The sequence below is a fragment of the Homo sapiens genome, chromosome 8, assembly GCF_000001405.40.
Source record: "Homo sapiens chromosome 8, GRCh38.p14 Primary Assembly".
Taxonomy (NCBI): domain Eukaryota; kingdom Metazoa; phylum Chordata; class Mammalia; order Primates; family Hominidae; genus Homo; species Homo sapiens.
Genome location: NC_000008.11, coordinates 142,967,296 through 143,091,565, shown reverse-complemented (window position 1 = coordinate 143,091,565; position 124,270 = coordinate 142,967,296). Strand labels below are relative to the sequence as shown.

Below are 124,270 nucleotides of genomic sequence, written 5' to 3'. Positions count from 1 at the left end.
AGACCATATTCTCTGACACAGTGAAGTCATACATTCATAACAAAAAGGATAAATACATATTTTCACAAGTAAAAATGCAAAAAGTACATTCCAAATGAACAGATTCTTTAAAAAGAGAAGATCTTAAATATTTTTTTAAAAACCTAGAACAGATGAATGAAGAAAATACCACTTCTCAAAATGGGATGCAGTGAAGGGTGGTAGCTGAGCAAAATGCATATCCTGCGTCCTTACATGAAAGAAAAATAAAGGGGAACATTCTGTTGGGGGTTCATTTTTAACTTTTCAATTTTCTTTTGTTGTTGTTGTTTTAACTTCTACTCAAGACAGCTTGGATTAACTTTTCATTTTGAAATAGTTTCAGGTTTATTAAAAAGTTGCAAAAAAAGTACAAGAATTATGCCGTCTGCTTTATATAGATTTTCCAAGTCTTAACATTTTTCATAACTATAGTACAATGATCAAAACCACAGAATCAGCACTGATACAACTTATAATCTAATCTATAGACCTCATTCACATTTCAGCCATTGTCCCCCTCACAGCCTTCTCTAGTCCAGCATCTAATCCAAGCTCACACGTTTCACTTGGTTGTCCAGCCCCTTTAGTCTGCTTTAACCTGGAACGGGTCCTCAGCATGGATTTATTTCGTGACCTGACACTTTTGAAGAGTAAAGGCCAACTGTTTTGTAGAAAGCCCCATCATTTGGGATTGTTGCTTAAGTGTGCTGTTCTATGTATTCACACTGACACCTCTTTCCCATGGCCATAATATTCTGTATTTCCTTCCTTCCTTGTGTACTTTTGATCTCTTTTCTCCCACAGTGACAATGCTGGCTTGTGACAAAACCAATTTATTTCAACAGTTTAATGATAATATATCTGCATCTGTATTTATCCTATTTGAATTCACTGGGCTTTTGAATCTATAATCTTTAGGTTTATGTCCTTTTTCAAAATTGAAACATTATCAGTCATTAGTTCTTCAGATCTCATTTCTGTACTCCACTCTTTCTCCTCTCCTTCTGGGCCACCAATTATACAGCTGTTGGACTTTTTGGTATTGTTCCTGAGGTGCTGTTCATTTTTTGTTTTGTTTTGTTTTGAGACAGAGTCTCCCTCTGTCACCCAGGCTGGAATGCAGAGGTGCGATTTTGGCTCACTGCACCCTCTACCTCCCGAGTTCAAGTGATTCTCCTGCCTCAGCCTCCTGAGTAGCTGGGATTGCAGGCACCTGCCACCATGCCCAGCTAATTCTTGTATTTTCAGTAGAGATGGGATTTTGCCATGTTGGCCAGGGTAGTCTTGAACTCCTGACCTCAGGTGATACATCTGCCTCGGCCTCCCAAAGTATTGGGATTATAGGTGTGAGCCACTGAGCCCTGCCTCATTTTTTTTTAAATCAGTGTCTTTTGTGTTGTTCAAATTGGACAACTGCCATAACAACTCTTTCCCTTTTCATTTCCATTCTCCTGTTGGCCCAGCCAGAGACTGCTTTATCCTGGTGATTATGTTTCCAGTGGTGCAATTCCCACTTGGTCATTCTTTGTACATTCCACTTTCTCCCTGAGCCTTCTTATCTTTCCATTTATCTCAAGAGTGTTTGCCATTACTTGCTAGAGAATGCTTATGATAATTACTTTAAAGATGTTGGTGATTCCAACCCTCATGTCATCTCAGCACTGGCAGCTACTGATTGCCATTTTCCTTGCTCATTGAGATTTTCCTGATTTTTTGTAGAAGTAATTTTGGATTGTGTCCTGGGCGTTTTGAATGTTGTGAGACTCTGTGTCTTATTTAAGTGGTATGGAGAATGCTGCTAGTTTTGTTTTAGCAGCAATTGATGTGGTTGGGCTTATGTTGCAAGTGCAGAGCAACCTGCAGAGGCTGTGGCTTCCACATCAGCTCAGTCTTTAAAGCCTCATGGTGTTTGGGTATGCAGGTCACTCTCACGTCTCGGTGGAGGTAGATCCCCTCACCTGGTTCTCATAGTCTATTCCATCGAGGGTCACATCCATGCATGCCCAGCTCGGGAGTGAGCCAGAGGTTTTACTGACAACACGATGGATTGCTTTCCAAAGTTCCTCATTACCTGCAGTTTCTCTGATGCTGTGTGGTCACCTGGGATTCTTCTTTGGGGCATCTAGTCAGAAGGCTGCGGCTCATTATGTCACGGTGCTCACACTTTCTCCCTCTTCGACCCCCTCTGGGGTCATGACGTGGGAAGATGTGGAGAGAAAAAGACCCGTGGCCTTTACCCCACCCTCTCGGAATCACAGCTTATCTGATTAGAGGCAAGATCCCTGCCCTCAGTGTTGTGGGTCCCTGCAGGCTCCATGGTGGCTCCTGTGGCTGCTGCTAACCCATTCACTGAGTAAGCCCTGGAGGGGTCCCCCAGAGCTCCCCACCTGTGCCCTGGTGTCTGCTCCTAGAGTGTGGGCTGCCTTGAGTCAAGGCCAGGGAATGCCAGAGGAATGAAAAGGGAAAACTTTCCACTGGTTTGGTGGCACCTCACATTTTTGTCTTATTTCTCAATCTTCCTGATAATTTTATGATCAGAGTGTCCATTTGCATGTGTCCTGGAGGCAGCTCAGATAGCTTCTCCACGTGTTTCAGGCAGGGTTTAGAGCTGCACTCAGCAGAAGAGATGGGAGAGACTACCTCCTCCACCTGACCTTGAGCTCAAACCAGCCTTGGCAGTGCTGCCCTCGACATGCTGCACGTTACCCTCTGCAGCAGGTGCCACCCCAACGTCAACATCCCTAGGGCTGTTTTCATTTGCATTTCTTCCACAAGTGAAGGGCAACATTTTTCCTTATGTTTAAGTGGTATTTTATATCATTGTTGCTAATGTTTGTGTATGTTGCTCATATTTTCTATTAAGCTTTTGGCGTTTGCCTACCTCCCCCAATTAAGAGTTCTTTATAACTCCCTGGTATGTGTTTGTTTGTGTGTGTGTGTGCCCATGTGCACCTCATACAAAATATCTATATTTTTATAGAGTCAAATTAGTCAATCTTTTCTTTTTTGCATTTCGATTGAATTAAATTTAGGAAGTCTTTCTCCACACTGAGGTTGTAAAGATATTCACAGCCGGGCATGGTGTCTCATGCCTGTAATCCCAGCACTTTGGGAGGCTGAGGTGGGCGAATCACAAGGTCAGGAGTTCGAGACCAGCCTGGCCAACATGGTGAAACACCGTCTCTACTAAAAATACAAAAAATTAGCTGGGCATGGTGGCGGGTGCCTGTAATCCCAGCTACGCGGGAGGCTGAGGCAGGAGAATCGCTTGAACCCAGGAGGCGGAGGTTGCAGTGAGCCGAGATTGCGCCACTGCACTCCAGCCTGGGTGACAGTGCAGGACTCCATCTTGAAAAAAAAAAAAGATATTCACGTATCATTTCTTTTGGTATTTCTACACTTTGGTTGTTTAACATTAATTCTTATGTCTGCTATGTGGATGCATGGGTAGAGATCCTATTTGACTTCTTCCAAGAATCCATTCATTTGTTCACACATCAATTATTTTAACAAGTTTATCTTTGATCCAGAGATTTGAGATTCTCCCCGTATTGTACACAGAGTTTCCATGCATTCTTGGGTATATTTCTGGTCTTTCTAGTCTACTTCACTTGATTATTCATTAGCATGAAGACACCACATCGTTTTAATTTTTGAGGGTTTTTTTGGTGTGTTTTAATCTCTGGTAGTACTAACCCATTAATAACTCAACTTTTTTTCAGAATTTTCCTAACCAATCTTGAATGTTTTTGTTTGCATATCTTTCAACATGTCTTGTTCAATAAAAAGAAATCATGATTTTTATAGCAATCACATTAAATGAAAACATTTCATAAATTAGGGAGGACTGATGTCTAATGGCATTGGTGCCGTTAGAGAACAAGGAACAGCTTTACAATGGCTCAAGGCTCCAGGTGCATCTCGCAGGAGTGCATTGAATTTTACTCCCTTAGATTTTGCACGTTTTGAAATCCAATTTATTTTTAAGCATTGGATTTTCTCCCCAATTGTAAATGAGGTTTTCTCTTCCATTATATCTTGTAGTTAGTTCTTGCTTCTATATAAAAAGGCTGTTGGTTTTCACTTTAATTTCATATTCTACTACCTCATTGAATGATTTTATTGAATTTTCTAGTCTTAGCATTGCTCCATTAGGGCTTTTTTCCTTTTTTTTTTTTTTTTTTTTTTTTGACGGAGTCTCACTCTGTCATACAGGCTGGAATACAGTGGCACAATCTTGGCTCACTGCAACCTCCGCCTCCTGGGTTCAAGTGATTCTCCCACTTCAGCCTCCTGAGTAGCTGGGATTATAGGCGCCTGTAGCTGGGATTATAGGTGCCCGCCACCACACCCAGCTAATTTTTTGTATTTTTATTAGAGACAGGGTTTCGCCATGTTGGCCAGGCTGGTCTTGATCTCTTGACCTCGTGATCTGCCCGCCTCAGCCTCCCAAAGTGCTGGGATTACAAGTGTGAGCCACCGTGCCCAGCCAGGGCTTTCTTTAGAAAGAGTTTTTGAGGTAGATGGGTCAGCAGCAAATAGATTGTATTTTCCTCAAATCTTTTGCCTCCAATTGCTTTCTCCTCTATTTTTCTTTGCTTTTGTCTCCACTGCAATGTTTAAAAAATGACAGTGTCTGTCCTGGTCTTAGTGCATTAGTGGAACCGCAGCCAGTACTTTCCCATACAGTGAGTTTCTGGCTTCAGGGTTCACACACACACACATGCACACACACGCATGCACACGTGTGTGCACACAATCATGTTATTGTCCAATGTGCTACTGAATTTGTCTTGCTAATATTTTATTTAAGATTATTGCACTGATATATAAAAGTGCTATATTTTCCTTTTTGGTATCATCTTTATCATGTTTGGCTATCAGTGTGATGCTTGCCTTGTAAAAGGAACTTGGAAACTTTACTTCTTGGGCCCAATTTGGCAAATTATGTTTTTACTAGAAACACTTCATTTCATCTAAATTTTCAAACTTATTCCATACAGGTATGCAAAATGTCTGTTGTGATCATTTATTTTATTTTTATTTATTTTTCTGAGACAGGGTCTCATTCTGCTGTCTGGGCTGGAGTGCAGTGGTGCGATCTCGGCTCACTGCAGCCTTCACCTCCTGGGCTCAGGCAATCCTCCCACCTCAGCCTCCCCAGTAGCTGGGACCACAGGCATGCACCACCCAACCTGGCTTCTTGTGACAGTTCGATCAATTTTACTGAAGTGTGATTTACACACAACAAAAAGCACCCATTTTAAGTGGTCAGCTCAATGAATGTTGGTAAATTTACACACCACATACCCACCACCATGCTCATCACACTTGCCTCTCCCAACAGGCGCCCGCCATGAGTGACACGGCCCCCCATCCACATCCGGCTCCAGGCAACCACTGATCCACTTCCCACCACTTGAATTCAATTTCCACTTCCTGGGATTTTGCATGAATGGGTGGCTGGAACGGTTCAGCCTCTTTAACCACTCAAGCCATTTATCTGTGTTTCCCCTTCCATCTCATTCTCAGTCTTGCCAGCAATGTCACCATTTTGCGCATCTGTTGACTTTGTGGATCTTCTCTATTTTAGTTTATTTTGGTTTCTGATTTCTTTAATAACACCTTTTGGGGGGACATTTTCCTTCAGAACTCCCTGGGTTTAATTTGTTGTTCTTCTCAAGGTTCTAGACCTGAATACAAGGTTTCTTAATTTTCAGCCCCTCTTCCTTTCTAACACAAGGCCTTAAGTCTATACGTTTTCCTCAAAGCACCACTCTCATTTAAAACAAAAGCTGGTTCTGATTTTTGTTACCACGCAGCTCAAGGAATTTTTAAGAAGCCTATTATAGTTTCTTCTTTAACAGACGAACTAACTGAAATGTTAATTAAATTTCCCATATTTGAAATGTTAAAGTTTATCTTCATCATAAACATTCAATTTAAATACACATGGTCAGAGAACATGGTGCATGGGAAGTGTGTTACCCTGGGATGTTGAACACGTCAGGTCTACACCATGGGCTGGTGCGTTACCCTGGGACGTTGAACACGTCAGGTCTACACCATGGGCTGGTGTGTTACCCTGGGACACTGAACACGTCAGGTCTACACCATGGGCTGGTGTGTTACAATGGGACATTGAACACGTCAGGTCTACACCATGGGCTGGTGCGTTACCCTGGGACGTCGAACACATCAGGTCTACACCACTGGGCTGGTGCGTTACCCTGGGACGTCGAACGTGGCAGGTCTACACCACTGGGCTGGTGCGTTACCCTGGGACATCGAACGTGGCAGGTCTACACCACTGGGCTGGTGCGTTACCCTGGGACGTCGAACGTGGCAGGTCTACACCACTGGGCTGGTGCGTTACCCTGGGACGTCGAACGTGGCAGGTCTACACCACTGGGCTGGTGCGTTACCCTGGGACGTCGAACGTGGCAGGTCTACACCACTGGGCTGGTGCGTTACCCTGGGACGTCGAACGTGGCAGGTCTACACCACTGGGCTGGTGTGTTACCCTGAGACGTTGAATGTGTCAGGTCTACACCACTGGGCTGGTGTGCTACCCTGGGACATTGAATGTGTCAGGTCTGCCCCGCTGGGGACAGCATCGCCATTTCTGGCTGTAGGGGGTCTGATAAAAGGTCTTGATTTTCCTTTGTTACTCAACTATATAGAAGGTTTTTTTCTCTATCAGTAGGGGGAGTATGGGTGATTGATTATCAATGTTGCTGCAATTGTTATTTTTTAAAATAAATTTATATATAAAAAATGATGTGTTAAAATTGAAAATCCACATGAAAAAAACAAACAAAAAACAACAACAACAAAAAAAACTAATCCAGACACAAATCTTATACCTTTCACAAAAACTAACTAAAAAGGACCATAGGCCTGAATGCAAAATGCAAAACTATAAACCTCCTAGAAGAAAATGCAGGAGAAAATTGATCTGACCCTGGGTTTGGTGATGAGTTTTTAGATACAAAACTGAAAACATAATCCCTAAAATTAAAAAAAAATTGATTAAAAAAATCGACAGATTGGGCTTGGTGGCTCAACCTGTTTCTTTTGGGCTCAAAGGATCTGCCAGCCTCAGGCTCCCAAAGTGTAATCCCAGCACTTTGGGAGCCTGAGGCAGGCAGATTCCTTGAGTCCAAGGGTTTGAGATGAGCCTGGGCAACATAGGAAGACCCTGTCTGTATTTAAAAACAAACAAACAAACAAACTCAAGAAGAACATAAAAAATGAAGAAAGCATCTGACCAGACACCTCACCAAAGATCCGCTGCTGGCAAGTAAGCAGACAGAACGAGGCTCTGGGAACAGGGAATTGCAAATGAACACACCTACGAGACACCAGCACCACTTTTTAAGTGACTGAAATCCAGAACACTGACAATATCAGTTTCTGGCTGGGATGCAGAGCGACGGGCACTCCCCGTCATTGCCGGTGAGGGTGCAAAATGGTGCGGCTGCCGTGGAAGACAGGTGTGAAGTTTCTTACACAGCTACACAGAGGCTTCTTGGCAGCTCCGGCAATTGTGTTCCGTGGCATTTAAACAGAGGGGTTGAAGGCTGATGTCCACATAAGAACCTGAACGTGGACGTTTACCGTAGCTTCATTCATAATTGCCAATGCTTGGAAGCAACAAGATGTCTTTTGATAGGTGAGTGGTTAAACAAATAGTGCTGCATGAAGATGGTGGAATATTGTTCAGGGATAAAAAGAGATAAGGTAACAAGCCATGAGAAGACATGAGATGGAGTCTCACTGTGTCACCCAGGCTAGAGTGAGGTGGCGTGATCTTGGCCCACTGCAACTTCCGCCTCCCAGGTTCAAGCGATTCTCCTGCCTCAGCCTCCCAAGTAGCTAGCTGGGATTACAGGTGCCCGACAGGCTGCAGGGACAGTCCTTATCCTCAACCTCCCAGCTGGAAGGTTTTTTGCAGATCTGGCTGCTCCAGTGGTCACCGGTACCCACCCTCAGAGCCCTTTGTTGAGGGCTGGGCAGGGCGGGTGGACGGGGAGGAGAAGGAAGGAATGAGCACCATGGGGGCATGAGAGTTTATTGTCTCCAAGAGGGTGAAGGTCGTGGTCCCAATGCACAGGTGGGGGCACCCACAGTGTTATCCTTCCTGGGTTTCCCTTGGGCAGAGGGGGCTGGAAATGGGAAGGCAGAGTGGGAGCCCCAGCTGTGGCCGCACCCAGGTTCTTCTGCCCCTCGAAGGGTCCTGGACAGCATTCAGGGCAAGGGGCCTCATGCAAGGGGCCATCGCCCACCAGAGACACTGTCTTTCCCACCACCAACACCAGAGGCACCGTCCTTCCCCATCACCCAACACCGGAGGCACCATCCTTCCCCATTGCCCATCAGAGGCACCATCCTTCCCATCACCCACACTGGAGGCACCATTCTTCCCGTCACCCACACCGGAGGTACCGTCCTTCCCATCACCCACACCGGAGGCACCGTCCTTCTCATCACCCACACCAGAGGCACCGTCCTTCCCATCACCCACACCAGAGGCACCGTCCATCCCATCACCCACACCAGAGGCACCGTCCTTCCCATCACCCACACCAGAGGCACCGTCCTTCCCATCACCCACATCAGAGGCACCGTCCTTCCCATCACCCACATCAGAGGCACTGTCCTTCCCCAGGAGGAGCAGTTGCTGAATCCTTGGGGTTCTCCAGCAAAGGGGCCCCCGGTGGGGAGGAGTGAGGTGGCTAGATCCGGGATGGAGGCAATGGCACCCTCCCCACCACCTCAGAGAGGGAGGGTCCCCCCCCAGTGTCCTGGAAGGGGCGGAGGCAGGATGGCAGTTGGAGGCAGGAGACGGGATGGGCCAGCAGGGCCAGGAGGGGGCGTAAAGGGAGGGCCCTCACAACAGGGCCCTGAGGAGGCTGAGGCCCACCTGGAGCAGGAGCCCCCCTCGCAGGGCCCAGCGCCCCTCCTGTGGGGTCAGTGCCCTGTTGCAGAGAGCCCAGGAACAGCAGCGCCTGGTGATCACGCCTTGCACCATGGGGGCCGGCGACCATTCGAACTTCATGTTGTCGTTGGGACATCTGGGAGCACAGCGTTTGCTGAGCAGGACGCGTACACTCCATTCTGCAGAAAAGAGGAGAGGCAGGTGGCCCCAGAGCCCCAGCAAGGAGGTATCCACAGTTATGCGGAAAGTGCAAGGATGCTTTCCAAAGGAGCAGCCGGGACCAGAAAGAGCTAGAGCACGTAACCTGGCCCTGCGAGGACAGCCAAGAGACCACCTTCTCCTGTCCTTTACTGGGTGAGGCGCTGCAGAGCTGGGGATCCTGGCTGCCCAGGCCACCTCCGCCCGCGGCACAGCAAATACAGACTCCAGGGCAACTGGCTGTAAGGGGCCTTCTCCCGAAGCCATGCACAGCCTGGACCACCCCTGCCGGCCCCGGGGCATGTGCGTCGTCGGGAGATGGGGTGACTCAGAGCAGTGGAAAGGGGCTGCCCATCACGGAGAACCTGCTGGGCTGGGTGCCCAGCCCTGGGCTCGTTTCTCTGTACTGCTCACTTAAAGACATGGCAGAGACTTTCTGACGGACGTGTCTGTCAACAACCATGGAACCCCTGAAGAGATGCACAGCATCAAAACCCAAACTGTTGAGAAAAGAGCTTGGGTGGAATCAATCGCCCTTATGTGTCATAGAGTGTTACGGTGTGTTGTGTTGCATTCTATTTTATTATATTATGTTGTATTATGTAGCATTATATTACATCGTATTATATTAAGTTGCAATATACACGTTATATTCATTATGTTGTGTTATACTATATGACATTGTCATACACTGTATCGATTCCAGTGCAGCCTGCCTGATGCTGGGTTGTATGGCAGGTGTACTGTGCTGTGCCAGGAAGGGCAGATAACCCATCGCCTCGAACAGCTGCCCATCCCCACCCGTGTGTTCCTGCTGTCTTTGTAAATTCAGTGACATCAGAGCCTTTGTCCTGCTGACAGTTCCTAGTGACACTTCAAATGGAGGAGAAAAAAGTCAAAATTCACACTCTGGGATGCTCGCCCGAGCCCAGCGCGGGAGAGACAGCAGGAGGCACTTTCGGACCCACAGGGCCCCAGGCCCTGGAGCGCCGAGGACTCATAGCTAAGTCGCTGAGAGGCGGGGGCACCGGCCCTTCCCCGGCACCTGGCACCTGCCCTCTGCCCGGGGGGGACTCACTAAAAGAGACGACCACCTCGTTGGAGATGCAGACTTGGTCCAGCGGGCTGCACCAGGTGGGCGGGCACTCCGTCCAGCTGCTGACCTTGAAGCACTGGTAGCAGCTCAGGTTGCGAGCTGTGGGCAGCAAGCGGGGCGCTGTGGACCAGCGTCCGCAGCTCCAGCCCCGACGCCCCCAGCCCAGCCCGGGCCGCGCCTTACCTGGCGTCGTGGCGCAGCCAGCAGACGCCACAGCCAGCGGGAGGGTGCACAGGGTTAGGACGAGCCTCTCCATGACGCCAGAAGGCTCAGCCTGAGTGGGGTGAGGTGGGTGTTGCGGGAGGCTTCACCCAGAGAGCCCCCTCCCCAGCTTCCTGCTCCCGGACGGGGCTTTACTCAGGGCGCACCCCCCATCCCACACTAGCCTCCTGCGCTCCCGGACGCGGCTTCACCCAGGACGTCCCCCACCTCCAGCCTCCTGCGCTCCTGGACTGGGCTTCACCGAGGGCAACCCCCACCCCCAGGCTCCTGCTCCCGACGCTCGCTCTCCTCCCTTCCCCGCATTCCCTCTCCCTGGGCCCTCTGCCTTTGGTCCCCCTTCCAATCTCTCTTTCTAAACCCTCGGAGCCCGTTCTCGCCCGACCCTCATCCCAGCCCCCGGCCCACAGTCCGGACCCCTCTCCCAGCACCTTCTCTCCTGCCGGGCTGCAGGGATCTGCGTCCTGGAGGAGGAGTCAGCCCTGGGACCGAGGGGGCGGGACCGGCCAGCCCCTCCTCGGGGCTCTTGTACTGGGGCGGCTCCGGGGTCCCCGAGGGCCTCAGCGTCTGCCTGCAGCGGCCTCCTGCGGAAAATAGCCCGAGGCCGGGGAGGAGGGGGTCAACCCCAATCACGGATCCCAGCCTCCGCGCCTTGGGGAACGTGGGGCCAGATTTGGTTCCTGACTCAGGGACCCACGGAGGCTGAAGGAGACCCAGAGGGCCCTGAGCACCTCAAAGGGCGCGGAGGGCGGGACGACCCTTTCCCTGGGGTGGGGCAGGAGTGGTCTGGATTTGGAAGCAGACGGGGGAGGGAAGAGGCTTCAAAGCGGAGGAGGAGGGAGAGGGAGGAGGCGGAGTAGGGACCCTGGGGCGCAGGTGAGGTTTGGACAACCTGAGATGGAACAGGAGCCGGCCAGGCAGATCCAGGAAGGAGCATAGTTAAGGGCAAATGAGGTTGGCGGGGATGGTTAGGCCACAGGCACATAATCTTCGTTCTTTCTAGAGTGCTTGGAGCGCTTTCCCCTGGCAGGGGTGGCCTGGGAGGAGGGGAGAAGGGAGGAGAAGGGCAGGCGCCTCCAGGGGCCCCTCAGGCTGGCTCAGTTGCCCAGAGGAAAGCAGGGCGTGCTCCCATAGCCTTACAGGAGCCTGGAGCTGCCGCAGGGGTTGGGAGCTGCAGCTCCAGGACTCCTGCCAAATTTCTGGGACCTGCAGGGGGCTGAGTCCCGGCCTTTGAAGACTGGTGCCCTGGAAAAACGGCTCCTGTGCAGGCTGCCTCCCAGCTCTGTCCTCCCACACTTCGTCCTCCCACAGGTGAGGCTGGGGCCCAGCCGGGTCTGTCGAGTGCTAAAGCGTCCCTGGGCCCGTTGGAGGCTGTGGTTCCAATTTCTTTTGCAGCATCTGCTCGGCCCCATGTAGGTCCTGGATGCAGAGTGTGAGGCCGCCCCCGTCATAGCATAGACCTGCGCCCTCCTCACTAGACTCATCTGCCTCCTACACTGAGTCTTCCCTTGGTCCTATTCTTTATTCTGTTTTTTCCCCGGGAGCCAAGGGAGTTGACCCGTGTTCTCACTGGGCCGCTGGAACCCAACAGCATGGACATCCCGGTTGGTGGGCACCCAGCTCTCCCCTCCGGAGGTACTGTCACACCCTCTCCCGCCTCACCGGGGGCACAGGGCCCTGCCAGACCCAGGTGATGTCAGGAAATGCTGTCCTCAGTCTGGAGGACCACCGAGCCACTTTCCTCCTCGGAGCCCTTCCCTCCAGCCCAGGTGGTCACACAGCTTTCACCCCGTGTCAGGTTTGCTCTTTTCTGCTTCCTGCCTTCATTTCCTGAATGACATCCTTTTGAGCATGTATGATGACAAGCAGGGCTGGACCCTGGGTCTGCAGCAGTGAACCGGCCCAGTCACCTGCCCTCAGGGGTCTTGCAGGAGGTAGGTCTCGGAAAGAAGAAAGGGGTAACTGCTACCCATAAGGTGGTTGGGAAGGGCTGCCCCTGGCCCCAGCGTGACTGCTGCCCACCACCTCCAGGGCCTCCGCATCCTCTCCCGCACTGCAGACCAGCAAGCCCCTCCCCTGCTGTGGCCTTTCCAGTAACGGCTGCTGGGAGAGAAAGTGCCAGTCGGAGAGTGAGTGTGCAGCCAGGTGGGGCCATTTCCCCTGCGTCCACATAGTGGCCCACCCAGCAGGACTGTCCCGTTCCTGTTTCCCCTGGTGCATGCTCTAGGGATGCCCCAGACGGGCCCTGCCCTCTGACCCCTGCCTGTCCGGGCTCAGCGTCCTCTGCTCCCTTTGTCCTCTGATGCTCCAGCCCTTTCTGCCGCCCAGCCTGTGTGTGGATCAGGGCTGTTTTGGGGGTGGGCTTAGAGGGCACGGGATGGAAGTTGTTTGGAGGGGAGGGGCCATATGCAATTTGTTTATCATGTGCATTTTTTCATTTGCCATTCTCACTGTGATTGATTTGAATGAATTTGGCACTGTGAAATCTGCAGAGTCAAAAATCAAAAAGAAAAATCAAAAGAACATCGGCATTGGAGGCACATGCAATAAAGGAGTCCAGGTGGTAGTTGGAGGTTGGAGGCTGGAAGGAACACACAGGTCTCAAAGGAAGTGGCTGAGGGATCTGCAGAGACTCATCTGAGCCTGTGGCTGATGACAGGGTGTTGGGGCAGCCACGGCCGAGAGGGCCGTGCTCGGAGCCACACAGCTTTCAGTGCTCACGAGAAGGGACTGGCCCTCCCCAGGGCTGACCAAGTTCCTCAGTACTGCATCCAGCTGTGCTCCTGGCCTCATTTCTTCTCTCCTTCATGAATTAACTCCCAGACACAGCAGCCCCTGGAGGTGGTGGGGACTAACCAGGGACGGGAAAGGGTCAGTCAGCCTGTGGTCAGCAGGGTGGGCGGGTGCAGGCCTGGTGTTCCCAGGATACTTTGCTGGGTCATGCAGTTATCCCCATCACGTATCACTCCAGCTCCCTGGCGGGCACAGCCTGTGGCTGTTCCTGGAGGCACCCCTGGAATGAGTACAGTTCATGGACAGGCTTCAAAACAGCCCAGAGCAAAGATTTGGGTCTGAGGGCGGGGGCATGGCTCTGCGGTCTTCGCCTCCACGGTTCCCTGACTTGGTCCTGCAGTTGCCCAGGAGAGGCAAGGCCACCTCCTTGTTAAGGGCTTGCTTGTTCCTGGTGGTCTCTGTCAGGAGCCCCCACCCCGCTGGCCCCAGACTCCAACACCTGTCCAGGTGTGTGAGCCAGTGTACATCTGGCAGCAGAGAGGCCTGTACGAGCACAGCCCACAGGCCCCAGTGACGTTTGTCAAGTGTTTATTCTATCAACATTCTTCATTTCTGGCCTGATTTCAATCCTAGGAGGTGGGTACAATAAGTCCAATTCTAAAAATAATAAAATGGAACAGAGACCTGAGGAGTTGGCTTCATGATGGGGGATCAATGTCCCAATTTTAGCACCAAAGTCCTGCGACCTGGGAAGCCCTCGGTGCTGGGCAAACCAGGATGGTTGTTGCCCTGATTCAGGATCACCCAGGTAATAGGTAGAGGGCTGAATTCAAGCCCGGCTCAGCCGCATGGAGCCTCGGCCTGCACTCTGCACTGCTTCTGAGCGGTGCTGGGAGCAGCGCTGTCCAAGGAGCCCGGGTCATAAAACCCAGCTGGTGAATAGGAACCATGTTTGTATGTTCTAGAAGATGAAAGAATAGAATTGAATTGAATAATAAAGATCAGAGTACATTATGCACAATTAGGACACATATATTTTAATGAAGAAAGTAATTTAAATAAAAATGTGTTTTATTTATGCTTATATATTTTTGCTTGTGTATATATGTGTGTATATAATGTTTTAGATATACAAATATATGTGTTATAAGTATGTTTGGTATTTTATTTCATATTTTATATTTATGTTTTATGTTGTAAATATGTTTATCGGTTATAAATCTATGTGAATATGTTACGTAAATGTTATGTGTGTCAGTGTTTTGGGTGTGGATATATTTATTAACTTTTTAAAGTGTAGATCTCAATCAGGAAAATGTGCAAGCTTCCTGTTTAGATGAAGTGGATGACCTTCCTTCCTGCCCTTATTGTATTCACTGTCAGAGAGCTGGGTGCCAGCAAGCTGCTGTGTGGGTATGTGCGCCAACCCCGGTGTAGGCACGGACGGAAACACACTGTGGAATTTTTCCAGTGAAGGGGATCTTGGCGTGATGTCCAGAGGCCTCCCCGAGTGGTGTCCTGAATGAGTCCCACAGTCTCCATCCCTGTGCTCTTGCTATGGACTGCCAGGCTGAATTGTTGACACTGAAGATCATCGTGCTCCCGCTACACTTATACCTCTGACCCTTTTTCCTTCTCACCTTGGCTGTTGGGAAGCTCAGATCGTAACCATTTGCCCCAGGCACACGTGTAGGGCCTGGCCAGTTTCTTGCTCGCCCCTCCTGGCTCTGCCCAGGTCATAACTTGCTTGCCTTTCTCCTCCCCTTGCCATGTGGAACCCTGGTTTGAGTGTCTGATTCTTAGGGCTGTGGAGCTTTAGCCCTTTTGACTCTACATAGTTTTGGTGACTTGGCTTCTTTCACACTCCAGTTCCTGGCCCTGCCTTGGGGGCTCCATGCACAGCTCTCCCTGGGAACAGGTCTTCTCCTTGCCCTGTCTTAATCTGGGGATAGGTGTCTGGGCGTCCCCAGCGAGACCCCTCTCTGCTGCTGACAGGGCTCCCAGGAGGAACAACAGTGGCACCCCAGAGAGGTGTGGGGGTGCTGAGAGAATTGGGTCAGCAGTGGGGGCCTCACACTCTGGCCCCTCACTCCCTGTGCCTGAGCAATTCATCAGGTGCTGTCTTTCTTAGACGGACAGCTGTGTGCAATTGTGTTCTGTTTCTGACTTTGGGTTTAGTGACATCAGTAAGCCTGAATGGTCTCCCCGGCGCACAATCCTTCTGGTTCACAAAATCAGTCAAACACACAGGCACCAGGGAGCTCTTGAACCAGAGAGTCCGGTACTTTCATTTTGTCCTAAAGGTACAGATTGTTATCATTTTCATTTTTTTTCAAGGCAACAGTGAGCAAGGATTTTGTTATCATTTTCAAACTGACACATTTACCACACTGACAATATTCTCTGACCCAGCACAGACGTTCATAACAAAAGCATCAGTGACATAGTTACACATGTTAAAACATTGAAAACCACTATTCTAATAAACCACAGTTAAAGAAGAAGTCATATTGGAAATTAAAATACCTAGAAATGATTAAAACTAAGATACTACTATCAAAACTATTGGGCTGCAGTAAAAGCTGTACCTGAGAAAAATCTAACCCTATATATTTGCATTGGGAAATAAGAAAGGTTAAATTCTTTTTTTCTCTGAGATTGAGTCTTGTTCTGTTGCCCAGGCTGGAGTGCAGTGACGTGATCTTGGCTCACTGCAACTTCTGTCTCCCGGGCTCAAGTGATTCTCCTGTCTCAGCTTCCTAAGTAGCTGGGAGTACAGTTGTGCACCACCACGCCTGGCTACTTTTTGTATTTTTAGTAGAGATGGGGTTTCATCATGTTGCCCAGGCTCGTCTTGAACCCCTGACCTCAGATGATCCACCCTCCTCGGCCTCCCAAGGTGCTGGGATTACAGGCGTGAGCCACCGTGCCTGGCCTTATTTTTGAATTAATAATGTTCTCAGCCATTAGAGTGATATTTGGTGAGTAGGAGGGAGACTTTTTTCTTAGGTGATCAATGCTGGAGTTATTAGGGGGAAACTGGTGGGAAGCCTGAAGTTAGCAAGCTCAGGGTCCAACCTCCACATTTCAAAACTCAACTGAAGAAAAGAGACAGGACTGAGAATGCCTATTAACAAAACAGAAAAATCAGCACAGCCATGGCTGTGTGTTTGAAGGAACAAAAATTAGACAAATATCTGGCAAGACTGAATAAGGAAAAAAGATCCACAGATGAATAATGTAAATGAAAAAAATGAGTCATAATGACAAATAACTCCCAGATTTTGTAATGCAAAAAGACAAGATTTTCACGTCCAGTTAGCATGAGGAAAGAGTGTGAAGCCAACCTTTCTATTTCAACAATGAGAAAAAATGGAATTATGTACAAAAATTATCATTTCTTTCAAATGCATTGGAAAATGGTGGGTGCAAATCTGAAGGAACTGCCAGTCTTGGGGGGCCCCTTTCTCGCAGTGGAGCTGAATGGTGCTGAGGGCGGGTTAGTCATCGGCAGAGCTCTACCTGCGGGGAGAGACTGATGTTTCTTGGTTCTTTTGCATATAATTTCTAGCACACTACCAAAAATTATAAGAATTACAGGAGAGTGTGATTTTCAACCAAGAGATAAGCTATTCAATAGAAGCAGATGCACAGATAACCCAGATGAAAGAATTAGCAGACAAATGCTTTACAATATTCTTGTAAATACATGAAATGAGATGGAGGAAAGGATGAACAAAATGGATGAAAAGATGGAGAATTTCAACAGAGAGATGAAAGCTATGAAAGTAGGTGCTCATTATTTGTTATTAAAAATAAAATAAATAATAAAAATAAGTGTTTATTATATTAACCAATTAATATAATACCTGAAATTAAGAACTCATTGGATGGGCTTAAGAGCAGACTAAACATATAGTAGCAAAAAGGATTGATGAAGTTTCAGACAGGTCCATAGAAATTATCCAAAATAAAGCACAGAGAAAAGATAGAATTAAAAGTACACAAACACACACACCCACATACACACATGCACAGAGAGAGACAGAGACAGAGAGAAGAGGGCCATATGGTACTGATCCAACTGTCTAACATGTGTATTGGAATCCCAGGAGAAGGGTGAGAATGGGATAGGAGCAATATTATTTTGATGGATAATAGCCAATTTTCCAAAATTGGTAAGAGACATTAACCCAAGATTCAATAGGCTTATCAAACTCCATGAAGTATAAAACTGGAGAAAACCATATTTAGTCACATCATAATCAAACTGCTGAAACTAAAGGAAAAGAGAAAAATGTTAGCTGCAGCCAGGAGAAAAAAACACCTTAGCACTAGAGAACCCCGGGGACGACGGCTGTCTCCTCAAACAGGGACCCCGGGGACGACGGCTGTCTCCTCAAACAGGGACCCCGGGGACGACGGCTGTCTCCTCAAACAGGGACCACGAGGATGATGGCTGTCTCCTCAAACAGGAACCCCGGGGACGATGGCTGTCTCCTCAAACAGGGACCCCGGGGACGACGGCTGTCTCCTCAAACAGGGACCCCGGGGACGACGGCTGTCTCCTCAAACAGGGACCCCGGGGACGATGGCTGTCTCCTCAAACAGGAATCCCGAGGACGACGGCTGTCTCCTCAAACAGGAGCCCTGGGGACAACGGCTGTCTCCTCGAACAGGAACCCCGAGGATGATGGCTGTCTTCTCAAACAGGAGCCCCGGGGATGACGGCTGTCTCCTCAAACAGGGACCATGAGGATGATGGCTGTCTTCTCAAACAGGAGCCCCGAGGACGACGGCTGTCTCCTCAAACAGGGACCCCGAGGACGATGGCTGTCTTCTCAAACAGGAGCCCCGGGGACGACGGCTGTCTCCTCAAACAGGAGCCCCGGGGACGACGGCTGTCTCCTCAAACAGGAACCCCGAGGACGACGGCTGTCTCCTCAAACAGGGACCCCGAGGATGATGGCTGTCTTCTCAAACAGGAGCCCCGGGGATGACGGCTGTCTCCTCAAACAGGAACCCCGAGGATGACGGCTGTCTCCTCGAACAGGAGCCCCGGGGACGACGGCTGTCTCCTCGAACAGGGACCCCGAGGACGACAGCTGTCTCCTCAAACAGGGACCCCAAGAATGACGGCTGTCTCCTCAAACAGGAACCCCGAGGACGACGGCTGTCTCCTCAAACAGGAACCCCGGGGACGACGGCTGTCTCCTCAAACAGGAACCCCGAGGACGACGGCTGTCTCCTCAAACAGGAACCCCGGGGACGACGGCTGTCTCCTCAAACAGGGACCCCGAGGACGACGGCTGTCTCCTCAAACAGGGACCCCGGGGACGACGGCTGTCTCCTCAAACAGGGACCCCGGGGACGACGGCTGTCTCCTCAAACAGGAACCCCGAGGACGACGGCTGTCTCCTCAAACAGGAACCCCGGGGATGACGGCTGTCTCCTCAAACAGGGACCCCGGGGACGACGGCTGTCTCCTCAAACAGGGACCACGAGGACGACGGCTGTCTCCTCAAACAGGAATCCCGAGGACGACGGCTGTCTCCTCAAACAGGGACCCCGGGGACGACGGCTGTCTCCTCAAACAGGAACCCCGAGGACGACGGCTGTCTCCTCAAACAGGAATCCCGAGGACGACGACTGTCTCCTCAAACAGGGACCCCGGGGACGACGGCTGTCTCCTCAAACAGGGACCCCGAGGACGACGGCTGTCTCCTCAAACAGGAACCCCGAGGACGACGGCTGTCTCCTCAAACAGGAACCCCGAGGACGACGGCTGTCTCCTCAAACAGGGACCACGAGGACGACGGCTGTCTCCTCAAACAGGAATCCCGAGGACGACGGCTGTCTCCTCAAACAGGGACCCCGGGGAGGACGGCTGTCTCCTCAAACAGGAATCCCGAGGACGACGGCTGTCTCCTCAAACAGGGACCACGAGGACGACGGCTGTCTCCTCAAAGAGGAATCCCGAGGACGACGGCTGTCTCCTCAAACAGGAACCCCGAGGACGACGGCTGTCTTCTCTAACAGGAGCCCCGGGGACGACGGCTGTCTCCTCAAACAGGAACCCCGGGGACGACGGCTGTCTCCTCAAACAGGGACCCCGAGGACGACGGCTGTCTCCTCAAACAGGAACCCCCAGAATGACGGCTGTCTTCTCAAACAGGAACTTCGGAAGCCAGAAGCAGACACTGGTAAGAAATCAAATTACCAACTTGGATTCTGATACTATTTAAAATTTCCCTCACAAATGAGGGCAAAATAAAGGCATTTTTTCAGATAAATAAAAGCTGAGAGGAATTGCTGCCAACTGCAATGTCAGGAGGAAGCATGGGGGTGCCACATTCTTTTCAGAGGGTAAATGTGAAGGGAGGTTGTGTTAGATGGTGTGTTGACTTTGGGGTGGATGGTGCTGGATTTTCTGTTGTAACCTTGAACCCAGCACACCCTCTTCTGAAGAACCACCAGACTCCCTCCCGTGTGGCTCTGAATTAGAGTTTTCTAAGGGAAACTCCCGTAGATCTTGGAAGATTAAGTGGAGACCCTCCTTTCCTGGGGTCGCTGAAGCCGGGCACGTGCGTAGACGGGAACCTCACAGACGTCCTCCTGCGAGCTTGTGGGGATGCTGTTTGCTGTAGAGAGTGACAGTGGGTGGAAGCTGTTTGGGGACCTTGGGGATTGCAGCGGCTTCCAGGAAAACTTATTTATTTATCAATAGACTCTATTTCTTTGAGCAGTTTTGGCTTTATAGAAAATCGAGAAGATAGTACAGAGGGTTCCCGTGTATCCTGCCCTGTCTCACATTTCTCCTATTAATCACACTTTGCATTCATGTGGTACAATGGATAAACCGATATTGATACGTGGTTATTAACACAAGTTTATAGCTTACACCAGGGCTCACTCTTTGTGTTGTATATTCTGCGGGTTTTGACAAATCCATAACATCATGCGTCCACCATTACAATGTTGCAGAATCGTTTCAGGGCCTTAAAAATCCCCTTGCTCCACCCACTCATCCCTCCCCTCTATCCCATAGCCCTCTGACCACAGCTGCCAGGAGAACGTTTGAGACCTCTTCTTGGGTGCTTTAAGCTGACATGTCCACCATCAAGTCTTCTCACTGTGGGGACAGCTTCCCCAACATCCATGCTGCCGGGTCTTCCGCCAGCCATGCCGCCTCCTGAGTCTGTATTCCATGCCGGGTCTTCCGCCAGCCATGCCGCCTCCTGAGTCTGTATTCCATGCCGGGTCTTCCGCCAGCCATGCCGCCTCCTGAGTCTATATTCCACCCTTTATTCCATCACATGTAAAAACAAGTGACCTTCCTTTCCCCACCACACGTAAAAACAAGTGACCTTCCTTTCCCCACCACACTCTGATCAATACGATCTCTTTCTGGGTGAAAGTGTGTGCTCTGGGAAGCCAGCCAGTCCTGTTAGAATACTGTGTAACATAAATACTAAGTCTGTTAATTTACAACATCAGTCCCTGTATAAAATAATAGGGTAGAGGAGGAGTGAGAGAAGAAATGAAATAATACATAAAAACATAGGGCAACTGCGGCCGGGCACGGTGGCTCACGCCTGTAATCCCAGCACTTTGGGAGGCCGAGGCGAGTGGATCACGAGGTCGGGAGTTCGAGAACAGCCTGGCCAACATGGTGAAACCCCATCTCTACTAAAGATAAAATAATTAGCTGGGTGTGGTGACATGCGCCTGTAATCCCAGCTACCCAGGAGGCTGGAGCAGGAGAATCACTTGAACCCAGGAGGCAGAGGTCGCAGTGAGCTGAGATCATGCCACTACACTCCAGCCTGGGCGACAGGGCGAGAATCCATCTCAAAAAAAAAAAAAAATATATATATATATTTATATATATATTATATATATATATATATACAATATATATATAATATATATATAAATATATATACATAAATAAAAAATATATATAAATATATATATATTTATATATATATATCAGCTGGAGAAAGCCCATGGGCACTTGTTATGGCTGAACTGTGCCCCCCTCAAATTCACATGTTGAGCCCTCACTCCCGCTACCTCAGAATGTGATAGCATTTGAAAATAGGGTCCTTAAAGAGGTGATTACGGTAGAATGGGGTCATTAGGGTGGGCCCTAGTCCAGCATGCCTGGTGTCCTTATAAGAGGAGGTGAGGACACAGACACACACAGAGGGGCAACCGTGACAGAATGCAGGGAGCAGATGCCATCTGCATGCCAAGGAGAGGTGCCCCAGGGGGAGCCAGCCCTGCTGACACCTTGATCTCTGATCTCCAGCCTCCAGGACAGCGACAGAATCCATTCCTGTAGCTTAAGCCCCCAGTTGTGGTGTTCGTTATGGCGGCAGGAGCTGACTAGTGCACTGCCGGACCCTAATGCCTGGGGCTTCCCACGACGCTGGGTGCGGCCGCTGTAACATCCCCTGTCCCCTGTTCATTCACGTGTATTTTGTCCTCAGGAAAGGGCTCTTTACTGGTGGGCTTGTAGACGCCACAGGTTCAGGTGTTCTCTGCTTGCGGAGTCTGATTAACAAGAGCAGGGGCCGGTAGAAAGCAAGAGACTTCATTAGCCAAGACTAGTGAAAGGAAGTAGCTGGATTCTGACCCAGAGCAACCACTTCAAATGTGGGGGGAAAGGCAAAGGTTCACAAATGGAAAGCTGGATATGGAAGGCATGCAGGAATCGTGCTGAGCACAGCGCCTGTGTGTCCCGTCCTGGTGGCTGTCTTGGGTCCCAGTTCACCTGGAGCACGGGCTGGCATCATCGCAACTATGGCCGGGCTGTTAATTACCCGCTTTGAAGTCATCTCTGGAATTTTGCGGCTGGGTCCCCAGGCTTGGCCTGTCTGTCTCAAGATTAGCCTGCGGCACTTCTAAGAAGGCACATAATTAGATACTAATGGACAGAGAACTTTGAGAGAGTATTTACGGTGAGAAAGGGAGGGATGAGGAGTGTATTTCAAGGCTAAGGGAAAAGGCTTCTGCAGTTTGCTTCAAGGTTATATCTTGAAACCCAAGAGAAAGGAAACAAGTTTAAAAATGCATTTTGAAGACCAGCCACTCAGTTACAGGGTGACTAAGCCCTCACTGCGGAAGCGTCTGGACTTTCCGCAGCCTTGTCTCTTTCTAGGGGCTCTGGTTCCCATTAACTTTTTCCCTTGGATGTGGGAGACGTAAGAGATGAGAGAGAGCCTTGAGCCCAGAGACAATTCCCCACACCCCATGGGAGCGGGGCCAGCTCGCTTCCTTGGTGAGTTGAAAACAGCCCCAGCTAGGATGGCACAGCCCCTTGCTTTGCCTATTGACTCAGAGGCAGGAACTCAGAACCACCATGGGTCAACTTTCGTTTCCAACTCCCAGGACCCTTGGGGTCCCCCTGGGGCGGTGCGGGGAGCATTTCTCCCTGGGACATAAGATCTCAGACCCAGCCCAGCTCACTCCTGCAGTGACAGGATAAACAATTCTGGGAGTGGCACTGCAGAAGAGCTTGGATTTTATCTTAAGCATGGTAGTTTTCTAGGAAGTTATTAGTCAATCTGGAGCGAGATATTCTCAGAAAAAAAAAAAGAAATTATTAGTCAAGTGCCCTTTTGTTGGCATAAATCACCATAACAACCACTATAAATATATAATTACTGTTCTCCAAGGGAACTGAGACAAGAAAATTTTGACTCTTGCCTGTTGTGATAGTCTGTTCTTTTGTTGTTGTAAAGAAATACCTAAGACTGGGCAAATTACAAAGAAGAGGTTTAATTGGCTCTTGGTATTGCAGGCTGTACAGGAAGCACAGTGCTGGCATCTGCTTGGCTTCTCGGGAGGCCTCAGGAAGTTTCCAATCATAGCAGAAGGCAAAGGGGAAGCAGGTTGTGGGGAAAAGAAAGACAGATCAGATTGTTACTGTGTCTACATAGAAAAGGAAGACATAAGAAACTCCATTTTGATCTGTACTAGGAAAAATTGTTCTGCTTTGAGGTGCTGTTAATCTGTAACTTTAGCCCCAACTCTGTGCTCACAGAAACATATGCTCTATTGAATCAAGGTTTAAGGGATTTAGGGCTGTGCAGAATGTGCCTTGTTAACAATTTGTTGGCAGGCAGTATGCTTGGTAAAAGTCATCGCCATTCTCCATTCTCTATTAACCAGGGACACAATGCACTGCGGAAAGCCGCAGGGACCTCTGCCCAAGAAAGCCTGCGTATTGACCAAGGTTTCCCCCCACTGAGACAGCCTGAGATATGGCCTTGTGGGAAAGGAAAGACCTTACATCCCCCAGCCCAACACCCGTGAAGGGTCTGTGCTGAGGAGGAGTAGTGAAAGAGGGAGGCCTCTTTGCAGTTGAGATAAGAGGAAGGTTTCTGTCTCCGGCTTGTCCCTGGAAATGGAATGCCTCAGTGTAAAGCTGACCGTTAGTTCTATTCTGAGATGGGAGAAAACTGCCCTGTGGCTGGAGGCGAGATATGCTGGCAGCAATACTGCTCGGTTACTCTTTGCTACACTGAGATGTTTGTGTAAAGTGAAACATAAATCTAGCCTACGTGCACATCCAGGCACAGTACCTTCCCTTGAACTTATTCATGATACAGATTCCTTTGCTCACATGTTTCCCTGCTGACCTTCTCCCCACCATCACCCTGTTGTCCTGCCACACTCCCCTCGCCAAGATAGTAAAAATAGTGATCAATAAATCCTGAGGGAGCTCAGAGACCAGCGCCGACGCGGGTCCTCGCATGTTAAGTGCCGGTCTCCTGGGCCCACTGTTCTTTCTCTATACTTTGTCTCTGTGTCTTATTTCTTTTCTCAGTCTCTTATCTCCACCTGACGAGAAATACTCACAGGTGTGGAGGGGCAGGGGTCCCTGTGGCTTTCTGCAGTGCATTGTGTCCCTGGTTAATAGAGAATGGAGAATGGCAATGACTTTTACCAAGCACACTGCCTGCAAACATGTTAACAAGGCATACCCTGCACAGCCCTAAATCCATTAAACCTTGATTCAATACAGCACATGTTTCTGTGAGCACAGGGTTGGGGCTAAAGTTACAGATTAACAGCATCTCAAAGCAGAACAATTTTTCTTAGTAGAGATCAAAATGGAGTTTCTTATGTCTTCCTTTTCTACGTAGACACAGTAACAATCTGATCTCTCTTTCTTTTCCCCACAGCAGGTATCTCACATAACAAGAGTGGAGAAAGGGGTAGGAGGCACCTCACTCTTTTAAACAATTACATCTCACATGAACTCAGAGCGAGAACTCACTCACTATCATGAGGATGGCGCCAACACGTTCATGAGGGACCCACCCCAACGATCCAAACACCACCCACCAGGCCCACCTCCACCACTGGGGATTACACTTCCAGAGATTTCTGAAATGCCTTTGAGGCCTTTTCCCCATGATATTTGGAAGAGATAGACATCTAAACCATATCATTCCACCCTGGGCTTCCCGAATCTCATGTCCTTCTCACATTGCAAAGTAAGATCGTCCCTTCTCAGTAGTTCCCCAAAGTCTTAACTCGTCCCAGCATCAACACAACCAAAAGCCTGCAGTCCCAGGTTCAAAGTCTCATCTGGAAATGAGTTCTTTCCACCTATGAGCCTTTGAACTCAAAGACAAGTTATTTATTTCCAAGATACAATGGGGATGCAGGCATTGGGTAAACATTCCCATTCCAAAAGGGAGAAATTGGCCAAAAGAAAGGAACAACTGTCCTCTTTCCGGTCTATGCCTCCAAGATGACAAAGAAAAGAAGGAACAATGGTCATGCCAAAAAGGGCCACAGCCATGTGCAGCCGATTCGCTGCACGAATGGTGCCTGATGTGTGGCCAAGGACAAGGCCATTAAGAAATTCATCATTTGAGGCTGGGCGCAGTGGCTCACACCTGTAATCCCAGCACTTTGGGAGACCAAGGTGGGTGGATCACCTGAGGTCATGAGTTCCAGACCAGCCTGGCCAACATGGCAAAACCCCGTCTCTACTAAAAATACAAAAAATAGCCGGTGTGATGGTGGGTGCCTGTAATCCCAGCTACTCAGGAGGCATGAGAATCGCTTGAACCTGGGAGGCGGAGGTTGTAGTGAGCTGAGATTGCGCCTCTGCACTCCAGCCTGAGTGATAGAGTGAGACCCCATCTTGAAAGAAAAGAAAAGAAAAGAAAAGAAAAGAAAAGAAATTCATCATTGGAAACATCATGGAGGCCGCAGCAGTCAGGGACATTTCCGAAGCGAGTGTCTTCGATGCCTATGTGCTTCCCAAGCTGTATGTGAAGCTACTTTCTTGTGTAGGTTGTGCAATGCACAGCAAGGTAGTCAGGAATGGATCTCATGAAGCCCACAAGGACCGAACACCCCCGCCTCGATTTAGACCTGTGGGTGCTGCCCCACGACCGCCACCAAAGCCCACGTGAGGAACTGAGTCCTTAAAGACTGAAGACAGACTATTCTCGGGAGGAAAACAAAATAGATATCGTACAAGAAAGAAAGAAAGAAGGAAGGAAGGAAAGAAAGAAAGAAAGAAAGAAAGAAAGAAAGAAAGAAAAAGAAAGAAAGAGAAAAGAAAGAAAGAAAGAAAGAAAGAGAAAGAAAGAGAAAGAAAGGGACAACCGGCCACACACAAGTCCTGCGCCCGGCATGGGAGTCATTAAGTCTTCCGGCTCCAGTACAGGCAATACTGCGTCTCTCCCTACACAGTCATCTAGGGAGGAGAATTCTGTCAGATTGGAAGCACTTTGGTTATCCACCCATGACCAAAAAAAAAAAAATATTCTATTGCAACACAGCTTGGCCAATGTTTGTTTGAGGGTCTGAGAAATGATGGCCAGTTTTTGGATCTTCGAAATTTCATACATTTATCCATTAAAACTGTTCTGCCAGAGGTCAGGCAAAGGGGGCAGAACACCTTGCATGCTGGCATGTATGTGGCTGCATAACGAGGATGCTGAAGAAAAGGGAAATGAGCTCATGGTGTGAGGCACTGCTAAGGTCTGTCCTGTTCCCCAGGGGAGGAAGAGAAAACCTCCCAAACCTGACAGTAAGTACCCTAAACCCCATAGTGTCTCCTGCCCCACCTCAGAAAAGAGAGGGAATGTCACCCCCAGAGTACAGGGAAGCAGCAGGGCTTCTGTCTTCCTCTCAGATTAGGCAAGGTACTAATTTTGGCTGAGGAGTCACAGAGTCCAGAGCAGGGCACTGCATAGTGTTCCCACGATGACAACATCCATCAGCAAGAAGCTCCAGCCCAAAATGATTGGGCCTGTAATCCCTGCTCCACCTCGGACTTGTTACATTGGAAGAACTCTAACCCTCCCTACAGACAGGGAGGATCCCTGAAAGATGGCTGAATTATTTACCACTATTTGCTGCACACCATCTCACCTGGGCAGACGAGCAGGCTCTCTGGGACATTATGCTCACTGCAGATGAGCTATGGCTGGTTTTAAATGAAGCAAAGGAAGAGGCACAGCACCTTCATGATGAAAATCCAGACGACACTCCAGATCCCGACTGGAGCAATTCCCCGCACGGACCCAAACTGGGATGTTGTAGAGGACATACATTCCACTGTAGCTAACCTGTATACTATGTCTGCTTCTCTTCCTGGAGATCATAAATGGTTTGCAGTACTGGATTTAAAAGAAGTTTTCTTTTGCATACCCACAGACACAGAAAGCCAATTGTTGGTCACCTTTGAATAGACAGGTCCTAAAGCCACACACAAGTTCAGTATCATTGGATTGTGCTCCCACCAGGATTTCAAAGCTCTCCAACTATATTTGGAGTAGCCTTGGCTCAAGATTTGAGGAGCTTGCAATCGAAAAACTGGGTATATTTACAATATGTGGATGATTTACTAATATCTAGCCCCTCTGAATGGGGCTATCAGAATAACACCATTAAAACCCTAAACCATCTAGCAACCTGTGGATATAAGGTTTCAAGTAAAAAGGCTCAAATATGCCAACAAACTGTGAAATATTTAGGTTTTCTCTATAGAAGGGAAACAGAGCTCTAACAGTGGAAGGGCGAAATGCAACTGCTTCCATCTCAGCCACCGCTACCTGAAGGCAGCTAAAAGGATTTCTAGGCATAACAGGGTTTTGTTAATCTGGATTCCTAACTATGAACTACTGGTAAAGCCGCTAGACAAACTGTTGAAGGGAGCTAACAATGGCCCCTTCGACTGTGAACAAAACATCAGCATGCATGTGAATAACTGAAACCTAAGTTAACCTCTGCCCTAGCCCTGGGGCTCCCAAATTCTCACAAGCCCTTTCATGAGCCCTGTACATGCCTGAGAGACTGGGTCTAACACTAGGGGTCCTTACACAGAAATTAGGAAGAATATTGCAGCCAGTGGCTTACTGGATGCTGTGGCCAAAGGCTGGCTCCTTGTGTAAGGGCAGTTGCTGCCACTGCCTGCTGTTAAAGGAAGCTGAAAAGTTGGTTTGGGGACAGCGCATCATGATCCATGAGCCTCACCAGGTGCAGGTGTTACTGGAACAGAAGGGAGGCTACTGGCTGACAGCGGACAGGCTGAGCAAATGCCAGGCCACACTCCCAGATGACCCTGCAGTAAAAGTGCAGACTGCTGGAGTCTTAAACCCAGAAACTGTACTTCCCGCTACTGAAGAGCCTAAAGAACCTATGCACAATCACTTAGAAATTATTGACCAGGTGTTTTCCAGTTGCCCTAATTTAAAGGACACAGCCCTGCCACATGCAGACTGGACATTGTTTGTGGATGGGAGCAACCTGGTAACCAACAGAAAAAGAAATGCTGCATATGCCTTGGTAACTGTTTCCGAGGTAACAGAAGCGAGGACTTTACCAATAGGAACCTCTGCACAGGAGGCAGAACTGATTGCCCTTACGAGAGCCCTGCAGTTGTCCCAAGTACTCAGGGCACTTGGAGTAAATTGGGAGCTGCATTCAGCATGGAGACCGCAATCCTCTGGACTGATGGAAAGGAAAAATCAAACCGTTAAAACAGTTCTTGCCAAACGGTGTCAGGAAACTCAACTGAAATGGATTTAGGGCTTTGGCCTTGCACTGCTCTGGGTAAGAGTGACCCCCAGAAGTGGGATCAGGTTAAGTCCCTATGAAATTATATATGGGAGACCCTTTGCTGCTAGTCTGTCTCAGGTTACTGGGGTGCCTCTCAGTAGAAAGCCAACTATTAAACATACTCAAGTGGGACAAATCCTTCATGTTTTGCATAAGCTTGCTCCAAACAGGAGCCTGTGAACTCGGCAGAACTTGTCCAGATTTTCCAGCCTGGTGATCAAGTGCTGCTAAAAAATGGAGGGGACAGGCCCAACTCAGCAGCTGTCTGTCCCCTTTGCCAATACCAAGCTGTCATAACAATGGAAAGTTTCAGAAAATCTTGACACGTGATTCATAAGCCCTTGTTCTTCTCCAAGGTTGCCCTGGCTATTCTAAAACTTTAGTATTTCCAGATAAATTACAGACTCAGCAGGCGAATTTTGACATCATCATCATCATCATCATCATCATTCCTGATACCCTTTTGATCAGGATTGCATCAAATCTGTACATCAATTTAAAAGTATTAACTCTTCCAACAGATGCCTTTGTATGTCCTTCCTTATATAGATCTCCATTTTTTTCTCATGTGTATTTTTATTTCTTTGAGATGGAGTCTCACTCTGTCACCCAGGCTGGAATGCAATGGTGCGATCTTGGCTCACTGTAACATCCGCCTCCCAGGTTCAATGATTTTCCTGCCTTAGCTTCCCGAGTAGCTGGGATTACAGGTGCCCACCATCACTCCCAGCTAATTTTTTGTGTATTTAGTACTCCTGGTCAACAGGATTTCGCCATGTTGACCAGGCTGGTCTTGAACTCCTGACCTCATGATCCACCCGCCTTGGCCTCCCAGAGTGCTGGGATTACAGGCGTGAGCTACCACGCCCGGCCTCTTGTGTATTTTCTTGGTTTTTCAGGGTAGAGGTCTTCTGCATCTCTTGTTAGGTTTCATTTTGAACATTCTATTGGTTTTGATGATAATATAAATGATACTGTCTTTAACATTTCACTTTACCTTGTCAGTCTATAGAATATATTTGATTTTTGTACCTTGACCTTCAGAACCCTGTTAAATTTATGTATATTTTGTTTGCAAATTATTTTGGTTTCTCCCCATATGCAAATATATCATTTGCAAATAATGACAGTTTCATTTCCTTTCTAATCATATCTTTTTCTTGCCATATTGCATTTATTTCTTTCCAACCTTTATATGTTTTATTTCTAATTATAGATTAATTGCCTGGCTGAGCATGGGACACATTTGATAAATGTTCTACATTCACTTAAAGAAATGTGGATTCTCCAGGTGTTTGGTACAGCATTCCATGTATGTTCAGTATGTGAATATTTATAATCTTGTATAAATTCATGTATTCTAATTTTTGTCCGCTTGTTCTATCAGTTACTTAAAGATTCGTATTGAAATACCTGGCCAGGTGTGGTGACTCACACCTGTAATCCCAGCACTTTGAGAGGCCAAGGTGGGCACATCACCTGAGGTCAGGAGTTCAAGACCAGCCTTGACCAACATGGAGAAAACCCATCTCACTAAATATACAAAATTAGCTGGGCATGGTGGCACATGCCTGTGATCCCAGCTATTTGGGAGGCTGAGGCAGGAGAATTACTTGAACCCGGGAGGTGGAGTTTGCAGTGAGCCAAGATCGCACCATTGCACTCTAGTCTGGGCAACAGGAGCAAAACTCCCTCTCAAAAACCAACAAACAAAATAAAAAACACCAAACCAACCAACCAACCAACCAACCAACCAAACAAACAAACCTAAGTGTGATTGTGGATTTGCCTTGATTTTCAGCTTTGTCCTATTGTGGTTAAATGTTTTGAAGCTATTTTATTAGATATGTACAAATGTAGGATTAAAATATTGTCGTGTTGTGTTGACCCTTTTATCACTATAAATATCCTTTTATTTCAGCTGCATTTCCTGCCTAATACTATCAGCATGATGTATCTTTTCCCATTCTTTTCATTCAGTGATTTTTTTTTTTTTTAAGAGACAGGGGTTTGCTATGTTGCCCAGGCTTGTCTTGAACTCTTGGGCTCAAGAGATCCTCTGACCTCAGCCCCTCAAAGTGCTGGGATTACAGACGTGAGCCACCATGTCTGGCCTGTGTCCTTCCTTTTAAAATGAGCACTGTGACCAGTCTATTGTTATCTTTATTTGGCCTAAAACTTTTTGTCTATAAATTAGAATAAGTTCATTTACATTTAATGTGAGAACTAATATAATTGGGTTAAAACCTTCCATTTCACTGTTTGCTTTTATTTTTCCTATCTTTCTTTTCCTTTACGGTATTCTTTTGGATTTGTTAAATATTTCTCGTATTTTCTTTTGTTATATTCTTAGATATATTTTACGTGATTCATCAGTGGTTATTTTAGACATTACAATATGCATCTTTGACTTACTATAGTCCATCTTAAGTTGGTTACTGTCTCATTATAGGGTCCAGCCCTACAGGACCTGTGGGTTTTTCTCCTCGTGTGTGGAGATGAGAGATCGTAGAAATAAAGACACAAGACAAAGAGATAGAAGAAAAGACAGCTGGGCCCTGGGGACCACTACCACCAAGGCGTGGAGACCGGTAGTGACCCTGAATGCCTGGCCGTGCCGTTATTTATTGTATATAAGGCAAGAGGGCAGGGTAAGGAGTGTGAGTCATCTCCAATGATAGGTAAGGTCACACAAGTCATGTGTCCACCAGACAGGGGGCCCTTCCCTATTTGGTAGCCGAGGCGGAGAGAGAGAGGGGACAGCTTACGTCATTATTTCTTCTATGTAGTTCTGGAGAGATCAAAGACGTTAATACTTTCACTAATTCTGCTACTGCTATCTAGAAGGCGGAGCCAGGTGTACAGGGCGGAACATGAAAGTGGATCAGGAGCGTGACCACTGAAGCACAGCATCACAGGGAGACGTTTAGGCCTCCAGATAACTGCGGGCGGGCTTGACTGATGTCAGGCCCTCCACAAGAGGTGCTGGAGCAGAGTCTTCTCTAACTTCCTCAGGGAAAGGGAGACTCCCTTTCCTGGTCTGCTAAGTAACAGGTGCCTTCCAGGCACTGGCACTACCGCTAGACCAAGGAGCCCTGTAGTGGCCCTGTCCGGGCATGACAGAAGGCTCGCACTCTTGTCTTCTGGTCACTTCTCACCATGTCCCTTCAGCTCCTATCTCTGTATGGCCTGGTTTTTCCTAGGTTATAATTGTAGAACAAAGATTATTATAATATTGAAAAAAGAGTAATGCTACAAACTAATGATTGATAATATTCATATATAATCATATCTATAATTTATTTCTAGTATAACTATTCTTATTCTATATATTTTCTTTATTATACTGGAACAGCTTGTGCCCTTGGTCTCTTGCCTCGGCACCTGGGTGGCTTGCCGCCCACACTCATGAACAATTCAGAACATTACACAGCATAACTTCATTTACCTACCTCTATTCCATTGTACTTTCATTGTTTTAATATTTGCTTGTGCCAGACACAGTGGCTCATGACTGTAATCCCAGTACTTTGAGAGGCTGAGGTGGGAGGATCACTTGAGCTCAGGAGTTCAAGACCAGCCAGGCAACATATCATGATTCCATTTCTACAAAAAAATTTTAAAAATTAGCTGAGTGTGGTCGTGCGTGCCTATAGTCCCATATATATTTACTTGCATATATATTATAAACCTACAAGACGTTATTCTTATTTTACACCATTGATATTTTATATTTATCCAAATAGTTATTATTCTGCTTCTCTTGCCTTCTTAGAGTTCCATACTCCCATTTGGGATCGTTATAAGTTAGCTTGAAGAATGGTGCTGGATCAATGGAATATTTGTCTAAAAAAAAAACCGTCAGTAAATCATGACCCCAAACCTCACAGCCTACCCAAAACCATCCTAGCCCTGAATGTAGGACTTAAAACCATAAAACATTTAGAAGTCAACACATGGGAATATTTTAAGTAATCTTTGTCTACTCCACAAAAGCACTATCAGAGTAAATATACATGAATTTGACCTCATTAACATTGAGAATTTCTTTTCATAACAAGATGTGGCCGCATACGGTGGCTCATGACTGTAATCCCTGCACTCTGGGAGGCTGAGGCATGTGGGCGGCAAGCCACCCAGGCGCCGAGGCAAGAGACAGAGGACATGAGCCGTTCCAGTATAATAAAATATAAAACAAGAATAGTTATACCAGATATAGATCTTAGATATGATTATATATGAATATCATTAGTCATTAGTTTGTAGCAATTACTCTTTATTCCAATATTATAATAATCCTCACTCTATAATCATAGCCTAGGAAAAACCAGGCCATACAGAGATAGGAGCTGAGGGGACATAGTGAAGTGAGACCGGAAGACAAGAGTGCGAGCCCTCTGTTATGCCCGGACAGGGCCACCAGAGGGCTCCTTGGTCTAGCAGTAATGCCAGCGTCTGGGAAGACGCCGGTTGCCAGGCGGACCGAGGTCTAGCGGTAGCATAAGTGTCAAGGAAAAACACCCGCTACTTAGCAGACCGGGAAAGGAAGTCTCCCTTTCCCCAGGGGAGTTTAGAGAAGACTCTACTCCTCCACTGCATGTGGAGGGCCTGACATTAGTCAGACCGGCCCGCAGTTATCCGGAGGCCTAACCGTCTCCCTGTGATGCTGTGCTTCAGTGGTCACGCTCCTAGTCCGCTTTCATGTTCCATCCTGTACACCTGGCTCTGCCTTCTAGATAGCAGTAGTCAATTAGTGAAAGTACTAAAAGTCTCTGATATGCAGAAATAATGGCATAAGCTATCTTTCTCTGTCTCCTCTCTCTCTCTGCCTCAGCTGCCAGGCAGGGAAGGGCCCCCTGTCCAGTGGACACGCAACCCACGTGACCTTACCTATCATTGGAGATGGCTCACTCTTCTTATCCTGCCCCTTTTGCTTTGTATCCAATAAATATCAGTGCAGCCAGACATTCGGGGCCTCTACCAGTCTCTGCAACTTGGTGGTAGTGGTCCCCTGGGCCCAGCTGTCTTTTCTTTTATCTCTTTGTCTTGTGTCTTTATTTCTACAATCTCTTGTCGCCGCACGCGGGGAGAGACCCACCTACCCTGTGGGGCTGGACCCTACACCCCTTGTTTGTGCATCCTCAGAACCCTCATCACTCTCTGAAATGCTCTATTTGTTTGTAATTGAATACTGTTAAATTAATTGCACTGACGTTAATGAACTTGCCTCCACTTTCTTTCTTCTCAATTTGACTCAGTCTGTGGGCTGCCAAGATTTGAGAGAGATGCAGAGGGAGGGAGGGTCAGACAGAGACGACGCTGAGACCACCCGCACCGTGGGCCGCATCCCTCTGGTTGCGCATGGGCTGGTTGAAATCTCTCATATGGCACCCGACACAGGCCCCCAGTCAGGCCAGCTGCAGGAGCCGAAAAGTCTCACCCAGTCTAGCTGTTGATGGTTTTTCAAGAACACATCCACAGGCAGAAGCCCTAGATAGAGCTGATCAGATCGACACAGTGATTAAGCTGAATGTGCCCTTTGAGGTCATTAAACAACGCCTTACTGCTTGCTGGATTCATCCCGCCAGCGGCTGAGTCTTCAACATTGAATTCAACCCTCCCAAAACTGTGGGCATTGATGACCTGACTGGGGACCCTCTCATTCAGCATGAGGATGATAAACCAGAGACGGTTATCAAGAGACTAAAGGCAGCCAGGCGCAGTGGCTCACGCCTGTAATCCCAGCACTTTGGGAGGCCGGGGCGGGCGGATCACAAGGTCAGGAGTTCGAAACCAGCCTGGCCAATATGGTGAAACCCTGTTTCTACTAAAAATACAAAATGTAGCCGGGCATGGTGGCAGGCGCCTGTAGTCTCAGCTACTCAGGAGGCTGAGGCAGGAGAATTGCTTGAACCCTGGAGGTGGAGATTGCAGTGAGCCGAGATGGCACCACTGCACTCCAGCCTGCGTGACAGAGCAAGACTCCACCTCAAAAAAAAAAATAAAAATAATAATAATAGTAAAAAAGAGACTAAAGGCTTATAAAGCCAAACAAAGCCAGTCCCGGAATATTACCAGAAAAAAGGGGGTGTTGGAAACATTCTCCGGAACAGAAACCAACAAGATTTGGCCCTATATATACACTTTCCTACCAACTAAAGTTGCACAAACAAGCCAGAAAACTTCAGTTACTCCATGAGGAGAAATGTGTGTAACTATTAACAGGAAGATGGGCAAACCTCCTAGTCCCTGCATTTAGAAGCACTTTTCCTAAGACTTCCAATATGTATGAATTCTTTGAAAACTATATTACTTTTATTTCTACTGATTTTATTCTGGATACTAAGGATGTGCCAGATGAGTCAGATACTAAGATTCATCCTTTGAAATCATCTAGTGTGTTTTATGCAGTTATCCTCAAAAATATCAGCGATGCCTGAACTTTTAAAACATCTGTTAAAGCAAAATTAAACGAGCATTTTGTAGTAATCTCACTTTTTGTTCAGTTAATAAGTGGTTGATAAAGTTTCCATATTTTTCTGGAAAAGTTAAAAAAAGTTACATGTCATTTGGGGAAAATATGTAATCAGAAATTTTTGCATAGATTCATTCCAAAAAAAAGGCATTTCTAGCCTTTTTGTGGAACATGGTGAGACATTATATAAATTCCAGAAAGAAAACAACTGGATTTACAGATTTATTGTAAGACACAAATTCACTTCTGCCTTTACAGTAAGAAATGTATGTGCTAACCATATATGCTGTATTTATTTTGTTGTTAAGCATACTTTCAGTTTGCTCAGAATTTTCAATTTGCTATAAAAATGTATCAATTAGCATATAGAAAAATATTACTTTAAGATGACTTGTTTCTTTTGAAAATACATATATATTCGGGGTTATGATTTATGTCAGAAATTGACATCATAAGTCCTTGGACAAGCACCAAAGTTGAATGAATTTTCAACAAAATGGAATTAAAGTCTATATGTTTCCCGATGTGACTCAGGTTGATAAATGTGTTTTAGGATCTAGTTGCCGGTTTCTCTTTTCGATCCAAATGTATGATCTACCCTGATAAATAACAAGTGATAGTGCCACCCCCACCACCAAAAACAGAAAAGAAAAAAGAGGAAACCCGCGGCACTGTGTAAATAAAGTAGGCTCACTGTGTCATGAGTAAACAGATGAGGCACGCCTGGGAAATGCTCCCTTGGCATAAATAGCAATCAATCATAATTAGTAAACAGGTGTGCCAATAAAAAGAATTTATGTGACAGGTTAACAAGGACCAGGAAAGTGAGTGAGTTTCCTGAAGGAGTTCTTTGTTCCTGATCAGAGAACTCGATACCTGTTAGCATTCACTGCCGCCTTACTGTAAGGAGAAAGAACTCTATTGGCGTCGTCTAAGCAGCCATTTAAAAATTGGAATCTACAGTGATTCCTGAGTGGGCAGCAAGGGTGGCTGCTGATGTGCTGTGTGGTCTGGGAGAAGTGGAGGAAAAGCCCGATGGCGTCTTTCACGGCGTATTTACTCTTCCTTTACTTGATGCCAAGTCAAATGAAACAAGCGCTCGTACAAGCTGTTATTAATTGCCTTTAAAAATCTGGTCCGTTTTTTTCCAGGTACTTAAAATACCAGTGCCAGTAAGTGGTTCTTACGTATTTTGGGGGGAAATTTTTATTTTTCTTTTCTTCTGATATTTTAAAAATTCATTGATCTTTCAAGATGAGCCAAGGTTTTTTAAAAGAATGACAGTAAACACTTCATTCTTTACAAAACTTTCTATAATGCCTTATTTGAATGTTAATCGTATGTGCTTTCTAAAAATGTTGTGAACTGCCAAACTTATGGATTCTCACTAGGTTATCAGGCATACATTAGTCTTTATCAGAATAAAATGAAATGTCATTACTGTGGCTATTACTTTGTCCTTGGTCCTTCCCAGGGCCTGCTCCGCCCCAGCTTCCTTCCTGCTGCCTGATGTCTCAATGGCTTCTGAATGACTGTGTTCTAATAAATGATCTTAAAACAGAAAAGCAACAACAACAACAAAAAAAAAAAACAAAGTTGGTCTAAAAGTTAAGGCTAAAAGTGTGGTAATAATCAGCACTATTAAAGGGAGTAGGGCAGACAACAGCCATTGCTTCCAAGTTCCCATGGAAGTTCCTAAAGATTCCATTTTGTCTGCCTGGGTAACAATGTTTTTAATTCGTTCTACGACCAAACTGGGCTGATTGACGTAGACATGGCATTCCCCTTTTAGATATAGATACGTTCCTCCTTGTCCAGCATGAGAAGATTTAAGGCCCCTCGGTTTTGCAGGACTACGGCAGCCAGGGAGTCCAGCTGCTGTTGAAGACTCATGAGGCCCTCTGCCGTTTGCTGGAGGGCCATTCAGTCTCCCAAGACAGTTTATGCTGGATTCCCAAGGCTCTGTCTCCCGTAGCTGTCCCTGCTAATCCCAATAGAGAGGATAATACTAAACCCAAGGGAAGAAGGGGTCCTGCTCAGAGGCGGCTCGCGCAATGTTGGTACGTGGGAAAAGGGGGAGACGTAGTAGCCAGTGTGGAGTTAGATGGGGGGAGCTGTAAGCGTGGAGTTAGATGGAGGGAGCTGTAAGCGATGGAGCGCTGTCCCTTCCAGAGTGGAGGGAGTCGTAGATACACTGGAGATCCACAACCCCCCACAACTCCGTGTGGTGGTGAAATTTGTGCTACAAAAGTATTTTTCATTATAGTGGTAAAAGCAGTGGAGGTTCTATAAGAGGCGGTTTTCTATTTTCTGGCCTGTAAGTGAAAGGTTTTGTGCAGCTATGTTGGCAGTGGTCACTGGGCCCATCAGGGGATGGTAGAGTTGGATGGTAGTGTTAACAAGTTCTTTAAATAGGGTTCCCCTCTTAGGGTCCCACCACAAGTGTAGTTCTCTCTCTTTTTTTTTTTTTTTTTTTTTTTGGGATGGAGTGTAGCTCTGTCCCCCAGGCTGGAGTGCAGTGGCACCATCTCAGCTCACTGCAAACTCTGCCTCCTAGGTTCGCCATTCTCTTGCCTCAGCCTCCCAAGTAGCTGGGATTACAGGCACCCACCACCACGCCTGGCTAATTTTTTGTATTTTTAGTAGAGGAGGGGTTTCACTGTGTTAGCCAGGATGGTCTTGATCTCCCGACTTTGTGATCCACCCGCCTTGGCTTCCCAAAGTTCTGGGATTACAGGCGTTAGCCACCGCGCTCGGCCAGGTGTAGTTATCTTTAATAGGAAATGTTGATGGTCCCCAGAGGATATATTGAGCTAGAGTGATTAAAGGCTTCCCATGAGAGGGCAGCCCAGCAGAAACCAGACGTCCTAGTTGTGCTGACAGGAAGTAGAAACCATGCCGGTCAGGGAACAGGATAGAGCGGGAGATTGATTGCATGGTGAGTTGTCCATTTATCAGTATAATTCCTGCAGACATATGGACTAGATAGGTGACCCAGTGACAAAGTTTCAGCTACACTGACTCTCTTGGAGCTTTCTTGCAAAAGTGGTAGAACTGGCATGATTGCTGTAAAGGCAGAAGGGGAAATACTCCAGGTAAAAGATATGCTAAGAAAGCATTTCTCCTTTTGGGACGTTTGAATTACCGTTGATCGTTAAGAGGGGGAACTTAAAGAACCCATGAGCCCACTCAGTAAAATCCCTTTGTATTGACGGTTGGGGCTGCTATCCCTATCCTGCGGGCCAGGGAGTTTGTTCCTGGAGGTGTGCTGGGAGGCCAGAGTCTTCCACGGGCACAGGTCTGGCATATTCCCAGCGTTTGGTAGTCATGGAAAGCCAGCCAGGTTGAGTTATGTTTAATAGACTAACAGTATGGTTCATCGCTTCCCTAGCACACAGACCAGCATCTCTAAAAGCACCTAGAGCACGGCAGGCGAGCACCAAGAAAAGGAAGATGTTACTTGTCTTCCAGATCAGCCCCATCTGGAGTTGTTTTCTTGAATAGAAACTTCAGAGCCTCTGTGAGCTCCCGGGTGTCATGAGCGGCTTCCTCTGGTTTCTGTAAAGGTTAATTGCAAAGTTTAATTCTGGTCATGTGGGCCCAGCTGGTGACTCCCTGTAGCTTTACAGCCATCGGGGGTGGTTTGTAGCACTTGGTAAGGTCCCTTCCATTTAGGAAGAAGTTGATCTGCTGGGGAACCTTCCTTCTAGGTGTTTAATAGGACCCAGTCTCCAGGCAGCATTTTGCTGTTGTGTTTCACTTGCCAGGCGAGGGCAGCCCTGTGTTGCCATATTCCTGGACAGCCAGCCGTACCTGGCCTAGATTTTGAATATATTTTACAATACACTGAGTTTCAGGTTTGATTAACAGGTCTAAGGTGAGGGAGGGTCTCCCATAAGTCATTTCAAAAAGACTAAGTTTCCTTTTCGCTTTGGGGACCGTTTGTATTCTCATGAACGCGATAGATGACAGAGTATACCAAGACCCAGAAGTTTCCTGGCATAATTTTGCCAGGGTTTGCTTTAAAGTGTGACTGGTCCTTTCAATCTTGCCGGAGGATTGCGGCCTCCACGAGGAGCGGAGACGATACTTAATTCCCAAAGCTCGAGCTCCCTGCTGGGTTCTAGCTGCAAGGAGCGGGGGAGGCCAAAACATGCCTTGACCACTTCTGTAGCTTTCTCTGTTCTTGGGGGAGAGCTTCCACCCAACCGGTAAAGGTGTCTACAAAACCAAAAGGTATTTAAAGCCTCGAAAGGAGGGCGTGTGGGTGCGGTCAACCTGCCAGTCCTCAGCAGGAGGGGTTCCTGGGTTCCTCGCTGCTGGACTGGGGTTAGTGAGAGGCCTTTGTCTTTGTTTGCCCCCACGGTTATTTTGGGAGCAAAGTTCATAGGCCCGAGTGACTCTATTGTGGTTGCCAGGCCCTTGCCCATAAACAGATGGTCTACCCAGGTGGTCATGGTGTCCTGCCCCATATGGAGATAATTATGTAAATTTTTTTTTTTTGAGACGGAGTCTCGCTGTGTCCCCCAGGCTGGAGTGCAGTGGTGCGATCTCGGCTCACTGCAAGCTCTGCCTCCCGGGTTCACGCCATTCTCCTGCCTCAGCCTCCCAAGTAGCTGGGACTACAGGCGCCCGCCACCACGCCTGGCTAATTTTTTGTATTTTTAGTAGAGACGGGGTTTCACCGTGTTAGCCAGGATGGTCTCCATCTCCTGACCTCGTGATCTGCCCGCCTCAGCTTCCCAAAGTGCTGGGATTACAGGCTTGGGCCACCACGCCCGGCTTTTTTCTTTTCTTTTCTTTTTTTTTTTTGAGACAGAGTCTCACTCTGTCACCCAGGCTGGAGTGCAGTGGCACGATCTCGGCTCACTGCAACCTCTGCCTCCCGGGTTCAAGTGATTCTCCTGCCTCAGCCTCCCGAGTAGCTGGAATTACAGGTGGGTGCCACCATGCCCGGCTAATTTTTGTATTTTTAGTAGAGACGGGGTTTCTCCATGTAGGCCAGGGTGGTCTAGAACTCCTGACCTCAAGTGATCCACGTGCTTCGGCCTCCCAAAGTGCTGGGATTACAGGTGTGAGCCACTGTGCCCAGCTGGGAATCATGTAAACTTTTAACCATTTTCTACTGGTCTGGCTGAGGAAGCAAGAGCTTTTGACCTATGAGCCACTAACCTTCAGGTGTTAGAGTCCCCTGACTTTCTTTAGCTTATGCTTGTTTTGATGTTTTAATTATTATTAGTTTTGAGTCAGAGTCTTGCTCTGTCACCCAGGCTGGAGTGCAATGGTGCGATCTTGGGTCGCTGCAACCTCTGCCTCCCCAGTTCAAGTGACTCTCCTGCCTCAGCCTCCCGAGTAGCTGGGATTACGGGTGCATGCCATCACGGCCAGCTAATTTTTGTATTTTTAGTAGAGACGGGGTTTCACCATGTTGGCTAGGCTGGTCTCGAACTCCTGACCTCAGATGATCCGCTCGCCTTGGCCTCCTAAAGTGCTGGGATTACAGCCACCACGCTGAGCTGCTAGTTCTTTTGTAGTTAAGATGGATTTACGTCAAGAGAATGGGCACAGGGGAACAAGGCTAGCTGGGCCACTGCTCCCGGAGTTCCCTCTTAGCTTTCCTGTCAGCCCTTGCATTTCCCAATGTCACTGAGGAGTTTCCTCTTTGATGTCCCAGGCAGTGAAGGGCTGCCACTCGCTCAGGCTCCTGCACAGCCTCTAAAAGCCGCAGTATTTCTTTTGCATATGTAATGGGGGATTTCCTTGCATTTAGAAGACCTGTTCTTTCCAAATGTTGTGTGTGCACGAGGGACAAGGGAGGCGCCCTTGGAGTCCGCACACCCGTGAAGCGCCTTTCCCCGACCCCGAGCCGGGCCCTGGTCAGGGGACTCACTCTGCTTTTTGCGCCGAGGTATTAGGTGGCAGTGTGGGCATCTGTTGTTTGGTGTAGACTAACCACAGCATGTCCTGCCCCTCTTTTTTTATTTTCCATGCAACTACTTCCATCCGTGAGCCATTCAGCACCAGGATTCTAGAGGGTGCACCCCTGAGGTCTATTCTACTGTGGAAGGCCTGGCCCATGTTGCAACCCTGGAACGAGTTAGGTTCTCCCAGGAACAGGCTGGCATGAGAGAAGCTGGATTAAGGGTACCACAGGTTTTTATAGTAACCTTGAGGGAGTCCAGGAGGGCGCCTGATCACGGCAAGTCTTCCTCCCAAGAGCCAACATGGCCCTTTATTTCTAAAACTCCCTGCACCTGGTGGGGAGTGAGGACCTCGAAGGTGTGTCTGAAAGTCAGGTTTTGGGGCCGGGCAAGCTGGCTCACTCCTGTAATCCCAGCACTTTAGGAGGCTGAGACGGGTGGGTCACTTTAGGTCAGGAGTTTGTGACCACCTTGGCCAGCATGGTGAAACCCCGCGTCTACTAAAAATACAAAAATTAGCCAGACGTGATGGTGCATGCCTGTAATTCCAGCTACTCGGGAGGCTGAGGCAGGAGAATCGCTTTAACCCGGGAGGCAAAGGTTGCAGTGAGTCGAGATCACACCACTGCACTCCAGCTTGGTGACAGAGCAAGACTCCGTCTCAAAAAAAAAAAAAAAAAAAAAAAGTCAGGTTTTGGGCTTCTTCTACTAGAATGGCGATGGCTGCAACTGCCCTAAGGCAGCCAGGCCACCTGCAGGGCGCAGAGTCCAGCTGCTTTGGAAAGGAGCCAACCAGATGAGACGTTTCTCCCACAACCGGACCAGGCGTTTCTCCCACAACTGGACGAGGTGTTTCTCCCACAACCAGACAGGGTGTTTCTCCCAGTTTCGGGAGGACTCCTAGGGCTACTCTCCATTTCTCTGCTACAGAAGATGAGTTTTTGTTTTTTTTGCTTCCATTGGATTAGATTATTTATAGATGTGAGTCTATAAATTAGATCATTTATGGGACATGTGTCATAATGGTCCCCTCTCCATTTGGGACCTCCCATAAGGGGAGCAGTTTCTCTGGCCCTGGATGGTGTGAAGTCCCAGTGCGAGCAGCTCCAGCTGGGCAAGTCCCTATTGTACCTGCAAAGGAGGAGGAGCATAAGGAGGGGGTGAAATGGGATTAGATTCCACAGGAGACTCTGATAGTGCGGGGGATGCTGGGGAGTCGGAAGGAGGTGTGGAGCCCTGAGAACCCCTATCTGGACTTGGAGTTGGGCCATGGGGCCTGGAGTCCCTTCCCTTTAATAAAAGAGGGTCTTCGCATGGGTCTGGGGGGCTTTCTGGCTTACTGGATTTTAGCCTGCAGGTGCTGCATAAAGCCGGGTTCCGTTGTAAGGCCATAAATACCTACTCATGGGTACTTCTGACCATTGTCCCTGATTCCTCTGGAAAGACGGAGCTGCGGGATGGCGATGAAGCTCACAGTTCCACTCTCTGACCACTTTTCATTGTCAGCTAACTTGTACCCAGGACAAACAGTGTAACAAAAGATGTCTTTTCCGTTTTAGCTCACCTAGCCGAAAGGTGTTCCAATTTTTACAGATACATCCCAGGGGTGTTCAGTGAGAGTAGAGAAGGTGGTTCCCGTGGTGCCGAGAGAATCCTGCAATGACAAAAACAGATACCAAAGTCCAGGAGGTCACAGGTGTCCCCGAGCCAAGCTGGACCATGACAGGGTGTGGGACATCCCCTTGAACCCCCATGAAATCAGGGCGCTAGGAGGTCACGGGCATTTGGCATACACCGTCCTGGGTCTCACGGGCGCTGGAAGTCTCCAGGCCCGACTGAGGTGGCCCCCGCTGCTGGCTGGGGGGCCCAACGTCTCATCAGCGAGCCTTTCCCTGCCTCACTGGTTGGCCATTGGTGATGCCCGATTACAGTGCCTGGAATACCCGATGCAGTCCCCACAGCCTGGCAGATACATGACTGAGCATCTTTTGTTCAGCAAAGAACGCCAGTTGAAGGACCATCTGAAGGAGGTGGAAAATGCATAAGGTCTGGAGGGACAGCGCACTCTTAATGTGTCCCTCAAAACAGATTTCGGCCAGGCACGGTGGCTCACACCTGTAATCCCAACACTTAGGGAGGCCAAGGTGGATGGATCACTTGAGGTCAGCAGTTCGAGACCAGCCTGGCCAACATGGTGAAACCCCCATCTCTACTAAAAGTACAAAAAATTAGCCGGGCGTGGTGGCAGACCCCTGTAGTCCCAGCAACCCAGGAGGCTGAGGCGGGAGAATCGCTTGAACCAGGAGGTGGAGGTTGCAGTGAGCTGAGGTGGTGTCATGGCACTCCAGCCTGGGCAAAAGAGACTCTGTCTCAAAAAAAAAAAAAAAAAAAAGAAAATTTTGTAAAACAGAAAACCCGATCAGACAATAAATCACAATGGCCACGAGGTGGCGGCCGAGTGCTACCAGAGGGACAGCAAACGGGCTGTGTCTGAAACGAGGCCAGAAAGGCGTGAAACCAAGCAGCGAAACAGCCCAAATACTGAATGTTGAGAGCAACCGATGTGGTTGGATAATGATGAGTGGTGCAGAGGCAGCAGCCAGAGGAGAGCAGCACATATATCCACAGAAACGGTCCAGGCAACTTAGAAACCTTCCCCGGAGCTTGACTGAAACAGCCCTGGGCAAACCAGCGGCAGCCAACCAGGCAGCCTGGCACTGCCACGGTACCCGCTGCGGGGAAGGGAAACTGGAGTGAATGACGCAGACGAACCTCCATCCGAGTCACAGCACCAGAAACGTTGGCGGCTGCTGTGAGGCCTCCATTCTTGTCTTCTTAGTTTAAAAGAATTTAAACAAGAGACACACAGCCAAGGAGATGCAGCACAGAGCAATGTATTGCAAAGGAGAAAGAACATTTTGAAAGTTTGATGCAGAAGAGATAGGACGCCCTGAGAGAGAGGATTCAGGGCCGGCTGCTTGTAAGGGCGAGACAGCAGAGACTGGCACCAGGGAGGCTCCTCCATGGGAGTCTTCCATGATTACTCACAGCGGGTGGGCAGAGGTGTTGCTAGGAAGCATGTTCTGGGGGGGTCCTCTGGGTGCACACGTGCAGTAGCTGCACCTGCTTGCTCATACGTCGCATGTGTCATTAGCATCTTAAATCTCCACCAGGGGTGTGTTTTCTATTATAATGAGCAAAGGGTCAGTCTGAGGACAGGGAAAATCAAATATGCCTGCTCTGTAGTTGGGAGGGGGGATTTCTCTCCTGGAGCTAGCTTTGCTTGGATGAGCTGGACCACAGCGCAAATGCAAAGGCTTACTGTGTTGACTGTACAGTGGCCACGGTGGCTGCATCCCAAGGATATGGTCACTTCCTTGACTACCTATCCTGGCTCATGAGCAGAAGTCAAGCCCCTGGGCCAGGCGCCGTGCCTCTCATGCCTGTAATCCCAGCACTTTGGGAGGCCGAGGCAGGCAGATCACCTGAGCTCAGGAGTTTGAGACTGGCCAACATGGTAAAACCCCGTCTCTACTAAAAATACAAAAGAAAAAAAAAAGCCGGGCGTGGTGGCAGGCGCCTGTAATCCCAGCTACTCCGGAGGCTGAGGCAGGAGAATCACTTGAACCCGGGAGGCAGAGGTTGCAGTGAGCTGAGATGGCACCATTGCACTCCAGCCTGGGTAACAGAGCAAGACTCCATCTTAAAAAAAAAAAATCAAGCCCCTACCATAATGCTAACCTTGTGGTCTTTCGTTAGTTTTACAAAGGCGGCTTTGGTCTCAAGGAGTGGAGTAGTTTTGGGAAGACACTATTATCATCCTTACTTTATTTTTTATTTGTATTCATTTATTTTTGTTTTGAGATGGAGTTTCGCTCTTGTCACCCAGGCTGGAGTACAATGGCACAATAACGGCTCACTGCAACCTCCACATCTCGGGTTAAAGTGATTCTCCTGCCTCAGCCTCCTGAGTAGCTGGGATTACAGGTGCCCGCCACCACGCCAGCTAATTTTTATTTTTTTTCAGTAGAGACAGGGTTTCGTCATGTTGACCAGGCCGATCTCGAACTCCTGACCTCAGGTGATTCACCTGCCTCGGTCTCCCAAAGGTATTAGAGGTGTAAGCCACCATGCCTGGCCCATCCTTACTCTAAACTATGAACTAAATTCCTCCCATAGTTAGCTTGGCCTATGCCACCTGAGCAAAGGCAAGTTAGCTTGTGAGATTAGAAAGCAAGATGGAGTCAGTTATGTTAGATTCCTCTCATTTTTTTTTTTTTTTTTTGAGCTGGAGTCTCACTCTGTCACCCAAGCTGGAGTGTAGTGGCGCAATCTCATCTCACTGCAAGCTCTGCCTCCCGGGTTCATGCCATTCTCCTGCCTTAGCCTCCCAAGTAGCTGGGACTACAGGCACCTGCCACCACGCCCTGCTAATTTTTTTGTAGTTTTAGTAAAGATGGGGTTTCACTATGTTAGGCAGGATGGTCTCGATCTCCTGACCTTGTGATCCGCCCACTTCAGCCTCCCAAAGTGCTGGGATCACAGGCGTGAGCCACCGTGCCTGGCCTCCTCTCATTGTTATAATCTTGCAAAAGTGGTTTCACTCCTGGCCTCAAGCTATCTTCCTGCCTTGGCCTCCCAAAGTGATGAGATTACAGATGTGAGCCACCAGGCCCACCTGCTGCCAATTCTAGTATAAAGAGTAAATTGGGCTGGGCGTGGTAGCTGACACTTGTAATCGTAGCACTTTGGGAGGCCAAGGTGAGAGGATCACTTGAGGTCAGGAGTTCGAGACCAGCCTGGCCAACATGGTGAAACCCCATCTCTACTAATATACAAAAATTAACTGGGTGTGGTGGTGGGCACCTGTAGTCACAGCTACTCGGGAGGCTGAGGCAGGAGAATTGCTTGAACCTGGGAAGCAGAGGTTGCAGTGAGCCAAGACTGTGCCACTGTACTCCAGCTTGGGTAACAGTGAGACTCCAGCTCAAAAGAAAAAAAAAAATGAGTAAATTGGCCTGGAGTCACCTATTGCTCCAGTAGCAAGTTCCTGTGAAATGGAAATTCAGGAACCCACCCTTGTTCTGGGCCAGTCAGGAAGAGCCTGAGGGGAGGAGCCGCTGAGGGCAGGGCCTCTCCCTGCCCCACCTTCCTCTCTCTGGCAAGCCTGCAGGGCAAGTGGCTGAGAATCAGCCAGAGGGAGGAAAGTGAGGAGGGGTGGACCAGGCCTGGGAGGGTCCTGGGTGGGGGCGCTAAGGAGAGGAGGTGCAGTACAGCCATGGGGCTCTGGGTGAGAATTGCAGGGAAGGATGGGAGGGAGGAATGGGGACTGGGGTGGGGGCGTGAGGCAGACAGTTCTCCTTTGGGTGACTGTGCTGAGGACAGGGTGGGAGATGGAGAGCCGGATGTTCTGGCTTTGCTGCTGTGCAGGACTCATTCGATCCCCAGGAGGGTGAGGAGTCCGAGGGCTGCTCTGATTCGCTGAAGTTTGTCTGTGCACTAGCACCCTGGAATGAGCAGTCTCCAGGCCATGAAGACCTTGTCCCTGGTCCTGCTGGTGGCCCTGCTGAGCATGGAGAGAGGTGAGAAGCAGAGGGGCCTTTAGAGGACTTTGTTCCAGCGCACTCCTGCTGCCCCGTGTGTGCTGGAACTAGTTGCAGGTGGGTGTGCTCGGAAGGCGTGCCTGCTGGGGGTGGCGGGCTTCGGTGTTCCGGTGGCAGAGGTGACTGGTGTGTTTGGTGCCTGCTCTGTGCTTGTTACCGCGCGTGCTGGCTGTGCTCACTTCCGAGGACTCACTGAGTCCTGGGCACGTGTATGCCTTTGGCATTGGGCAGTGGCTGCTGGTGCCTCTGGACAAAGAGGTGGTGTTGGAGGGTTGCAGGCCACCAGTTGCAGGCTGCCAGTTGCAGGCAGGTGTGTGGGGCTATTGCAAAGGTCCAGGTGGCAGGTTGGGACAAGGGTGGTGGTGAGAGTGGGTGCCCTTGTGGGCATGGGACTCTCACCAGGGCATTGGTGTATGTCCTGGCATGTGCTGCAGTCACCCACCTTGCCCTCTCTCCCAGCTCAGGGTCTGCGCTGCTACAGATGCTTGGCGGTCTTGGAAGGGGCCTCCTGCAGCGTGGTCTCGTGCCCCTTCCTGGATGGGGTCTGTGTCTCCCAGAAAGTGAGCGTCTTTGGCAGTGAGTCCCTGGGGTGCCAGGGCAGAGGGCAGGTTCTGGGGAGGGAGGGGCACTTCTTAGATAGCTGCATGATGGACCAAGGTCCCCCTACAAGCCCTCAGCACTTTGGGGGCCGGTCTGTGGCTCCTGAGGTGGGGGGTGGGGTGGGGTGGGCATGGCGGGCAGGACCTGTGCAGGGAAGGGTGGAAGAGCGGCAGGGCTGAGGAGCCTGGGCCACCAAACTGAGCCTAAGGGTTGTGGGTCTGCAGGGACAGGGGATGTTCCGGGTTCTAGAGCAGGGGGCGCCCACAGGGCCCTCATTACTGTGGAAACCATCCCAGCCCCTCCCAGTGCCCAGCAGCAGGGCCCACACCAACTTCCCAGTAGCCTCCCAACGCCAGCTGCTGTAGCTACTCTGGGGACCCCAGTGACCTCTGCCCCTTGTCCCCACTTCATGCCGCGGGTCTCACCAGCTCCATGCAGGAGAGGCGCAGGCTGTGAGCATTCAGTGAGTTACCTGCCTGGAAGAACCTGGAGACAGTTAGCTTCAAGCTAAAGGAATGACTCTGGAATGGTGGGATATCAGCCAGGCCATGGGAGGACTGGGGAGGGGCTGCAGCCTGCCCAGGCCCTCAGCACCCTCAGCACCCTCAGCACCCTCAGCTCTCGGAGCTGCATCTGTCCCCAGGCCACACCCTTCAGTGAGGTGAGGCAGGAAAAGGCCTGCCCTGGCCGGGCACGGTGGCTCATGACTGTAGTCCCAGCACTTTGGGAGGCCAAGGCGGGGGGATCACCTGAGGTCGGGAGTTGGAGACCAGCCTGACCAACATGGAGAAACCCTGTATCTATTAAAAATACAAAATTAGCCGGGCCTGGTGGGGCATGCCTGTAATCCCAGCTACTGGGGAGGCTGAGGCAGGAGAATCGCTTGAACCCAGGAGGTGGAGGTTGTGGTGAGCAGAGATCGCCCCATTGCACTCCAGCCTGGGCCACAAGAGCAAAACTCCATCTCAAAAAGATATTTAAAAAAAAAAAAGCCAGCCTGGAGCCCGCAGCTGTTTCCCAAAAGCAGCACCCAGCTCCCCTCCACAGCCCACCCAGCTCCCGCTTCGGGGGTCCCAAGGCCGGGGCAGGGTGAGGGCTGCCTGGGGAAAGAACTCAAACCCTGCTGCCCTTTCTGCCACAACCCTGGTTCCCTGGGTGGCCTCAGCGTCCCCTAAGTGAAAGGGCTCCGATGGCCTTGGTCCTGATGGCTTTGATGTTCAGGCTCCCAGCCAGCAGATGTTGGGGTGCGGAGCCTCCCTGCAGAAAGCCCCTGAGGCCCCGGGGCAGGGCCCTGCTCATCCCCCACCCCGCTCTCTCGCAGGTAAAGTGAGAGGGGAGAACAAGCTCTCCCTCCTCTCCTGCCAGAAGGACGTCGGATTCCCCCTGCTGAAACTTACAAGTGCCGTTGTGGACTCCCAGATCTCTTGCTGCAAGGGAGACCTCTGCAATGCGGTGGTCCTGGCAGCCAGCAGCCCCTGGGCCCTGTGCGTACAGCTCCTGCTCAGCCTGGGGTCAGTCTTCCTCTGGGCCCTGCTGTGAGGGCCTTTCCCGCCCTCTCCCCCGCAGGCCTACCCTCTGTCCCTGTGCGTCACCAGCTGCTTGGTTTTGAAGAGCTGCCTCACTGAATTGCAGGAATTCTGGTGTGGCTTTTCAGCCATGAGATCAGGGGAAGGATGTGGCCAGGGCAGAGGTCGGGGCTTCCCTGTCAGGGAACATATCCCTGCTTAAACTCCTTGTCCTCTGGGCCCAGGCCCTCCAGCCCATGCCCCCCAACAACACCACTTTTTTCAGAGCTGGGCCTCAGAGACCAGGCCCCACCACTGGCTGCTTGGGACCTAGGGTCATAGAGAAACCGTGGCCCAGGGCGGGAGTCCCCAGCTCCATCCAGCTTGCCACTAACTTGCCGAGGAGCCAGGGCCAACCCCTCAGCTCTCTGGGCTACCTGAATCCAAGCAAGGAGGGAACGTGGTCCCAGGGGGCCCTGCTGGCCTCCCACACAGGATGAGGGCCTCCCTCTCAAGGTCAACAAACAGCCCTTTGCTGACCCACTCAGCGTCAGCACTCGGCTTCTTCCTCACCATTCCTGAGGCCGCCCACCTGCCACTCTGACCTCAGGCCTCTGCAACATCCTGCTGGCACCATGGCCTTGGGGAGGTGCTCCTGGGGCACGGGTGCCCCCCCAGGGACCAGAACCCACAGAGTGCCAGGCTCATGGCTCTTCTGGCAGAACTCTTGCCATGTGGCTCCAGGGAACATCTGAGTAGGGTTGTCAGAGAGCCTCTGGATGGTCACCAAGAGGCAGAGCTCCTGCGGCCACCAGCCATCCTGTGGTGTGGGCCAGGCCTGTCATTTCTGTGCCCTGGCTAGGGCTCCCATGATGCCCCGTGTCAGGGGTTAGACTGGTCTCCCCTGGTGGTGGGAGAAAGGGGCTCCTTCAGGACTGCACTCTGGACAGAAAGTCAGGGCTGGGCTCAGAATGGTCTGGGTGGACGGTCATCTCAGCCTGGAGTCAGGGCTGGGCTGAGAACGCCCTGGGTGGACGGTCGTCTCAGCCTGGAGTCAGGGCTGGGCTGAGAACGCCCTGGGTGGACGGCCGTCTCAGCCTGGAGTCAGGGCTGGGCTGAGAACGCCCTGGGTGGACGGCCGTCTCAGCCTGGAGTCAGGGCTGGGCTGAGAACGCCCTGGGTGGACGGCCGTCTCAGCCTGGAGTCAGGGCTGGGCTGAGAACGCCCTGGGTGGACGGCCGTCTCAGCCTGGAGTCAGGGCTGGGCTGAGAACGCCCTGGGTGGACGGCCGTCTCAGCCTGGAGTCAGGGCTGGGCTCAGAACAGTCTGGGTGGACGGCTATTGTCAGGGACCCCAAACAGAGGGACCGGCTGAAGCCATGGAAGAAGAACATAAATTGTGAAGATTTCATGGACATTTATTAGTTCCCCAAATTAATACTTTTATAATTTCTTATGCCTGTCTTTACTGCAATCTCTGAACATAAATTGTGAAGATTTCATGGACACTTATCACTTCCCCAATCAATACCCTTGTGATTTCCTATGCCTGTCTTTAATCTTTTAATCCCATCATCTTCGTAAGCTGAGGAGGATGTATATTGCCTCAGGACCCTGTGATGATTGTGTTAACTGCACAAATTGTTTGCAGAGCATGTGTGTTTGAACAATATGAAATCTGGGTACCTTGAAAAAAGAACAGGGTAACAGCAACGTTCAGGGAACAAGAGAGATCACCTTAAACTCTGGTTGCCTGTGAGCCAGGTGAAACAGAGCCATATTTCTCTTCTTTCAAAAGCAAATAGGAGAAATATCGCTGAATTCTTTTTCTCAGCAAGGAACATCCCTGAGAAAGAGAATGTATCCCTAAGGGGAGGCCTCTGAAATGTCTGCTTTGGGGACGGCTGCCTTTTACAGTTGTAGATAAGGGATGAAATAAGCCCCAGTCTCCCGCAGTGCTCCCAGGCTTATTAGGATGAGGAAATTCCCGCCTAATAAATTTTGGTCAGACTGGTTGTCTGCTCTCAAACCCTGTCTCCTGATAAGATGTTATCAATGACAATGTGTGCCCAAAACTTCATTAGCAATTTTAATTTCGCCCCGGTCCCGTGGTCCTGTGATCTCGCCCTGCCTCCGTTTGCCTTGTGATATCTTATTACCTTGTGAAGCATGTGATCTCTGTGACCCACATCCTATTTGTACACTCCCTCCCCTTCTGAAAATCACTAATAAAAATTTGCTGGTTTTACGGCTCAGGGGGCATCACGGAACCTGCCGACATGTGATGTCTCCCCCGGACGCCCAGCTTTGAAATTTCTCTCTTTTGTACTCTGTCCCTTTATTTCTCAGACTGGCCGACACTTAGGGAAAATAGAAAAGAACCTACATGAAATATCGGGGGTGAATTTCCCCCGATAGATGACCATCTCAGCCTGGGGTCAGGGCAGGGCTCAGAATGGTCTGGGTGGACGGCCGTCTCAGCCTGGAGTCAGGGCAGGGCTCAAGGTCTGGGTGAATGGCCATCTCAGCCTGGAGTCAGGGCTGGGCTCAGACGACCAGCAGTCTTTGACCTGCCATGCCGGGAGCCACATCTCGTGACCAGGTCCTGGCCTTCCACGCTGGCCAGACGCCTGCATCCAAGACGTCCTGGTCCCTCTGACTGCACAGTGTGACAGCCACCACCCAGCCATGCCCTGTACTCCTGGATGTGATTTGCTAATTAGGGTCAATGGGGTAAGATGCCCAATTAAATATGAATTTCAGATAAACAATTTTTAGCATAAGTATGTCCCAAACATTGGTAAAAATGACTATTTGTTGTTTATCTGAGATTCAGATCAAACTGGGCATCTTGGACATTTTATTTGCTCAACTAGAAATTCATGAGTGCCTAAGGAGCTCAAGGGACATTCCAGACCCCCCAAATCTGTGTCGGACACAGGGGCAGTCACAATGGGGTGCAGTGGTTGTACCTGGTGACTCAGGACATTCGTCTACCTCCTCATGTCCCCCCTGCCTCTAGCACCACAGTGTCATGCCCTACCCTCCAGGGGGCCCAGAAAGCAGTGCTTTTGCCCAGGGCCATTGTCCCCTAGATAGAGGGTTCAGCCCAAGGAGGGCAGCCCTGATTCCCAAGCCTCCTGCAGCACTGACTCTCCACTGCAGCAGGCCTGGGGTTTCTGGCCATGGCTCGCCTTTGGCTCACCTCTCCAGAAGGTCTCTGGAAGCTTCTTCCCCACAGGGTCCTCCCTTCCACTGTAACCTTCCCTGGTTCTGGGAAACAAACTTGAGAGGCCCAGGCGCACCCCACCTCTTCTCTTTAGGTCTCCACAGCTTTTCCTCTGCCTCGTCCCCAAGGGGATCACTCTGGCCTTTCCCCTCTCCAGTGACCCTCTCCACACCCTCCCGGCTTCCCCCTTCCTCTGAGCACCCCAGATGCCAAAGGACAAGGTGAGGGAGCCTTTGGAGAAATGTTGCCTGACGTCACTGGTCCCCCACGCTCGGGGGACCCACACGGCCCGCCCTGCAGGCAGCCCCCTCCCCGCAGGCAGCCCCCTCCCCGCAGGCCGCCCCCTCCCCACCTCACCTCACAGCTGCAGGGGTCGGGGCTCGGAAGTGCTGGGGGCAGTTCAGGTTGAAGGCTGGGCAGCGTGCACTTCTCCCCCAGCCTCCTGGGGCCCGGGCATCACCGGAAGCGGAGTTTGTTCCCACTTTGTATCAGTCGCAAAGAAAGAGCACCCAATTGGACAAAAGGCAAGCAGGCTGCGTTCCTGGCCCGGAGTGGAGAAGAGTGAGCCCCTGCCCTGTCAGGGAAGCTGAGGCTGGGGGTTGTGAGGAGTCCCGTGCCGGGAGGAGGCTGCAGGAGCGCCTCAATGCACCTCTTGATACCACGCATGCTTAGCAAGGCCTGGGGACTGTCCTCTCGGGCAGGACTTCCGCCTTGTAATGACATGTCGCTGATTTAAAGGGAACTGGGGGTCACCAGCTCTGGTTTGTGCAAGTCTGGTGCGTTCTTATCTCCCTTGTATTTGGCAGGGGATCCTAAACCTCTCCTGGTATGTTGAGACATCTGGAGCTCATTAAGCCTCGGCGCCTGTAGATAAAGAGATTAAAGGAAAAAAGAAAAGAAATCCCGCCCTGGGGCAGCTGGGGTAGGATTAGCCTGGAGGCCACGCCTCTGCAGGGTCTCCCATAGGCTGGGCCAGCCTCTGCCCTCCCTGCTTCCAGAACCCCGGACGCTGATGGCCTGTGGCGGCCACTCTCCGCCCACCCCGGAGCCCAGCCTAGCGGGGAGAAGGCCGCCGGCCCGTTCGAATGTCCCTCTGCTTCCAGGGTCAGCCTGCACGCCACTCTCACAGAGGCCAGACGGGCGGTGGGGCGGGGACTCAGTTCATCCTCTGCCTGAGGAGCAGGTCTCGGGTGCGACTGAGCTTTTCACCCTTTGAGAGGAGTCAGGGACACGCAGCGTCTCCAGCAAGCTGGTGGCAGAAACTGATGGAGCATCCTAATCACAAAATAGGAAGAGAGTTTGCAAAATAGGAGCATTTACCAGAAGCCTCTCTCTCTCCCTCCCTCCCTCCCTCCCTCTCTCTCTCTCTCCCTCTCTCTCTCTCTCTCTCTCTCTCTCTCTCTCTCTCTCTCTCTCTCTCTCTCTCTCTCTCTCTCTCTCTCTCTCTCTCCCTCCCTCCCTCTCTCCCTCTCTCTCTCCCTCCCTCCCTCTCTCTCTCCCTCCCTCCCTCTCTCCCTCCCTCCCTCTCTCTCTCTCTGTGTGTCTCTCAAGTAGAAGTGGGGTCTCTATGTTGCCCAGGCTGCTCTCGAACTCCGAGGCTCAAGCGATCCTCCTGCCTCAGCCTCCCAAAGTGCTGCGATTACAGGTGTGAACTACTGGGCCCAGCCCCAGGCCCTCTTACAGGAGTGGGCTGCCTAGAAACATTCCAGTGCCATATCCCACTCCACTCCGGGTGCAGGGACAGGACCCCTGCCACCCCCAACCCAGGCCCAAAAGGAGGGGCCAGGAGGGGAGGGGCCACCAAGGCAGGTGAGCTGCTTAAGAGGAGCGAGGGCTGTGGACAGTCCTGCGGACTGCAGGAGGGGCCAGCAGGATCAATATCCAGCTTCTCTCTCCTGCTGGGCTCCTGCTGGGGCTCCCTGTTGGTCACCCCAAAACCTACTGTCTCTCATCGCTGCCGGGGCTGGCCAGGCTCAGCTGCTGGTTCTGCCTTGGGGCACCTCCTAGGTGGAGTCAGGGTGGCTGAAGGCTTCCCCACTCATGCGTCCACTGTCTGGACATCCTGCCCCTGCCCGACCTCCAGGAGTTGCAGTGTGTGAAGGCCACACCACAGCCCCTCTCTGCTGCCTCCCTCATGTCTCCTCCAGAATGATGCTCTTAACCCCCTCATTAGAGGCCCCCATCCTTCCCAACTGTACCTCTTGACACCCTGAGTACAGTTCAAGAGACCCTGAAGAAACTCAGAAAAGTGACAACTGGAGGCTCTGGGAGAGAAGAGTGAAGTCACTCACATTTGTTTTTATTTACTTATTTTTTTTTTAGAGATGAGGTCTTGCTTTGTTGGCCAAGCTGGTCTCTTGAACTCCTGGCCTCAAATGATCCTCCCATCTTGGTCTCCCAAAGTGTTGAGATTACAGGTGTGAGCCATTCTCTCCGGCTTACTCTGCGTTTTACAGGATGGGATGTGTTGATGAAAGAAAGCCAAACTCTAAAATATTTGAAGAGGTTTATTCTGAGCCAAATGTGAGGACCATGACCTCACATGACAGAGACTCAGGAGGTTCGGGGAACATGTGCCCAAGGTGGCCGGGGTACAGCTCGATTTTATACCCTTTAGGGAGAAAGAAGTTACAGGATGAGATGGTTTGGATTTGTGTCCCCGCCCAGATCTCATGTGGAATTGGCGGAGGGGCCACGTGGGAGGTGATTGGATCGTGGGGTCAGACCTCCCCCTTGCTGTTCTGGTGATAGTGAGTGAGTTCTCAGGAGATCTGATGGTTTGAAAGTGTGACGTGTCCCCCTTCGCTATTTCTCCCTTGGGCTCAAGGGATCCACCTGCCTCGGCTTCCCAAAGTGTTGGGATTACAGGTGTGAGCCACTGCGCCCGGCTGAAGACTCTGTTGATCCTGATTTTTTCCCCATTGCTATTATGGCTGTTTTTCTCCTCTTCTTTTCTTGACTGGTCTCCCACAAGAATTATCCACATTTTTAAGGCTGGGCGTGGTGGCTCACACCTGTAATTCCAGCACTTTGGGAGGTTGAGGCAGGTGGATAATTTTAGGTCAGGAGTTTGAGACCAGCCTGGCCAACATGGTGAAACCTCATCTCTACAAAAAATAACAAATATTAGCCGGGCATGGTGCACAAGCCTGTAATCCCAGCTACTTGGGAGGCTGAAACACAAGAATTGCTTGAACCTGGGAGGCGGAGGTTGCAGTCAGCTGAGATTGCACCACTGCACTCCAGCCCTGGCAACAGAGTGAGACCCTGTCTCAAAAAAAAAAAAAAAAAAAAAAAAAAGCAAGAGTTATCAAAGTTTTTAGTTTATCCAAAGAAATAACTAACTTGTGTATCCTAATATGTACATAATTTCCATATTATTAATTTCTGATGTCACTTTTATTCGTTTCTTTCTTCCGTTTTTTTGGATTCCATTTGCTGTTCTTCCTGTAATTTCTTGTGATGAATGCTTCATTCATTAATGTTGAATCTTTTTTTTTTTTTGAGATGGAGTCTCTCTCTTGTCACCCAGGCTGGAGTGCAATGGCGCGATCTCGGCTCACTGCAACCTCCCGGGTTCCAGCTGCCCTCCCGTCCAGCTGCCCTCCCGGGTTCCAGCGATTCTCCTGTCTCAGCCTCCCAAGTAGCCGGGATCACAGGTGTGTGCCACTAGGCCCAGCTAATTTTTGTATTTTTAGTAGAGACAGGGTTTCACCCTGTTGGCCAGGCTGGTCTCCAACTCCTGACCTCCGGCCTTGGCCTCCCAAAGTGCTGGCATTACAGGCATGAGCCACCGTGCCTAGCCTGAATGTGTTTTTAATGTATGAAGGTAAGGGCCAGTGGGAAATCTTCCCTTTTAACCCCTGACATTTCCATGAAAACGCGACTCAGAAAAGGCAGATTAACTGGAGAAAAGGCGCAGAGATGTATTAATGTGTCCACAGGGGAAAACGCAGAGCGATATCCCGCACCCTGCAGCGGGGTTCAGACGCTTAGGGACCATCCTGGCCACACAGGCCATGAGGGGAGAAGAGGATTCTGAGGGCAGTGGAGCAGGGAGCGGAGATTAACTTGTAGATAGTTCTCTTTGGAATGTGAATGGGCCTGAGGGACAGACATTATTATCTTGTGAAAGGGTTTGTTCAGGTATGGTGACATTCTTTGTCTGGGGGTAGGGGGAAGAAAACACAATTGTTCTTGGTGAGTCCAGACTTTAGGCAGACAAAGGAACTTCAGAGAACTCCATCCTAACTTTGGGAGAGTCTGTGGGTTGTGGGGGAGGACAGAAAGTTCTTGAAGTTTCTTCAGCATGTCAAAGTGCCATATTTTGGGGTATTGGTTTCTGAGACCTAACAGTGGATACAGTTCTCTCAAAGCATGCAGTTATGGCTGGGCGTGGTGGCTCATGCCTGCAATCCCAGCACTTTGGGAGGCTGAGGAGGGCGGATCACCTGAGGTCAGGAGTTCGAGACCAACCATGGCCAACATGGTGAAACCCCGTCTCTACTAAATATACAAAAATTAGCCAGGTGTGGTAGTGCATGCCTGTTGTCCCAGCTACTTGGGAGGCTGAGACAGGAGAATCGCTGGAACCTGAAGGTAGAGGTTGCAGAGCCGAGATGGTGCCACTGCACTCTAGCCTGGACAACAAGAGCAAAACTCCGTCTCAAAAAAAAAATTAAAAACTAGCAAGATGTGGTGGTGCGTGCCTGTGGTCTCAGCTACTTAGGAGGTTGAGGCGGGAGGATCACTTGAGCCCAGGAGGTCAGGGCTGCAGTGAGCTTTGATTGGACCCACTGCATTCCTGTTGCATTCGGCAACAGAGCGAAATCCTATTTTCCTTTTGATTTCTTCTGTGACATATACGTTATTTATAACTATACTTGTTCATTTCCAAACAGAGGAGCATTTTCTTGTTTTGGGTAATAATTTCTAGTCTAATTTAACTGTAATTAGAGAAGCCACTCTGTATGATTTCAATTAATTTGTGGAGACTTTTTCATGGCTCATTATGTGATCCATAGTTGTAGATGTTTGTGTGTACTTGAAAAGTGTGTGTGTTCTGGAATTGCTGTGATCAGTTTTCTATGTCGGTTACCTTTCTTTTTTTAATTTTAAAATTTGTTTTATTTTTAAAAATTTTTAAATTGAAAAATTTTTTTTTTTTTGGCTTTGAGACGGGGTCTTGCTCTGTTGCCTAGGCTGGAGAGCAGTGGCGCGATCTCGGCTCACTGCAGCCTCTGCCTCCCGGGTTCAAGCAATTCTCCCACCTCAGCCTCCTGAGTAGCTGGGATTACAGGGGTGCGCCACCACACCCGGCTAATTTTTGTATTTTTAGTAGAGATGGGGTTTCACCATGTTGGCCAGGCTGGTCTCAAACTCCTGATCTCAGGTGATCCATCCACCTTGGCCTCCCTAAGTGCTGGGATTACAGGCGTGAGCCACTGCGCCCGGCTTTAAAATTTGCTCTAAAGAGACAGGGTTGCTGAGTGCAGTGGCTCATGCCTTTAATCCCAGCACTTTGGGAGGCCGAGGTGGGTGGATCACGAGGTCAAGAGATTGAGACCAGTCTGGCCAATATGGTGAAACCCCCATCTCTACTAAAAATGCAAAAATTAGCTTGGCATGGTGGCACGTGCCTATAATCCCAGCTACTCGGGAGGCTGAGGTAGGAGAATCACTTAAACCTGCAAGGCGGAGATTGCGGTGAGCCAAGATCGTGCTACTGCACTCCAGCCTGGTGACAGAACAAGACTCTGTCTCAAAAAAAAAGAAAAAAAAAAAAAGTCAGGGTCCTCCTATGTTGTCCTGTGCTCAAGCAGCCCTCCTACCTCTGCCTCCCAAAGTGCTGGGATTGCAGGTGTGAGCTGACATGATCAGCCTCCATTAATTTCTTTCGTTCATCCTGGTTTTTTTTTTTTTTTTTTTTTTTGAGATGTATCTTGCTCTGTTGCCCAGGCTGGAGTGCAGTGGCGCGACCTTGGCTCACCACAACCTCTGCCTCCTGGGTTCAAGCGATTCTCCTGCCTCAGTCTCCTGAGTAACTGGGACTACAGGCGCACACCACCATGCCTGGCTAAATCTTTTTTGTATTTTTAGTAGAGACGGGTTTTCACTATGTTGGCCACGCTGGTCTCAAACTCCTGATCTCATGATCCGCCCGCCTCGGCCTCCCAAAGTTCTGGGATTACAGGCATGAGCCACCGTGACCGGCCTATTTATCCTGTTTTAACTCTCTATCTTTGTTGATTTTTCATCTGCTATTACAAGGGGTGTTACAGGGCCTCAGAGTATGATTCTTTCTCTTTTTAGTTCTCTCAACTTTAGTTTTATTTATTTTCTGACCATTTAATGGATGTTAAAAAATTTAGAATTATCATCTTTGGGTTAACAGTATTTTTTGTCATTTTGAATTAAGCCTTTTAACTGCATGCTTTATGCCTTAAATTTTCTTTCGTCTGTTGGTAATCTATTTATAGAAGAGTTAAGGCCAGGCACGGTGGCTCATACCTGTAATCCCAGCACTTTGGGAGGCCGAGGCAGGCGGATCACCCGAGGTCAAGAGTTCAAGACCAGCCTGGCCAAGATGGTGAAACGCCGTCTCTACTAAAAATACAAAAATTAGCCAGGTGCGGTGGCAGGCGCCTGTAATCCCAGCTACTCGGGAGGCTGAGGCAGAAGAATCGCTTGAACGTGGGCGGCGGAGGTTGCAGTGAGCCGAGATTGTGCCACTGCACTCCAGCCTGGGCGACAGAGTGAGACTCCGTCTCAAAAAAAAAAAAAAAAAAGCCTGGGCAACAGAGTGAGAATGAGACCCTGTCTCCAAAATAAATAAATAAATACATAAATAAAGATTTGGAGGTATCTTGACCATGTTGGCCAGGCTGGTCTCGAACTCCTGACCTCAAGTTATCTGTCCACCTTGGCCTCCCAAAGTGCTGGGATTACAGGTGTGAGCCACCATACCTGACTCCTATACCATTATTTTTAAAGCAAATCTTATTCTCCAACTTAGAATGCTTTTTGTTCTTAAAATGTTGGGACATTTCCTTAAGTTCTGCGTCTGATTAATTAGTTAGCATTATTAACTCGTTCCCTCAACCACAGGCATCTTGTGACACACAATGCCCAACCCCTGGGAATGTCACCCAGCAGGTGTGGCTTTGTTTAGCTTTTATTCACGATGGGGTCACTCCAGTTTGGACGCCTCTTACAGTCTTCTACAGTTACTGAACCGAGCTGGGCTCTTCTCACCCAGGGCAGTAAAGTCAAACACTGATGTTGCAATTTGCAGCAGGGGAAAGATGATATTTATTGCACGGTACCAAGCAAGGAGAACGGACAGCTCACGCTTAAGACCCAAACTCCCCAGTGGCTTACAAGCTGGGGTTTTTAGGGGTATGGGTACATTTCAGGAAAGCAGAAGTTGCAGGCAAAATCATTAACCAATACATGGGGTGTCATGAGCAGTGCAAAGTTAGAGATAATCACATCCAAGCATGCCTGTGTCTTTCACAATGTCAGAATTTTATTGAGGCTATTTCAATCCCTAAAGCCACGAGCCACACGGCGTTCCCAAGGAGGCATGCTGCTTAGTGCTCCTTTCCCTCAGTAGTGAGAGCTGCGGTCACACGGGCTCAAGCCACTGCACATGTCAGCCAATATTGCACACGACAACGTAATAGTGTACTTAATCAGTATATACATGTTACAGGTTAACGTTCCACAACAAAGAAAGTAGCACTTAACATCCAGAGGAAACAGAGATAGGAGAAAGGGTTCACGAACCAGTCCAGGAGAGTGAAGAAGACACAAGAAGAAGACAGAAACCTCCTGGTCTGGGCCAGTCTGTGGATCTTGCAAGGATGTCTTCGAGGTGGTGGAGCCTCAGGCGGCAGATGGTGAGTTCTGCTGGGGCCTTTCCTTCTGCAATCACAGAGGCCTCCCGTGAGAAGTGACATCTGAAGAGTGCGCTTGCTTGCGTCCTCATCTGTTTGGATGCAGGCTTTATTTTTAACTTGTTTATTAAGCAAAACATCTTACCTTTGTTGGCCAAGTGCCCTGTAAGATATACAATGGAGTCTCTAAGATGGAGTTAGTTATGCCAAGGGTGCTGTGTGCATGGGGGCACACATTAGTGGCTCACAGCTGTGACTCCCTCCAGGCCCCTCAAGAAGAAATTCATGACAGAGAACACGGCCAGAGTTCAGTCCTCAGTTCCCCCTTATCTGGGTCTCTGTGATAGCAGTCGGCATTTTCCACCGGGTGGGGGTTTCTGAAAGACTTGAGAATGTATGTTATGCTTTAGTTTCTATAGGGAAGCAAACCACCTGTGGCTGTGGCCTGCTTGGGAGACCCGTGCTCCCGTCGCCTTCCTGGCAGGCTGCTCACTTACCTTTCAAGGCTGGCAAGGTGACTGGAATTTCCCTTGAAGGGATTCAAGAGTGTTCCTTGATTTCCAAGCTTGGGAGAGCCTGGCAGGCACCTAGGAGGGGTCCCTGCTCCATCTCACTATGTTGCCCATGTGGGTCTTGAACTCCTGGGCTCCAGCCGTCCTCCTGCCTCAGCCTTCTGAGTAGTGGGGACTACAGCTGTGGGCCACTGTGTAACCGCCCAGTGGGTTCGCCTCATTGTATTCACTCCTTTCCAGGTTTGTATTTATGGTATGAATTTTAATTTCACCACAAAAACTTAAATCTCCCACAAGACAGAACTTTTTTTTTTTTTTTGAGACGGAGTCTTGCTCTGTCGCCCAGGCTGGAATGCAATGGCGTGAGAGGCCTTCTGGGTTCAAGTGATTCTCCCATCTCAGCCTCCCTAGTAGCTGGGATTACAGGCATGTGCCACCACACCTTGCTAATTTTTTTTGTATTTTTAGTAGAGATGGAGTTTCACCATGTTGGTCAGGCTGGTCTTGAACTCCTGACCTCAGGTGATCCGCCCCCCTCGGCCTCCCAAAGTGCTGGGATTACAGACGTAAGCCACCGCGCCGGCCACTATTTTATCTTTTTTAATAGAATTGATGTTCATTTAGACTCACCACATTTCTACGAATCTGTGCTTCATCACTTGAGGTATCTCTGATTCTGAATGGGACCATTTTCCTTCTGGCTAAAGATCACTGTTTTTTTTTCTGAGATGTAGTCTCGCTCTGTTGCCCAGGCTGGCGTGCAGTGGCGAGATCTTGGCTCGCTGCAACCTCCGCCTCCTGGGTTCAAGTGGTTCTCCTGCTTCAGCCTCCCAAGTAGCTGGGATCACAGGTGCGTGCCACCACACCCGGCTAATTTTTGTATTTTTGGTAAAGATGGGGTTTCACCATGTTGGCCAGGCTGGTCTTCAACTCCTGACCTTAAGTGATTCACCCACCTCAGCCTCCCAAAGTGCTGGGATTACAGGCACAAGCCACTGTGCCCGGCCTAAAGATCACTTTTTTTTTTTTTTTTTGAGATGGAGTTTTGCTCTTGTTGCCCAGGCTGGAGCGCAATGGCACAATCTCAGCTCACCACAACCTCTGCCTCCTGGGTTCAAGCGATTCTCCTGCCTCAGCGTCCTGAGTAGCTGGGGCTACCCGCATGCGCCACCACGCCCGGCTAATTTTTTTGTATTTTTAGTAGAGACAGGTTTCTCCATGTTGGTCAGGCTGGTCTGGAACTCCTGGACTCAAGCGATCCTTCTGCCTAGGCCTCCCAAAGTGCTGGGATTACAGGTGAGAGCCACCATGCACCATGTCCAGCCTAAAGATCACTTTTCTTTTCTTTTTCTTTTTTTTGTTTGAGACAGAGTCTGTCTCTGTCGCCAGGCTGGAGTGCAGTGGCATGATCTTGGCTCACTGCAACTTCTGCCTCCGGGTTCAAGCAATTCCCTACCTCAGCCTCCCGAGTAGCCGGGATTACAGGTGCCCACCACCACACTCAGCTAATTTTAGTAGAGACGGGGTTTCACCGTCTTGGCAAGGCTGGTCTTGAACTCCTGACCTTGTGATCCACCCGCCTTGGCCTCCCAAAGTGCTGGAATTACAGGCATGAGCCACCGTGCCCGAAAAGACTTTTTAAAAGACCTTCTTGGCCGGTGCTGTGGCTCACACCTGTAGTCCCAGCATTCCTTGATCAAGGGAGTTCAAGACCAGCTGGGGCAACAGGGAGAAACCCCGCCTCTATGAAAATACAAAAATTAGCTGGGCATGGTGGTGCACACCTGTCATCCTAGCTACTTCGGGGACAGAGGTGGGAGGATCGCTTGAGCCTGGGTCAAGGCTACAATAAGCTGTGTTCCCGCCACTGCACTCCAAAGTGAGATCCTGTCTAAAATAAATAAATAAATAAATAAATTAAAAAAAGATTTTCTTTTAGTGCAAGTATATTGGGGACAACCTTTCTGTCTGACAGTCTTTCTTCCATTGCCTGTGGAACTCAGGGCTGTCATCTCTCCTGGCTTCCACAGTTGTCCTTCTCACTACCGACCCCTGGTGGCTGATCTTTTTCTCTGGCTGTTGACAGGACTTTTTTCTTTGGTCTTCTGCATTTTCACGGGTGCATGTGGGGCTATTTATTTGTTGATGCTGCCTGGAATTTTCTGGGCTGCTTGATCTGTGGCTGGACGCACTTTATCAGTTCTGGAAATGTCTCAGCTATTAGGTCTTCAATATTGCTTCTGCGCTATTCGCTCAGCTATTTGGGGAACTGTCTCCGTGTATCTGCTATCTTTGTATATTTCTTAATTTTTCTACTATTGAGTATGGATCAGGCACTGAGGGGAAGTCCGTCAGAAGGATTTTCCACAGATCCCTCTCCTCCCCAGGTGGGAAGGCAGATCCCAAGCTTTCCTCCATGGAGGAGGCTGGTTCTCCCAAAGGCATCTGGGTGCTTTCTGGAGAGGGAATGGTGGCTGTGTGTTTTTAAATTGCGGACCAGGCCGGGTGCAGAGGCCCACGCTTACAATTCCAGCATTTTGGGAGGCTGAGGCAAGGGGATCACTTGAGCCCAAGAGTTCAAGATCAGCCTGGGCAACATAGTGAGATCCCATCTCTATAAATTTTTTTTTTTTAAATAGCTGGGGGTAGTGGCAGGTGCCTGTGGTCCCAGCTACTTGGAAGATGAGGCAGGAGGATCGCTTGAGCCTGGAAGGACTGCAGACTCGGCGCGGCCTGTTCTTTTCTGCTTGTCTCCTGATTGTCTCTGTGTCCCCACTGGCTTCAAGGTTCCCTGAAGGGGGCGGTCCTGGGGTGGGACCAAGGGGGTCGGGTGGGGCTTCCTGTGCCAGACACCCTCCTCTTTCACCCACAGGGCAGAAGTTCAGCTACACTAGCAAGGGCTGTGGCCCTCCCTGTGTGTCCAGATTATGAACCTCACCCATCCTGTGGTCCCTGGAGGGTCTTACCCCATAGAAACTGAGAATGGACTGATTGATTGAAGACTGAGAAGCTGGACATGACCTGCTGTGAAAAGAGCCTCTGTAACAAGGGCGTCAAGGGGGCAGAGGCTGTGGATGGGGGAGGTGGCACAGGGTCCTGCCTGGGCCTTACCTCCTGAGGTCCCCACAGGGGCTGAGTGGTGGGGGGCGGGTGAGGGGCAGTGCCAGGACTTGCTGCCCATCCTCCGGAGGCTCATCCGTGGGCAGATGCTGGGAAGTGGGGGCTGGATGGGGCTGCAGAGAGGAGGGCGCCCAGTTCCAGGCCAGTGTGGAGACTGGGAAATCCCTGGTGGGAGGCTCAGGTTCAGAGCCCTGAGATGAGCCTCCCTTCCTCTCCCTCCCCTCCCCTGCAGGTTGAGGTTGGGAGGGAGGTTGAGGCTGCAATGTGCTGTGATTGTACCACTGCACTCTAGCCTGGGTGACAGAGGGAGACCCTATCTCAAAAAACATAACAGGCCAGGTGTGGTGGCTCATGCCTGTAATCCCAGCACTTTGGGAAGCTGAGGCAGGCAAATCACTTGAAGTCAGGAGTTTGAGACCAGCCTAACATGGTGAAACCCCATCTCTACTAAAAATAAAAAAATTAGCCGGGCATGGTGGCGGGCGCCTGTAATCCCAGCTACTCGGGAGAATCGCTGGAACCCGGGAGGCGGAGGTTGCAGTGAGCCGAGATCGCGCCACTGCACTCCAGACTGGGCGACAGAGCAAGACTCCGTCTCAAAAACAAAATAAAACACAAAATAACCGCCCTGCCCATAAACTGGGGACCATGTACATAGAGGGTGTAAAATCAGTCGAGTGGGACACAATCAATACTCTTTCAAATAAAGTAGAAGATATCAGAGTTGATCACAGGAAGTGAGGATAACTTGCTGTGTGAAAGCCGTGCTTTCATTATCCATAGATACACAGAGTGCACACCTCTTGGGGATGCTCGTGCTCTGACTGGCATGTAACATGCACTGCTTATAGATGTCAGATTAAAACATATATTTTAAGATTCAAAAATACAAGTCAGTATCCCTAGCAATATTCTAACTTCTCCATTGCTTGGTGTTATGATGTCTGGCTCAGCCATCATCAGGCCCTGGGACCTGAGCAGTGTGGCCGCAGGGCCAGCAGAGTGACCCGTGGACCATGGGCCCCCCTGGCGCTGCCCCTTCAGGTCTGGCCTGTGCTCTGGTGTGCTGCCAGGCGGGGTGGTCAGGCCTCTTGGGTCCAAGCCTTGCCCACAGCTGCCCCGAGTCACTGGGGGGGTCTTCTGGGCCTGACGCCTCCAGCTCCGCCCTTGTCCTCCCTGCTCTCAGGAGCCACCCCCACCTCACCTGGCCCATCCTCTCAGATGCCATGGACTCTCCAAGCAGAGACCCCTGAGGGCACAGAGTGGATTCTGCTTTTCGGAAGGGACCACCCACCGGAGAGGCGACCCATCCTTATGCAGGTCTGCTGCCTTTATCTGTCTTCATCAAGGGCTCTGTCCCCACAGCCCAGGCAGCCCTCTCTTCCTTCTGCCCAGCACCTGGTTGGGGAGGGGGGGTGGAGTCTGCAGTCAGTCACCCCTGGCCCATTTCCTGTGTCTTCTGATTCTCCGTGAAGAACAAATTCGGGTGTGGGTGTGATGGGGGTGGGCAGGGGGGAGGGACAGGGGTGGTTCCGGTTGTGGCCAGGACAGAGTTCTGGACCCCTCCTCCCCTGCCCCAAGGGAGCCCCCATGTCGTCCCACCCCGTTACAGGGGCCTCTGCTCCCTGCACAGAAAACAAGGGGTGCCTGGCTTGGGGTCTCAGTGTCAGAGCTTGTTGCCCTGCTGGCCCCTCCCAGGCTCTGTCTGCACGGGGGCCTGCCAGTGGTGGGCTCAGCCAGAGACCCTCATCCTGAGCGGGAAGGGCCTGGTCCTGGGTGTGACCTGAGGTCTCACGGCTGCTTTTCTCTCCTGCTTCAGACACCAACACTGTGATGTACCAGGAAACTGAAACTGAAACTCAAGGCCCTAGTCCAGGACCCTCCTCTCTATTGAGTCAGAACTTCTCCTAAGGCGTCCTCCCACCCCAGGGGACAACCTCTCCCTCCTCTCCTCACCGCAGCCCCTCCTCTCTTCACCGCAGCCCCTCCTCTCCTCACCGCAGCCCCTCCTCCCTCCGGATCTGTTCTGCTCACACCCTGAGCTCTGGGAGGCCCCAGGCAGAGAAGGGGTGGGGTGAGAGGGGTCTTGCTCAAGGTCATGTCTGCCTTCCAGAGCAGCCAGGTCAGGAAGGAAGGGTTTCTACCCCTCAATTCCCATTCTGTGAGATGATGGGATGAGGCCATCAGCTGTGTGCACTTTACACAAACAATCCGGGTTCCTCATCACAAACCAGAAGTGGGGCAGAGGTTCCCAGGCTCGGGGGTGCAAGGCCTCCCCTAGCTCTTCCCAGGCTCAGAGCCTCTGTGCCACACGTGCCCTCAATGCACCCATACCCAAGACCATGAAGGTCACTAGCCCCATGCTGCTGCTGGCTGAGGGTGGGGGATGGGAAGGAGGCCTGAAGGTGGGAGTAAGACCCTCTTGATGCTGGGGGCTCCAGATGCCAGCAGGACCCTGCCCACAATTCTGAGTAGCCAAGGGCACCTGAGCCTACCTGTGTGCTGCCCAGGCCTGCTGCCGGTGCTGGTGAGAGGGACTGGAACCCACCCTTCAGCCTGCGACCCTGACCTGCACCCTCCCCGCCCCATCCCAGGCCAGGGCCTTGAGTGCTTCCAGTGCTACGGTGTCCTGGACCCCAGCCTGTGTCACCCCGTCTCCTATCCCATGCAGGCTCAAAGCTGCCCCTCCTCTGTGGTCACTGGCACTATCGATGGTGAGTCCTGGGTGGGACCCAGCGTCTGTAGGCAGGTGAGGGGTGGGCAGGGCACTCTCTGGCAGCATCCCAGGGGCTCTGCCTTGAGCCCCCTGGCCTGGTGGAAGCTTAGATCTGGGGACAGAGCTCAGGGACCTCCATCTAATGGACTGCAGACTTGGTGTGGGGCCTGGGGCCGCCGCCCGTTCTCTTCTGCTCGCCTCCGCGTCCCCACTGGCTTCAAGGTTCCCTGAAGGGGGCGGTCCTGGGGCGGGTCCGAGGGGGTCGGGTGGGGCCTCCTGTGCCAGACACCCTCCTCTCTTGCCCACAGGGCAGAAGCTCAGCTACACTAGCAAGGGCTGTGGCCCCACTCTGTGCCCAGATTATGAACCTCACCCATCCTGTGGTCCCTGGAGGGTCTTACCCCACAGAAATTGAGGATAGACTGATTGACTCGAAGATTGAGAAGCTGGACATGACCTGCTGTGAAAATAGCCTCCGTAACAAGGCGGCCACAGTGCGGCGTGGCCTCTGGTGCCAGGCTGTCAGGGAGCTCCTGCTCAGCCTGAGCCCCTTCCTCTGGGCTCTGCTGTGAGCCCAGCCCGCCCTGGCACTGCCCCTGGTGGGTAAACAGGAGCTCAGGGTGGTTGCCCAGTGCAGCCCTCAGCTCCTGCCCCGATGCCCCCGCCTGGCCGCCCAGCAGCCCAGAGACCCCCTCACCCAGCATCCTAGCTGCCTGCTGGCTCAGATAGTAAATGCAGGTGTTCGCCCAAGGACTTTGTTCCCTTATTAACCCCTGGGGTCTGGCCTGCGGCCTTCAAGGTGTCCCAGCAAATTCCCCAGGGTGGGGCTCAGAGACTGGAGGGCCTTCCCCCAGGCAGCCCGGCCCTGCACTCATTTCCAGCCAGGATCGGGCTCAGCCCCAGCCCCGAGGTCCAGAAGCAGCCTGGAGGGTCTCGCACTCAGGGCTGGGGACCCCCAGGAAGACTTGCTGGGGGCTGACGGAGGGGTGGAGGCACCGTGGGCCCAGGCCTGCTGTGGCTGCCGGGTTTCCACGACTGTGGACAGCGTGTGAAATGGTCCCGGGCCCACAGGCTGGCGACTCCTGCAAGGCACCGCAGAGGGCGGGGGTGTCAAGGGGGCAGAGGCTGTGGATGGGGGAGGCAGCGCAGCGTCCTGCCTGGGCCTCACTGCAGGAAGTCCCCACAGGGGTTGAGCGGTGGGGGGTGGGTGAGGGGCAGCGCCGGGACGGGCCGCCCATCCTCCAGAGGCTCATCCGCGGGCAGATGCTGGGAAGCGGGGAAGCGGGGAAGTGGGGCTGGATGGGCTGCGGAGAGGAGGGGGCCCAGTTCCGGGCCGGTGTGGAGACTGGGAAATCCCAGGTCCTAGCGGGGTGCGGTGGGCCCTGGGCGGGAGGCTCAGGTCCAGAGCCCCGAAACGAAACGAGGCTCTCTTCCTCTCCCTCCCCCAGGCTTCAGGAAATTGAAACTCAGGCGCTGGGCTCCTCCCCTCTCTGCTCCAGGCCCAGGACACAACCCGGGCTCCCTCCCGCTGCTCCTGGAAACCACCTGTCCTTGGGGGGCCTCCAGCCTCCCGAGGGCGGGGCAGCAGGAACCCGGCGGGACTACCCTACCCACCACCAGCAGGAGGTCAGGGCTGCCTCTGACCTCAGCCCTAAACCCAGAGCAGAGGGAGAGCTGGGCCCCGAGTCCCAGATCCTAGGAGGACAAGCGGCTTCCACTCTGAGCCTGTCTCCCCTGGGGAAACGAGGGGATGACTGCGCCCCCGTCTCAGTGTGGTTGTGAGGCTCAGTAACCAGTCAGCTCACCTGGGAAGTGGAGGAGATGCCAGAGATGGAAGCGCAAGTTAGCTTTAGCAGAAACAAAGCATTTGTTAGAAATTCCATCATCGCCCAGCGCCCACCACGCTTCTGTTTCCCTGCAGTCAGATCCAGGTTCCCGGCCATGGCTTTTGGGTGCAGCTTCCTCTCACCAGCTCCACTATGATCAACTGTCTGTCCCTCCAGCAAAGCCACCTGCGATTCCGAGTGAACAATGCAGTGAACGCACTGCACACCGGGGCCCGAACACCGGGATCTCTGTCCTCCTGGCTACAGTGCCCAGGCTCCTGGACCATCTGGTTTCCACCCTCTGTTCTCTGCTTGCATTTCTCAATGCTAGAGCGACCCACTCAGCGAATCCAAACTCCCGACGGAATCTCAAGCTCAGTCTCTGCAGGCTGCTCTGATGGGCTCCGGGTCCTTGCACAGGGATAGCTGATCCACCGATCAGGCCCCTCCTCCCGCTGACCTCTTCCAGGCCCTCTCGCTCGGTTACAATGGGCCCCTCATGGGTGGCAGTAATGATTCATGTGTTTCAGACAGGAATCACTAGCTCAGGGACCCAGGAGGAGGACACAGGTCTTTGACCTGCCTTGACCTCAGGGACCTGGGAGGACCCGGCTATTCACATCAGCTGCCAGGGGTGGGAATCTCGGGCCTCCACGTTGACCACCGGCCCCTCCTGCTGGACGGTGCCCCTGGGATCCTGACACACACACACCACAGTTTCTGGCCAGCCGGGAAAATTCAGGGTCGGGCCCTAAGTGGCTGAGACCCTGGCCGGCTCCCTCCCACTGTCCCGGAGAAATGAACAAACACACCTCCACTGGGTGTCTGTTCTTGTTTTCTCTCTCCAGCCCAAAGAGCCCTCTGGGCAGCGCACAGCACCCAACTGCAGACACGGCGGCCTGGGCCGGCTTCCTCTGTCAGGAGGCTGCCACCTGTTTGCCAGGGGGAAGCGGGCAGCACTGCAGTCCAGGCACGGATGGGTCAGGGCTGCTGCCCAGAGCTTCTGCGTGGGAGCCCCCTGCCCCTCCCACAGGCCACTCACTACACTCCGGCCCGTCTGTCCTGCCCCAGCCCAGCTTTTGTACCCTCTGCACCAGCGGGTCCAGACAGACACCCTCCATTCCCAAGTCCTACGGCCCTGGGTGCTGCCCCAGCCTGAGCGTGCTCCTTCTTGCACCCGCTTTCTTTCCTCCATGCCCCCCAACACCTCCTTCCGCTGTGGGAGGAGGAACTCACTTGACCTGCTGAACCTGGGGCAGAAGAAAGGGCAGAGCACTGGGGAGGGGCTCCCTCTGAGGTCAGGCAAGCAGCTGGCTGTGGCTCAGGGGACGACTCCTCCTCCCCCACCACCCCCCTGGGCCATACCACAGAAGACCCCAGGACCCTCCAAACCTGGGGTGCTCTGCCTCTCCCCGCAAGGGGCAGCCACACTCAGAGCAGGAAGCTGGGGGACATCTGTATTTATTTGAGGCACCAAAGCAGCAGGAGGGCTCCAATGTGGGGGTGGGCTGGGGCAGGACTGGCTGGATTTGGGGCAGGGCCTAGACCCGGAAGTGGCAGAAACCCCAACCCCCAAAGGCTGCCCTTGAAGTGCATGCAGCTGTGCCAGGGCAGGGGGCTACAGGGACTGAGGCTCTCCAGGCTGCTGGCACACCTCCCTCCCCAAACATGGCCCCCAGAAGCCGCCACGTGCTCTCACGTGCACTGCACACCCACGTACACAGCCAGGCACACATCCCTACTGACACGGTCTCCCTGGGGACCCTGTCAGCATGTCCATGGGACTTGGTCCTGATGTTGGACCGTAAGACTCCAGGGAACCCTCGTCCCTTCCGCGGTCCCCCAAGGAAGGTCACATCATCCACCCCAGAAGTGAGGGCAGCTGGCCCCACTTGGGGCAGAGGCAGGGGCTGGGGCAGGTGGAGGTGCAGGGGGTGGGCCTGACCTGGGACCAAGGGCACAGATCAGGCACGTGAGGAGTCAGGGGCTCCCATACACTGTGGGATCCAGAAAGGGCTGGGCTTTCCTTCCTGAGCTGGGGGATCGGGGGACAGGGTCTGGGCGGTCAGGGGCCAAACCGCAGCAGGGCCGGCAGCAGGCTCAGCAGCAGCCCGGCACCCAGCAGGGTGACGCTTGCCCGCAGCCCGCCATCGGCCGCACTGAAATTGCACAGAAAGCTCTGGCAGCAGCTGATGCCCATGGAAGCCACACCAACATTGACGCCTTCTGGGATGGGGCAGGCCGGGGAACAGGTCTTGCTCAGGCTGTGGCCAAATGTCACGAGATTCCCTGCATGGGAAATGAGGCTGTCAGGGGAGAGACAGACGGCTGCAGACAGACAGCAATGGCCTCTGCTGAGCCCCGGCCCGGGCTAGGGAGATGGCCAGGGGAGGAAGGCACGGTCTGAGGCCTGGCACTCACCAATGCCGGCACTAGCAGACACAGTCACGCAGTAGTTGTCCTGGTCGGAGCAGATGGTCGGCTTCAGGCAGTACAGATTGCTCTTCTGGTTCAAGCAGGAGAAGCACATCAGCGAGCTGGCTGCGGAAGGAGGACACACCTGTCTCAGGGAAGCCTCCAGTGTCCCTCCCAGGCCTGACCCCAGTGGACATTTACTGAGAAATTACTGTATACCAGGCCCTGGGCTGAAGGCAGAGCAAAGACAGTGACACCCCACCCTGGCCGTCGAGCAGGTCAAGCGACACTCAAACACACAGTGAGACAGTGTGGCCAGGCCGGGTGAGCCCTCTGCTGGGAGCGGCCTGGAAGGACCCCTGGGGCGTCTGCTCAGGGGAGAGGGGTGGAGAGGGAGTGGAGCAGGGCACAGCTGGACAAAGGTCTGGGGTCCCCAAGGGCACCTCACCTCGCTCCACACCCAGAAGGGCAGCCAGCAGCACTGGCAAGAAGATCTTCATTCTGGAGAGGATGGCCGTCCTGCCTGGAGGTCACAAACCAAAGCAGCCTGTCCTGCTCTGGAGAGACACACTGGTTAGGGGGCCGGGTGGTGCCTCACTCCTCCCCAAGACCATGCACCCCCACTTTGCAGATGAGGACACAGACAGCAGAGGGGAAGGGACCTGCCAGCACACAAGGACTTCCCTGCTTCTCTCCTGACCCACTCCTCACTCAGTGCAGACATGCTCTAGGCTATCTCCCTCCTGAAACCTGGCAGGAGGGGGCTGCACAGGCAAGAGGAGGAAACTCAGCAGCCTTCTCAGAACCACAGAAAAGAAGGCAGAGTGAGTGGCCTCTGCCAGTGGTCCTGGGGTGGGGGAATGGGGAATGGGGAATGGTGATCAGTCATAATATTAGCTAGTCTGGGGCTGGGTACAGGGGCTCACGCCTGTAATCTCCATGCTATGTGAGGCCAAGGCAGGAGGATCATATGAGGCCAGGGGTTTGAGACCACCCTGGGCAACACAGTGAGACCTCCTGTTTCTACAAAAAATACAAAAATTAGCCGGGCGTGGTACGTGCCTGTGGTCAGCTACTTGGGAGGCTGAGGTGGGAGGATCTCTTGAGCCAGGGAGTTCAAGACTGAAGTGAACTATGATCATGCCACTGCACTGCAGCCTGGGCAACAGAGTGAGACCCTGTCTCAAAAAAAAGAGAAATCTATATACACATCTATATGTGTATCTGTCAGTGTATATTAGCTAATCTGTATCTAGAATTTTCCTTGGGATGGCTCAGTGTTTTGAGCCCAGGCAGCTCCCCTCACATGGAGACCTGGGGCCAGGTGGGGCATGGCTGAGGGGGAAAGCACTCCCCATTCCTGATGTTACTCAGTTCCGAGGAAAGCACCCCACTCAGTATCTGCTACTCCCCATTCTGTGGCTGGGAAATGGGCTCCGAGAGACAAGGCTGCGTGCCACTGGTCCCACCAGCAGGAAAGGGCCAGATGGGTCGCTGTACTGCTCCTCGGCCTCTGCACAGGACCCTCTGCACTGCTGGAGAAAGAATCTGGAACACACCCAGCTGGGGTCGTGATTCTCTGTTTTGTGAGTGCATGGTGTTGGAGGGGGAGGCTGCTGCCTTCTGTCAGGGACAGCCGTGGGCAGAGGAGTGGGAGGGACATCCCGGGCCTGGGGAGCTAGTGCTGGGCACTGGGGGTAAGGAGGATGCCTCAGAGAACAGATCTGGAGAGGGGCCCGCAGAGGCCCTAAGGGGAGAGCAGCAGGCCAGGACAGTGAGACCTGGGCTGACATCCTGGGGTTGGGAGTGGGAGCCCCAGGTGGCCAAAAACAGTGCCAAGTCCGGCTGGGGCCTATCCCCGCCTCCAGGGAGTAGCCCGAGGAGGAAGGATCTCCAATTCCTTTTCCCCCCACCCCCCTAAAGTGAGGTTCTGGTGTGGGGGGGTCCCTGAGCTGTCTCTGAGGAAGTCCTAGCATACAGGGCCACAAACAGGTCCAGCTGGTGCCGCCACCTGCTCACTGGGTGGCACCCAACCCGCTGGGCCACCAGGCTGAGCTAAGGCACCGGTGGGAGCCGAAGGCAATTAGGAAGGCCGGGTGGGCCATGGAGCCCGGAGGGAGCCAGCCGGCAGGCCGTGGGGGGCGCCCCTGGGGCCCAGGCTGCAGGCTCATGGCTCATCCCCAGGCTCAGGGAAGCTGGCCCCTGGGAGCCAGGTATCTAGGGGCTGCCCAGCCAGCAAGGGGCGGGAGCCTCTCCTGTGTCCCGGAACGGGGAGGGGCCCGGCGGTCCACTCAGGGAGGCTGGGCTCCTTGGACCTCACCGCAAGCACCACCAGTGCCAAAACAAGAAGCGGGGGCGGGTTCCAGTGCTCCGGGGTGATATGCCGGGGGCGGTCAATCCTCCCTTTCCGGCCAGGAGCTCTGCAAGGTCCCGTGCCCCCTCCCCTAGTCCTCAAGGCTGTCCCTCCCGGCCCACGTAGAGGAGCCAGGAGCGTCTGGAGTTGGGTGATGGGCTCCAGTGGCTGCGCAGCCCTGGGGCGGCCGGGAGGCTCCTGGCGGCAGTCTCCGCCCGCTCCCGCCCCAGATCTTTGGAAACATTCGGGGAGGCCTGCGGGGGATGGGAGGAGAAGCTCAGCTCTCTGGGGACCAACCCACCGGCAGCCCCAGCCCCTCTCCTGCGCCTCCCCGTGCGCCCCTCTTGCTCTCTCCCACCCTCTCCCGCCCCGGCCCCCGCAGGGCGCCTTCCGCCGCGCGTGGCTGAGCCGGGGCCGCGTGCACCGCAGCCGAGGCCGCCGGGTCTGAGCGCGTGCGCGCAGGTGGCGGGGGCGTCCCGGCCGGGGGCCCGCGGACTCACCGCCGGGCGGACGCAGGTACCAGCAGCCTGGCCGAGCTCCCCGAACCTCGCGCGCTCTGGACCGCGGCTGGCCCGGAGCCTCCCAGGCAGCCGCGCGGCCCCGGGGCGGGGGCAGGGGCGGGACGCGGGAGGGGCCTCCGGCGGGCGGAGTCGGCGAGCCCGCGGTGGGGGTCCCCGCGCCGCCCAGGCCTACCCCGGCTCCTTGGGATAGATGGGGAAGCTGAGGCCCAGAAGGGGGCTGAGACCACCTCCCAGTTTCCCCAGTGAGGTGGCGCCTGAGCCACGGCCAGGCCCGGCCTCCTTCCACCCGGCCCTGCTGTGCGCGCGGCGGGTGCTGACCTGGCGAGGCCGGACAGGGGACCAGGTCGGGGTGACCGTCACTGACACCTGGACAGTCCTCGTTGTGTTCGGGGTGGGAAGCCCACGGGTGAGCAGACGTGTTTGGGTGTGAGCACGGAGGAGGGGTGCCTCGGAGAGTGTCGGGGAGCAGTGTTGGGGGTCTCGCCTGCGGAGTGGAGCTCGGGAGGGGAGGACGCAGGCACCCCCGCAGCCTGGGATTCCTGAGGTCATCTTGTCCCTGCTTCCCGCTCCAGGCTGGGCTGTTCCTTGGCCATCCCTCAGGCGGGGGTGGGGAGACCGGCAAGGGTTGGGAGGTGGGAGGTTGTGGGTGCTGGCTTCTGCGAGGGCACTGAGGCTCTGCCATCGGTGGGTGCCTCTCCTCCCGCCAGGCCCTCTCCGAGGGGCTGTGGGCGCTGGGGCTCTGCCACCGGCCTGTTCTCCAGTTGACAGTGCGTTTCCTTTCTGGGTGACAGGGCGAGCACCAGGGAGGGGTCTTCTGAACCCCACACGGGAGTAGGGGGAGGGTGTGCGGAAATGTGAGGGTGGGCAGGTGGCCATGTGGTCAGGAGGGGGCTGGGGCTGACAGACACCTGTAACACCCCTGTCTCAAATCTAGGGGTGCAGTCAATGTGGCTGTGTGTGTGTTTTGCATGAGTGAGTGTGTGTGGTGCGTGTGTGTGTGTGTATGGAGGCTGAGGCTGGGGCTGTGTGTGTCACGAGATGTCCTGGCCGTGGTATGATGGCATCGTGGGTGGGGCTTCCACAGCTTTGGGGGCGATGGCCCAGCTGTCTCTGGGGACAGGAGCCTCCAGTAGGCTGTGGCCCGGGGGAGTCCCTGCCTCTGGGTCTTACGTGGGGCACAGGCAGGGCATCTTCCCCTCTGGAATGTTGGCGGTGAGGGCAGGGGGTTCTGTCTCTGCAGCCGGCACCTGGGGCCATCCCTGCCATGGCAGGGGCTCAGTAAGAACTGTGGGACGAAAGCACGGGTGGGTTTGCCCCCTTCAAGACAGGACCCTCTGATTCAGAAAACAAGCTGCATTAGGAGGAGGGCTGTTTGGAAAAAACTCTCAAACCATTTATCCTGTCTCTCACTCAACACAGAAGACATCAACACAGGAGACTCCCAAGACTGCTGGGGCCAAATGTGGCAGGTGGACGTCTCCCCGCCACCGAGCAAGCCATCAGTTCTGCAGCGGACACCAGCCGAGTGTCCTCCAACACCATTCCGGTACCTGCAGATAGCGTCAGATCCAGACACCTACACACACACACACACACACACACACACACACATATGCACACACATGAGCTGCGAGGGCCAGCCTCTGGAACTTCTTACCGACTGGCCCGACGTTGAGGTTCCCACTGTTAGAGGAACGCTTGCTCACCAGGCCTCTGGTTTAATGAAACATGACCAGAGTGACTCCATCTTGAAGTGAGTAGGAGGCACTCACAAGGCACCTATAAGGTTAATGCTTATGGTCTAAAAATAGCCATGTCTCAAGCTGGACACCAATTATAATTACAGAATATTTGTGGCCATATGGGGCATCTCCCAGCAAGCCCGCAGACTGTCCAGATAACCCAAGAGTGCAGGCCACTTTACTCAGAGATAATTTCAATGAGCAGCCTGAGGTTGGAGGATGAACGGGCACTGATGGCACCCACAGCCCCTATCCTTAGTGGGTGCATCTGCCCATTCCAGGTGTAATTGTAGCTCCTTACAGTTTCTTGTAAGCAGAGGCACTAACAGAGGACAGGCCCTCCTCCTCCTGCTTTCTGAGCACGCCCCACTCTGGAACGGAGCCATTTCAAATAAACCTGCTTCTCTCACTGTGCTCTGTGGCTCACCCCAAATTACTTCCTGCACAACATCCAAGAACCTGCTCTTGGGGTCTGGATCAGGACCCTCTTTCCCAGCAATACTGCAGCCCCTCCCGGTTTTGCGTTCAATTGATTTGCAAGAGTGGCTCAGGGAACTCAGGGAAACACATTTGCAGTTAATTATAAATGGATACACGCGAGAGGCACAGGGCGCCGTCTCCCGGAAGGGGTGGGGAGCTTCCATGCCGCCCACGTGGCCCCTCCAGGAAACCTCTATGTGCTCAGCATTCCTGCCCCCAGGGCATGGGACTGATCCTCTCTGAATGAGCCTCTTTGGGCCCATGATCAGAAAGGAGAGGGAGTACTGGAGACCTGCCTTGGGGCAGGTGAAAGGGGAGCAGGAGATGTCACAGAGATTCCATTTCTACCCACAACTGTAACAAGGGCCATGGAGTCCTGACCGGGCCGAATGCCAACTCTCCCCCCACACATCTACCTCCTTCTTACGTAGCAGCACTCCTTCTCACACAGCACTCCCTCCTCCTCCTCACACAGGACTCCCTCCCCCCTCACACAGGACTCCCTCCCCCTCACACAGGACTCCCTCCTCCTCCTCACACGGCACTCCCTCCTCCTCACACAGGACTCCCTCCTCCTCCTCACATGGGACTCCTTCCTCCTCACACAGGACTCCCTCCTCCTCACACAGCACTCCCTCCTCCTCACACAGGACTCCCTCCTCCTCCTCACATGGGACTCCTTCCTCCTCACACAGGACTCCCTCCTCCTCCTCACACGGGACTCCCTCCTCCTCACACAGGACTCCCTCCTCCTCACACGGGACTCCCTCCTCCTCACACGGGACTCCCTCCTCCTCACACAGGACTCCCTCCTCCTCACACGGGACTCCCTCCTCCTCACACGGCACTCCCTCCTCCTCACACAGGACTCCCTCCTCCTCCTCACACAGCACTCCCTCCTCCTCACACGGGACTCCCTCCTCCTCACACGGGACTCCCTCCCCCTCACACGGCACTCCCTCCTCCTCACACGGCACTCCCTCCTCCTCACACAGGACTCCCTCCTCCTCACATGGGACTCCCTCCTCCTCACACGGCACTCCCTCCTCCTCACACGGGACTCCCTCCCCCTCACACGGCACTCCCTCCCCCTCACACAGGACTCCCTCCTCCTCACACAGGACTCCCTCCTCCTCACACAGCACTCCCTCCTCCTCACACAGGACTCCCTCCTCCTCCTCACATGGGACTCCTTCCTCCTCACACAGGACTCCCTCCTCCTCCTCACACGGCACTCCCTCCTCCTCACACGGGACTCCCTCCTCCTCACACAGGACTCCCTCCTCCTCACATGGGACTCCCTCCTCCTCACACAGGACTCCCTCCTCCTCCTCACACAGCACTCCCTCCTCCTCACACGGGACTCCCTCCTCCTCACACAGGACTCCCTCCTCCTCACATGGCACTCCCTCCTCCTCACACAGGACTCCCTCCTCCTCCTCACACAGCACTCCCTCCTCCTCACACGGGACTCCCTCCTCCTCACACGGGACTCCCTCCTCCTCACACGGGACTCCCTCCTCCTCACACGGCACTCCCTCCTCCTCACACAGGACTCCCTCCTCCTCCTCACACAGCACTCCCTCCTCCTCACACGGGACTCCCTCCTCCTCACACGGGACTCCCTCCTCCTCACACGGGACTCCCTCCTCCTCACACAGGACTCCCTCCTCCTCCTCACACAGCACTCCCTCCTCCTCACACGGGACTCCCTCCTCCTCACACGGGACTCCCTCCTCCTCACACAGGACTCCCTCCTCCTCCTCACACGGCACTCCCTCCTCCTCACACGGCACTCCCTCCTCCTCCCACACCAGAGCAGAGAGATCATAAGACTGGGACGGGCCTGCTGTCATGCGGAGGCTTTTGTTTTTTTAATTTTTAAAATTTTAAACCAGGCAACCTCCGAACCAGAATAGGTTCAGGGAGACTTCCATGACTAAGAGGCCTTTGGCCCTAGTTGTGGAAGACTTTTGTCCTGGTAGCGTCTCAGATGACGGGAGGAGGCTGCTGGGGCCTGTGGGGAGAAGTCCCACGGGTGAGAGTGAGCAGTGGGCCTCCAGCGAGAGGGCAGAGCCTTGAGCACTTTCCCCTGGCAGGACTGGGTTAGGCGCCTGTGGAGTTTGGGGCACGTTTGCTGCAGGCTGCCTCCCGGCTCTGTCTCGGGTCTGGACTCAGGCGTGCCTGCTGTCAGGAGGGACCTGGTTGAAGGCCTGGCCCAGCAGGCGGTGTCTGGAGCCAGAAAGCCAGATGCTGCTGCCCCATGAAGAATGAGCCGGTGGCCTTACTGCTGGGGCTGGCAGATGAGGCCACCGATGAGCTCTGCCCTGTTTTCTGGGTTCAAGAGGGAAGGAGCCACAGCTGCCCTGTGTGCTCCTAGGACGGGTCAGCCACCTGAGATCTGCCCGTGGCCACAGGCCTCATCCTGCCCTGACCTTTCTCTGGCCACGATTCAGGGGTCCTGTGGGGGAGCGCCTCTGATTCTTGGCCTCCCCCATCCAGCCCCTGCTGCCGCTGCCTGTGTCTCTTGGAAGGCAGGGACTGTGGGGCTGGCCAGGAGGCCTGACGGGGAGTGCAGATGGCAGGACAGGGCAGGCTGGGGCGGGACGGGGCAGGCTGGGCTGGGACCTGCCTGCTGGCTCTGGTGGGAGGTAGGCTGTCTCCCAGCCTTGGCTCAGTGCGGGGAGAGCAGGCTGACTCTCTGGCTGGGCTGCCGTGAGGTGAGCTCGCTGCCTGACCTCCCTGTGTCCAGGCTTCACATTCCAACGTGCAGCTGCCAGTACTCTGCTCTCAGGCTTGGTTCCCGCCTCTCCCAGGGCACAGTCCAAAGTGCTCCCGGGGATTTCAGCATCTGCTCCCACCACTGGGGCCTTAGGCTCTTCCTGTAACTTCCACTGCCACCTTGACCCTGGCTCAACCCTGAAACCGAAGTTGGCTCCAGGCCTCCCTGAGTTGCTGCTTGTCCCTCCTCTTGGGACATCTTCCCCAACCTCAGGGGAGGCCCCTCCCACAGAGTGACTGAGACAGGTCTCAACCAGTTCAGAGGTTCACTTTGCCAAGGTTGAAGCCATGCCCGGGAAAAAGAGGCAGAAAACACAGTAGGGTGTGCAGCCCACTCCTTTTCCAAAGAGGGTTTTGGGGCTTCAATAGTTAAAGAAAGAAGTGGCCGCAGGGGAAGGAGGAAAGGAAAAAAGGGAGGGTCATATTCTTGTGAGGCTGTGATCAGTGTCCACTGCTCTCCAGGTTGCAGGTGAAAGTGGGGGCCAGAGGAACAGTTGATTTGTGTGTGTGTGTGTGTGTTTTTTTTGAGATGGAGCCCCACTCTGTTATCTAGGCTGGAGTGCAGTGGCGCAATCTCAACTCACCGCAACCTCTGCCTCCCGGGTTCAAGCGATTCTCCTGCCTCAGCCTCCTGAGTAGCTGGGATTACAGGCATGCACTACCACCACGCCTGGCTAATTTCTGTATTTTTGTAGAGATGGGGGTTTTGCCATGTTGGCCAGGCTGGTCTCGAATTCCTGACCTCAGGTGATCCACCCGCCTCAGCCTCCCAAAGTGCGGGATTACAGGCGTGAGCCACGAGCCACCGTGCCTGGCTGATTTGTTGTTCGTTTACATTTTCAGGTGAGGGAGGCCACCTGGGGAGACACGTGGCCTTCTATCTTGTAGCTGTCTGTTTAAGAACAAAAGGAAAGGCAGGGGTTTTTTTTGTTTTTGTTTTTGTTTTTTGCATGACTCAGTTTCTAAGCTTAACTTTTTCCTTTGGCATAGTGAGTCTGGGGACCCAAGATCTTATTTTCCTTTCTGTCACCCCCGCTTGGTTTTGGATTCCGTGACAGCTGGACCCGGCTTCTGCGTGGTGAGTGCCTCTGAGTGGAAACACTTGTGGTGGTGTCGTGTGTGTGTTTGAACACGTGGGGGGGATCTCTGAAGGAGTCGCTGACGGAAGTCCAGCAAGCCTCACTCAGAGAAGCCTCCTTATTTGTGTGGTCCCATTTGGTGAGCCCTGAAGGAATTGTTAGTGGAAGCTCAACAGGCCTGACTGGGGGTGTCCGTCCGCTCGTCCATCTGGCCCAAATACCACCCATTGAATTCCCAGTGAGAGGTCATCCCTCCCCACCTTGAGTGCATCAAAGACACCAGGGACCACAGGGGGCAAGTCTGAGCCTTGTGCGGTCAATGTTGGCTGCTGAGCGAGGTGACCTGTGTCTGTTTCCTTGTATTTTGCGACAGCTGGGATGGAAAATGTTAATTTTACCGGTTCCCCATGCAGCTCACTGGGCAGCATCTTGCAAAATCGAGAGGTTTTTTCCCCCTGTGATTCCATGAAGTGGAAAAAGGTGATTTTCCTTTGTGATGTGGCTTCGCCCCCATAGCTGTGGTTGGTGCTGTGAGCAGGGTCACCAGGGCAGCCCAGGGAAAGGGGACCCAAAAAACCTGGCATGCCAGCAACAGGGTAAGAATGTCTTACCGGGCTGGGCGCAGTGGCTCATGCCTGTAATCCCAGCACTTTGGGAAGCCAAGGCGGGCGGATCACCTGAGGTCAGGAGTTCAAGACCAGCCTGGCCAACATGGTAAAACCCCGTCCCTACTAAAAATACAAAAAAAAAAAAAAAATTAGCCAGGTGTGGTGGTGGGCGGCTGTAATCCCAGCTACTTGGGGGATTGAGGCAGGAGAATCACTGGAACCTGGGAGACGGAGGTTGCAGTGAGCTGAGATCACACCATTGCATTCCAGCCTGGGCAATAAGAGTAAAACTCCACCTCAAAAATAATAATAATAATAATAATAATAATAATGCCTTACCAGCCAGGCTTCTGGGCCCTCTCTCTCTGTGCATACTGGTTGAGTGAATGGTAAAAACCACTGTTTATTAATGAGAAGAAGGATTTGTGAGGCTAGTCTGAGCCTGTAGCAAATCTGGAGTACCTTGTGCTATGAATTCGTTTTTCTCTGTTGTTCTGTCATAAAGCGGGGGCACCACAGGATAAACATGAGCTCAGGACCCCTGGAAGCCCACGGCTCAACCTGGTCCGACAGGCTGGTCAGTGACAAACTTTGCTGCGGTTTCCTGGAGCAAAAACTGGAGGAAGTTTCCCTCTTGTCTTGGTTTATGTCCTTGAAAGCGTGACTTTGTGACCATGTGCAGGAATTCTCTCCTGGTCTCCACCATCTGGAGGGCAGGAATTTTCAAGTTCACGTCAGGCGGCTGGTCCAAGAGGACCAGGAGTCAGAAATGAGTTGCCTTGCTCTTCCCCTGAGTGTGTTGAGCCCTCTCAAGAGTTTTGTCTTAAAAGGTCTCGTCCCTACAGGGCTTTTACTGTCTATCGCTTTCTTCTTCTTCTTTTTTTTTTTTTGAGACAGAGTCTCACTCTGTCGCCCAGGCTGGGGTGCAATGGCGCAATCTCAGCTCACTGCAAGCTCTGCCTCCCGGGTTCATGCCATTCTCCTGCCTCAGCCTCCCAAGTAGCTGGGACTACAGGTACCCACCACCACATCCAGCTAATTTTGTTTTTGTATTTTTAGTAGAGACAGGGTTTCACCGTGTTAGCCAGGATGGTCTCGATCTCCTGACCTCATGATCTGCCCGCCTTGGCCTCCCAAAGTGCTGGGATTACAGGTGTGAGCCACCGCGCCTGGCCGCCTATCACTTTCTTAAGCCCATTTCTGAGAGTGAATTCTTGGGGATCACGGAGATGCCTGCTTTACTCCCTTTCTGGAAATACCTTTTGCTAATATGGTAAAAACCTGGAAAATTGCCATCTGGACTTTAGCGGGCTTTTTAGATTGAATTGCTGTTGGAACTGACTCCTGGGAAAGACACCAGCAGCCACCTTGTGCTACAGATCAGCTAGCTAAGGCTCTGGTGGTTCTTCGCAATAGTGGCCTGGGTTCAGTTCCTGGCTTTGGGATTGAGTCCTTCGTGGTCTAATACTTGCTGGACTTTTGCCGCTTATTGATTATTTTCCCCTCTATGGACAGCTTCTGATTTTCTGTCTTGAACTACCTTTGGGGAGATTTTAGACCTTGTAAAAATCACTTATTATCTCTTTGGAGACACTTTGAATATCTGTGGTTAAGTCATCCTCTTTGTTAAGGCTCACTGATTTACCTTTAGTAAAACAATTCAAAAGCCAGAAATATTGGCCCGTTGTCCTGGCTGAAATCTAGTAATAAAAGATTTATTATTATTATTATTATTATTTTTATTTTTGAGATGGAGTTTCACTCCTGCTGCCCAGGCTGGAGTGCAATGGTGTGATCTTGCCTCACTGCAACCTCCGCCTCCTGGGTTCAAGCAATTCTCCTGCCTCAGCCTCCCGAGTAGCTGGGATTACAGGTGCCCGCCACTATGCTTGGCTAATTTTATATTTTTAGTAGAGATGGGGTTTCACCATCTTGGCTAGGTTGGTCTCGAACTCCTGACCTCAGGTGATCCACCCACCTCGGCCTCCCAAAGTGCTAGGATTACAGGCGTGAGCCTCCATGCCCAGCCAGATTTTAAAAGGATTTTTCTTTTGAGAGCTCTATAGTTAGAAATCGACTTCATTAAAGCTGATATTTGGGCTATATTTGTGCAGATATTGTTTTAAAGCCCCTGCTCTCCCTCTAAACACTTCTTAGTCAACGGAATTCTGTCTTGATTCTTCATTTCTGTCTGTCTGTGTATTTAATGTGTCGCTTGTGGTCTTTCTATAAAACAGCTCTAATTGCCGGGCGCGGTGGCTCATGCCTGTAATCCCAGCACTTTGGGAGGCTGAGGTGGGTGGATCACCTGAGGTCGGGAGTTCAAGACCAGCCTGACCAACATGGAGAAACCCTGTCTCTACTAAAAATACAAAATTAGCCGGGCGTGGTGGTGCATGCCTGTAATCCTAGCTACTCAGGAGACTGAGGCAGGGGAATCGCTTGAACCCGGTAGGCTGAGGTTGCGGTGAGCCAAGATCGTGCCATTGCACTCCAGCCTGGGCAACAAGAGTGAAACTCCATCTCAAAAAAAAAAAAAAAAAAAAAAAAAGAGCTCTAATTAACTGAATTAAAGAAAAATAGGCTAAAAGTTGGAAGACAGCCGACAACGTAGCCAGGTGAAACAGCTGCCACCGAGGGGCAGAGACAACTGGCATGTTTCCAACAGATCTTCAGAGGGAAGGCACCAGGAGTGGACTGCGGGACACCCAGAGTGGACTGCAGGAGGACACAGAAGCTAGGCTGAAGCGGGAGGAAGCTGGGAACCCTGCACGGGGCCACTGCGCACTGGGACTCGTTACTGGTCCCCAAGACTCAGGGAGAATGGGTGAGTTGAACTGGCAAGGAGGAGCCCACTGTCATTACGGGCCTCTGGAATCCCGGCAGGAGGAGATTAACCACATGGACATTCGAGGTGGCAGAGAGAGCTGCCTAGAGAAGGTGCGGGGGCAGCAGCCAGCTGAGGCAGAGCCCGGAGGGTTTGGTGCAGGAGCGTCTGTAGTGGAGGGCCATCCCCCAGGCTCAAATTCCTCCCATAGGAGATTTTAGCCCTAGGGGAGCTGTTGTATGTGATCTTTGTGGGGTGGTCTTGCCCATCAGATGGGGCCAGTCTGACCCGAGCATGCCTTGGTCTGCTGGCCTCTCCCAGGGCCCCGGCCTGGCCACGCCTGCTTGCAGGGCAGCTCTGGGTGCCCTGGGGGCCTGCAGCATAGCTTCTGCACTGGCAGACCATGCCTGATTGGTGGAGAGCTCCAGCAGGGCAGCCCCCACATCCCTGTGCCAGCCTGCCCACTGCCTCCCACACTGTAGCTTCTCCAGGGCCCACTGTCACCCCCCATCTTGCTTTTGCCAGTGCATGTCTGTGCAGGTGGGTTTTGCTTTCCTTGCCCGCCAGTGTACCTGTGTGTTTGCACCCTGCCCTGCCATTGCTGTGGCAGGAGTACCGTTTGCCCAACGCCCCCTGCTGACTGCCATTGCAGTTGGAGCCTTGGCAGACACAGAGCCAGCCAGCCCCACCTCCCTTGCACCCCACTCTTGCACCAACACTGTTGCGGGAGTGAAACTAGGCACGGAATAGGGACCACCCTGCCTGTGGGGCACAAAGAATGCCACAGGCCTGGGCCTGCCGGTGCTCCACCTCCATCCCAACACCACCGCCAGCATGGCTGTTGCCAGCAGGGGGCCCTGCCCCCCAGGTGCTTTCGTCTGCCACTGTGGTGAACACCTGCACAGAGGCAGGCACCCCAGCACTTGCTAGCACCCTGCCACAGCCGATGAACGTGCACCCTGTGCTGCTGCCACCACGGCTGCTGGCATGTGCAAGCAAGAATGGATCCCGCTGCCACTGCACTGCAAAATGCACTGGCTGGCACCACCTATCAGAGTGTAGTGACCGGTAGTGAGGAGCACCTTGATCCCTCAGTGCAGTTGATTCCTAACCTCCGGGAGCCAGAGAACAAAGTTGGTGCCTGATACAAGTACCCCAGTTAGAGCACACAGTCTGGGAGTTGGGAACTGAGCCTTGGCCCCCTAAAATCATCCAGAAACAAAGCCAGTCAGCTGAATCCAACTTATACTACAATCAAATCCTCAAGGTCATCAAATAGGATAAAAGAAAAAAAAATCATCCAAAGGTTAGCAACTTCAAAGAGCATAGGAACATCAGCCCAAAAGATAAGAAAGAACCAGTTCAAGAACCCAGACAACACAAGCCAGAGTGCCTTCTTTCCTCCAAATGACTGCCCCACCTCTCCAGCAAGGGTTCTGAACCAGGCTGAGATGGCTGAAATGACAGAAATAGAATTCAGAATATGGATAGGAACCAAGATCATTGAGGTGTAGGGGTATGTGGAAACCCAATCCAAGGATGATAGGAGTCACAATAAAATGATGCAGGAGCTGACAGACAAAATTGCCAGTATAGAAAAGAGCATAACTGACCTGATAGCACCGAAAACCACACTATAAGAATTTCATAATGCAATCAGAAGTATTAATAGCAGAATATACCAAGTGGAGGAAAGAATCTCAGTGCTTGAAGACTAGCTTTCTGAAATAAGACAGTCAGACAAGAATGGAGACAAAAGAACTTTGAAAAGGAATGAACAAAACCTCCAGGAAATATGGGATTCTGTAATCCAAATCTGTGACTCATTGGTGTCCCTGAAAGAGATGGGGAGAGTGTAAGCAACTTGGAAGACAGATTTCAGGATATCATCCATGAAAACTTCCCCAGCCTAGCTAGAGAGGCTGCCATCCAAATCCAGGAAACTCAGAGTAAGATACTCTATGAGAAGATCATCCCCAAGACACATAATCATGAAATTCTTCAAGGTCGAAATGAAAGGAAAAAAGTTAAAGGCAGCCAGAGAGAAAGGCCAGGTCACCTACAAAGGAACACCTATCAGACTAAGAGCAGACCTCTCAGTAGAAACCCTACAAGCCAGAAGAGATTGGGGGCCAATATTCAACATTCCTAAAGAAATTCCAACCCAGAATTTCATATCTGGCCAAACTAAGCTTCATAAGTGAAGGAGAAATAAGATCCTTTTCAGACAAGTAAATGCTGAGGGAATTTGTCACCACCAGACCTGCCTCACAAGAACTCCTGAAGGCAGCACTAAATATGGAAAAGAAAGACTGTTACCAGCCACTACAAAAACATACCAAAGTACACAGACCAGTTGCACTATAAAGCAACCACACAAACAAATCTGCATAATAATCAGCTAACATGATGACAGGAGCAAATCCACATATATCAATACTAACCTTGCATGTAAATGGGCTAAATGCCCCAATTAAAAGGCACAGAGTTGCATGCTGGATAAAGAACCAATACCCATCGGTATGTTGTCTTCAAGAGATCCATTTCACATGCAGTGACATCCATAGGCTCAAATAAAAGGATGGAGAAAAATCTACCAAGCAAATGGAAAACAACAAATCAGGGGTTGCAATCCTAACTTCAGACAAAACAGACATTAAGCCGACAAAGATCAAAAAAGACAAAGATGGGCATTACATAATGGTAAAACGTTCAATTCAACAAGAAGACCTAACTATCCTAAATATATATGCACCCAACATAGGAGCACCCACATTTATAAAGCAAGTTCTTAAAGACCTTCAAAGAGACTTAGACTCTCACACAATAATAGTGGGAGACTTTAACACCCCACTGACAGTATTAGACAGATCATTAAGGCAGAAAATTCACAAAAAAATTCAGGAGCTGAACTCAGCACTGGAACAAATGGACCTGATAGACACCTACAGAACTCTCCACCCCGAAACAACAGAATATGCATTCTTCTCATTGCCACATGACACATACTCTAAGATAGATCACATGATTGAACAAAAAACACTCCTCAGCAAATACAAAAGAACTGAAATCATAACAACCAATTTCTCAGACCACAGCACAACCAAATTAGAAATCAAGACTAAGAAATTCACTCAAAATCATGCAATTATATGGAAATTGAATAACCTGCCCCTGATTGACTTTTGCGTAGATGATGAAATTAAGTCAGAAATCAAGACGTTCTTTCAAACTAATAAGAACAAAGATACAGCATACCAGAATCTCTGGGACACAGCTAAGTCAGTGTTAAGGGGAAATTTATAGCACTAAAGGCCCACATCAAAAAGTTAGAAAGATCTCAATTTAACAACCGAACATCACAACTAAAAGAACTGGAGAACCAAGAGAAAACCAGCCCCAAAGCTAGCAGAAGACAAGAAGTAGCCAAAATCAGAGCAGAACCGAAGGAGACTGAGACGTGAAAACCATTCAAAAGATCAACAAATCCAGAAGTTGGTTTTTTGAAAAAGTTAATACAATAGATAGACCACTAGCTAGACTAATACAGAAGAAAAGCGAAGATCCAAATAAACACGATCAGAGATGACAAAGGAGATATTACCAGTGGCCCCACAGAAATATAAATAACCACCAGAGAATATTATGAACACCTCTATGCACATAAACTAGAAAATCCAGAAAAAATGGGTAAATTCCTGGACATATACACCCTCTCAAGACTGAGCCAGGGCCAGGCATGGTAGCTCATGCCTGTAATCCCAGCACTTTAGGAGGCCAAGGTGGGTGGATCACTTGAGATCACGAGTTTGAGACCAGCCTGGCCAACATAGTGAAACCCCATCTCCACTAAAATATACAAATTAGCTGGGCATGGTGGTACATGCCTGTAATCCCAGCTACTCAGGAGGCTGAGGCAGGAGAATTGCTTGAACCTGGGAGGCAGAGGTTGCAGTGAGCCAAGATTGCACCACTGCACTCCTGCCTGGGAGACAGAGCAAGACTCTGTCTCAAAAACAAACAAAAAACAAAAAACTGAGCCAGGAAGAAATGGAATCCCTGAACACACCAATAATGAGCTCTGAAATTGAATCAGTAATGAATAGCTTACCAATCAAAAAAAGCCCAGGTCCAGATGGAGTCTCAGCTGAAGTATATCAGATGTAAAAGGAGAACTGGTACCATTGTTGCTGAAATGATTCCAAAAAAATTGAGGAGGAGAGACTCCTCTCTAACTCATTCTATGAAGCCACCATCATTCTGATACCAAAACCTGGCAGAGACACAGCAACAACAACAAAAACTTCAGGCCAATATCCTCGATGAACATCGACACAAAAACCCTCAACAAAAGACTGGCAAATGGAATCCAGCAGCACATCATCAAGCTTATCCACTATGATCAAGTAGGCTTTATCCCTGGCATGCAAGGTTGGTTCAACATACACAAATCAACACATGTGATTCATCACATAAACAGAACTAAAGACAAAAACCATACAATTATCTCAATAGAGTCAGAGAAAGCTTTTTATAAAATTCAATACCGCTTAATGTTAAAAACTCTCAATAAACTAGATATTGAAGGAACATACCTCAAAATAATAAGAGGCATCTCTGACAAACCCACAGCCAACATCATACTGAATGGCCAAAAGCTGGAAGTATTCCCCTGGAAAACCAGCATGAGATAGGAATTCTCTCTCTCACCATTCCGGTTCAACGTAGTATTGGAAGTCCCAGCCAGAGCAATCGGGCAAGAGAAATAAATAAAAGGCATCTTGTCCAGGCATGTGGCTCACTCCTATAATCCCAGCACTTTGAGAGGCTAAGGCAGGTGGATTGCTTTGGGCTCAGGAGTTTGAGATCAGCCTGGGTAACACAGTGAGACCTCGTCTCTACAAAAAAAAAAAAAAAAAAAAAAGCAAAAAATTAGCTGGGCATGGTGGCTTGCATCTGTAGTCCCAGCTCCTCAGGAGGCTGAATCAGGAGGATCACTTGAGCCCAGGAAGTGGAGGTTGCAGTGAGCTGAGATTGCATCACTACACTCCAGCCTGGGTGACAGAGTGTCTCAAAAAAAAAAAAAAAAAAAATTAAAAAGGCATCCAAATAGGAAGAGAGGAAGCCAAACTATCCCTGTTTGCAGACAAATGATCCTATATCTAGAAAACCCCATAGTCTTGGCCCAAAACTCCTTAAGCTGATAAACAACTTCAGCAAAGTCTCAGGATACAAAGTAAGTTTGCAAAAATCACTAGCATTCCTATACACCAACAAGAGTCAAGCTGAGAGGTAAATCAGGAATGCAATCCCATTCACAATTGCCACAGAGGAATAAAATACCTAGGACTTCAGCTAATCAGCGAGGTGAAAGATCTCTGCAGGGAGAATTACAAAACACTGCTCAAAGAAATCAGAGATGACACAAATGGAACAATATTCCATGCTCATGGATAGGAGGAATCAATATTGTTAAAATGGCCATATCACCCGAAGCAATTTATAGATTCAGTGCTATTCCTATTAAACTACCAATAACATTTTTCACAGAACTAGAAAAAACTACTTTAAAATTCATATGGAACTGAAAATTAGCCTGAATAGCCAAGGCAATCCTAAGCAAAAGAACAAAGCTGGAGGAATCATCCTACCCAGCTTCAAACTATACTACAGGGCTACAGTAACCAAAACAGCATGGTATTGGTATAAAAACAGACATATTATGGTCTGTATAGACCAAAGGAACAGAATAGAGAGCCCAGAAATAAGGCCACACACCTGCAACCATCTGATCTTCAACAAAGTCAATAATAACAAGCAATGGGGAAAGAACTACCTATTTAATCAATGGCTCTGGGATAACTTGCTAGCCATATGCAGAAGGATGAAATTGGTCCCCTATGTTTTACCACATACAAAAATTAACTCAAGATAGATTGAAGACTTAAATGTAAAACCCCAAACTATAAAAACCCTGGAAGACAACCTAGGCAATACCATCCTGGACATAGGAAATGACAAAGATTTCATGATGAAGACACCAAAAGCAATAGCAACAAAAGCAAAAATTGACAAATGGGACCTAATTAAACTGAAGAGCTTCTGCATAGCAAAAGAAACTATCAGCAGAGTAAACAGACAACTTATAGAATGGGAGAAAGTTTTTGCAAACTATGCATTTAACAGAGGTCTAATATCCAGCAGCTATAAGGAACTTAAATGACTTTACAAGAAAAAAACAACCCCATGAAAAAGTAGGCAAAGGACATGAACAGACACTTTTCAAAATAAGGCATACATGCGGCCAAGAAGCATATTAAAATAAGCTCAACATCACTGATTGTTAGAGCAATGCAAATCAAAACCACAATTAAATGCCATCTCACACTAGTCAGAATGGCCATTATTAAGAAGTCAAAAAATGGCCAGGTGCGGTGGCTCACGCCTGTAATCCTAGCACTTTGGGAGGCCAAGGTGGGTGGATCATGAGGTCAGAAGTTCAAGACCAGCCTGGCCAGCATGGAGAAACCCTGTTTCTACTAAAAATACACAAATTAGTTGGGCATGGTGGTGTGTGCCTGTAGTCCCAGCTACTCAGGAGACTGAGGCAAGAGAATTATTTTAACCCAGGAGGTGGAGTTTGCAGTGAGCTGAGATCATGCCACTGCATTCCAGCCTGGGCCACAAGAGTGAAACTCTCTCAAACAAACAAACAAAAAAAGTCAAAAAATATCAGATGCTGACAAGACAAGGTAGTAGAGAAAAAGGAATGCTTATACACTGTTGGTGGGAATGTAAATTAGTTCAACCACTGTAGAAAACAGTTTGGCAATTCCTGAAAGACTTAAAAACAGAAATAGTATTTGACCCAGCCATCCCATTACCAAGTATATACGTAAAGGAATGTAAAGTATTCTGTCATAAAAATACATAAATGTGTATGTTCACTGCAGCACTATTCACAATAGCAAAGACATGGAATCAACCCTAATGCCCATCAATGGTAGACTGGATAAAGAAAATACGGTACATATACACCATGGAATATTATTATGCAGCCATAAAAAGGAACGAGATAATATCCTTTGAAGGAACATGGATGGAGCTAGAGGCCATCATCCTTAGCAAACTTAGGCAGGAACAGGCACCAAATACCGCATGTTCTCGCTTATAAGTGGGAGCTAAATGATGAGAACACATGGACACATAGAGGGGAATAGCACACACTGGGGCCTATTGGAGGTTGGAGGGTAGGAGGAGGGAGGGGATCAGGAAAAATAAGTAATGGGTGAAGGGGTGGCCTGCCCCTCCACACCTGTGGGCATTTTTTGTCAGGTGGGATGAGAGACTGAGAAAAGAAGACACAGAGACAAAGTATAGAGAAACAATAGTGGGCCCAGGAGACCGGCACTCAGCATACCAAGGAACTGCTCTGGCACTGGTCTCTGAGTTCTCTCAGTTTTTATTGATTGTTATTTTCATTATCTCAGCAAGAGGAATGCAGTAGGAGAGCAGGGTGATAATAGGGAGAAGGTCAGCAAAAAACATGTGAGCAAAAGAATCAAGGGGAGGTACTATGCCTGGATGTGCACGTAGGCCGGATTTATGTTTCTCTCCACCCAAACATCTCAGTGGAGTAAAGAATAACAAGGCAGCATTGCTGCCAACATGTCTCGCCTCCCGCCATAGGGCGGTTTTTCTCCTGTCTCAGAATTGAACAAATGTACAATCGGGTTTTATACCGAGACATTCAGTTCCCAGGGGCAGGCAGGAGACAGTGGCCTTCCTCTATCTCAACTGCAAGAGGCTTTCCTCTTTTACTAATCCACCTCAGCACAAACCCTTTACGGGTGTCAGTTTGGGGGACGGTCAGGTCTTTCTCATCCCACGAGGCCACTTTTCAGACTATCACATGGGGAGAAACCTTGGACAATACCCCACTTTCAAGGGCAGAGGTCCCTGCGGCTTTCCGCAGTGCATTGTGCCCCTGGTTTATTGAGACTAGAGAATGGCGATGACTTTTACCAAGTATACTGCTTGTAAACATTTTGTTAATAAGGCACGTCCTGCACAGCCCTAGATCCCTTAAACCTTGATTCCATACAACACATGTTTTTGTGAGCTCAAAGTTGGGGCAAAGTGGCTGGGACAAAGTTACAAATTAACAGCATCTCAGCAAAACAATTGTTCAAGGTACAGGTCAGAATGGAATTTCTTATGTCTTACCTTTCTACATAGACACAGTAACAGTCTGATCTCTCTTTCTTTTCCCTACAAGTGGGTGCTGGGGCTTAGTACCCGGGTGATGAGATGATCTGTACAATGAACCCCCACGACACAAGTTTACCTAGATAATAAACCTACACATGTACCCCTGAACTTAAAATAAAAGTTAAGTGATAAAAGAAAAGCAAGTGCTTAAATCAAACGCTGTCAGGAAAATAGAAACTTTAATGCCTTTTAGGTCATGTGATTGATAATCTTTGAAAAATAAAGACTGTTAAAAGATGATTGCTGGGAGGCTTACCCATTTGGTCTAAATTAGGAATGCTTAGTACCATTTGCTAGATACTTTAAGGCCATAAGCTGCTTCTATGACTTTTAATAAGTGTTTGACTTGTCTGTTTTATAGCCATTAGATTCTAGGGAAGGCCTGGGGACACATGGAGTTAGCTAGGTCCCCTGGTGAGGCTGGGAAGAGTCACACATTATCTGCAGCAATCTCCTTGCCTGGGCTCTCCAATCTTATACATGGTGAAAACTGCTTCCTTACTAGGTTTTTCAGCAAAAATAAAAGTTGCTAAGAGTTAACAGCGTAACACATACTTGAGACTACTGGAGAAACAGATTTACATGCAAGGTGTAGAAGGGAAGTAGAATGTGTTCTTTGTAAAAGGTTATAAGAAGGCTTGGAAATATGTGTTTTTTTTTGTTTTTTTTTTTTGTAAAACAGAATGTAATTTTGTCTGCTGCTGCAGAGATTTTTAAGGGTTGCCCTAACCTAACAGAGAAATGGGACGAAACTGAAAGTTTAAGCAAGTCGTGAAGGGTTTGTGAAGGGTTGATCTTGTTCAGGATGTTCTGTGGATATGAGCAAGTTGGCTAGGATTTAAAGGGGATGATTTAGTTTTCCGTAGGTTGAACATTGAAATAAAAGCACACTGATGCAGGGTCAGTATCCGGGCCCGTGTGTTTGAATAACAGGGCTTTCTTAGCGAGCTGATCTGCTGTTTAACAGAAAATTATAAAACATTTATGGAAATTTTGTCTTATGTTCAAAGTAAGATTGGATAGACTTGTTTGTAAGGTTTTATTAAGAATCAGATTTGGCCTGGCGTGGTGGCTCATGCCTGTAATCCCAGCAATTTGGGAGGCCTAGGTGGGTGGATCACCTGAGGTCAGGAGTTCTAGACCAGCCTGGCCAACATGGTGAAACCCCATCTCTACTAAAAATACAAAAATTAGCCGGGTGTGGTGGTGGACGCCTGTAATCCCAGCTACTTGGGGGGCTCAGGCAGGAGAATTGCTTGAATCCAGGAGGCAGAGTTTGCAGTGAGCCAAGATCGCGCCATTGCATTCCCGCCTGGGGGACAAGAGTGAGACTTCGTCTCAAAAAAAAAAAAAAAAATCAGATTTAACATTAATAGTACATTAATGGAAAGGTGAAATTTGGGTTTCCTTTTTGAACAAGATTTTGATGTAATAGTAAAAGAGAATGAAATATTTTTGTTTGCCTTTTGAATAACAGCAGGAAAAAAGGGAGGGAAAGAGGGGACATTCAGTTGGCCTCATGCCATCTTTTTTGGGTCCTGTTTGGAAAGGGGAGTCTCCCCTCTGTCAATGAGTAAAGATTTTCCCCTTTACTTATAGTGACCTGGACTTTCATGTTGTAATATCAAATGTTTGATTAAACCTTTGATATCTGACAAACTTTCCAAAGTCAAATTCTAAAGTTAGCCTTTTTTTTTTTTTTGGAGACAGAGTCTCACTCTGTCACCCTGGCTGGAGTGCAGTGGCGCCATCCCGGCTCACTGCAAGCTCCGCCTCCCAGGTTCACGCCATTCTCCTGCCTCAGCCTCCCAAGTAGCTGGGACTACAGGCACCCGCCACCATGCCTGGCTAATTTTTTGTATTTTTAGTAGAGACAGCGTTTCACTGTGTTAGCCAGGATGGTCTCGATCTCCTGACCTTGTGATCTGCCTGCCTCGGCCTCCCAAAGTGCTGGGATTATAGGCATGAGCCACTGTGCCCGGCCTAAAGTTAGCCTTTTTAAAAATCTGGTAAAAGTCCAAAAGAGGCATATTTGGTTTATTTGGTAAAATCATACAGGAAGCATTGTCAAGTATGAAACGGTATTTGGCTTTATTTGGGCTGTATTTGTATGAATATGTTATTAGTATATGTTCCAAAATTGTGTAAGATTCCTGTAATTCAGATATATCTCAGTATGTGTTATCAGTAATAATTAGGATTGTTATGTGAAATTATTGTGTACCACAGAGATGACCAGACGTTAACTGTGGCCGTTCTGAGATTTCCTCATCCACAATTGTTTTACTTTATTTTCAAGGTGGTTTTATAATCAGCTATAGGACTCTGACAGGTGCTCTTGAAGGCAAGTTTCTAAGAACTTTGGCAGTTGTGGCATTAGAATAGAGGAGAAACTTCCAAGACTCCCACAGACAGCTAATGTGTTCCTGAATATTGAGCAGAACAGAAGTCAATTACATAGACTGAACTAAAGGAAGACGGGAGTAATCTTTTCATTGCTTTTTTGTTTGAAATGTTGCTCATTCTTTTGTTTTTCAGAGTCTAGAAAACCTTTTTTTTCTTTTGAGCTGTTTATAGCTTTTTTTTTTTGGCTTGTGAAGGGCTTTCGTTTGTTTAATACATCTGAAAAGAATGCATATACAAAAAATTGAGATATGAGAAGGCATTGGTTTAACATTAATGAATCTACAAGAATTAGGATTGGGAAGGTGGAAAAGATTACCTCAACATTTTAAGAAATTGGAAACTGCAACCAAAATAAGCTGATAAAATCCCTATTAACACTTATGAAAAGTCTTCATAAGACTCTTTCCGGTAGGGCGTGGTGGCTCACGCCTGTAATCCTAGCACTTTGGGAGGCCGAGGCAGGTGGATCATGAGGTGAGGAGATTGACACCATCCTGGCTAACACAGTGAAACCCCGTCTCTACTAAAAATACAAAAAAATTAGCCGGGCGTGGTGGTGGGTGCCTGTAGTCCCAGCTGCTTGGGAGGCTGAGGCAGGAGAATGGCATGAACCTGGGAGGTGGAGGTTGCAATGAGCCGAGATCATGCCACTGCACTCCAGCCTGGGTGACAGAGCCAGACTCCAGCTCAAAAAAAAAAAAAAAAAAAAGACTCTTTCCATGATTTTTATTAAACTAGAGAGCCTCACCTGGCTGCTGTAGGGTTCCTCATATGCAAAACAGAAATAAGGGGACTCCCCTGACTGGTCCCCATGTTGTTATGTGTTCTCCCCACCCCCAGCTTCTTAATGAAGAAGGCCTCTATCCTCCTAATGAAAGGATGTGAATCATTCCACAGATGTCTATCTTCTAGCACCACCCCTGGTATTTCCTCTACATACCAGGTCTTCAGCTGCATTCTAGGAACACCATATACTACTGAGCTGCAAATCGATGCTAAGCATGTGAGACAATGACTGACAGGGAAAAAAATTTTTAATTACAAACTCAATTCATTTGGTGCATTTCAAAGGTGCAATACTTTTCTTCATTTATTAGTGAAAGAAGTTAGAAATTAACTTCCCCCCAAAATCAGCAAATGGCAAACAAATGTCTTTGAAAGTCACAGTCACATATAGTGTGTCCTAGAAAAGAGGAGGGGCAAGACAGGCTCCACCCACTTTCATGAGTTTCATCAAATACTGGATCTACTCAAAGGTGGAGAGAAAAGGCAACTTTCAAAAAGGAGTCTGTTATTAAATGAGGCATTTACTATACTCCTTCCTGAGAGCCCCAGGTGGGGAACATGTTTTCTAAACCATATCTAGGAAGTGGAATGTGGAATCAATCCGTCCTCCTCCCCTAAGGGCTATCCACTGGTTAATGAATTAAAAAAAAAAAAGGACTAAAAAATAAACCCCACACACACTCCTCCCAAAGAAAGAGGAGACACACACACACACACACACACACACACACACTAAGATCTCCCAGATTACTCTCCAGAGTGGAACCAGGGAGCAGCTTCAACAATTCCAATTAGTCTGTTACAGAGTCATCCACAAGCATGCCTTGCTTTTAAACAAAAAAATTTTGAAGCAACAAAACAAAAACTTGTACTAATCACTTTTCTGACAATACGCAATTACTCAAAATTAACTAGTACTGGGAGGGGGAAGAGGGGGCCATACCTATGGACCTTGTCTCACACGAGTGCATGTGGGTAGGTGCAGGACATTTGTCATTATTGCAAAAACGAATTTTAATTTTTAATCTTTAGTTTGAGTTAAACATTGCTTTTAGTATGATGCTGACACCAGCTGTGCAGAAAGGGCTCTGGAGAGATGTTCCTAGCAGCACACACCTGTGGCTCTTCTTCAGTTCTGGAGGCTCCAGGGAAGCCAATATTGCTTCATCAAATACATTCCTTAGGCCTTTCTGTGTGAGTGCAGAACACACCACATACCTGACAGCCTTCAGGTCACGGATCAGCTTTTCAGCAGTCTCTGGAGTGGTGGGCTTCTGTTTGTTCTTGGCAAGTTTCTCAATAGTAGAGGGGTCATCTCTGAGATGAATTAGGGTCCCAACAAGCAAGAAATGAGTCTTTGGACAGTGGTGAGTTATCTTAGACACCCACTTTCCTTTCACATTTTCAAATGAAGATGGAGAGACCACTGAAAAACAGACTGGAAATACATCTGTTTGTAGATAACTCAGCGGTCATAATCTGTCATCATCGTCTTGCCCTGCAGTATCAAAAAGTCCAAGAGTATATGTTTCTCCACCAATCATAACAGTGACTGCATAGTTGTCAAAAACAGTTGGTACATATTTTGATGGAAATTTGTTTGTTGTGTAGGATATCAGGAGACATGTTTTACCAACAGCACCATTGCCCACAAAAACACACTTAATTGTCTGCATTGCTGAAATAAGTTTGTATCCACTTTAAATATTTCAAATCTGATGTTGACCTCAGCTTCTTCACTGGGGCATTAGCAGCACTCTACAGCTTTTCACAACTGGGTAAAGTACCCTCCTGTGAGTAAACTCTGAAGTACATTTCTGTCTACCTGATTTCTGTAGAAATTTGAAAACTATTTGCAAGTATACTTAATTTACGGCAGTATAGTTATTTGCATAAGTTCAATAAGAATGTATTTTCTTTTGTAACAGGACATAATTGGAGACACTGGTTATTTTACCAAAGCTTTGACCGGAAGGATGTACTTTTGGATACAAACAGACTGCTTTAAGGAGTCAAAGCTGACTTATGAAGTTGGCCTCATCCCTTGTCTACACAGTCACTGTACAGAGTTCCTTGCCTGTAGTATGTAAAGAATGTCACTTTCTGACAGGCTCAGGAGCCCCAAATTATCCTGGGACCTTGAGGAGAGGACATTGCCCAATTTATATAGGTATTTTCAGGCACCAATAAATCATGGCTGGGCTCAAGGCTTTAAAAAAAGTCAAATCTGGGATTCGTTATAGAATAAAGTTCCAGCAAAGCCAATTTTAAGACAGGCCTATATGGCAAATAATTATTCGTGCTGACATTATGCAAACACTCAGGCCAAGTATAAGATGAAAAATTATTTTAAATAAATTTGTCCTACTATGATTTGTCTTCAGTAAAAACAGGTACTGGGCTGGGCATGGTGGCTCACAGCTGTAATCCCAGCACACTGGGAGGCCAAGGCAGGCAGATCGCTTGAGGTCAGGAGTTTGAGACCAGCCTGGCCAACATGGTGGTGAAACACCATCTCTACCAAAAAATATAAAAATTAGCCAGGTGTGGTGGCATGTGTCTGTAATCCTAGCTACCCAGGAGGCTGAGGCATGAGAATTGCTTGAACCCAGGAGGTGGAGCTTGCCTGAGTCCTGGTAAGGCACAGACAGAAAGGGTTGTCAGCCATTTTTTTCTGAGGTTATAAGATCTGCAACTTCCCCAGTTATTCCTGCAGATAACACCACTATTGTAGATTGGCTTTTTGAGAAATCTTTTCCAGTGTTTGTGCATGACCGTGGCTCCACCTGGACCCACCTGGACCTGCCAATCCCACTCGTGTGACCCCACCCAGAAGTGACTCAGTCCTTAGGACTCAGCGTTGACCCCCTGTGATTTCATCTCTGCTCTAAGCAATCAGCAGCAAGCACCTATTACCTGGCCTCCCCAACTCCTTCCCCTAAAACTGTCTTTGAACAACCCCTAACCTGTGAGTTTTGCATGAGGTTGTTTGAGTGCTAACTCCATCTCTGTAGCGTGGCCAGCCTTTTGTCTATTAAACTCTTTCCTTATTGCAATGCCATGGTCTTTCTTTATGCAGCAGGCAGGAAGAGCCCCTTCAGTGTTTACAAAGTCTTACCTGCACAGAGAGGTCCCAGAGAGGCTGGCTGGGCACTGGGGATCTGGGGCTACCGTTGTTGATGGTCAATGAGACATGGAGTGGGAGCCTCCCACCCTGACATACCTAAAGAAGACACCACCTCCTATTTGGCAAAAGGTCCTTTCTTCCCACCAGCCTCACACTCCTGGTCCTGACGGCCACCTCCTACCGTGCTAGGGTCCCACACCCTGGGCTTCCTCCACACCAGTCAGTGGTTGGTGTTGGTGGGGAATCTTAGAGTCACCCTCTCAGACTCCCACTGAGGGGGACTGGTCTCCCTGTCCCTGGGGCTAGCCTGGAGCTGGGCCTGCCAGTGGTCACCTGTCTGAGCATGGGTTAGGAGGCTGGGAGGGCTGCCCACCACTCCAGGGCCTGCCTCCAGCTGCCTCCAGTTGCCTCCAGCTGCCTCCAGTTGCCTCCACCCTCAGGCACTCCTGGCCCCATGGTGCTTGAACAGGGCAGGGCAGGCTAGCTGGCTGAGGGCAGGGGGTTCCACGTCAGCGTTCTGAGGACTAAACTCTGGCCCTTTTTTCTTCTTTTGCCCAAATTCCTACCTAAGAGGCCTGGGGAGTGTGCCCTACAGACCGTAGAGTCTCTCAAATGGGTTTTATTTAACCCCACATAACACGGCTGCCTTTCCAGCCTGACTGTGGTGTAGCATCACATGACGGACAAGGAAGGAAATGAGGTATTTTAAATGCATATACGTTTATTTGCCATATCTTGAAGTAGCCGTGCAAAGTTGTCTCTTGTGGGAGAAACATCTACAGTCTGTAGAGAATCCCCTTCTTCTGAGGCCTTTTTCCTGACCCAGGAGAGAATCAGCTAAGGGACTGACACCCTTTTAGATCTGATAAGAAACATTTACATTCCATTCTCCCTGAAGCCTGCTATCTGGAGGCTTTACCTGAATGAGAAGAATCTTGGTGTCGCAATCCCTTATCTTAACCCAGACATTCCTTTCTATGGATTCCAAGTCTTTTTTTTTTTTTTTAGACAAGTCTTGCTCTGTTGCCCAGGCTGGAGGGCAGTGGCGCGATCTTGGCTCACTGCAACCTCTGCCTCCTGGGTTCAAGCGATTCTCCCATCTCAGCCTCCTGAGTAGCTGGGATTACAGGTGTGTGCCACCACACCCAGCTAATTTTTGTATTTTTGTAGAGATTTCTACAAAAATGTCAACACGGGGTTTCACCATGTTAGCCAGGCTGGTCTTGAACTCCTGACCTCAGGTGATCTGCCTGCCTTGGCCTCCCAAAGTGCTGGGATCACAGGCGTGAGCCACTGAGCCCAGCTACAAATGATTTTTTTTTTTTTTTTTGAGACGGAGTCTTGCTTAGTCACCCAGGCTGGAGTGCAATGGTGTGATCTTGGCTCACTGCAACCTCCACCTCCTGGGTTCAAGTGATTCTCCTACCTCAGGCTCCCAAGTAGCTGGGATTACAGGCACCTGCCACCATGCCTGGCTAATTTTTGTACTTTTAGTAGAGATGGGGTTTCACCATGTTGGCCAGGCTGGTTTCGAACTCCTAACCTCAGGTGATCTGCACGCCTTGGCCTCTCAAAGTGCTGGGATTACAGGCGTGAGCCATGGCGACCAGCCATACAAGTGAATTTTTAAAGGCAAAAAGGGGGCAGAGTGTGGCTGATATAACGTTGTTTGTCAGGAATTCTGATTGGTTCACAGAAGTGACATTGCTGGGTGATTGGCTGGACATGGTTAAGCTCCAGGGTGTGGGTTTTCGTTTCCAGTGTGGCATTATCAGGTGAATTCATAGCTGCTGGCAATGGCAACCACCGGAGATGAGTCCATAGCTCAAGGTAGTAGAAGGAAGCACCTGCTGTCTCATGTCAGTATCTCTCTGGGCCTGATAATAGAAAAAGACTCACATTTCTCAGATAATAGTTCTTTTCTTTTCTCACTCCCAGCAGGGTGAGTGGCAGCCTGCTTCCCAGACACCATTGGGCACACAGCCAATTGGAGGGGGAGAGGACCCTGCATTTGAAGCAGGAGCTGGCCTCTGTTGATGCAGGTTCAGTACAGCCCCAGCCCCTTCCTTCCTGCTTGCAGGGACACAGAATCCCTGCAGTTCCCTTTTCCCTGCCCCCACCCACGCCAGCTGGGCTCTGCTATGGCTCAGGGTGGCTCCTCCGGGTCCGCTCTGGCCTTGGGAAGACCCTGCAGGCTTCCTGTGGCTGCTCTCCCCACAGTGCTGACCCCCAGCACCTGATGAGGATGGTTTGCTTGGCCAATCTGTAATCAAGCTTCTGAACCTTCCCCCAGGCCCATCTGTGCCTTTCCTCTACGATTCAATTTTAGCAAGAATCCTGCTAAGTCAGTTTAGCCCAAAACCTGCAGCCTCGATGTCTGATCCCTCTCACGTCTGATGGGGTTTCTCATCCTTTACCCAGGGCCAACCTGGGAGACTGAAGCAGGGGTCTCCATCAGCTGAAGCTTGTTGAGCCACAGCTTGAGGGCATGGTCGGGAAAAATGTGGGCCCAGAAGCTTCTGTGGCCCGTGTCCTCTGAGGAGGTCTGTAGGGGGCTCAGTATAAACACGTTTCTTTAACCGGGAGAAGGAGCGCAGGAAGAGGGGGCAGGCGTTTAGGCAAATTGGTTTCATTAACGAGTGCCCAACAGTAATCCGTGGGCAAACATTGCTGGGGATGAGGGGAGGCAAAGGAAGAGTTAATCCTGCTGACCTCTGGTCTCAGGTAGGCAGAGGAATCTCACCTGGCCTTTGTTCTGCACCTGGGAAGGTCCGCTTGGAATCCAGCTTGTCGGTGTGCATTCTAACAGACTAGCTTTGGGGACCGGGTGTTGCAGGCTAAAGTTGCAGTTGAGGTGTTCTTTTCTTGTTTATGGAAAGATAAACATCTTGGAAGGTTGGGCCAGCAAAGAGTGCTATGAATGTGGAGGCTATGGTCGGCCTGGGGCCCTGCCCCTCTCCTCAGCTCCTGGGGGCTGTCAGAACACCCGGTGCTTCCAGTTGCTCAGGGAGCGCCCAGGGTCACTGCTTTGTTCTTGGAGGCCTTAGCTGCTCCCTGCCTTGGGCCTGCTCAGGGGCCCCAGGCCTGCCCAGCAAGTCTCCCCAACTGGAGTCTTGGGGTTCCTTTCCTCTAGAAGGCAAATCTGCTCTTTGGAGTTTCCTGGGGTTGGGAAGAATGCCCGCCTGTGCTCACCTGCTGCTGTGGGTGGAGGCTGTGGGTGGAGGCTAGGGAGGCTGTGGGTGGTGGGTGGAGGCTGTGGGTGGTGGGTGGAGGCTGTGGGTGGTGGGTGGAGGCTGTGGGTGGAGGCTGTGGGTGGTGGGTGGAGGCTGTGGGTGGAGACTGGGTGGAGGCTGGGTGGAGGCTATGGGTGGTGGGTGGAGGCTGTGGGTGGAGACTGGGTGGTGGGTGGAGGCTGTTGGTGGTGGGTAGAGCCTGTGGGTGGTTAGAGGCCATGGGTGGAGACTGTGGGTGGTGGATAGAGGCTGTGGGTGGTGGGTGGAGGCTGTGGTTGGAGGCTGTGGGCGGTGGGTGGAAGCTGTGAGTGGTGGGGTGGATGCTGGGGAGGCTTTCCTGGACAGAAAAAGCGCTGAGTAGCACCCCTGAGGCGCAGCGGGAGAAACCTCTCTTTGTGCGGTAGCCAGGGGCGGGACAATGTGGGGTTGCCCATGTAGGTTATGAGACTGGAACCACATATTCCAAACACGGGTTTCACGAGGCCAGGCCCAGTGCACTGTGAACCCATCCTTACACACACACACACACACACACACACACACACCACAAATGCATACCTACCAAACGCATAGACACACAACACAAATGCACACCTACCAAACACACACACGCACACCTACCACACACCCATACACCCACATTGCACACACATGCACACCTACCACACCCCCACACACATGCACCCCTACCACACACCTACACACCACACACATGCACACCTACCACACACACACCACACACATGCACACCTACCACACCCACACACACCACACACATGCACACCTACCACACACCCACACATTCACACCACACACATGCACACCTACCACACACACACACCACACACATGCACACCTACCACACACCTACACACACCACACACATGCACACCTACCACACCCACACACACGCACACCTACCACACCCACACACCACACACATGCACACCTACCACACCCACACACCACACACATGCACACCTACCACACACCCCCACACATATGCACACCTATCACACCCACACACCCACACCACACAGATGCACACCTACCACACACCCACACACCACACACATGCACACCTACCTCACACCCCCACACACACCACACACATGCACACCTACCTCACACCCACATACACACCATACATAAACGTGCACGCCCATCATACCCACACACTGACACACACATTTGTGCACGGGCACACCACGCACACCACAGCACATCACATGCATGCATGTGTACACACGCTCCCCCCATGCATGGACGTGCTGTGAGCCTGGGAGCCAGGCTCTTGGTGCACTGTGTCAGGGGTGTGTAAAATGAAAGCTTTTTGAATTAGACACACAGGTGGCCATTCCAGAGCCCTCCTGTGCACATGTCATGTCGCGTTCAGTCACTTAGCGCTGTGGACGTCCCAGCTCAGAGACGGCAAGGAGCCCTGCATGGGTTCGCCCGCGACGGCGTGCTGGCTTGGTTGAGACTCAGAGGCTGGGATGTCCAGAGGCGGCCCCACTACATCCATTCTGCCCTCTGTGGGCACACCTTGCTCTCCCGCAGAGACTAGAAAGCCAAACACGTTTCCCAAACTCCTTTCAGCAGAGTGTCTGGAAGTGGCTTCGGTGCTGTCGAGCGATGCTAGGTTTATGGTTTGGAAGGAGGGCGCTCCTGTCTCTGTCGGCGTGCGACACATCCCCAACTTACAGCTGAAAACAGCCATCTTATTTTGGTCATATTTTAGGGTGAGGAATTCGGGGAGGGGTCTTTGGGGCAATTCTTTCCTGAGTCTGTCATATGAGTGTGTTCAGAAGTCACTGGGCTGTGAGTCCAAGATGGGACACCCATGAGGCTGGAGCTCTGGCGGGGCTGTTGCCTGGACGCCACACATGGTGTCTGCAGAGTGGCGCTCACAGGGTGCTGGGCTTTTCCGCATGGGGCTGGTCTCCTCTCGTGGAGCCTCCGAAGATGTCAGGTGGGAGCTGCAGGGCGTTTCTGACGTGGCCGCAGGAGCCCTGTGCCTCCACTCCCTTCTCAGACCTCACCTCTCCGTGGGACAGCCCCACAGAACTTGCAGAGCTGTTAAAGGCTGTTGCAGAGGGAGGTGGCACCCTGGGGGCCGCAGCAGCCCGGGGAGTGTGGCTCCCCCGCAGGCGTGGAGACTGGGCTCTAGGTGTTTCTGGGGCAACTCAAGCGGAGATTCTGGAGACGCTCACATCTGCTGGAATGCAGGCTTTTCGTTCGTAGAAACAGCAAGCGGCCATGAGTGTGATTAATTGGGAATTGGAGGTGAGTAGAGGGTTTCACGGTCTCCTAAACCAACCTGAGGAAACAGGTGGTCATTGTTGGCATTTAACTGTGAGTATTTCCAAAGCCCGCCGTAGATTGAAACTCACTGCCGTAGCTGTGCAGGGTGTGGACAGGATGGGGATGGGGGTTGGTCTCAGTAGGGAGGCAGGGTCCCCGTTTTTACTAACATCAGATTTACAGGATCAGCTCGACAAACAGACTGCTTTTTTCTGGCTGGCTGAAAATAAATGGGAGAGAGAAAATAAAACAATACTGGTGCATTAGTTATCTATTGTCACATTAAAAGAATTGCTCTGAAACTTAGAGGTTTACAACGTCAAAAAGCATTTACGATCGCAGTTTCTGTGGGTTGTTCAGAAAAGCCTGCTGGGTGGCGCTCTGTGGCGAGCAGGTCTATGCCACTTACCCACAAAGGCTGAGGGAGCTGAGAGGCTGAAGAAAAAGGCCGACAAATCCTGTTTCTCAGAAAGAAACATTCAACAGTGCGATGGGAGCAGAAGCCACGGTGCGGGCGGCCGCGAGATCCATGCATTGCTACCCGCGGACCCAGGGCTTAGGTAGCAGAGGGAAAGGGAGCGGGAGCTTCAGAAGGATGTGTAAGACAACTGGCCTACCCCTCAGGAAGAAGCAAGAATGCCGCCTGCTGGTCCACCCTCAGGAGAAGGCAAGAATGCCACCTGCACCGCAGCCTGTAACTCGCTTAAGGGCAGGATTTTGTGTTTACAATAACATTAAGGTTGTTTTGACCTAAGGACCCAGAACTAGGGTTCATCGGAAGTCCACATGGCGGGTCAGCATCCAAGATGGAGTCATTTTAGCCTTCGCCACAGGTGGTTCCGGCTGCGTGAGGCTAGATGTTGTCTGGGGTGAAGTGGTCCGAAGGCTCGGCTAGGGCTGGAGGACCCATCTCCTAGATGGTGCACTGTGCTGCCGGCAGGCAGATGCTGCCCTTTGGCGGGAGGCCTTGGATTCTTGGCACGTGGTCATCTCTGCACGTCTTCGCTGAGTGTCCTCATGGGTGGCCTCTTCCTCCACGCAGGGATCCCAGAGAGCACAGCGGAGGCTGCAGTGTTCTTTGCAGCCTCATGTCTGAAGTCACACAGTGTCACTCTGCCACATTCCATGTGTGGGGTGTGAGCCTCTAAGGCTGATTCTGCCTTTAGAAAGGAGGGGTATCAAAGACGTCGGAACATATTTCAACAAAGACATGACTATAAAAAATAAAATGATTAAGTGAATTATATCATATGTATAATTTTATGGCAAGAAATGTGAAAATTGAGAGGAAATACATTACCAGAATAAGTGGAAAACTTGGGTAAATCAAAAAAGGAAGAAATTGGCAAGTCCATTTAACATTTGTTAGTGCAAAATGTGCCAACACCAAATGGTTTTAAAGCTGACTTCTTCCTCATTGGTAAGGAACAAGTTCTTCTAGTATTTTAAAAAATATTCCAGAAAATAGAAAAAGGTGAAAATTTTTCCAATTCATATTATATAGCTAATGTAACTTCGTATCAAATTTTGATATAGTATGAGAAAAATATTCCAATTTATTTTGTAAAATGGACGCAAAAATCCAAATAAAATATCATAAATTTGTACACAGTCATTTATTAAGGAACAGCACACCATAGTCAAGCTTTGATTGCATACATGTAACAGTGACTTGATATTAGGAAGCAGAATATAATACATTACATCAGTACACTAAAGTACACAAATCATGTAATTATGTTGTAATTAGTGAAAAAAGTACTTGACGAAATTTAGCAGTCATTTCTCATAAAATCTTCTATTTAAAATAAAAGGGGGCCGGGTGTGGTGGCTCACGCCTGTAATCCCAGCACTTTGAGAGGCCAAGGTGGGCAGATCACTTGAAGTCAGGAATTTGAGACCAGCCTGGCCAACATGATGAAACCCATCACTACTAAAAATACAAGAATACAAAAATTAGCCGGGCGTGGAAGCACATGCCTTCAGTCCCAGCTACTCGGGAGGCTGAGGCAGGACAATCGCTTGAACCTGGGAGGCAGAGGTTCCAGTGAGCCGAGATCACGCCACTGCATTCCAGCCTGGGCGACAGAGTGAGATTCTGTCTCAAAAAAATAAAGTAAAATAAAATATGGAATTTAAATAATGCACCTACAAATCACACCTACTTTTTCAAAAAGGACAGATAACATATTAATTGATGAAATATTAGTGATCAGCATTAAAGCTGCGAAAAAGTCAGGGATGCCTGTCTCACTGCTACCCCTCAACCTGCATTTGGGGATCCTCATGGCAGATGAAGGCAGGCAGATGCAGTAGAGATTGTGCACGGTAGGCCAGAAGTGCTGACATTCTCCCCTCCCTGCAGAAGACAGGGATGCCCATCGAGAAGATCCAAAAGCTTCATTCATCTGATAACCTACAGAACCAATAAGATGCTTTGAGTAAGTGATTGAACATATAAAATTGCTTTTATGTACTGGCAACAACCAGTTATCATAGAAATTGAAATAATAACAATGAATTCTACATGTAACAGAGTCAAAAGCAACAAAATAATGCCTAAGAATATGTTTAATAGATGGCAAGATGACGAACCAGCACTGGCCACCGGCCCCTTGCCCCAGATCAACCCTGGGCAACGGCAGAAGGACACCCTGCCTAGCCCTCTTGGGGGTGGGGCTGGAGGCCAGGCTGGACACCCATTATATAGGATCTGAAAGTTCTTCTGAGGTAGGGCACGGCACACTGACACTCCAGAGATGAAAAGCAGAGCACTCTGTCACTTACAGCTCCAAACGAGGAAGGCGTCCAGGCAGGGCTGCATGAGGCACCCGGGGACAGGGTAGCAGACAGCTGGGGCTGCCGGGTGGCTGGTGTGTGGACAGCAGGTGGGGTGGCTGGGTTTCTGGGGCTCCCTGTGGATTGGCTAATTTGGGTGATTTTGAGCTCTGGGTCACAGGGCTGTCCCTGATAGTCTGGCCCTTGGCCCTGGGGCAGATTTGGACAAATGTGCAGTGGCCTGGAGTGTGAGGGGCCAATGAGGAGGTGGTTGGGTGTGGACTTAACTGGCTGCTCAAGGAGGGAACTGACCGGCCTCTAGGGCCTCAAAACTGGGTCAAGACAGCACATCAGTAATAATAAAACCCAAGATCACCCCACCAAGGCCAGGAGGGCAGGGTGTGTCCCAGAATGGAGGCGACTGGCCCCGGCACAGATGCACCTGCTGCCTGTGGGGTCAGGGTGTCTGCAGGCACTTCCCGATATCCACCCCTTGGATCTCTGGGTCTCACCTCCAGGGACCCAGCCTTGGTGCACAGACCTGCCTTGGCTGAGCATTAGAGCTTCCTGGGCTCGCACTCTGTTGTGTTCTGACTGCCCCACAGCTTTGCCCATCCTCTGCAGGGGCCCATGCCTTCACACTTGTCCTGACGCTTATGCACCTCCTGGTGTTCTCATTATCCCCTGTAGGGTTAGTGTGACTTGATGACGGCTAGCGCATGGCTGTCCCTATAGGCATTTGCCCCCAAGACCCTCCAGGCCGCTTAACCATCACATGGGCTAAAGCATAGTCCTTCCCGGGGTGCTTGCTCAGGCCACCGCCAGTGAACCCTCCGTGACCAGCCCCTGCCTTGAGCCAGGGACCATCCAGGTCCCACCTTCCACTCCAGGTGGCCCTCCCTTGCCAGGCAGGCCATGGCTGGCTGGTCTCAAAATCCCACTTGCTGTCTGCTTTCTCCCTTCCCTTTCCTCCCCCTCCCCTTTTTTTTGAGATGAAGGCTCGCTCTTGTGCCCCAGGCTGGAGTGCAATGGCACGATCTCCACTCACTGCAACCTCCGCCTCCCTGGTTCAAGCGATTCTCCTGCCTCAGCCTCCCGAGTATCTGGAATTATAGGTGCTTGCCACCACGCCTGGCTAATTTTTGAATTTTTAATAGAGATGGGGTTTCACCACGTTGGCCAGGCTGGTCTTGAACTCCTGACCTCAGGTGATCCGCCCACCTCAGCCTCTGAAAGTGCTGGGATTACAGCCGTGAACCACCGCGCCCGGCCTTGCTGTCTGTTTTCTTGGCCCATGGCCTGCTAGGACCCAAGAAGGATGTTGCATAGAAAGAGTTTCCAACTTCAGCACAGTTCTAAAAAAGCCTCAGCCAGCCATCAGGTTGCCTTCAAGCCAAAGATGCCCACCAGAGGACTCTTGCCATGGGCAGGAAAACAGCCAGCTCGAGTACCCTCTCTTGCCCTGTCCTTGTCGGGAGCAGCTGGAGGAAGCCCCAGGTTCAGTCCAGCCAAGGAGGTTCCTCCTGCACCCTCTTGGAGAGAGGTCTTGTGGCCACACGCAGCCAGCAGGGAGCAGCTGTGAGCTGCAAGCATCAGGAATTCATGCCAGTCTTTGCTGCCTTTATCCCTTGCGTGTTAATGTACTTGTAAAATCTCTCCTAGGGAATGCAGCCAGTTCACCTCTCAGCATCCCAAGTGGGAAAGGAGAAAAATCAGCTGGCCTGTCCTCATCCCCGGTCCCTGGGGGATCTGGGGGATAAAGAATAGAGGAGCTGCCAATCCTAGAGAACACTGGCTGTCCCTGTGTCCCTTCTGAGATGGGAGAGGCCATGTGGGGTGAACTTACAGGCTTGGGCTTTTGAAACAATTCAAACGGTGAGGCCTCACCAGTAGAGGGCAGAGAAACTACGGCAAGTTCTGGATTTTACCTTGAGTACTGCTATTATTTATTTATTTATTTATTTACTGAGATGGAGTTTCGCTCTTGTTGCCCAGGCTGGAGTGCAATGGCGCAATCTTGGCTCACTGCAAACTCCGCCTCCCAGGTTCAAGCGATTCTCCTGCCTCAGCCTCCCAAGTAGCTGGGATTACAGGCATGCACCCCCATACCCAGCTAATGTTGTGTGTGTGTGTGTGTGTGTGTCTATATATATACGTATATATATATACACACATATATATATATACGTGTATATATGTGTGTATATATATGATACGTGTATATATATATATATATATATATATATATATTTTTTTTTTTTTTTTTTTTTTTTTTTTTTTTTGTAGAGACAGGGTTTCACCATATTGGCCAGGCTGGTCTCGAACTCCTGACCTCAAGTGATCCCCCTGCCTTGGCCTCTCGAAGTGCTGGGATTACAGGTGTGAGCCACCACGCCCAGCCTTGAGTACTATTATTTAATATCCTTTGAAATAAAAGATAAAAGAAGAGAGAATTTTAAGAGGTTTTCATTTTTGACAAAAGTTTGAGCTAGAAGATACTTGAAAAAGTTGAATTCTTTGAAAAGTACGCTGAATTTACAACAAGCAAAGGGGAATCTGGGGGGTGAATTGATACCGCACAACAAAGAGGGCATTGGGATCCAGGACCGTTTGCCTGCAGCGTTGCAGGGGTCTGGTGTGCTTAGCCAAGGGTCTTGGGGACAAGCTCTGGCCTTGGGGGGCGTAAAACTGAGACCTTGCAGGAAGCAGGACTTTGGAAGGGCCACGCTGTCTCTGCAGGGGGGACTACAGAAACCTCTACCCTGCAGAACAGGGAACGAAAAGGGATTTTGCCTGTATCGGCCTGGCTTCTGGGTAGGAAAAAAAACAACTGCCCTGAGATGTACACACAGGCCTGAACTTCAGATGGCTTTGGGGTTGGAGTGGATGCTGCCTGCATAATTGCAGAGGTGCCAAGCCAATAAATCACACCAAAGTGTGGTCTTGCCTTAGTGACATCCCTGCGGCTCCTGGGGAAAGAAGATGAGACCTGGATATGAAGGGAAAGGAATCCCCTGAAATAGGGGCTCCCAGAAGACAGCTTCAAGATTCATGATTTCAAAACTCATTAGGTAACACACCCACTGAGGGCGACATGTTGTAGGCACAGCAAAGGGCAGAATTTGTTCCATGAGACCGCGGAATAATAGCACTTTGGAGAGGCACTGCATGATACATAGTTTTAAATAATTGGAGACGTAAAAGAATAAACTGGGAGCCTGGGCGCAGTGGCTCATGCCTGTAATCCCAGCACTTTGGGAGGCCAAGGCAGGCTGATTGCCTGAAGTCAGGAGTTCAAGGCCAGTCTGGCCAACATGGTGAATCCCCATCTCTACTAAAAATACAAAAAAAATTAGCCAGGTGTGGTGGCGGGCGCCTGTAATCCCAGCTACTTGGGAGGCTGAGGCAGGAGAATCTCTTGAACCCAGGAGGTGGAGCTTCCAGTGAGTTGAGATCGCACCACTGCACTCCAGCCTGGGCGACAGAGCGAGACTTCATCTCAAAAAAAAAAATAAATAAATAAACTGGGAACAAGATAAAATAGACAAGATTCCAAGGTATAAAAACAGGAGTATTTGAAAGAAAAAGCAAACAATCATGTGAGTTCTTGTATTAAAAGCTACATGTTTATTTTCTGTGCAGGGAAGAGTGTATCACAGCCATTGGGAACTTTCTTCACCCATCAAAGCCTCAGGGCTGAAGCATCCTGAACAAGAACTCAGGAGAGTGAAAGAAACAGTTACCTGTCGGCTGCAGCTGGTACCAGCTCCCCACCCCGTACAGAGACCGAAGCGTCCTCTCTCTCCCCATCACCCAGCACCAGACTCTGCCCCGCGACCTCAGCCTGCACCTGCTTCCTGGCTCCATCCAGCCTTCCAGCCTCACTAGATCATCATGGGCCACTGGCCAACACACAGGGCAGTGCCGAGCCCAGGCCGTGGTCACACATGGCTGGGTTAGTAGCTGAAAACATTGTTTTTCACTGGCCTCACAGTAATGGCACCTGCCCCCATTTTCTGTGATTGAATTTTTGGATCCTGCTACCAGGTTATGATAGATTTTATGGTATGTCTCAAGATATTGAGATAAAGGTAATAAAACAGCTATAAAGTCCTGGCTCAAGAAGTGTTACAAACCCAAGCAGGGTAAATACAAGAAAACTGCACCCAGACACAACATAGTAAAATTGCTGAAAACCAAAGATGAATAGAACACTTAACAGTTGGAGGAAAAAAGCCACATTACCTTCATAAGGACACCAATCACACTAACATCTGACTTCGAAATAGAAATATAAAAGCCAAACTACAAGGGAATGTGATCTTCAAAATATTGAAAGAATTTAATTGTTAAGTGAAATAATTAACTGCCAACCTAAATTCTATTCCTAGTGGAAATACTCTCCAAGAATAAAGGTGAAATAAATACAGACTCACACAAGAGAAATCAAGAGCGTTCTTCCTCAGGAGACATGAGCTGATTGGTATAGAAGAGGTGTTTGAAACGTCCTTAGAGGGAGGGCTAGAGACACAGGGAGGAGAAACCTTCAGAACACACCTTCCATTGAGGGCCAAAAAAGTCAACTATCGATTCTTTGAAAGTGCCCCAAACTCGTAAATCTCTGGTGATGCTGACCAAAAAAACAATGAAGGAAGGCACCCTGTGATGGGGAAGGAAAAGGGGAGATTGCTGGAGATCTGTGGATATTAAAAATAGGCACATATACACTATGGAATACTATGCAGCCATAAAAAAGGATGAGTTCATGTCCTTTGTAGTGACATGGATGAAGCTGAAAACCATCATTCTGAGCAAACTTTCGCAAGGACAGAAAACCAAACACTGCATGTTCTCACTCATAGGTGGGAATTGAACAATGAGAACACTTGGACACAGGGTGGGGAACATCACACACCGGGGCCTGTCGGGGGGTGGGGGAGGGGGGAGGGATAGCATTAGGAGATATACCTAATGTAAATGATGAGTTAATGGGTGCAGAACACCAGCATGGCACATGGATACATATGTAACTAACCTGCACATTGTGCACATGTACCCTAGAACTTAAAGTATAATGATAATAGAAAAAAAATAGAGCACAAGGAACATGCTAACAAATTTGAAAGTTTTGATGAGATGGAAAAATTCCTAGAAAATTATAACTTACCAAAACTGAAAGAAGAAAGATAAATGACCCCACATTTGTTAAATAAATTGGATCTGTCATGAAAATATTTCACACAGTGGAACCTCTAGTCACAAATGCTTCACCAGTGAATTCTACTAAACATTTAAGGAATAAATAGCACCCATCTCACACAAACTCTTCTAGAGCCGAGGCATAATGGGAACAGCAACTCCACCTGTCATGTTTCACCTCCAGGAAAACGTGATACCCAAACTCAACAGAGAAAAAATAAACTTACAGACCAGTCTCACTCATGAACATAAACAGAAATCCTCAACAAGATATTAACATATAAGACCTGGCAGTTGGCCAGGCGTGGTGGCTCACGCCTGTAATCCCAGCACTTTGGGAGGCCGAGGTGGGTGGATCACGAGGTCAGGAGATCGAGACCATCCTGGCTAACATGGTGAAACCCTGTTTCTACTAAAAATAAAAAAATTAGCCAGGCGTGGTGGCGGGCGCCTGTAGTCCCAGCTACTTGGGAGGCTGAGGCAGGAGAATGGCGTGAACCCGGGAGGCGGAGCTTGCAGTGAGGCGAGATCACGCCACTGCACTCCAGCCTGGGCGACAGAGCGAGACTCTGTGTCAAAAACAAAAAACAAATAAACAAAAAACCCTGGAAGTATGTAATGAACATATTAAATTGAATCATCTCTCTCTCTCTCCTCCTGCCTCTGTGTGTGTGCTTGTGTGTGTATATATATATATATTTCTACAAACCAATGAAAAAATGACCGGCAGCCTAGGAGGCAATATGCGTAGAATTGAACAAACACTTCACAAAAGAAGATGTCCCGTGGCCAATAAACATGAAATGGTGACCAACCTCATTAACACCAGGGAAATGCAATGCAAAGCAGAAGATACATCAGCACATTCATCAAAATGTAGAAAATTGAGGAGACCAACCACACCGAGCATTGGGGAGGTTGTGGGGCCAAGAGAGCTCTGTGCACAGCGGTGGGGAGGGCACACGTGGAAGGTCCTCCCATTGCCTGCGAGATGGCAGGGCTGGAATGTCTGTGCTGGCTTCCTTCCTCGCTCGTGGCTCTGTGGCTTGGACAGCTGCAGGCTGGCCGGAGCCGCTCCACTGGAGTCGCATTTCTGGGGCCTCAATTCCTGCTGTCAGCTGGGTTCCCCGATTTCTTTCCATGTAGCCTCAGGCTCTCTCCCTCTGCACGTGGCTTCTCCACCTGGTGTCTTTAGAGGGGCAGCTGGGCTTCATCCATGGTCACCTCTGGCTTCCAAGAGGCATAAGACAGAGCTGCCCAGTCCTCGTGAGACTCAGACCCAGAACTACAACATAGGCCCTACCCAGATCCATGAGGTGTGGACTACAAGGGCGCAAATACGGGAGGCAGGTTAGCACCTGCACCACCTGCACCAACATCCCCCCCGTCGTGTGCCCAGACGATGGCAAGTGAGAAAGCAACCGCACAGGCGTGCGTAGGGGATGCCATGATGTAAAAATTTTCAACCAGCCTGACAGACACTGTGTATTAAGCACATCTTTAGCAAAGATACAGACACATTTGGAGGGCAAGGATAGCCCCGTGTGAAGGATGGGGTTACCTCTGGGTCTCACTCTGTTTCCCAGGCTGGAGTGCAGTGGTGCGATCTCGGCTCACTGCAACTTCCGCCTCCTGGGTTCAAGCGATTCTCCTGCCTCAGCCTCCCGAGTAGTTGGGATTACAGGTGTGTGCCACCATGCCCGGCTAATTTTTGTATTTTTAGTAGAGACGGAGGTCTCACCATGTTGGCCAGGCTGGTCTCGAACTCCTGACCTCAGGTGATCCGCCCGCCTTGGCCTCCCAAAGTGCTGGGATTATAGTCATGAGCCACCGCGCCCGGCCAAATCATGTCTTTAAAATAATTAGAAGCAACTATGTCAAAATGTTAAAATAGAACATATGTGGGTGGTGAGTTTACAAGTGTTTGTTATGTTATTCTACCATCTATCTATTATCTATCTATCTACCTATCTATCTATATCTATCTATCTATCTAATCTCTATCATCTATCTATTATCTGTCTATATCTATCATCTCTATCATCTATCTCTATCACCTATCTATTATCTATCTATCTATCTATCTACCATCTATCTATCATCTATCTATCATCTATCTATCATTTATCTATGTAATCTGTATAAGAAATGTTAAGCAACACTTACTTAGAAGTTTCCAGAGCAGTACTAAGAGCTCCCATGTCCCCTCTGTCTCTCCAGGAAGTGGTCACTGCCTTTGCCCCATCGTGCTGCGGACGTGCACTCTCTGCCATCATTCTTTCTCGGATGCCAGCCCTGGCCCCTGGTCCTGTGGGGGTCGGCCAGGTTTCTCCACCTGAGATCTCCTTTTTCCCTTTGTAATTGATTGGTCTTTTGTGGGAGTCGTTCCGGATTCCACCAATGTCCTGTTCTTTAAGTCTCCACCCAGCAGCCTCACAGCTCGAACAACCGCCCCAAATTAGCCGCCTCCAGGAGAGTTGCCCATGGACAAACCTTCATTTCTGTAATTCCTTCTGCGTTTATTAGCTGATATGTGACTATTAACAAATGTGTTTTCTCATCTTCCTTGTTCCTTCATGTACACTATTAACTTGTGGGTTCCTATTTTATTCAGAGGGCTATAATCCATGAATTACCTTTATTTATTTATTTGTTTGTTTGTTTGTTTATTTGTTTTGAGAGTGAGTCTCTGTCACCCAGGCTGGAGTGCAACGGTACAATCTCGGCTCACTGCAACCTCCACTTCCCAGGTTCAAGTGATTCTCCTACCTCAGCCTCCTGAGTAGCTGGGACTGCAGCCGCCTGCCACCACGCCCGGTGAATTTTTTTATTTTAATAGAGATGGGGTTTTACCATGTTGTCCAGGCTGGTCTTGTACTCCTGATCTTAACTGAGCCACCCGCCTCGGCTTCCCAAAGTGCTGGGATTATAGGCATGAGCCACCATGCTCGGGCAATCATTTATTTTTGATGTTAAAATGGTTTCTGATTTAGGCATGGGAGCCCCTTCGGGCTGTGTCCCTTTGACAAGCCTATATCATTCATTGACTAAGTCTGTCCTTTATGGCACAAAAGGATGTCCCAGGCTCATTTTACTCTTTCCCTGCCTGGCCCTGGAATCATTCCTTTTAGTGCAGGATGGTGTTTAGAAACCAAGATCCAGGCACTAGGTCTGCTCATTGCTGCCAGGGTGTTAATGCCGCTGAGTCCTCTCAGTGGGCAGCCTGGGAAGTATGTGTGTGTTTATCCGTACACGACACTCATCTGTAAGTATCTTTGTATCTATCTGTGCATCTAGTCAACAGCCATGAGTTCTTACCAGTACTCTCAGTTCCAACCCAACACCCCAGGATTCTTTCTAGCCTCTCAGACTTCTGTGTTTGTGAATGTCTTCCCCAGCAGGGAGTAACTCGATCTCCTTCATCCTGAATATATTTACTTGTTTGCTTAACATTACTGATCTCCCTATTGCACTGATGGCCTCCGTCCACTCACTTTGTGCCCCTTCCCTGACACCCCTTGGCAATGGGGCCCAGTGGCCTGCATTCTGAGGGGCTCCCCTGCACTCCTGCCACCCCCTGTGTCCTAGGAAGCCAGAGCCCTGGGTCCACACCTTTGTGCAGCTGCCAGGCTCCAGCCTGTGCCTCAGTGTGACTTCCCAATCTCCATCACTTCCTCATGTCCTCAACCCCTTGGCTGTCTCTTCCATGCTACAAGGGGAGGGAAGAGAAGGGGAACGGGAAGGAAGGTGTCTTAGTCTGTTGGGGTTACTATGACAGAATACCACAGCACAGGTGTCTTATAAAAAACAGACACTTATGTCTCACAGCTTTGGAGGCTGGAAGTCCAAGATCAAGGTGCTGGCAGATTCCGTGCCTGGCTAAGGCTTTCTGGTTCATCCAGGCGCTGGTGGATTCCGTGTCTGGCTAAGTCCTGCTTCCTGCTTCATCGAGGCGCTGGCGGATCCCGTGTCTGGCTAAGTCCTGCTTCCTGCTTCATCGAGGTGCCGGTGGATCCAGTGTCTGGCTAAGTCCTGCTTTCTGCTTCATCGAGGTGCCAGTGGATTCCGTGTCTGGCTAAGTCCTGCTTTCTGCTTCATCGAGGTGCCAGTGGATTCCGTGTCTGGCTAAGGCCTGGTTTCTGGTTCATCGAGGCGCTGGCGGATCCCGTGTCTGGCTAAGTCCTGCTTCCTGCTTCATCGAGGTGCTGGTGGATTCTGTGTCTGCCCAAGGCCTGTTTTCTGGTTCATCGAGGTGCTGGCAGATTCTGTGTCTGGCCAAGGCTTTCTGGTTCACAGATGCCACACTCTCACTGTGACCTCATGTGGGGGAAGGGTGCATGAGCTCCCTTGGCCCTCTTTCTTAAGGGCACAAATCCCATTCATAAGGGCTCTGCCACCATGACCTAATCACCTCCCCAAAGACCCCACCTCCTGATACTCAGTCCTTGGGGACTAGGATTTCAGCATAGGAATTTTTAGAGGACACAAACTTTCCAGCCATAGCATTCTGCCCTGCAAAATTCATGTCTTCCTCATATGCAAAATAGGTTCACTCCATCCTAACAGACCAAAAGTTTCCAGTCATTCCAGCATCAACTTGACGGTCTAAGTCCAAAAGTCTCATTTAAATATCATGTAAATCACAGCTGGGTGAGACTCAAGGTGTGATTCATCCCGAGGCGGATTCTCCTCCAGCTGTGAGCCTACAGAAGCAAACGAGATGTGAGCTTGGGAAACACAGGGGTGGGACAGGCAGAGGACAGACGCACCTATTCCAAAAAGGAGAAATAGGAAAGAAGAAAGGGTAACAGGTCCTGAGCAGGGACGAAGGCAATAAAGCAAACAGCATTAGATCGTAAGGCTCAAGAATAGTCTTTTTTTGGCCGAATTCGCTGGTCTCCCATCCCACTGGGGCAGTGGAGGGATCCATCTTTCAGAGACAGTGGGCGCAGCCCTGCTGGCTCGCTCTGTGCCTAGTATCTTGTATCTTTAGTAGAGACGGAGTTTCACCATGTTGGCCAGGCTGGTCTCGAACTCCTGACCTCAAGTGATCCAACCGTCTCGGCCTCCCAAAGTGTTGGGATTACAGGCGTAAGCCACTGTGCCAGTCCGGCTTCATGCATTTTGACATGAGTGACTCCATTCTGAGACATGAGGATCACAACTAGGATGACAGATCTCTCTTCCCTGCCTGCGCTCTCCCAGCCTGCGCTCTCTCTCCCCTGCGCTCTCCCAGCCTGCACTCTCTCTCCCCTGCTCTCTCTCAGCCTGCGCTCTCCCAGCCTGGGCTCTGTCTCCCCTGTGCCCTCCCAGCTTGCACTGTCTCTCCCCTGCTCTCTCCCAGCCTGCACCCTCCCAGCCTGCACTCTCTCTCCCCTGCACCCTCCCAGCCTGCACTCTCTCTCCCCTGCGCTCTCCCAGCCTGTGCTCTCTCTCCCCGCCTGCGCTCTCTCTCCTGGCCTGCACTCTCTCTCCCCTGCGCTCTCCCAGCCAGTGCTCTCCCAGCCTGCACTCTCTCTCCCAGCCTGCGCTCTTCCAGCCTGCACTCTCTCTCAGCCTGCGCCCTCCCAGCCTGTGCTCTCTCTTCCCTGCGCTCTCCCAGCCTGCGCTCTCTCTCCCCGCCTGCGCTCTCCCAGCCTGCACTCTCTCTCCCCTGCGCTCTCCCAGCCTGCACTCTCTCTCCCCTGCGCTCTCCCAGCCTGCACTCTCTCTCCCCTGCACTCTCCCGGCCTGCGCTCTCCCGGCCTGCGCTCTCCCGGCCTGCGCTCTCTCTCCCCGCCTGCGCTCTCCCAGCCTGCACTCTCTCTCCCCTGCGCTCTCCCAGCCTGCACTCTCTCTCCCCTGCACTCTCCCGGCCTGCGCTCTCCCGGCCTGCGCTCTCCCAGCCTGCGCTCTCCCTCCCTTGCGCTCTCCCAGCCTGCGCTCTCCCGGCCTGCGCGCTCCCAGCTCTCCATCTGTCTCTGTCTGCTTCTCACCCCATGCTTTTTCCATTCTCTGTGCCCCACCTGCCTGCACTTGCCGCCACCTGCCTGCACTTGCTCCCGCCTCTGGCCCCCGCCCCCTGCCTATGCCTCCTCACATCTTGTGCAGCCCCAAGCTCTGGTCTGTGCGGGGGGCGGGGGGCGGGGAGGCGAGTGGCCTGCAAGCCGGTGCACCCAGGAGCCTGCGAAGGGAGAAGGGCAGAGGATGCTGAAGTCTCCAGATGCCACTCCTCCCCAGGGACTCTCCACTTCTCTCATGCATTCCCTTGGCCTAGCAGGGGCTCCTTCCTTCTTCAGTTTCCACCAACCACCCCCAGCTTTCAGAGCCTTTGTTCTGGAAGCCTTTGGGGGTGGTGCCTCTGACATCCAAATCAGCCTGTGCAGGCCTCAGGCTCCCAGGCATCCCCAGCAGCCTTGGGGCCCAGAGAGGCAGGCACCTGTGGAGGCAGCACAGCGAGGGGAGGGGCACAGCCAGACCCTGTGCTCCCAGATGGCTCTTTTTGCTAGGCCAGAGGAAGCACCCTGGGGTGACTACCCCAACTGTCCCCCTTCCCTAAATATGGAGCTTTCAACACCTGTTCTCACATCCCAGAAATGACAAACTGAGAAATGGCAGAGCTGCTATTAGAACCCAGGTCCCCTGGCCCAGGCTCTGGTGGCTGCCCAGTTCTGGCAGACACGAGAGAGCCACATTCCAGGCCACAGGCATGTCCATCAGCCCCGGCAAGTGAGGGCAGTCAGGTGAGGACTGGAGCCCTCCCAGCTGCCTGTGGGCTGCCCTGCCTGGTGTCCAGGGGCCCCTCACAGTCAGCATAACCCACCGCCTTCCCCAGCATTCGCCCCCATGGTCTTGCTGTTGAAGAAGTGTGTTGTGTGCACAGCTGCAGATGCAGCTGGAGAAAAGGATGGCAGTCAAGTCACACAGGTTCAGGTGTGCACACAAAACCAGAGGACGCCTGGATTTGAACATCAAGGGTGTAGTGTCCTGAGACAGAGAACCAAGACAAAGGGCACACCCAAGGTGAAGGCCAAGGACAAGATCAGATCCACAGTGAGAACAGCTACATCACATCTAGGGCCAGGAGGAGAATCGAGTCCAAGACCCCTCAACCAAGACCGAAGAAACAAAAGACCTGCAGGCAGAGGAGAGAACAACAAGCAAAAGGATCCAAGAGGAGGGACACCCAGGGGTAGGCCTTGGTCAAGGCTGACAGCAGCCAACAACTCGACCAAGATGGAGGCCAGACCAAAGTCAAGGCTAAGCCCAGGCAACGTCAGCGCACGGAGAGGCTGAGTAGGCTCGCTGGGTTCTGGGCAGGCTTGCTGGGTACTGGGCCTCTGCAACAGACAGCTGGGATGGTTTGGGCCACACCTGGGGTCAGGCCTCTTGGTCCAAGGGTCTAAAGTTTTCTCACTGTTGGAGATAAATGCTCAGTGCTGCAAAGAGAAACCAGCACTCGGGCAAAAGTTTTCTCAGCAAGGCAATTTTCTTCTGCAGAAGGGTGCTGTTTGTGTCACTCATAATCGCAAGAGCACACCAAACAAAGGAGGGAAAGGGTTTTTATTTCTAATGCAGCCCCTACCTTTATGTCATTCTCTCATGGGCTGGGGTCGGACTGCACATTTTAAATTGACCCAATTGGCTATTTGTGAATACTTTCCCAAATAAGGAAGGGAAGTGGGGATGTGAGTTATAGTGGTGGGACGTGCAGTTTCAAAGGGAGGAATGGGTGTACAGCAGGTAACAAAGGGAACAGATGTGAGTTACTGCTCAGAGCTGAGTTGAAGGTTGTTTGCAGTAACTAGGGGCAAGGAGGCATGGAGAACAAGAAAGTGGAGTTTGAGAACAAAGAACAAGGAAGTTAACAGGCTAAACCTTTGAGGAGGAATTTTATTGTATCTGACACCACTAAGTCACATCAACCTGGTGCGTGTTACCCCCCATCTAACTTGGGCTGGGCCAGAAACATTGGAGTTGACTTTTGGGTGTGTGCCTTTCAGAATTTATTTTTATTGTAGTAAAATATACAGAACATAAAAGTTGCCATTTTACCTATTTTTAAGTATAAAGTTCAGGGAGATGATGTGCGTGTGTGCCTGATTTCCCTCGGCATGATGTCATCAGGGTTCCCACGGTGCAGTGCCTGTCAGGATTTCCTTCCTCTTTGAGGCTGAATTCTATATACGTATGTTCCATGTTTTGCTTATTCACTCCTGGATTGAAGACTTAACATTGTAACGACATTAATGGTACCCAGAGCAATCCGGGATTCTACGTCATCCCCATCAGAATCGCAGCAGACACTTGGGCTGTTGTGATTAATATCACTATGAACATGGGGGTACAAACATCTGTTTGAGCCCCTGCTTTCAATTCTTTGGGGTATGCACTCAGAAGTGAAGTTGTTGCATCTTATGGTAATTCTATGTTTAAGTGTTTGAGGAGCCGCCATCCTGGTTTCCATAGCTGCTGCACCATTTTCCAGGCTCTGCCCACCAATGGCACACAGGGGCTCCAGTTCCTCCACAACCTCACCAACACCTGCTGTTTCCTGCATTGTTGATGGAGGCCATCCTAATGGGCGTGAGGCCATTCCTCCTTGTGGTTTTAATGTGCGTTTCCCTGATGCTTAGTGGCATCGAGCATCTTTTCCTGTGCTTACTGGCCATTTGTGTATCTTCTTTGGAGAAATGTCTATTGTTGCATGATGAGCAGGTCTATTCAAACCCATCCCAAAAAGCCAAGGAAGCTGAGAGGCCAAAGAAAGAGGACAAATCCAATTTCTTGGAAGGAAGCATGTAATAGGGACTTATGAACAGAAGCTGTGTCTTGGGAACTGTGAGACGAGATGGTGAATCTCCACACCATTACCACCCACGCCCTGCCCCGAACCAGGGTTTACGTACCATAGGGAGGGGGTTTGCTTGCATCAAGAGGGGCGTGCAGGACAACTGGCTAAGGGCGGGGTTTCTGGCGAGTGCATGCCCTTCTCGTGCCCTTCCGCAAGGATGGTAGATCAAATGGAACTGGGGTTAACCAGAAGTCAGCATAGCAGGTGAGCACCCAAGGTGCAGCCGCTTCAGTATTAAGGCTAGGGCGACTGAGGGGAGACAGGCTCAGAGTGGAAGCCACTTGCCCTCCTAGGATCTGGGACTCAGGGCCCAGTGCTCCCTCTGCTCTGGGTTTAGGGCTGAGGTCAGAGGCAGCCCTGACCTCCTGCAGGTGGTGGGGTGAGTAGTCCCACCAGGTTCCTGCTGCCCCACCCTCGGGAGGTGGGAGGCCCCCCAGAGACAGGTGTTTCCAGGAGCAGAGGGAGGGAGCCTGGGTTGTGTCCCGGGCCTGGGGCAGAGGGAGAAGCCCAGCGCACAGAGTTTCAATGTCCTGAAGCCTAGGGGAGGGAGGCTGGGTGGTGAGGGGTGAAGTGGGGAGGCCTGCAGGGAAGGGGAGGGAGAGGAAGGGAGGCCATCTCAGGGCTCTGGACCTGAGCCTCCCACCCACACCCTGCTAGGAGCTGGGATTTCCCAGTCTCCATGCCCCGGCCCGAACTGGGCCCCCTCCTCTGCGAAGCCCTATCCACACCCCACTTCCCGGCATCTGCCCGCAGATAAGCCTCCAGAGGATGGGCGGCCCATCCAGGTGCTGCCCCTCACCTGTCCCCCACCGCTCAGCCCCTGTGGGGACCTGGGGGGGTTGGGGGGCGAGGCCCAGGCAGGACCCTGTGCCGCCTCCCCCATCCACAGGCTCTGAACCCCTTGAAGCCCCCACCCTCTGCAGAGCCTTGCAGGAGTCGCCAGCCTGTGGGCCCGGGACCCTTTGACAGCTGTCCATGGTCATGGAAACCCAGCAGCCACGCCAGGCCTGGGCAGGCAGTGCCTCCACCCCTCCGCCGCCTCTGGCAACCCCCAGTAAATCTTCCTTGGGGGGCTCAGCCCCGAGTTTGAGACCCTCCACCCCTCCGCCGCCTCTGGCAACCTCCAGTAAATCTTCCTCGGGGGGCCCAGCCCCGAGTTTGAGACCCTCCACCCCTCTGCCCTCTCTGGCAACCCCCAGTAAATCTTCCTGGGGGGGGCCAGCCCCGAGTTTGAGACCCTCCACCCCTCTGCCCTCTCTGGCAACCCCCAGTAAATCTTCCTGGGGGGGCCAGCCCCAAGTTTGGGACCCTCCACCTCTCCGCCCTCTCTGGCAACCCCTGGCAAATATTCCTTGGGGGGGACCCAGCCTCGAGTTCGAGACCCTCCACCCCTCCGTCTCCTCTGGCAACCCCCAGCAAATCTTCCTGGAGGGGGCCTGTCCCAAGTTCGAGACCCTCCAGACTGCTCCTGGATCTCAGGCTGAGTCCAATCCTGGCTGGAAATGAGCACAGGGTGGGGATGGCCTGGGGAATCCCCTCCCATCTCAGAGCCCCACCCTGGGGAATTGACTGGGACCCCTTGAAGGCCACAGGCCAGACCCCGAGGGTTAAAAATGGGACAAAGTCTCTGGGCTGAACGCATTTACTCTCCAGCCAGCAGGCTGGGTGATAGGGGTGGGGGGCAGGGCCTGAGGGCTACCTTGCTCTCCTCTAGTTTACCCAGAAGTGGCAGCGTACTGAGTGGGCTGGGCTCACAACGGGGCCTAGAGGAGGGGCCCCAGGTTGAGCAGGCAACCATCCTCCACTGCCTCCCCCGGCTCCCCTCTTTTCTCCATCCCTTCCTTCCCCCACTTCCTCCTGCACACCCCCCACTTCCTTTTGTTACCACTTCCCCATCCAGGTCCCAGGCAAGTATGTGCAAACATTTACAAATACTGATCATATAATGAGCCATAAAAAAAGTATCCAGAAAGTTCAAAGCATTGAAATGATACAAAGCAGCTTCTGCATTTGCAGCGTAATTATACTAGAAATAATTGACAAAAGCGCAGAAAATCTTGATCTTTTTGGAAATAAGGAAACATAAATATTTATGAATAAGCCACAGATCACCTAAGAAATTGAAAGGAAAGTCCTGACTTGGTGGTTCATGCCTGTAATCCTAGCACTTTGGGAGGCTGAGGTGGGCAGATCACAAGGTCAGGAGATCGAGACCATCCTGGCTAACATGGTGAAACCTGTCTCTACTAAAAATACAAAAAATTAGCCAGGCGTGGTGGCGTGCGCCTATAGTCCCAGCTACTTGGGAGGCTGGGGCAGGAGAATCACTTGAACCCGGGAGGCAGAGGTTGCAGTGAGCTGAGATTGCACCACTGTGCTCCAGCCTGGGTGACAGAGCAAGACTCTGTTCCAAAAAAAAAAAAAAAAAATTGGTGGGGGAAAGGAAGAGAGATCAGACTGTTACTGTGTCTATGTAGAAAAGGGAAGACATAAGAAACTCCATTTTGATCTGTACTAAGAAAAATTGTTCTGCTTTGAGATGTATTAACCTATAACTTTAGCCCCAACTCTGTGCTCACAGAAACATGTGCAGTATTGAATCAAGGTTTAAGGGATTTAGGGCTCTGCAGGATGTGTCTTGTGAACAATTTGTTTGCAGGTAGTATGCTTGGTAAAAGTCATCACCATTTTCCATTCTCTATTAACCAGGGACACAATGCACTGTGGAAAGCCCCAGGGACCTCTGGCCGAGAAAGCCTGGGTATTGTCCAAGGTTTCCCCCCACTGAGACAGCCTGAGATGTGGCCTCGTGGGAAGGGAAAGACCTGACCGTCCCCCAGCCTGACACCCACAGGGGTCTGTGCTGAGGAGGATTAGTAAAAGAGGAAAGCCTCTTTGCGGTGGAGATAAGAGGAAGGCCTCTGTTTCCTGCATGTCCCTGGGAATGAAATGTCTCGGTGTAAAGCCGACCATTCATTCTATTCTGAGATAGGAGAAAACCACCCTACGGCTGGAGGCGAGATATGCTGGTGGTGATACTGCTCTGTTACTCTTTGCTGCACTGAGATGTTTGGGTAAAGAGAAACATAAATCTAGCCTATGTGCACATCCGGGCACAGTACCTTCCCTTGAACTTATTTATGACGCAGATTCCTTTGCTCATATGTTTTCCTGCTGACCTTCTCCCCACCATCACTCTGTTCTCTTGCCACACTCTCTGTGCCGAGATAGTAAAAATAAAATAGTAATCAATAAATACTAAAGGAACTCAGAGACCAGCGCCGGTGCAGGTCCTCGCATGCTGAGTGTGCCGGTCCCCTGGGCCCACTGTTCCTTCTCTATACATTGTCTCTCTGTCTTATTTCTTTTCTCAGTCTCTTGTCTCCACCTGACGAGAAATACCCACAGGTGTGGAGGGGCAGACCCCCTTCAAAAATTAAAAGGAAAATCAGAAAACAAACTAAACGATGAGAAACGGGCTCTATGTCAAAGTTCACAGGGTGCGTCTCGGGCACACGTAGAGGGAACCGTGTAGACCTCATATATTAGAAAACCAAAAATGTCGAATTTTAATGAACTAAGTATGCACCTCAAGAAGTTACAGAAGAAACAGGAAAGTACAAAAAATAATAGAATGGAAATTAAAGAGTAGAAGTTAATGATACAAGATACAATAAATTTTTCTGAGTTTCTCTTTAAAGGGTTTAGCCTGTTAACTTCCTTATCCTTTGTTCTCAAACTCAACTTTCTGGTTCTTCCTTGCCCCTAGTTACCATAAACAGCCTACCCCCTTCCCGTCAGCTCTAATCAACTCACACCTGTTCCCTTGGTTACCTGCACGCATTGTTCCCCGGAAACTGCATGTCTCACGCCTCTGTACCTCACATCCCCCTCCCCTTCTATATTTAGAAAAATATGTACAAGTAGCCAATCGGGTCAGCTCAGATTGTGCAGTCCAACCCCAGCCAATGGGGGAGTGACACAGAGATAGGGGCCGCGTTCAGGATAAACCCCCTGGTCTCCTTTGTTCTGTGTGCACTTGCCATCTTGATTGACACGAGTGACGCCCTTCTGCAGAAGTAAATTGCCTTGCTAAGAGGATTAAACTTTTGCCAGAGTGCTGCTTTTACTTTGAGGCACTGCGCATTTATTCCTGGAGCATTTTATATCCAACAATGATATAGAAACTATGTATGCATTAGATAAGATCAATAAATTAGTTATTTCTTTGGAAAAGCTAGTACCGTGGATAACTCTGGTGAGACTAATGTTAAAGCAAACTAAATATGACCTGAGAAGGACTCTGTACTTCTATATCTGAGTTCTTGTGGGTGATTGTAACCTAGCTTAATAGTCAAACAAAATTGGAAACCTAACTTAGGAGTATTCACCTATAACAATAACTGAATCTTGGTCAATCCCAGTGGCCATTCTTCAACCGCTCAGACTGCCGAGTGTTCAAACTGTATTAAAATCAGGCCAATGCCAGCCTGTAACCCATCCAGCTGTGCTGTGCCTCACTGTCAATTTCTATATGTCATTTCCTTTTTTTGTCTATAAATCTTCTTCCACCACGTGGCTGCACTGGGGTCTCTGTGAATCTGCTGTGATTCTGGGGGCTGCCCAATTTTCAAACCATTCATTGCTCAATTAAACTCCTTTATATTTAATTTGGCTGAAGTTTTTCTTTTTCTTTTTAGACGGAGTCTTGCTCTGTTGCCAGGCTGGAGTGCAGCGGCACCATCTCAGCTCACTGCAACCTCCACCTCCCAGGTTCAAGTGATTCTCTTGCCTCAGCCTCCCAAGTAGCTGGGAC

The 124,270-nt window shown here is 50.6% G+C and overlaps 3 protein-coding genes, 3 long non-coding RNA genes and 3 pseudogenes across 15 annotated transcripts, besides 15 other annotated features; 4 read left to right on the top strand and 5 right to left on the bottom strand.

Moving 5' to 3' along the window:
* Positions 1–8,079: 8,079 nt before the first annotated feature.
* LY6L (lymphocyte antigen 6 family member L) lies at positions 8,080–10,936 on the bottom strand. Its single transcript, NM_001368160.2, has 4 exons — positions 10,907–10,936; positions 10,440–10,530; positions 10,239–10,355; positions 8,080–9,141 (listed from the first exon to the last, which is right to left on the bottom strand). The coding sequence occupies exons 2-4, from the start codon at positions 10,510–10,512 to the stop codon at positions 8,915–8,917; spliced, it is 417 nt and encodes a 138-aa protein (NP_001355089.1). The 5' UTR covers positions 10,513–10,530; positions 10,907–10,936; the 3' UTR covers positions 8,080–8,914.
* A 4,158-nt stretch (positions 10,937–15,094) lies between these two features.
* On the top strand, positions 15,095–50,727 carry LY6S (lymphocyte antigen 6 family member S). 6 transcript variants are annotated; one of them, XR_008485573.1, is made up of 4 exons: positions 15,095–19,411; positions 46,134–46,285; positions 46,766–46,882; positions 48,228–50,727. XR_008485573.1 is itself a non-coding variant. In NM_001406478.1 (4 exons), the coding sequence occupies exons 2-4, from the start codon at positions 46,216–46,218 to the stop codon at positions 48,443–48,445; spliced, it is 405 nt and encodes a 134-aa protein (NP_001393407.1). In that variant the 5' UTR covers positions 45,856–45,993; positions 46,207–46,215; the 3' UTR covers positions 48,446–50,727. The 6 variants fall into 6 exon arrangements, 4 of the variants coding, with proteins under 4 accessions (XP_054184400.1, XP_054184399.1, NP_001393407.1 ...); NM_001406478.1 differs by lacking the exon at positions 15,095–19,411 and adding an exon at positions 45,856–45,993 and having other exon boundaries at positions 46,207–46,285; NM_001406477.1 differs by lacking the exon at positions 15,095–19,411 and adding an exon at positions 45,856–45,993.
* RPS26P36 (ribosomal protein S26 pseudogene 36) lies at positions 25,412–25,716 on the top strand (annotated as a pseudogene).
* AK3P2 (AK3 pseudogene 2) lies at positions 33,719–34,308 on the top strand (annotated as a pseudogene).
* Positions 37,263–52,357, bottom strand: LY6S-AS1 (LY6S antisense RNA 1). 3 transcript variants are annotated; one of them, NR_126398.1, is made up of 8 exons: positions 51,997–52,357; positions 48,479–48,608; positions 48,304–48,388; positions 47,332–47,392; positions 46,749–46,917; positions 43,752–43,887; positions 42,268–42,357; positions 37,263–38,340 (listed from the first exon to the last, which is right to left on the bottom strand). It is a non-coding gene; the product is annotated as an LY6S antisense RNA 1 (long non-coding RNA). The 3 variants fall into 3 exon arrangements; NR_149322.1 differs by lacking the exons at positions 43,752–43,887; positions 47,332–47,392 and having other exon boundaries at positions 48,304–48,403; NR_126399.1 differs by lacking the exons at positions 47,332–47,392; positions 48,479–48,608.
* Positions 45,770–46,382: an enhancer, noted in NCBI's record as "H3K27ac-H3K4me1 hESC enhancer chr8:144126601-144127213 (GRCh37/hg19 assembly coordinates)". NCBI's record gives its function as "activates a minimal SCP1, AML or CMV promoter by ChIP-STARR-seq in primed H9 embryonic stem cells {active_cell/tissue: H9 hESC(primed)}" and the evidence as "EXISTENCE:reporter gene assay evidence [ECO:0000049][PMID:30033119]".
* Positions 48,385–48,960: an enhancer, noted in NCBI's record as "H3K4me1 hESC enhancer chr8:144124023-144124598 (GRCh37/hg19 assembly coordinates)". NCBI's record gives its function as "activates a minimal SCP1, AML or CMV promoter by ChIP-STARR-seq in primed H9 embryonic stem cells {active_cell/tissue: H9 hESC(primed)}" and the evidence as "EXISTENCE:reporter gene assay evidence [ECO:0000049][PMID:30033119]".
* Positions 49,537–50,112: an enhancer, noted in NCBI's record as "H3K4me1 hESC enhancer chr8:144122871-144123446 (GRCh37/hg19 assembly coordinates)". NCBI's record gives its function as "activates a minimal SCP1, AML or CMV promoter by ChIP-STARR-seq in naive H9 embryonic stem cells {active_cell/tissue: H9 hESC(naive)}" and the evidence as "EXISTENCE:reporter gene assay evidence [ECO:0000049][PMID:30033119]".
* Positions 52,134–52,685: an enhancer, noted in NCBI's record as "NANOG-H3K27ac-H3K4me1 hESC enhancer chr8:144120298-144120849 (GRCh37/hg19 assembly coordinates)". NCBI's record gives its function as "activates a minimal SCP1, AML or CMV promoter by ChIP-STARR-seq in naive H9 embryonic stem cells {active_cell/tissue: H9 hESC(naive)}" and the evidence as "EXISTENCE:reporter gene assay evidence [ECO:0000049][PMID:30033119]".
* Positions 55,563–56,208: an enhancer, noted in NCBI's record as "OCT4-NANOG-H3K27ac hESC enhancer chr8:144116775-144117420 (GRCh37/hg19 assembly coordinates)". NCBI's record gives its function as "activates a minimal SCP1, AML or CMV promoter by ChIP-STARR-seq in primed H9 embryonic stem cells {active_cell/tissue: H9 hESC(primed)}" and the evidence as "EXISTENCE:reporter gene assay evidence [ECO:0000049][PMID:30033119]".
* On the bottom strand, positions 59,146–60,833 carry LOC124902034 (uncharacterized). The gene is made up of 2 exons (XR_007061135.1): positions 60,680–60,833; positions 59,146–59,922 (listed from the first exon to the last, which is right to left on the bottom strand). It is a non-coding gene; the product is annotated as an uncharacterized LOC124902034 (long non-coding RNA).
* Positions 64,486–65,248: an enhancer, noted in NCBI's record as "H3K27ac-H3K4me1 hESC enhancer chr8:144107735-144108497 (GRCh37/hg19 assembly coordinates)". NCBI's record gives its function as "activates a minimal SCP1, AML or CMV promoter by ChIP-STARR-seq in naive H9 embryonic stem cells {active_cell/tissue: H9 hESC(naive)}" and the evidence as "EXISTENCE:reporter gene assay evidence [ECO:0000049][PMID:30033119]".
* Positions 66,011–66,774: an enhancer, noted in NCBI's record as "H3K27ac-H3K4me1 hESC enhancer chr8:144106209-144106972 (GRCh37/hg19 assembly coordinates)". NCBI's record gives its function as "activates a minimal SCP1, AML or CMV promoter by ChIP-STARR-seq in naive H9 embryonic stem cells {active_cell/tissue: H9 hESC(naive)}" and the evidence as "EXISTENCE:reporter gene assay evidence [ECO:0000049][PMID:30033119]".
* Positions 66,775–67,536: an enhancer, noted in NCBI's record as "H3K27ac-H3K4me1 hESC enhancer chr8:144105447-144106208 (GRCh37/hg19 assembly coordinates)". NCBI's record gives its function as "activates a minimal SCP1, AML or CMV promoter by ChIP-STARR-seq in primed H9 embryonic stem cells {active_cell/tissue: H9 hESC(primed)}" and the evidence as "EXISTENCE:reporter gene assay evidence [ECO:0000049][PMID:30033119]".
* Positions 67,537–68,300: an enhancer, noted in NCBI's record as "H3K27ac-H3K4me1 hESC enhancer chr8:144104683-144105446 (GRCh37/hg19 assembly coordinates)". NCBI's record gives its function as "activates a minimal SCP1, AML or CMV promoter by ChIP-STARR-seq in primed H9 embryonic stem cells {active_cell/tissue: H9 hESC(primed)}" and the evidence as "EXISTENCE:reporter gene assay evidence [ECO:0000049][PMID:30033119]".
* On the bottom strand, positions 69,157–73,037 carry LY6E (lymphocyte antigen 6 family member E). 2 transcript variants are annotated; one of them, NM_002346.3, is made up of 4 exons: positions 72,980–73,037; positions 70,575–70,683; positions 70,133–70,252; positions 69,157–70,000 (listed from the first exon to the last, which is right to left on the bottom strand). In NM_002346.3, exons 2-4 carry the CDS (start codon positions 70,624–70,626, stop codon positions 69,777–69,779), a joined length of 396 nt encoding a protein of 131 aa, NP_002337.1. In that variant the 5' UTR covers positions 70,627–70,683; positions 72,980–73,037; the 3' UTR covers positions 69,157–69,776. The 2 variants fall into 2 exon arrangements, with proteins under 2 accessions (NP_002337.1, NP_001120685.1); NM_001127213.2 differs by having other exon boundaries at positions 70,575–70,678.
* A 138-nt stretch (positions 73,038–73,175) lies between these two features.
* LY6E-DT (LY6E divergent transcript) lies at positions 73,176–109,535 on the top strand. The gene is made up of 2 exons (NR_026913.1): positions 73,176–73,406; positions 109,065–109,535. It is a non-coding gene; the product is annotated as an LY6E divergent transcript (long non-coding RNA).
* Positions 82,218–83,030: an enhancer, noted in NCBI's record as "H3K4me1 hESC enhancer chr8:144089953-144090765 (GRCh37/hg19 assembly coordinates)". NCBI's record gives its function as "activates a minimal SCP1, AML or CMV promoter by ChIP-STARR-seq in naive H9 embryonic stem cells {active_cell/tissue: H9 hESC(naive)}" and the evidence as "EXISTENCE:reporter gene assay evidence [ECO:0000049][PMID:30033119]".
* Positions 83,031–83,844: an enhancer, noted in NCBI's record as "H3K4me1 hESC enhancer chr8:144089139-144089952 (GRCh37/hg19 assembly coordinates)". NCBI's record gives its function as "activates a minimal SCP1, AML or CMV promoter by ChIP-STARR-seq in naive H9 embryonic stem cells {active_cell/tissue: H9 hESC(naive)}" and the evidence as "EXISTENCE:reporter gene assay evidence [ECO:0000049][PMID:30033119]".
* Positions 83,086–83,175: a silencer, noted in NCBI's record as "silent region_19609". NCBI's record gives its function as "represses an Ori minimal core promoter by ATAC-STARR-seq in GM12878 lymphoblastoid cells {active_cell/tissue: GM12878}" and the evidence as "EXISTENCE:reporter gene assay evidence [ECO:0000049][PMID:35858748]".
* On the bottom strand, positions 93,903–95,738 carry CDC42P3 (CDC42 pseudogene 3; annotated as a pseudogene). Its single transcript, NR_102426.1, has one exon. The product of NR_102426.1 is annotated as a CDC42 pseudogene 3 (transcript).
* Positions 98,756–99,263: an enhancer, noted in NCBI's record as "H3K27ac-H3K4me1 hESC enhancer chr8:144073720-144074227 (GRCh37/hg19 assembly coordinates)". NCBI's record gives its function as "activates a minimal SCP1, AML or CMV promoter by ChIP-STARR-seq in primed H9 embryonic stem cells {active_cell/tissue: H9 hESC(primed)}" and the evidence as "EXISTENCE:reporter gene assay evidence [ECO:0000049][PMID:30033119]".
* Positions 102,329–102,830: an enhancer, noted in NCBI's record as "H3K4me1 hESC enhancer chr8:144070153-144070654 (GRCh37/hg19 assembly coordinates)". NCBI's record gives its function as "activates a minimal SCP1, AML or CMV promoter by ChIP-STARR-seq in primed H9 embryonic stem cells {active_cell/tissue: H9 hESC(primed)}" and the evidence as "EXISTENCE:reporter gene assay evidence [ECO:0000049][PMID:30033119]".
* Positions 109,217–109,347: a silencer, noted in NCBI's record as "fragment chr8:144063636-144063766 (GRCh37/hg19 assembly coordinates)". NCBI's record gives its function as "represses an EF-1alpha promoter that drives an FKBP-Casp9 reporter gene in an ReSE screen in phorbol 12-myristate 13-acetate-treated (for megakaryocytic differentiation) K562 erythroleukemia cells {active_cell/tissue: K562(+PMA)}" and the evidence as "EXISTENCE:reporter gene assay evidence [ECO:0000049][PMID:32094911]".
* Positions 109,536–124,270: the final 14,735 nt, after the last annotated feature.

What these genes read in the sequence shown, in the direction of transcription:
- LY6L (NM_001368160.2), bottom strand. Translation starts at nt 10,512, where the DNA reads ATGGAGAGGCTCGTCCTAACCCTGTGCACCCTCCCGCTGGCTGTGGCG. An exon ending in TGGCTGCGCCACGACGCCAG is followed by an intron (nt 10,356 to 10,439) that starts GTAAGGCGCGGC and finishes TGCTGCCCACAG; the next exon opens with CTCGCAACCTGAGCTGCTAC. An exon ending in CGAGGTGGTCGTCTCTTTTA is followed by an intron (nt 9,142 to 10,238) that starts GTGAGTCCCCCC and finishes TCTTTTCTGCAG; the next exon opens with AATGGAGTGTACGCGTCCTG.
- LY6S (XM_054328424.1), top strand. Translation starts at nt 18,205, where the DNA reads ATGACGGCTGTCTCCTCAAACAGGAACCCCGAGGATGACGGCTGTCTC.
- LY6E (NM_002346.3), bottom strand. Translation starts at nt 70,626, where the DNA reads ATGAAGATCTTCTTGCCAGTGCTGCTGGCTGCCCTTCTGGGTGTGGAG. An exon ending in CCTTCTGGGTGTGGAGCGAG is followed by an intron (nt 70,253 to 70,574) that starts GTGAGGTGCCCT and finishes CTCCTTCCGCAG; the next exon opens with CCAGCTCGCTGATGTGCTTC. An exon ending in GTCTGCTAGTGCCGGCATTG is followed by an intron (nt 70,001 to 70,132) that starts GTGAGTGCCAGG and finishes TTTCCCATGCAG; the next exon opens with GGAATCTCGTGACATTTGGC.